Source organism: Bos indicus x Bos taurus, chromosome 2 (genome assembly GCF_003369695.1).
Source record: "Bos indicus x Bos taurus breed Angus x Brahman F1 hybrid chromosome 2, Bos_hybrid_MaternalHap_v2.0, whole genome shotgun sequence".
Taxonomy (NCBI): domain Eukaryota; kingdom Metazoa; phylum Chordata; class Mammalia; order Artiodactyla; family Bovidae; genus Bos; species Bos indicus x Bos taurus.
The window spans coordinates 125893837-126017196 of record NC_040077.1 but is presented as its reverse complement, the minus strand read 5'-3'; the positions used below and the strand labels follow the sequence as shown (position 1 = coordinate 126017196).

Here is a 123360-nt window from a genome sequence, read left to right as displayed (position 1 = left end):
TCCAAGCCAGGCTTCAGCAATACGTGAACCATGAACTTCCAGTTATTCAAGCTGGTTTTAGAAAAGGCAGAGGAACCAGAGATCAAATTGCCAACATCCGCTGGATCATCAAAAAAGCAAGAGAGTTCCAGAAAAACATCTATTTCTGCTTTATTGACTATGCCAAAGCCTTTGACTGTGTGGATCACAATCAACTGTGGAAAATTCTGAAAGAGATGGGAATACCAGACCACCTGACCTGCCTCTTGAGAAGCCTGTATGCAGGTCAGGAAGCAACAGTTAGAACTGGACATGGAACAACAGACTGGTTCCAAATAGGAAAAGGAGTACGTCAAGGCTGTATATTGTCACCCTGTTTATTTAATTTATATGCAGAGTACATCATGAGAAATGCTGGACTGGAAGAAACACAAGCTAGAATCAAGATTGCCGGGAGAAATATCAATAACCTCAGATATGCAGATGACACCACCCTTATGGCAGACATTGAAGAGGAACTAAAAAGCCTCTTGATGAAAGTGAAAGAGGAGAGTGAAAAAGTTGGCTTAAAGCTCAACATTGAGAAAATGAAGATCATGGAATCCGGTCCCATCACTTCATGGGAAATAGATGGAGAAACAGTGGAAACAGTGTCAGACTTTATTTTTCTGGGCTCCAAAATCACTGCAGATGGTGACTGCAGCCATGAAATGAAAAGACGCTTACTCCTTGGAAGGAAAGTTATGACCAACCTAGATAGCATATTCAAAAGCAGAGACATTACTTTGCCAACAAAGGTCTATCTAGTCAAGGCTATGGTTTTTCCTGTGGTCATGTATGGATGTGAGAGTTGGACTGTGAAGAAAGCTGAGCACCGAAGAATTGATGCTTTTGAACTGTGGTGTTGGAGAAGACTCTTGAGAGTCCCTTGGACTGCAAGGAGATCCAACCAGTCCATTCTGAAGGAGATCAGCCCTGGGATTTCTTTGGAAGGAATGATGCTAAAGCTGAAACTCCAGTACTTTGGCCACCTCATGTGAAGAGTTGACTCCTTGGAAAAGACTCTGATGCTGGGAGGGATTGGGGGCAAGAGGAGAAGGGGACGACAGAGGATGAGATGTCTGGATGGCATCACTGACTCGATGGACGTGAGTCTGAGTGAACTCCGGGAGTTGGTGATGGACAGGGAGGCCTGGCGTGCTGCGATTCATGGGGTCGCAAAGAGTTGGACACGACTGAGCGACTGATCTGATCTGATCTGATCTGAACGTCACAGTTGCTGTATTTACCCCTCTGCATCCTGTATTCTGACTTCCTTTCTCTTATCCTAGTCTCCAGTTCTTTTTCCTATACTTTTCCTTAAGCTTTCCAGTAATCCCGATGTGGTGGACAGACCCTAAGGGAAGCCTCAGTGATTGCCTCCTGGTATTCACGCTTTTGTGTGATTCTCTCAACTTCAAGTGGGACCTGTGACTTGCTTCTCACCTACAGAACATGGTGAAGGTGTTGGGCTGTCACTCCAGTTACATATATAAGCTATGTTATTTAAACTCTGCTTTAGCAGCCTGGAGCTAGAGACTCTCCTTGTGAGCCCGAGGAAGTAAGCAGCCGTGTTGGAGAGGCCCACGAGGCAAGGAACTGGGGTGACCTCAAGGCACTGACTGCAGATGGCCTCTGGAACCCCAGAGAGGCCTCCAGGTGACAGCCAGGCCCTCAGTCAGACAGTCATAAGTTCTGCCCACAAAGTCTGAGTGGGTTTGCAGGTGTTTTCCTCCCCAGTTGAGTTCCCAGACGAGCATGCAGCCTTGCTGACACCTTGTCTGCAGCCTTCTGAGATTAAGCAAGGGACTCAGCTAAGCTGTCCTGGGCCCCTGACCTGGAACCTGTGAGATATAAGATGTTGTTTTAAGCCGCTACGTGTGTAGTAATTTGTTACACAGCACTTAAAAAACGAATACACCCTGAACTCTCGAAAAACACTGGGGCCCTGTGGCATCCACCCCATCAGGGGATAGGAAGACTGGGTCTGGGTCCTGATTGCAGAGCTGGGTGAAGGGGGCAGAGATGTGCCGCACAGACTCCTTGGGCATTTTGAAGTTCACGACAGTAATTAACAGGCCGCTGGCCTTCCAAGCAGATTATGTCCCGAGCCCACCCCTGCCGGCTCCGGAGATGCCTGTCCATTAAGTCTTCAGAGATGGGTGGTGAAGCCTGGCCCTGGAAATCCAGATTGCCAGAAGTAGATCACCTCTCAAATCTCGGGGCTTGGCACGGTGCCCGGCACCCAGGGGGCGCCCAACAAATGGTCTGACTGCAAAAGAGCAGAAAGTGTCCTGGAGCGCGCCTCCGCGGCCGCGTCCTCGTGCGGCAGCGATCGGATCGGCCCGGGATGGGGTCCGGGCCCTGCAGCGGGTCGGGACCCGGCCGCCGCGCGGCCGCAGCGCCATCCCGAGCCCGGGCGGAGGGGGCGCTGCGGCGGGAGGCCGAGCGGGGCGGGGCGGGGCGGGCGGGCCATGGGGCCGCCCCCTGCGAGCGCGCGCCGCGCGCGCCGCCGCCGCTGCTGCCGCTGCCAGCGCTACCACCTCCTCCGCTCGGCCCCGGTCCCCGTGCGGCCCGGCCGGCCCGCGGGGCGCGGAGCCGAGGTCCGCGGCCGGCCGCATGAAGGACTGCGAGTACCAGCAGATCAGCCCCGGGGCCGCCCCGCCGCCCGCCTCCCCCGGGGCGCGCCGCCCCGGCCCCGCCGCGCCTCCCGGCCCGGGCCCCGGGCCCCCGCCGCCCGCCGCCGCGCCGCGCTGGAGCAGCAGCGGCAGCGGCAGCGGGAGCCTCGGCCGCCGCCCGCGGCGCAAGTGGGAGGTGTTCCCGGGCCGCAACCGCTTCTACTGCGGCGGCCGCCTCATGCTGGCCGGCCACGGCGGCGTCTTCGCACTCACGCTGCTGCTCATCCTCACCACCACCGTCCTCTTCTTCGTCTTCGAGTGAGTTCCGCGGCGCCCCCCAACCCTCCCCGTCCCCGCCCCCCGAGGTGCCCCGTCCCCTCCGGTCCCCGTTGCCTCCTGCCGCTCACCTCACCTTCCCCAGGCCTTGATGGACACTCCAGCTCCTCTGGTCGCCTGCCGGGCACCCCGTCTCCTCTACCACCTCCCCGACTCTCCACCCTTTGCAGCACCTGCCAGGCACCCTCCTTTCCCAGCCCCTCCTTGGCCGGCATCTTCCCTGTGCCTCTCAGAGTCTGCCCTCGGGCCTCTCCCGTCTCCTTGCTTATCCCCCATCTCTCCTTCCTGGTCCCCTCCAACCCTCCCAGACTCGGCATCTCCCCCTTGCCCATGTGGATCATCATCTAAGCTGGTCCCCTCCGTCCCTGCCAGCCGCCTCATCCCTGCCCCTCCCTTAGTACCCCCTCCTTCCCTGGCACTCTGCCTTTGCCAGCTTCTGGCCAGGAACACCGCCCTCCCCGTGTCTCTCCAGGACGCCCATCCTTTCTGCCTTCTTGGAAGCTGCCCCAGGCCTCTGCAGTTCCTATCCTAGCCTCTGGACTGTCTCTTGCCACCAGCTTCTTTCTGACCCCTCCAGACATCTTATCTCTGTATCCCTTCCAGACAACTTCTGAATGTCTTCCTTGGCCTCTGGCTATATACTCTCACCTCCAGTTTCCCCAGCCATCTTCCCTATTCCCTCCAGGGTCCCCTAGTCATCTCTCTACTCTCAGACTCGACCCCCTAACTTTCCCCTCAGTGGTTCTCACCCTAGACCCTCATCTTTGGGCCTCTCAGACCTCCCCTTTCCCCTTCTGCACCTTCCTCATTTTCTCCAGAGCTTTCTGCTCTTCCCTCTCCTCCTGTGGTCCCCCCAGACATCTCCCAGGCCCCTGCCCCCGCCTCCTGACTTCCTGGCTTGCTTCTCTTCCCAACACTCCAGAGCACCTTCTGGCTGGTTCCATGGCAGGAACAGCTGTAGCGCCTTGTTATTTTTCACGAGTTCGAAGTATTTCTGTGTGACAGGTCATATTTGTCTCCGTGGGCGTTTGACCTCTTCATGTCCCCAGTGACCCAGGACTGGCCCACACAGATTCTCCGTTTTAGGGATGGAGGAAGGGACGCGTGTCCCTTTACCAGGTCACATCTTTGAATCAGAAGTTTTCCACTGTACGCTTGATCTCCAGCTTGAGCCACCTCTCCCTGATTTCCTTGCGTGCACACACACTCGGGCTGCGTGAGTCCCACCTCTCCCTAATTTCCTTGCATGCACACACACTCGGGCTGCGTGAGTCCCACCTCTCCCTCTTCTGCTGCCCACCCTTCTTTGTGGTCTTACTCAGTTACCCAGGTGGTCGGGAACGCCATCTCTGCAGCCCGCGAGCAGGTTCAGATTTCAACTCCACCAGGCATTAAGTGAGTGACTTTGGGGCATCACTTTGCTTCTCAGATCTCAGTTTCCGTATCTATAAAGCAGGATTTATGACATTACCCATCCCTTCAGGGTGTCACGAGATGACATGAATCTAGGCAGGTAAGCTTTCAGCTGGTAATAGGCGTTTAGAGCTGGCTGCTGCTATTACTTGTCATCACCAGAAAACCCTTCCCAAGGGCCCTGGCTGGGCTGCCACAAAGACAGGGGCCCCCAGGTACCCTTTCCAGTTGCCAGGCCCTGTTTCTGCAACCTTGGGCTTCCCCTTGAAGCAAGGTGAAGACTTTCTACAAATTAGATTCTCCCTTTCAGCTTGCCTTTCTGACTCAGGGTGGGTTAAAAAGTTCTGCAATAATGAGCAAGCAGAAGCTCTGGGGAAGCTCCACGGGTCCCCAGCACGGCCCCTGGGCTGAGTTTCAGATCCACCTCCTTGGGCCGGCCCATGTGGGTCTTTTGAAAGAGTATTTTCCAGCCTCCCTCGGGCTCCACCAGGCCCTCCCAGCCAGGGCCCTAGCTGAGGCAGGAGGAGGTGGTGCTTGCTCAGCCTGGCCCCTGTGACCCTGTAGTGTGGGATCTGGTCCGTTCAGAAGCAGGACTTCCTCTGGACTGGGGGGATGTCTTCACGGGTGCCAGGCTTGTCCCCAGAGAGGGAGGGGCAGCGAGGACTTCTGGGTTCCAGGAGGGCTGGTAGAGCATCTCCTCTTTGTCTCTGCTCCTCCTCACCTGGGCTGGTGGCGTTGGCAAGAAGGTTTGGGTTCGGGCCCAGAGCTCACCTGGGCCTGGACTGGGGTGGGGGCTCGGTGGGGGCCCCGGGTAGGGGAACGCTGTTGGTGAGGGCCTGGAGGGTAAGAGGACTCTCCCAGGGCTCTCAGCAGGGACCTTTCCTGCTGTGAATGGTGTTCTCTTCTGTTGGGTTGGGTGCATTATTGCACAGGCGTCCCAGCTTCTGCCCTGCTTCCTGCCCCACGCAGCAGCCAGAGGGCTCCTTTAATTCCACGTCAGATCTGAATATCCCGTGGCTCTCTAGATAAGAGCTGGAGCCCTGGTGATGGCTTCCTCCCTGTCCCCTCTCCTCCCACTGTCCCCTGTGCCCTCCCTCCCAGGCACAGTGGCCTCCGTGTGCGCTCCGACCTCAGGGCCTTTGCATGGTTTGGGATGTTCTTCCTTTAGAGAGCCACCTGGCTCCCTCCCACACTTTCTCCTGTCCTTCCCTGACCATCCCTATAACAGAGGCAGCTGCACCCCAGCCTCCTGCCACCTCTGCCCTGACTTATTCTCCAAAACATTTACCTCCATCCGACATACGGTACTTATGCTTTGGTTAGCTTCCTGCCTTTCTCTATGGGAACAGGAATTTATTCTCACTGTTGTACCCACAGTGCCAAGAACGGGGCTTGGTATGTAGTAGGCACTCGATACAGTAACTATTTTACAGTACAATAGAAAATACATGTATTTGTTGAATGAAATGGACAGAGCATTTGCTGGGAGCCTGGAGACCCCCATCCTGCTGTTGCCTGGCCAGATGACTTGGGATCTGCCCATGGGCTTTGGGGTCCTCCCTCAGTAAAACCAGGCGGCCAGAACTTGCTGTCTCTGAGGGCTCTGCAAGTCTCAGACTTCAGGTCTTCTCCGTCTCCCAAGAAGTCTAGTTGTACATGAACTTTTCTGAGTTGTCATGTGGGTGACACGGAGGGCCCAGCTCTGTTTGAGGCTCAGGCCCGGGGACCGCTGATGTGTTTGGAGCAGCACGTGGCCCCCTGGGAGCCCTTGGTTTTGGCAGTCTCTGCTCCTCAAGGGAAGGGCCTCTCTGGAGGCCAGACCCTCCGACAGCGGAGGCTCCAGAAACTGTAGATAACCCACAGGTTTGTTCCTGCTGCTTCGCCGGCTCCTGGAACCTGGGCTGACTCAGGCCTCCCAGCGGCCAGTCATCCCCAGATAGTAGTTTCTCAGCCCGCCAGGGGCCACCCTGGCCCTGGGAGGGAAGGCCACGCAGGACGGTAGTTAATACTATAGGTGGGCCTCAGCATTAGACCTGTGCGCGGGCTGTTTGTTGGGGCTCACCGGGGCCAGGGGGCCTGGCAGAACCGAGCGGGGATGCCGGTCTCTGGGTGACAGTGGCTGGACCAGGCTCTCCCCTCAGCCCCCCTTTACCTGGCGGACCCAACTCATTCAGGTTCTAGCCCAGGCTTTCTCTCCTCCAGCCAGTCTTTCCTAACTGTTCTGCTACTTCTGTCTTCCCCATTATACAGGCTACACCCTGTGTGGCAATTCTTTGTTTACGTATCTGTTTTCCCCACTAGACTAAGCCTCATTGAAAGAGCAGGGGGACTCTTGTCTTCCTCACAAGCAGCCATTATCCCTGCTGCTTGTTAAAGGTATTGCCTTTAAGACTGGAATTATGTTAGTCGCTCAGTCGTGTCTAACTCTTTGCGACCCCGTGGACTGTAGCCCACCAGGCTCCTCTGTCCATGGGATTTCCCAGGCAAGAATACTGGAGTGGGTTGCCATTTCCTTCTCCAGGGGATCTTCCTGACCCAGGAATTGAACCCCAGTCTCCCACATTGCATGTGGATTCTTTACCACCTGAGCCACCAGGAAGACGGAAAAGACCTCAGTAAACACATGTGGAGTGACCGAATAAATGCGTGAACATCGTCATGGATGAGTCATCTCAGGTGACAGTCCAGTTCATTGGTGGCGCCTGCCTGAAACTCTGTGTGTAGAAGGATTCGGAGGTTGCAGCCAAGTGCAGGGGTTGAGTGCCAGGACCTATTGGTCACGTCTGCCAGGTGCTCAGGGAGAAAGTGCAAGGATCAATTAGTGATGTCTGCTCTAGGCACGGAAGGGCAGGGCGGAAGGACATAAAGGCGTGTGGCCGCACTCACCCAGGGGCCGTACCTCTGCATCCGTTCAGGACCATGGGGTGTTTGCTGGGATGACAGCGCCTGCCTGGAGCTGCAACCCTGTGCCCCAGGCAGCCCCCGGGGTATCTGCTCACGCCTCTCTCCCTCTCTTTTTCCAGCTGTCCTTTTTTGGCCCGCCACCTGACCCTCGCCATCCCCATCATTGCTGCCATCCTGTTTTTCTTCGTCATGAGCTGCCTGCTGCAGACAAGTTTCACCGACCCTGGAATCCTGCCCCGGGCCACGGTCTGTGAGGCAGCTGCCCTGGAGAAACAGATCGGTGAGGCTCCTGCTCCAGCTGCGGCTGTGTCTGCAAACTGCGCCTTCCTTGATTTGAGAGGAGGCCTGATTTTCTCTTCCCACAGTGTGCTAGGCCCTGGGGGTCCAGGGACGAGCAGGGCCAGCTGGAGCTGATGCTAGAGTGCAAGCAGCAGAGGATAAGCAAGTGAGCGGATAAGCAAGAAATACCTGCATGGGAGGGCTGGTGTTGACAGCCAGATAGTCCTGAGTACTTACAGGAGGCTGGGCTCTGTGTTCACCTCTTTATATGCATGATCTCATGTAATCCTGCAGTAATCCCGTGAGACAGGTGCTGTTGTTATTCTCCTTTTACTGATTGATTACCTTGGGTCTCTCGGAAGTTAAGTAAATGGTCACAAGTCACACAGTAAGTGGAAGAGCCCAAATAGGACCCTAGGCACTCTAACCAGAACCCCTGCTTTTAAAAATTCATACGCACTTATTCATTCAATCATCAAACATTTACTGAGCCCCTACTACGTGCCAGACACCATTTCTAGATACAGTAGCAAACAAATCCGATGATAATCCCTGTCTTCTTGGAGCTGACATTCCAGTGGGAGGAGAAAGACAGTTAGCAAATATCTAGGCTACGACACAGAGAAGAAGGAAGCTTGGGGAGGCAGGGGGAGAGCTGGGGGGAGGGTATACAATTGTATAGGGGGGTGGATGCCTTGTGAAGCAGCTGATACCCGAGCAAAGACACGAGGACCTGCAGAGATGAGGGGTTGAGCCGCTGCCGCTGTCTGGGGAGAGCTCGCTGGGGTGGGGAGTGGGCTGGTCTAGATGAGATGGTCAGGCCGGCCCTCGGGAGGAGGTGGCCTTGAGATAAGCCAGTCACGTGTGGCCTGGACACAGTAAAAGCAAAAGCTGGGAGCGGTGAGCAGACTGGTGTGTTTGAGGGACGGCAGGAAGGCCGGCATGGCCACAGAGGACCTGTGCCGCCAGCACCCAGGTGGCCCTTGGCCTCCCAGAGCCGCTGCACAGGTTGCCCCCCCAGGTGGCCGGGCACCGCCGCAGCCAGGGCCTTAATCTCAGCCTGCTCCACCCTGGCTCCTTCCTGCTGAGCAGTGACGTGGATGGTTGCACACCTCGGGGGTTTCCGGTCCGTGGTTGGCTCCTTCCTCTAACAGGGTGACTCTCAGACAGACTTTTGAATAAACGCCCAGCTGCCTCTGAAGAGCCATGGCAACCCCGCGAGGGGCAGAGCCCTGCGGCATCTGTCCTGGAAGTCGGTCCACTGATGCTCTGGAGCAGCTTGGGGGGGCATGCTCACCCATGCCTGTCTGTTCTTTGTCTCCTTCCACTGCCCTGGCCTGTCCTCGGCCACACCCTCCGTTGCCTTTTTCCCCAGCCTGCATCCAGCTTCCTTCCTTCCTTCTTGCACCCCTGGGCCCTTGTCACTCAGCCTCCCGGTGTCCGCCGTTCCAGTGTCCCAGATCTGACCCGGCAGCTGGTTGCGGGCAGCCCCGTTTCTCCTCCCTTCAGGTCGGGGCTAATGAGGCCGGATTAATGTCCAACTCAGTCTGGGCCGCAGAGGCCTGGCTGCCTGGCACCCTCCGGCCTCTCCGTGAGCTGTTTGGGTCGTACTGACAGGAATAATCCCCAGGTTCAGGGAGAGCCTGACTGTGCTGAGTGCATCCCATCCTTTATTCCCGTAGATCCTTGCAGCTGTGAGGCTGGCTGTGCCGCTGCGGAAACTGAGGCAGAGGGTCCCATGGCCCCGGAGCCTCGGCTCCCAAACCCTGTGTTTTTCCTCCTGGGATCGCGGCCGGGACACGTCCTGGTCTTCCACGCCATGTGCTGTTTGTTCTTAAGTCTCAGTTCAAGTGTCTGGGAACCCTGTGTGACCCCAGTGGGGCCATACCTTTGTAGTAGCTTCCCAGAGTGCCTCGTCCTTCCGGCTTGGCCCTGGGTCGTTACAGAATCGTCAGGCAGGCCCAGCAGTCTTTCCTGGGTGGTGAGTGTGTTGTTCACTTTGTCTGCACGTGGGGGCTGAATGCACCAGCCTCTGTGAGGCCCTCCTCGCTTCCTTCAGTGACCAGTGGAAAGACAGTTGGAATGTCTCCCAGTTAGATGTCATCGGTTTGGCCATTCATGAGTCAGTTCTGTATGCTGACTCCTGACTGCCGGGAGAGGAGGCACGGAGGTGGGGGTTGGGGTGCGAAGCTGATGTGAACCCTCCCTCTGGGGGTCTCCAGGCTTGCTCAGTCCCCGGGGGAAGCCCCGTCTGGCCGCCACAGGTGAGATCGGGTGTTGGAAGAGGATAGAAGGAACCAGGAGTGTCTTCTGCTGAGAGGTTTCAGGGAGGCTTCCTGGAGAGGTGCCCTGAGCCAAACCCTGAGGTGTGAGTGGACTTCAAGCACAGGAAGGTGTGTGAGGGGAGCTCCCCCCCCATCAATGGGGCCCGAGGAGAGGACAGTGGGACAAAGGGGCCGGTGTGGATGCTGAGCAGGCGGTGTTAGCTGGACACGGATGCTTCAGATAATTTGGAGCATGGGGTGGAGACAGTTTTGTGGACCCCTGAGCGTCAGGGTTGGAAACATCCCTTTGAGATCAGTTCCCTAGCCTGGAAGGTGGCATCTTTGGGGCCTTTGAATTCTGAACTTGAGCTGGAGGCTTCTCCTCAAGGTGAAACATATTTTCTTTAAAAGGACTAACATCACTGAGCCTTTTTACAAAATGTTTATTTACTTTTTATCGATTGATGATTGCCTTGCAACATGGGTTTGATTTCTGTCATAAATCAACATGAATTAACCACGGGTGAACTCTGTCCCCTCCCTCTGGAGTCTCCCTCCCTCCTCTCTAGGTTATTACAGAGCCCAGTTTGAGCTCCCTGAGTCATACGGCAAATTCCCACGAGCTGTCCCTTTAGCGGTGGTCGTGGAGAGGGTGGTGGCCGCAGCAGCACCCAGAGCTGTGGAGCAAGTCATGGCCTGTGGTGTCCCTGAGCCTTTTCGAGAAGGTTGGGGGCTGACTCTGAGGCAGGTGAAGTTGTTTATATAAACATGAGCTGGTCACTGGGGACCTGCACCCATGCAGACAGTGTGATCCTCTCGCTTTGGCCCCATAGACAGCAATTCCAGCCGCACAGGATCTGGTTCGAGGGTTCACACCCTCTAAGGACCGTCTGGGGTGGGGTGGCCAGCGCCTCACAGTTTGCCCGGGACGGTCCCTGTTTTAGCGGTAGATGTCTGGGGAAACCCCAGAGGCTCAGGCCGACGGCGGTGGTGGGCCACCCTGGTCTGAGCCCCTGAGTTGACAGCCGGTGAGACCGGCATCTGGACCGCCTGCAGGCTCTGGGCAGCTGGAGAAGGGGTAGGAGGTGGCAGCATTGCCCCTGAAAGCCCCTGGTGTGATGGGAGGTCATGGAAACACCCAAATCCGGGTGATAGACACTCTCCTAGCCACGGTTACAGCTCACACGACAGAAACAAGCTGCCTCTCCCTCCGCCGCCACACGGCAGGTCACAAACCACATCCTGTCTGTCTCCAGGATGTCTCCCGTGGGGGTCCTTCTGAAGCCCACTGCCCCGGGGAGGACAGCTCATTGTCCACCCCGCTGGCTCAGTGCTCCACCGGCCGCTCTCCCTTCGGTCGCAGTCTTCTCTCCAAGATCCACGTTAGACCCGGCCCCCTGCCCCCAGCTCAGAACGTGGGCCGCCCCCAGTGCCCTCAGCCCTGTTTCCGGAAGATCGGCCATTGACGTACAACCTGAGTGGTTTTGCCCTTTCAGCATCTCACCTTGGTACCCTCCTTTCTTTAGAGTTTTCCAGTAAATGGCTTGCTTTTAAATGTATTTTTCCATTGGAAAATGTGTATCACCCCTGTTAGCAGAAGCCACTTGTTCCAAGTAGAAGATTATCTTAAGGACAAAAGCGTAACAGGGTTACAGAATCCTTGGTGGTCACAGTTGCCTGTGGAAAGCGGTTACTTTGAGGCCTGTGACGATCAGGCCTGTGAGCTGAGACCTTGCCCTGATGGAGTCAAGGCGTGAAAGAGAATTGAAACTGGGAATGCCTTTTCTCATCACGTGATTCAGGGCTGCTTAGTGTCATGACCCGGAGACACACCGTCCCCCACCTTCCTGAAAGCTCACCCCCTGAGGCACACTGGCCTTCAGAACCAAGGTGGGCTCGGGGCCACCCTTCCCTCCTCACCTCCTTCCACTCCGCGGCTCCCCAGCCACACTGCACACTCTTGCCTTGGCTCCCGGGGTCCCCTCTGCTGCCGTGTTCTGCCCCCACCCGCATGAGCCTGAGGTCTCACTCTTTCCCGTTTTCCCATCCAGTGCAGCTTCTTCATCCCTTCTTGCTCTCTTTTCTTTTAAATGTTTATTTTTAAATTTATTTGTGTATTTGCGCCAGGTCTAGGTTGCGGCACGCAGGATCTCTGTTGCCCCTATTGGGATCTTTTCACTGAGGCTTACGAGCTTGTAGTTGCAACATGGGGGATCTTAGTTCCCCACCCAGGGATCGAACCTGTATCCCCTGCATTGCAAGGTGGATTCTCAACCACTGGACCACCAGGGAAGTCCCTCTCATTGCTTTCTTGAATGCTGCCTCTTGTCCCCTGCCCCACGTATTCCACTCCGTCTTCTCATGGTGTTGAGTGCAGACACTGGTAACAGCGTTGATTGACCATCCCTGGGTTACATCTTTCCATTTCTCATTGGCATCATCATCTGACAAGGTCGAAACTGCCATCACCCAGCGAGGAGGCTGAGGCTCAGGGAGGTTGAGCAACTTCCTCCAAATCACAGGCTAACGAGGGGCCAGGCCAGGTTTCACAATAAGGTCACGCTGGTCCCAGAGTCACTGTACTTGACTCAGTGCCTCCTGCGCTGACTCTGTAATTATCCACTGCTCCTGCTCACTCTGCCCCCAGGCCAAGCTCTTCCTGTATCCCCAGGCCTGCCAGGAAGCCTGCCTGTGGCAGGGGCTCCATAAGGAACAGAACTGGTCAGGCAGAGATTGCAATGACCTCAGTGCTCACAGCCTGGCCGCCCTGGCTGACATCAAGCCTGGGAGCTGGGCACCCACAGCTGTTTCCTCCGCAGGTGGGGCAACGGGAGGGCAGCATCGGGGCCCAGCAGGGCAAGTAGAAGTGCTCGGTCTCCCCTCCTAACACCTCCTCAGTAGCTCATGGCCAGCCCCAGGGGCCTCCCTGCTAGCCACGGGGTTTTGGTTCAGCCCTAGCCATTCAGGCTCACTCTGCAGAGCTGGGGCTGCGTGTCTCTGGAGCTTGGGTTGGGGTGAAGAGACCCAGAGCAGGCCCTCGGTCGAGAGAAAGGTGTAGGAGATCCATTTCCTTCTCCCAGCCCTTTAGCGAGAAGGAGCCTCCCACTCATTACCACGTCCGGGGGGGCTTTAGTTTCCCACCTGGGGGTGCCATTTTTACTTCTTGGGGCAGAGCCTGCACCAGACGGAGCCCCGGAGGAGATCTTAGATTCCCGCAGGGCAGGGATAGCCTGTCTCATTACTGCTGCTTCATTCATTTCTGCAACAACTGTTTTCTGCGCTGAGTAACAATGCAACCACGTTTGACTCACCTCTGGGTACTTAGCCCTATCTCCCTTACCCGCCACCCTGGGCCTTGTACAGTAACTTGACATCACAGATGCTTGTGTCTGGAAGAAGGGACAGATGAATGCCCTGGAGGACAAGGGTTCTAATTTCAGCCCCACCTTGTACTGTTGGAGTGAAGTGGATAAAAGTCAGGCACACATCCCAGCCGGGTGTTTGGGTAGAAGTGAAACAGGGAATGTGCACTCGCTTTGAAAGTGGTTTTCCTCTGCTGAAAGTGAAGAGGCTTGAGCCTTGTGGTCGGCGTGGGTAGAGGCCTTGGCTCTGGGCACTAACAAGTTACCACTGGTGATGGGTGCCAGGAGGAATGGGGTTGAGGAAGATTCTGAGGCCAACTCCAGGGCGGTTATTGGTCAGCACTGTCTGACCTGAGAAAAAGCAAACAGTTGCTTGTCTTCCCCTACTCCACGTGGGGCTCCCCTGTGTAGCAGCACGCCCACAAGGCCTCCTTTGCCCCGTCTAGGACCCTGCAGTTGGTGACCTTACTCAGCATCTGGGTGGCACCCTTGTACCAGTGTGGCCCTTTTTTCTTCTTCTCCACCTTCAGCTCCCAGCAGCCTGAAGACGCTGGGTGCACAGAGCCTCACTTCCTCTTTCTCAGAGTTCTAGAGAGGAGGAGGCCTGGCTGCTGGAGGCCAGAGCATACAGGCAGGAGTTCTCTTCCTGCCCTGGGGAGAGGTGTGGGCACCCCTGTGCCCTGGGAGGGCCTCTGGGAATCCAGTGAGGGGTCCAGTAACTTTTCTCTTGGCCTCTGAAGAGGGTCTGTGGCTGTTCTTCACTCACAGCTGGGTTGTGTTGTCAAGTCTCTTCATAAATCAGTTGTTTGGAATATAGTGTTCCGTAGAAACAACACCAGTAATAGTAATGGCTAGTGTTCATTAAGCTCTTGCCAGCTGCTTGACACTTCGCTAAACCCACTTGATGAATTCTCGCCTGATCTCCTAACAGCACTAGGAGGTGGATTCGATTATGGCCCATTTTCTTTTGCAGCAGATGAGGGCACAGAGAGGTTAAGCAACTTGACACACAACACAGCTAGTAAGCGTCTGGGCCAAGATTCGTATCCACGTGCCTGTCTGGCTCCAAAGCCTGTATCCAAGTCTGGGAGACACCAGTGGGCAGGGGCAGGTGCTGGGACCTAGGGCCTGAGGAACAGGATTATGGTTGAGTTTGCAGCAGTATCAACAGCTTTGGGAGGAGCTGGGGGGTTCTATACCCTACGTGTCACAGCCTGAGCTGTTTGTCAGGACTGAGGCTCCTGTGAACCCAGTGCTGTGCTCAGGGCTGCCCTCCCAGCCTCTCACTCAGCCCTCACCATGGCTCTGTGAGAGTGAGACAGTCTTGTCTCCATTTTATGGATGAGGAAACTGAGGCTCAGAGAGGTGAAGGGACTTCCTAAAGTAGCAAGTGACTAGCAAAACCAAGGTTCAAACCCAACGTTTCAGACTCCAGGTCCTGTGCCTTGCTTGTTATTATTGTTCAGTTGCTCAGTCGTGTCTGACTCTTTGTGATCCCATGGACTGCAGCACGCCAGGCTTCCCTGTCCTTCATCATCTCCCAGAGTTTGCTCAAACTCATGTCCATTGAGTCAGTGATGCCATCCAACCATCTCATCCTCTGCTTGCCCTCTTCTCCTTTTGCCTTCAGTCTTTCCCAGCATCAGGGTCTTTTCCAAATAAGTCACCTCTTCGCATCAGATGGCCAAAGTATTGGAGCTTCAGCTTCAGCATAAGTCCTTTCAATATTCAAGAGTTGGTTTCCTTTAGGATTGACTGGTTGGATCTGCTTGCAGTCCAAGGGACTCTCAAGAGTCTTCTCCAACACCACAGTTCAAAAGCATCAGTTCTTCAGCACTCAGCCTTCTTTATGGTCCAGCTCTCACATCCATAGATGACCACTGGAAAAACCATAGCTTTGACTATATGGACCTTTGTTGGCAAAGTAATATCTCTGCTTTTTAATACACATCTAGGTTTGTCATAGCTTTTCTTCCAAGGACCAAGTGTCTTTTAATTTCATGGCTACAATCACTGTTTGCAGTGATTTTGGAGCCCAAGAAAATAGTCTGTCACTGTTTCCATTGTTTCCCCATCTGTTTGCCATGAAGCGATGGGACCAGATGCCATGATCTTCGTTTTTTGAATGTTGAGTTTTAAACCAGCTTTTTCATTCTCCTCTTTCACTTTCATCAAGAGGCTCTTCAGTTCCTCTTTGCTTTCTGCCATGAGGGTAGTGTCATCTGCATATCTGAGATAATTGATATTTCTCCTGGCAATCTTGATTCCAGCCTGTGCTTCATCCAACCCAGCGTTTCGCATGATGTACTCTGCATATAAGTTAAATAAACAGGGTGACAGTATACAGCCTTGATGCAATCCATTCCCAATTTTGAACCAGTCTGTTGTACCATGTCTAACTGTCGCTTCTTGACCGGCACACAGATTTCTCAGGAGGTAGGTAAGGTGGTCTGGTATTCCCATCTCTTTAAGAATTTTCCAGTTTGTTTGACTGTCATCCACACAGTCAAAAGCTTTAGTGTAGTCAATGAAGCAGAAGTAGGTGTTTTTCTGAAATTCTCTTGCTTCTGTGATCCAACGGATGTTGGCAATTTGATCTCTGGTTCCTCTGCCTTTTCTAAATCTGGCTTGTACATCTGGAAGTTCTCAGTTCACATACTGTTGAAGCCTAGCTTGGAGGATTTTGTTCATGACCTTGCTGGCATGTGAAGTGAGTGCGGTTGTGTGGTAGGTTGCACATTCTTGCTGCTCCTCATGAAAACAGCTGTTGTAAGTACTTACCAGGGCTTCCCTGGTGGTGCAGTGGTAAAGAACCCGCCTGCCAATGCAGGAGACGCAGGTTCGATTCGATCCCTGGGTCGGGAAGATCCCCTGGAGTAGGAAATGGCAACCCACTCTGATATTCTTGCCTGGGAAATCCCATGGACAGAGGAGCCTGGCAGGCTACAGTCCATGGGGTTGCAAAGGGTCAGACACGACCGAGTGACTGAGCGCACACGTACATACTCACTGAGTGCCAGTTCCTTGACCTGTACCCTTGCTGATCCTTTCCATTCTTCAAGGTGGTCGTCATTATTTGTCTGCTTGGACAGATGCAGGTTCACAGAGATTAAGCAGCTTCCAGAGGGCACCAGCTCCAGGTGGGAGGGTCAGGGCGTAAACTGCAGGCCCGCCTGTGTCTCTGCCCCTTGCCTGCTGCCTCACAGGTCCTAGGCCCCAGGGCTGCCTGTTGGTCCCACTGTCTCTGCTCTCAAGCGATGTAGTGTCCAGCTGGGGAGACAGTGTACGCACACAGCAGTCCTGTCACAGCTCAGCACGGGGTCGAGGGCATGTCCTGTGCTGTGTGTGAGGCTCCTGTGGTCAGAGAGGCTGCTGCTGAGGCCCAGTGAGTCCTGGTGAGCAGAGAGAAGGGAGGCCCGGCTGGGTCATGGGGGGCAGGAAGCCAGGGCAGAGTGGCGGGAACAAAGCTGGAAACGGAGGTTGAACACAACTGTGGAGGGCCCTGATATCAGGACGAGAAGTTTACCTTTATCCTGTTTTTTTTAGGGGAGGCCAGTGAACGGTTTCTGAGCTGGGAAGTGACTTGAAAGGGGTTATTTAGGGGAATGTGATGGTGAGTGCAGGGCAGGTTAAAAGGCAGCGGGATTGGGAGCAAGAGTCTTTTGGGGGTACTGTTCGGTAATACGGGCCTGGGCTGGGATGGGGGTTGGGAGTGGAGAGGGATGGTGATGAAGAAAGAACTTGACCAGACCTAGTGACTGGCCAGGCCCAGATGAAGGAGAAGGAAGGGTCTGCCCGGGGAACTCCAGACTGGGTTCCCCTGGCTCAGTCACTCACCGGCTGTGGGACCTCGGACAAATCCCGTAACCTCCCTGGGCCTCTTTCCTCATCTGTGAGCTGAAAGAGTGAGAGCAGCGGCATCGGGTATCTGCTGGGGACCGGGGACCGTGTTACATGCTGTTTGAGGTGCCTCGTGGCCCTTGGATTGTGCCATCAGGAGAAATAAGGAACCGGGCAGGGAAGAATAACACTCATTGTGGCAATTGCAAATTTACAAAAAGACCTCAAGCCCAAGCTTCAGGAACTTGGATTCACATCGTGATTCTGCCACTGTGTGGCCTTAGGCAAGTCACTCGCCTCACTGGAAAGGCTCCTAAACGGTAGCCTGGACATTAAGATGGTAACTGCCCCTCCGGAGATGTTGAAGAGGAGAATATATGCAAGCGCTTAGCGCACTAGCACTCGGTGACCTGTTCTCATTCCCTTCTTTCTCTCCGTAGTTCTATGAGCTGATAATAACAGTGCACACTTTTTTTAAAAATTCATTTTTATTTGGCTGGGTGGGGTCTTAGTTGCAGTATGTGGGATCGTTGTTCTGTCGTGTGAGATCTTTCATTGTGGTGCACGGACTCTCTAGTCGGTGGCGCGCAGGCTCACGGTTGTGGCGCGCAGGCTTAGTTGCTCTGTGGCATGTGGGATCCAGTTCCCCGACCAGGGATGCACCTGTGTCCCCTGCGTTGCAGGGTGGATTCCTAACCACTGGACCCCCAAGGATGTCCCCCAGTGTACACTTCTTAAGCATTTGCTTTGTGCTGCTTCACGTGCATTAACTCATTTAATCCTCACAATAGCCCTATGGGGTAAGTACCCTTACTCCCATTCAGTGATCAAGGAAACAGAGGCAGAGAGGTTAAATGATCTGCCTTGTCACACATCTCGTAAATGGCATCATCAGAAGAAACCCAGCTAGTAAGAGGTGCAGCTAGAATTCATGTCTCATCCTCCCTGTTATTCCCATTTTACAGATGATAAAACTGAGAAAAATTCATTTGACTGCAGCCTCACACACAGCCTGTGGCAAAACTGAGTTTCAGAGTATGTTTGTTCGCCTCAAACCCCCTGCCTTGACCATACTGCCATTACTAAGGAAGAGATGCTTAGACGTTTAGCTCCACTTTAAACACGCCACAGTTGAGGTGGTGGAGAGACAGCCTAGCAAAAGTCTCTGGTAGCTAAGAATGTGAGACACGAATCCGGTTCATTGATACGTGCCAAGCGCCTAGAATAGTGCCTGGCACATGGTAGGCACTCAGTAAGTAGTCACTGGAGCAAGTGGCCAAAGTAGAGGTATTATCGGGGAGTCAATCTCGTTTACTGGCTGGAAACATAGCCAAGGGCTGGGGATCCCAGGCACCCCTGGGACTCAGAATTCCATCTGGGAAGGAGCCGCTGCTCTGGGGAGCACTGGTCCTCTTGGCCTGGGGCACCAAGAGGCTCCCTAGGTAGCTCTATGGGTTTTGATCTAGGTTCAGCACCCTGTTCTGCCAGCAGACCCAACATGTGACTTTGGACAAGTTACTTTCTGTTTTCTTTTTCCTTTTTCCTAGGCTTTTACTGAAGTATAACGGGCTTGCCAAAAGTGTACAACTCATAAGTGCTCTGTTTGTTGAGGGTTCACAGTGGGAACACACACATGTAATTAGCACACCCAGACCAAGAAGCAGTGGTGGAGCCCGCCTTGTTCCCCTTTCCAGTCTCTGTCGCCCCCCGCCCCCGCCCCGCAAGGATATCCATGGTCCTGGCTGTTAACACCATAGATTACGGTTACCTGTTTGTGAGCATTTTGTGCACTTACGCATTTGTGAGATTCATTCATATTGTTGTGTATAATTAAGGATCATTCGTTCTCACTGCTGTATAGAATGCTGTTGTGTGAATATACTACAGTTTTTTTCTCCATTCTACTACTGATGGGAGTTCGGGTCGTTCCAGATTTTGGCTATTTTGAGAATTGTTGCTAAGAACAGTCTTGCACTTGGCTTTGGTGCACGTCAACTCATGTGCATTTCTGCTGGGAAAACACCTCTGAGTGGGACTGCTGGGCTGCACATGCTGAGCTTTGGTAGTTAGTGCAGAACTGTTGTCTAAAGTGGTCAGATGAGATTTTGAGTTGCTGTACATTTTTGCCAACACTTGAGATATACATATATATATATTTTTTTTCATGTTCACCATTCTGGTGCATATGTACTGGTAGCATATTGTGGTTTTAATTTGCATTTCTCTGATGACTAATGAGTATGAGCACTTTTTCATGTGTCTATTAGCCATTTGAACAGCTTCTTTTATGAAATGCCTGTTTGAATCTTTTGTCCGCGTTCAGATTGAGCTGTCTGATTTTTTTCTTACTGACTCATAGGACTTCTTTATAGACTCTGGATACACATCCTTTGCCCTTTGTCAGATAAACATACTGCACATATCTTCTACTACTCTGAAGGTCGTATTTTCATTCTCAATAATCTCTTTAGATGGACAGGAGTTCTTAATTGTGATAAAATGCTGTTTATCAAATTGTTTTTTTATGATCAGTTCCTTCGTGTCTTATTTAAGAAATCTTTGTCTATTCCAGAGTCATGAAGCTGTTCTGTTTTTCTTTTTTTTAATCCAAAACGTTTTGTATTGAGCACCGTAGTCCATCTGGAATTGAGTTTGTATTAAGTGGGAGGCAGGCTTACAGTAATATGTGTGCTCAGTCGCGTCCAACTCTTTGTGACCCCGTTGACTGTAGCCTGCTAGGCTCCTCTGCCTGTGGAATCTTCCAGACAAGAATACCGGAGTGGGTAGCCATTCCCTTCTTCAGGGGATCTTCCTGATCCAGAGATCAAACCTGCGTCTCCCACATTGCAGGCAGATTCTTTAATACTGCACCTCCTGGGAAGCCCTTCTGACAGTCACATTTCCCCCCCCCATTTGTGTATCCAGTGGATCCAGCATTGTTTTATCAGGAAGAGACCATTTTCCTCCTTGGCCCTGTGATGTTGCCTTTGTCCTGAATCACATGATCATATACATGTTAGGCCTGTTTCTGGAGTCTGTTCTGTTCCACTGGTCAGCATTTCTCCCCTTTTACCCAAACCCAGCTGTCTTAAGTACTAAGGCTTTATCATAAGTGTTAATGTCTTGCTGTATAAGACCTGGCTTTGTTCTTCAAGAGTGCCTTGGCTATTCCTGGCCCTTTGATTTCTATATGAATTTTAGAATGAGTTTGTTGATTTCCGCACACACACACCCACAAACCCCAACTGGGATTATATTGAATCTAAAAATTAATTTGGAGAGAATAAATTGTTTTCTAATACTGAATCTGCCAATCCATGAATATCATGTATCTCTGCATTTCTTTTTCTCTTAAAATTTTTATTATGAAAAATTTCAAATGTTCAGAAAAGTGGGAAGAATTAGTATAACAAATTTGTATAAATTCACCATCCAGATTAAATCGTTGTTACTAGTGTGTCATATGTGTCACACAAACATATATGTCACGTTAAACCATTTCATAGTAAATTATACACATAGTAAAATATACACTTACCCCGTAAATACTTCAACATGTATCTCCAAGGTTTAAGGATACCCTGCTCCATAATGACAATTCCATTATCCCGTCTAGGAGAATTCATGGTTCCCAGATTTTTAATCTATAGTCACTTGTTCCCCCTTGCTCCCCAACTTTCTTCTGTTGCTGTGTTTTGTCTTGTTTTTTAATAATTTTATTTATTTATGTTTTGGCCATGCTGGGTCTTGATTGCTCCGCGGGCTTTTCTCCAGTTTCAGAGAGCAGGGGCTGCTCTCTAGTTGGGGTGCGTCTCATTGCAATGGTTTCCCTCGTTGCTGAGCACAGGCTCTCGGGCCCACGGGCTTCAGTGGTTACGGCTCCCAGGCTCTGGAGCACAGGCTCAGTAGTTGTGGCTCATGGGCTTCGTTGCTCCGAGGCATGTGTGATCTCCCTGGATCGGGGATCGAGCTTGCGTCTCCTGCACTGGCAGGCAGATTCTTTACCACTGAGCCACCAAGGGAAGCCCCCTGTTTTGTTTTGTTTTTGAAAACAGGATCCGTTCTAGGATCAAGCATTGCACTGGTTTCTATCTCTTAAATCTTTAAATTTAGAAGCATCTCCCTTCTCCTTTTGTAAGCGACACTGACTCTTAAAAAATTCTTTCTTAACTGGAGCAGAGTTGAAATGCAGTGTGACACTGGCATTCGTCAGGGAGCAGGGCAGTGCTTGCAGGCGCCACACACCCTGCGTCTGACTGCTTCCTCATAGCGTGCTCTCACTGTGTCCTCTGTCCCTCCTGGAAACCAGAACTCAGATCTAGGCTTGTTTGAAAGAAAGTGAAAGTGTTAGTCGCTCAGTCGTGTCTGACTCTTTGCAACCCTGTGGACTGTAGCCTGCCGGCTCCTCTGTCCATGGGATTCTCCAGGCAAGAGTACTGGAGCGGGTTGCCATTCCTTTCTCCAGGGCATCTTCCTGACCCAGGGATCGAACCCAGGTCTCCTGCATTGCAGGTGGATTCTTTACAGTCCCTGGTGGGTCAGACGATAAGGATGCAAATAAAGCTCGCTGGGATGTTTAGATGCAGATGAAGCTCACTAAGCCTTCCCAGGTCTCCCTCCCTGAAAGCCCTTCCTGAAGTGGCACGTGAGCAGGGGTGTGAAGCTTCTCCACAGCGCTTGACAGCAAGTCTTGGTGGGTGGTCACAGCTCTCGATGCCCTCGGCAGCCATCTTGCCCTAATGTTTGTCCCCCCAAAGCAGCTTCCCTGAAGCTTCTCTCGTCCTGGCCAGGCAGTACTGGCTCCCCCCTCCCCGGACGGGGCTTAGCCATCCCCCATCTGTCTCTCCTCCCCTTCTCAGACAACACAGGCAGTTCCACGTACCGGCCACCCCCTCGGACCCGGGAGGTGATGATCAACGGGCAGGTGGTGAAGCTGAAGTACTGCTTCACTTGTAAGATGTTTCGGCCGCCCCGCACCTCACACTGCAGCGTCTGCGACAACTGTGTGGGTAAGTGGGAGGCAGCAGAGGGGGGCGCGGGCAGTCCTGAGAGGGATGGAGCCCTGGAGACCGGGAGTCGCTTGTGGGGGGGCGGGGGCGTCTGGGCAGGAAGTCTGGTTCCCTCAGATTTGCTCTGACTGAGGAGGGGCTGCAGGGAGGGGCCCTGAATGTGACCAGTGGTATCGCAGCTTCAGCCCAGGGTGGGTGGATTCCTCCCCCAGCTCTGAAATGGACATAGAGACGCCTTGGTTTGGTCCTCAGCAGGTCCAGGATCCAGAGTCTGGAGCATGACATTCTAGACATGTGGCCCAGGGCCAGCTCTGCTGAAAGTCCTGGGTTTTGGACTGACAAGAATCTGGGAACCGAGGAGTTCATGCCAGTGAGGTAGAGAGGGTGGAGCTGGGATTGGAAGCTAAGCTCCTGACCCACGACTGCCGTGGTTGTTGGGGAGCCAGAGACTGTCTCGTCCCCTCTCGCCACTCTCTGGAGGCCCAGCAGCTCAGACAGGGACCCAGGTGTGCCTCTGGGAGGGTGTTGTAAGGGAGAGGCTCTGCGAGAGGACCCAGGTGAGCTGAGCCATGGTGACTGTGCACAGTCCCCAGGGCGGTGAGCTCATGACGCTAGCTCAGCACTCCCTGAGCAGGGGAGCCGGGGGAGCACCCGGACAGCAGGCCGAGAAATGGGTGACTCAGTGGGTGTCGTTCCTCCCTGAGAATCTGCCCCACCCACCCTCTGTGAAGGGCGCTGGCCCGGTGTAGGCCTGCGTCAGGCTTGTGACCTACATTCCCACAGGGGACTTTTCACCTGCCTGGGCGTGACCCCACCCCTGGGACACAGTGCTGGTGTGAGCTCAGCCCTCTGACTAGGCCTCCAGTGCCGCTTCTCCACAAGTTATAGCGGGCCCGCCCCTCCCCGGTCCTCTGTTCTAGAGCTAGGGAGCAGGGGTCATTGGTTGTTGCCAAGGGGCCAGGATCGTAGGCAGCAAGTCCTTTCTGTGGGTCTTCTTCATGCCAGACTCTGCCAGGCCCTGGGGTTCGGCCCAGGCCCTCTCATGGAGCTCACAGTGGAGCAGGGGTTACAGTTGTGCTTATTGTGTTTGGTCGCGTCCGACTCCTTGCGACCCCACACACTGTAGCCCACCAGGCTCCTCTGTCCATGGAATTTTCCAGGCAAGAATACTGTGGGGGATCTTCCTGACCCAGAGATCGAACCTGCATCTCTTGCATTGGCAGGCGATTCTTTACCACTACGGCACTTGGGAAGGGGTTACAAGCCAACCTGCTAATTGTAAATAAACATATAAACCCATGTAGGCAAAGTGCTGCAAAGGACAAGTGCCAGGGAAGTGGGGCAAATAACAGGGGCCTCACTCTCCTCTGAGGTTGAAGGAGAACTTTCTCAAGGATGTGGCCTTGCAGCCAAGACACAGAGGAACCGGCAGGTGAAGGGCCAGAGGCCAGGAGTGTCGAGGAACTGAGAGTTGCATGTGGACAGGGTGAGGGGGTGGGGTCACCCAGCTGTGGCGGGAGGCCTTAAACCCCCGGCGCTGACCTGCCTCCCTGGCCCTTCCAGAACGGTTTGACCATCACTGCCCCTGGGTGGGCAACTGTGTGGGGAAACGGAACTACCGCTTCTTCTATGCATTCATTCTCTCCCTCTCATTCCTGACGGCCTTCATCTTCGCCTGTGTGGTCACCCACCTGACGCTGCGTGAGTTAGGGGTGACGGAGGGGGGTGGGTCAGGGCTAAGTGGGAGGGCCAGGGGCAAGCTCAGCCAGCTCAAGGGACCGTGGTCGCTGTCCCTTGAGCCATGCCCTCTCCTGTCTCTTCCTCCCCAGGCTCTCAGGGAAGCAACTTCCTCTCCACTCTGAAGGAGACACCAGCGAGATATCCTTTGTCGGCAAGGGGGAGCCCTGGTGGGACCTGAGGCCCCTTCCCTGAGGCGGGTCCCCACACCACATCCTGTAAACAGAGGGCAATGGGATAGAGCTGATGTTTGTCCTCTGGAATCCAGCGTGCCAGCTGCTCCTGTTCACCCCCAAGCTAGAGCCCATTCTGAATGGGCTGTTGTGGGGCCAGAATTGCCAGGAACTCCCAGGAGCACAGCCCCCTGAGATACCCAGCTCTCTGGACTGTGCCCTGTCCGTGGCTCTGGTATTTGAAACCCTCAGTTCCCTCTTCCGTCCATGACCCTGGGCTTGTCCTGCCCTGTGGGGGCTCTTGGACCCTCCTTGTGGCCCAGGAGAGGATCTGCTGAGATTATAGACGGTTACAAACTTACCTCCCTTCCGGGGGAGTAGCTGCACAGAGGGATGGGTGAGAGAGGCTGGTGAGGGAGGCTCCCAGCCCCGGTCCCGTGTGGGTCCTTGACTGCGCCGCTCACCGTGCTGGAGTTGGTGATCTGCTTCTTCTCCATCTGGTCCATCCTGGGCCTCTCAGGGTTTCACACTTACCTCGTCGCCTCCAACCTGACAACTAATGAAGATGTGAGTAAAGGCTCGAGCAGCAGCTCATCCCTGGGCCAGATCCTGGGATGGGGGCAGGGCTGAAGGAGCCTGGGCAGCCACAGTGCAGCCCTGACCCCCAAACTTCTGGGAAAATGCAGGCAGAGAGGCGAGGTAGCCCAGCATCTCCCTCCAGGGCTCAGGGCTGGGCTCTGGGAGACCCTGGGCAGGCCCCGAGGTTGCTTTCTCCCTAACCCCACCAGAGCAGCACTGACCCCATTGCTATACACTTGGCCGGCTCATTACCATTTCCAGAGTTCTTGCAGTTTCCATCCTCTCTTTGGGTCCTTTTGCCTCCGAGCTGAGTGACTTGCCCCAGGTCACCAGCTGGAAAGGGACAGAGCCAGGGTTGCACTCGGAAGCTCAGGCCCATCACGCTGTCCTCGTAGACAACAGCGATTCCACTGTTCTCAGGGAGTCCTGGGGCTCTCTGAGGCATCCTTAGTGAGGGGGGCGGTCAAGAGAGAAGCCTGAAGCTCCATTAGCCTCCCCACTCCCCCTGCTGCCTTGTAGATCTCTACCAACAAACCTTGTCTGTTGGAGCACCCACTATGTGCTGAGCCCTGGGCCAGACCTGACCCCTCCCCTCCCATCCTTCCAAGCAACAATAAATGAGAGCATCTGTCCCAGGGCTGGCATCTAATATTGCTCAGAGGCCCATGGACCAACGGAAAATACGTTCCTTGACCTCAGCCTGTCATTTGGAGAAAGGAACTTAACAGGCATGACAGGGTATCACATGCTGGGTGATTGGTACAGAGCAGAAATGACATCAGCCAGCTTCTCCCAAGGTGATTTCCTGGGGGCTGTTTCTGCAGGATATCACTAGGGGTTAAGCAGAAATGGGCGTCATGGCCAGATACATTTGGAAGACTCCACGGTGCAGTCAAGCCGGTCTCCTTCACTGCTGGTCTCCTCAGTGCCTTTGACAGCCAGCTCCGTGGAGCTAGAGAGGGGCAGGGTTTCATCTCATGCTTCGACAGCGTTGCTAGAGTTCCCTGGTTTTCAAATGAGAACTGAGACTCAGAAACAGTGCTCTGTCCGGGGTCACGAGCAAGTCTGGGAGAACCAGAGTTCACAGCTAGGTCAGCCTGAGCCCTGGGCCCTTGCACTAGCCTCCTTCCTGGGTGGCTGGCAAGAGAAGGAATGATGCACCCCGAAAGCTTCCTCTGGAGGCATCTCTCTGGCTCTGCTCTGACTTCTGTCTTGGTCAGAGCCTCCTCTTCTGGGTGCCTCCCCGACACCCAGCAGACCCCCACATTCTCACGGAACGACTAAAGGGTAAAGGCACATTCCCTCCAATAGGCTAGCCAGAATTGGTTTCAGAATGTGCTGGTCTTCCCCAGCCTCTAGAAGGGGAAATGAAGGGAGTACTTGACTCAGAGCTCCTTCCTGCTTGCAGATCAAAGGCTCGTGGTCCAACAAGAGGGGCGGCGAGGCCTCTGTCAACCCCTACAGCCATAAAAGTGTTATCACCAACTGCTGTGCTGTGCTCTGTGGCCCCCTACCTCCCAGGTAAGCCAGGGGGTGTGTGTGGGAGGTCACAGGGCCTGGCCTGGCCAGTGTGTGCGTGTGGAGTGGGGTGGGGTAGCTCTGTGAGTCTCCTCTCAAAGAGGTTCTGGAATCACTGACCTCTCCACACCAAAGATGCCCTCCATCCGTCATCCCCTGCTGTGTGGCACTTGTCCCAGAAAGGAATTCAGTAGGGTTGTAATTTGTAATCCTGTGTGCTCATTGTAGAAAAAGTTAAGTACAAAATATCAGAAAGAGTATTAGATATCACATGTAATCTTACTCCTCAGGGATCAGCACAATGAATGCTCTGTCTACCTTGAGGCACTCTGCTGTCCGGTGCTGATGGCTGGACTGGGTGGAGCCTCATCTCCCTCCTGGTGGCTCAGCTCTGCGGGGAAACGCCCCATCTGTCCGGACACTAGGGGGCGCCAGATGTCCAGATCGGGAATTCAATTGGAAGCCGTGGGGGCAGGTTGGGGGTGGGGTAAGATTTCCTCACACCTTCCCCACCTCCTCCCGCCCAATATCCCATATGCCTGTCACCTATCCCGCCCCTGGGGAAAGGACAGTACGAACTGCAGGATCTCCCAATGCCCTTTCGTCCTTGCTCTTCTCGCCTGCAGCTTGGGAGCCCGACAGAAAGCCAGGCAGTTTGAATTAATAGTGGATAAATTCTGTGGCCCAAAGCCAGGTGTCCAGAGTACAGAGAGGGCCCTTCCAGAAAGGAAGGGTCTTGAGCCACCAACTGGAGCAGCCTTTCTAGGGCTGGGTCTTGCCTCGTCTGGGAGATGGACCCAGCTGTCCAGGCCCTGACCTGGAGCTGTGGTGTCAGGTAGGGCCCTCATGTGTCCCCCTCTTGTCTTTTGGAAGCCTGATTGACCGGAGGGGATTTGTGCAGTCCGACACCGTGTTGCCCTCGCCCGTCAGAAGCGACGAGCCAGCCTGCGGAGCCAAGCCCGATGCCAGCATGGTAGGAAGCCACCCATGAACTGGGCTCAGTACTTGCCACCTGCTGGCCTGTCTGCCCCTCCGCACTCACCTGCCACCCTCCACACCTGCCAGGACCTCCTCCCCATTCCACCCGAAGGGAAGCAGAGCCGCCCAAGACTGCTTGAGTCTTTTCGTATTTATTTCCCACCCTGCGTGGCTTTCCCCACACTGTGCCATGGCTGTACCCTCTGCTCCCCAGACCAGGCTCACACGGCCGGGGGCCCTAAGTTCCCCCAGCTGGTCAGTGGCAGGAGTGCCAGGAGAGAGAGGCCAGGGCCCCTGAGGCTGCCCAGCGGACCACGCCAAGCCTCTGCCCAGACGTGCCCTGAGTGAGTGAGGCTGCGGACTGAGTGTGCCGCCTCCCGGGTTGGGGAGCTGCTGGGCCCTGCTGAGCGGGGGTCCGAGGGGGTGAAGCCGGACTGAGAAGTCGGCTCCGGACAGCAGGCTGTCGGAGAGGATGCCTCTGGGGGCTGCTTGGGCGTCTGGGCCCTTCCTTCCTTCTGGGAGAGCCGTCGTTCTTTGTTCTGTTTTTGTTTTTGTATGGAGTCGGCCAGTAGACTAGAGCTGGGGCTCCAGGTAGAGAGGGCAGAGTTGGGGGTGGGTGGGAGGAGCAGCCTGCGTCAGAGGAAGCCATATCAGCCAGCCAGACACCCGAGACCTCAGCTCCTGCATGATTCCTGGGCGGCACACTAGGAAGGGGGAGCCTCGCCCCCCTCTGCCCACGGAGGGTTCTCCAAGGGCCCAACCTGCACCCCCCTCCACCTCCCTCCCAGGCCAGGTCTGGGGATGGGCAGGTTTTACTCATGCTGGCAATACTTGAAACGGGTTTATTAACGCTGGGTATTTTGCACAATTTTATAGACCTCTTTTCTACATAGCATTTTTTTTAATGGAAGAAAAAAGAAAAAGTCAGCCACATTGCTATCTTTGTAGTGCCAGGTGAAGGGTTATCAGAAGGCACCTTGGTTTTAATAAGTTTATTACAAGAGGCCTTCTGGCTGTGAGTGAGCGAGTGTGTGTGTGTGCACGTGTGGGTGCTCTTGTACGAATGTGGCTGGCTCCCACACCCCCTGGGTTGCCTCACTCTCTGCCATCGCCCTTGGGTGCCAGCCGGTGGTGGCAGCAGCAGGAGCAGCCTGAGCCGTGGGGACGGGGAGTGTGTGCATTGGTCACAGGAGACCCCTGGGCTCCTGCTGCAGTCCAGCCCATCCTCCTTGCCCCCCTCCAAGGACCTCAAACAGTGGCCTGGACTCGGCCACCCAGCCCCCAGGTCAGGCTTCCAGCTGGGACCTGCCCAGACAGGCTGGGGCCTGGTCAGCTGGATGGGGTAATGGCTGTGGGGAGTGGCTGCCTCGCCACAGCCCCTCCTCCGGGATCTGAGTATGGGACCCAGCCCCAGGGGCTAGAGCGTGGCCAACTGAGGGCCTCCCTCCAGGAAGGACCAGGGTGGGCTGAAACGAGTGAAGGTTGGCCTAAATCTGGGCCAGAAACTTAGACGATGGCCCTCCTCTCCTGGGAGCGACAGTTTCTTGTCACAATAGATAGGAAATTGTCCCTCTGTCCCCTTCCTTGGCCCTCTAAGAGGATCAAAGCCCTTGGAAAAGGACATAGGAAGTCCCCGCACCTTGTTCTTCCTTGCTCCAGAGGCTGGTGGGTCACAGGCAGCTGAGGAGTCACAGCCACCAGGAGTCCCCTCTGGGAGAAACCACTTCGCCCCAGCCTCAGGGCCCTGGGCCCTGCTGCAGTGGGAGTGAGGGGTGGGGAGGAAGCTGGCTAGAGGAGGGGACTCTGACCTGCCTTTTATTTAAGCCAGTTTTCTTTGTTCCTGCTTGTAATAAAATTTTTGTTTTTAAGAATTGATTTGCTTTGGTTTGGTTTTTGTTTGCTCTTTCTCTGCTGAGGCCCCAACTGGCAGCCCTCTGTTCTTTTAGCCAGACTTGGTCTTTCCTCTTCAGTTCAGTTTAGTCGCTCAGTCGTGTCTGACTCTTTGCGACCCCAGGGACTGCAGCACGCCAGGCTTCCCTGTCCATCACCAACTCCCAGAGCCTGCTCAGACTCTTGTCCATCGAGTCGGTGATGCCTGGGTAGACAGAAAGAGGGCAGGCAGCCCAGTGCTCCAGCTGAAGCTCTCTCCTGGCTGGAGTCTGCTTGCTGGAGGCCGAGCACAGAGGGCTATAGCTAGGCCCCCGCAGGCAGGGCAGAAAAGGCCATCTGGTCCTCTCTCCATCCCCTCTACTTTCTCTGGCCCTGGGGGCTTGCAACCCCTAAGTTCTTCTTTCTTTTCTGTCTTTCCACTCTGACCTCCAGTGACTGCTTAGCTAAGAAAATGTTTGTAAAGAAGTAGATTGCAGTTTGAGAGCCAGAGCCTCCCTGGCCCCCACCCCCGCCTGGGCAGCAGGGCCCCACCAGACAGCTCGTAACCCTGGCCCACCTCTCTGGTATCTCCCCCAGGAGGACACCTGTCAGGATTTTGCCATCTCCTGCACAGCCTGAGGGGAGCTAACAGGCCTCTTTGCAGAGGGTTAGCTGGTAAGACTGTATCTCCCCCGTCGGCCAGCAGCACTGCCCGCTCCCCTCACACACCATACCATCTTCATCGCATGCCTCGCCGCCCCCACGGGGCCCATTCATCTGTCTGGTGTGTGGTGCAGTGTGTGTGCTGGCGGTGGTAGGGCCCTCAGGACTGCCCCCCCATCAGCAGAAGGGCCGGGGCGTGGGCGCAGGGCTAGGAGCCGCCCCACCCTGGACAGAGGAAGTGGCTTCACGCAGAGCAGCTCTCCAGCTGGAGCAGGAGGTGAAGGGCGAGGTCGGGAGAGGATGGCACACCTGCCCTGGGGCGCTGGAGCCTGCTCTGGCGGGTCCTGGTGCGCAGGGGCCCTCGGTCACTAACTTGTGTCCTGGCTTTCTGTCCTGCTGAGCTTTTTCTCTCACCTGCCCGTTTTCTCTCCTGCTTGGTTGCCTGCTGCCCGAGCCTCGGCCCTTCTGTGGGGAAGACGCAGGTGCTGTGGCCACCCCTTCTCCCTGCCGGCCTCCTCTCTCCTCCCCATCGCGCTAACCCTCTCTCTTCTCCTCCTTTGCTGTCCTGCCCTGGATCTCCAGTGTATGCGGGGGCTTAAGGACCTCCTGAGGACCACTGCTCTCTGCCTCTCCAGGAGCGGCCTGGGGGGCGCCAGGCCCTCGGCACCTCCACCTGCCTAACCTGTGGCCCGTCTGCCACCGTCTGTGCCTACAGGGTCTGCCCCCAAGCCTGCCCCACACGTATTCTCTCTAGGGCCCCCCCCAAGAGGAGGCAGGGGTTGGCCTCTCTGCCCCTGCTCCTACTCCACGCGCACGGCCAGAGTGTAGAAGGCCAGAAAGCAGCTGTCAGCACAATGATGTCAGACTCTGCTGAAACTTGCCCTCCCCTCCTCCACCTTCCTTCCCCTTCCCCAGATCCGTCCAGAGTTAAGACTCTAGGAATCTTGCCTTACAGCCTGCCCACCCCCAGGATCAGGCAGAGCTCTAGTCTAGCTGAGCAGGTTTCTTCAGGAGCCTTCTGGGGTGTTGATGACGCTGCTGAACAAGTTTGGTGACTGTTCTGAGCATAGCTGGTTTGACACTGTTCCCACGGCACCCCCCCCACCCCCCACCCAGCAGGTAGGACGCAAGGAGGACGCTGTCCCTCTTTGCTTCAGGCACCGAGGGGCGGGCTAGCGCTGACAGCCCCGAGCTCTTTAGAGGAACTGAAGGCAACCAGGCGGGCCTAGGGAATCTGCTGAGCCCATGGCGGGATGGGGGTGGGGGGCTGCTTGTCTACTGTCCTGTACCTTTTTTTAACCAAAATAAAGATCTCCCTCTTCTTGCCATACCTTTGAGTGTCTAGTACCACCTTTATTTGGGGTCCAGGGCTGGGGCCTATGATGAATCTGCAGGAGAACATCTGGCTTATCCTCAATGCCGGCCTAGTCAGCTGGTCAGAGCCATTCTAGAGATTTTTAAAAAGAGGCACAATGAAGCCAGAGGGGACAGGCAGAGTGGCTAGGGTTGTCGTCACTCTGCCCCTCCAGAACTCCTGGTCTCAGTTCCAGAGACCTTCAAGTCTTAGCTGACCTCTGAACTTGGAGAGGTCCCAATCCAGGCCAGGGCAGCGGGTTTAACTCCAGTCTGGGGCTGTCACACCCTGAACTGAGCCCAGCCCAGGGTGATAATGGAATCTTGCCTTTGCCCAGCTGACACCCCACATCAGAATACACGTACAGGCCCATTCTCTTACCTAAACCTATGAAGAAGGTGATGACAGCCTTTTTAGGAATTGCCCAGGGTCTCGCAGCTGATCAATCCACGATCTGCACCTGCCCCATGTCTCTCCCAATCTCTGACTTTTCTGCACCACCTAAGAAATGAAGATGGCTGCTGTGGAAGGAGGGGATCTTAGAGAAGAAATCTTAATATCAGAGAATGTCATTCAGAGCTAGCAGGGGCTGAGTGATGATCTGTGTTGAACTGATGGGGAAACTGAGGCCAAAAGACAGGAATGGACCTGCTCAAGGCCTTATAATGAAGCTGGGATGCAGTTCCACACCCAGACCTCATTCCATTCTCTTTCCAGTAATTCCACAGTGTGTCCTGGAATGGCCAAGGAGACGTAGGGTACTCTAAACAGCAGTGCCTTGAGGAAAAAAGACTCAGATAGCTGAGTCATTTAAAAGTGATCTAATATCTCTCCCAAAGACAGCCAACTAGTAGAGTGAGCTCTTAGCTGAATAACTGAACTCTCGTTCACAACTAACCATGGGAGAAGGCACCATAGTTTCCCCTCTCTCTCTCTCTCTAGTCGCTAAGTTGTGTCCGACCTGAGACCCAATGTACTGTAGCCTGTCAGGCTCCTCTGTCCATGGGATTCTCCAGGCAAGAATACTTGACTGGGTTGCCATTTCCTTCTCCAGGGGATCTTCCTGACCCAGGAATTGAACCCAGGTCTCCTGCATTGCAAGCAGATTCTTTACTGACTGAGCTATGAGGGAAGCCCTTAGTTTCCTCTAAAGTGTCTGCCTACAATGCAGGAGACCCAGGTTCAATCCCTGGGTCGGGAAGATCCCCTGGAGAAGAAAATGGCAACCCACTCCGGTATTCTTGGCTGGAAAATCCCATGGACGGAGGAGCCTGGTGGGCTGCAGTCCATGGGGTCGCAAAGAGTCAGACATGTCTGAGCAACTTTACTTTCACTTTCTTTCACTTTAGTTTCCTCTAGTTACCTGATTAATTTGCTCATTCCAAGACTGAAAAAAATTTCCAAGGAAGTTCATTCTGAAGTCTAACCAGCGTCCCTCCTGCTGCAATCAGAGTCCTGTCCTAGTTCTCAATGGAGGTAGATAGCAACTGGTTGGTGCCTTCTCTATGCCACAACCCTTCAAAGCCTGTTATTACCAGTTAAGAAGGAGTGGTTGTCTGTGGGACGAGAGACTTTGATCCTGCGGGTAGGAAGGATGCTCTATGGGAGGGTGGGGAGGTAGCAGGCGGGATGAGGAAAGCCCCTTTGTGCTGCAGACCCCACTCCTGCCCTGCTGACTCAGGCAGCTGACAGTGGAACCCCATGCCCTGTCAGGGCCTGCTGCTTCCTGCCTGCCTGGGCTCCTGGACTTGGGAAAGGGAGGCCTGGAGGCAAAGGGAGGTGCCTGAGACAGGAACTGAGTCAGGACTGACAGGCCAGAGCGGGCAGGAGGTGTTAGGTAGCCTGGCTCCCAAATTCACCCCTGAGCTTCAGCAGGGGAGGGGAAGGAGTGAGGAGACTCCCTTTTCCCTGCCCAGCACTGTACTGAGGGCCTGGAGCTCGTGGTGTGAGCCGCCACCAGGTCTTTGGCGAGAGTGGCAGGAAGAGAAGTCTTCCTGCCTTGAGACAGAAACATCTGCAAAATCCCTAGGTCTCCCAGGCCCTGCCCTCCAGGTTTCTAATGTTCTGGAATCTCCAGCTTTCCCCAGGACCTGGGAGAGCCCAGGCTGGATGACTAGTACCAAGGAAGGTCCTCAAGGGCCCAAGGCCTGTGGAGGCCAGAGGAATGTGTGAGCTGGAGAGGGCGGAGGTAGTGCTGAGTGAGTGCCTCTGACCATTCGTTCATCGTCTCTCCAGTTGGGCAGGGTCTGGCCTTTGGTTGAGACTTGGTTTGGGGCCCTTCCTTATTGCATAGAAATCAGCTCCATATTAGTGCTTTAAGTGTGTATGTTTATAATAATAAGGCTCGGTTTTCTTTTCACATGATATTAATAGTTACCATCCACTCTGCTATGCTTTCCATCAACTCATTTAATGCTCACAACAAGCCCCATTTTTATTCAGGAAAACTGAGGCTCATAGAGGCCAAGTCACTTACCCAAAGCCACAGTAGCTTGTAAGAACTGAACCCAGACAGTTTGATTCCAAGATTGTAGGCTGTTCTGTCATAGAAAAATTATACACATTCACCATTGACAACCTGAAGATACTAGGAAAGTCAAAGGAAAAAGAAAAACCCACTTAGAATCCTATTACCTAGACATACACTGTAAATTGGTATTCCAGTATGTTTCATTGTTTTCTCTGTCAGTGATCTGATTTAGGCAAAGCCTTCAGGATGGCAAGCCTAAAATCCCTTCTGCTTGCTTCCTTGGAAAACATGCATCAGCTCAGACACGTCCCTACTTTTCCTTCAAAGAGGCAGATCTCACCTCTGGGCCTCAGAGTTCTGGCCTAAGCCTCCCTCCAGGAGGAGAGGGTGGGTGTTCAGACACCAAGAGGAACTGGGGAGGGACAGGCTTGTGAAATAGTTCTGGTTCAAGCATTAAACTGGCTGGCTCCCAGAGAGAGGAGCCCCGCCCTGAGCCCCATCTGAGCTTTGGCTAGAGGTAGAGCAGACAAGCAGGAACCCACCCTCCTAGGTGCAATGCCAACACCTTTGGGTGAAAATTTCAACTGACACGGAGACAGGGTGTCAGAGAACAGGGACAAAAGATTGGCAACAGAGAAGTCTCCATCTCTGAGGCTTCTGCCAGGAATCAGAAGTGGGGCCGTGGTCAGAGGGAAGGGGCAGGGAAACTTCTGAGAGGCAGGCTCACTCAGCTGGAAGGGGGAGGGGAAGGCAGCACTCAGCTGAGACTGCTGCCCCATAAAACGAAATGACATGCGTCACAGCCACCTCCATCTCCTCGGTCCTGTCTTTTCTCCCCAGTTGCTAGCCTGCCCCCCACCTCCTGGTACCCAGCTGGGCAGGGTACCCGGGTGGCCTGCATCCCTGCCTCTGACAGAGGGCGGGGCTGAGTTAGGCAGGAAAGTGGAACAGCCAGTGAGCTGGGTCCCCATCCTCTGTGCACCCCCTGACACATGATGGCAGACAGAGGGGGCAGGTGACCTGGTGTGGACAGCCAGAGGGTAAGTCCTCAGACAAGTGGCAACAGGCCACCAACTTGAAAGGGAAAATTGTGCTGTGATGGGGAAGGTATCCAAAAAACCTACTGGGTGACTAATTACAAAGGCTGGGCCAGAGCGTCAGAGGCCGCTCGTTAAACACCTCATTAAGAGGCACTCTGAAAGCTGCCACTTGGGCATTCTGGCAGCTCAGAGGGGACAGGACCCTGAGGAGGAGTGAGGGGTGGGGGGTAGAACCATTTCAGGTAGACTCCGGAAGAAGCCTGCATGTCACTTTTAAATAGTCTGGAGCTCACAAGTCAAAAGACTTGATGGGAGCAAAGCCAAATTTAGTAGCTGTGTGACTCTGAGTAACTCTCATCTTTCTCTGAGCCTTGGTGTTCCCATCTCTACAGTGGGAGTAGTGTCATAGACCTGCCCATTTCACACAGACATAGCAGGTTAGATTAAGTTAGATCATGGGTATGAAGGCGCTTGGGAAGCTACCGCCCTACCTAAACAAAGAGTTATCTCTCCTGAACCAATGGGGGAAACATACCTGGCAGGACTGGGAACCTCAGCCTCCTGCACCTGGCTTATGGGCTCTGCCTAGGCCCATAGCGGCCAGGTAGCTGAAGCCATCCTCAACCCCTGAAAGAACACGGTGAAGGAGGATCTGATTTGAGAAACTGGGATAGCTACCTACGGTAGGCATGTAATAGAAGCCCTGAACCAGAGGGGGCAGCCTGGGGCCTGGAAAGGTGTCGGTGCAGGTGAGGCCAACGCCCAAATCTCTCCCCCTGACAGTCCGGATGACTCACCCCAGGCCCCCGCCTCCCTACCCCCCATCCCAGCCCTTTTGCCTTTAAGGAAGAGCCGGAAAGGGTGTGGGGGCGAAGAGGAGAGGAAGGCAGGTCCAGGGCCCTAGCCCCGCCCTCCGCCCCTCCCACCCTTCTCTGGGCCTGGCCTTCTAGCCAAAAGGCGGGCAGAGAGCAGGAGAGGCACAGAACCCGGCCTTGGTTCCGAGGCAGTCAGTTAGCCCGCCGCTTGCCTGTCTGCCTGACCCCAGAGCCATGGAGAGAGCCAGTCTGATCCAGAAGGCCAAGTTGGCCGAGCAGGCCGAACGCTATGAAGACATGGCAGCTTTCATGAAGAGCGCGGTGGAAAAGGGTGAAGAGCTATCCTGCGAAGAGCGCAACCTGCTCTCAGTGGCCTACAAGAACGTGGTGGGTGGCCAGCGGGCGGCGTGGAGGGTCCTGTCCAGTATCGAGCAAAAGAGCAATGAAGAAAGCTCGGAAGAGAAGGGCCCGGAGGTGCAAGAGTACCGGGAGAAGGTGGAGACGGAGCTCCGGGGTGTGTGTGACACAGTGCTGGGCTTGCTGGACACCCACCTCATCAAGGAGGCCGGTGACGCCGAAAGTCGGGTCTTCTACCTGAAAATGAAGGGCGACTACTACCGCTACCTGGCCGAAGTGGCCACTGGCGACGACAAGAAGCGCATCATCGACTCAGCCCGGTCGGCCTACCAGGAGGCCATGGACATCAGCAAGAAGGAGATGCCGCCCACCAACCCCATCCGCCTGGGCCTGGCCCTGAACTTTTCCGTCTTCCACTATGAGATCGCCAACAGCCCCGAGGAAGCCATCTCTCTGGCCAAGACCACCTTCGACGAGGCCATGGCCGACCTGCACACCCTCAGCGAGGACTCCTACAAAGACAGCACCCTCATCATGCAGCTGTTGCGAGACAACCTGACGCTGTGGACGGCCGACAACGCCGGGGAAGAAGGGGGCGAGGCTCCCGAGGAGCCCCAGAGCTGAGCCGCACCCGCTGCACGCCCTGCCCTGCCCTGCCCGCTCCAGTCCCGCACTCCCGGCAGAGAGGACTTGTATGGGGTGGGAGGCCCGACCCTTCTCCCCAAATGCTCTGGCCCAGCTCAGAAAGGCTCCATAGAGAGGAACCAGCAGAGCCGAGGCCCCCCCTGGAGCCAGAGGATTCCACGCTGCCAGCTGTCAGGCGCTCCTGGCCACTGGTCATCATCCAGCCCTGCTCTCTGTCTCCACCCGCGACCTCCACTCCAGACCCCACCCCCACCCAGAACCTGACCACTTCCTCCCCACTCCAACCCCCTCCCGCCCCTGCTACCTATGGATCTTAGGAATTGAGGAGTGTCCCATCCTTGGAGCTGAAAACCGAACTGTGTGGCAGAGGTTGGTGATGAAAGTGTGTGTGTGTGTGTGTGCCTGTGCGTGTGTGTGTGTGTGTGTGTGCAGCAACCAAGACCCAGGATGAGAGGGAAAGCATGTCTGCTGGGTGTGACCATGTTTCCTCTCAATAAAGTTGCCCTGTGACACTCCTCCTGTCTTTTTCAGTTATTGCGGAAGGGCGGGACAGGGATTGGTGTGTAAGTTATAGAGACCCTGACCTCTTTGGGGCTGGCTCAGTGACCCGCAGGCAAGACTCTGGAGCCAGGAGAGAGGCTGGGGATCCAGCTCTCTCCATCAGGGTCTGGTCACGTCCCCTCAAACTGGTCCTATCCCGGGAGGGTCGGGTGAGCAGCGCAAAGGCGGCTTGAAGACTCCTCTGCCAGGAACGCGGGGTGGGAGGCTGAAGCACTCAGGTGTGAGGGGACAGTCTCCGGGGTGAGGTCGGAGGGGACGCTGCAGTGAGCGGCACTGAGCACCTCAGACCTGAAAGCGGGGAACAGTCCCATCAGATCTGAGCGGAGGGAAGTTATCACCAGGGGCCGGGTATGACGCCGCCATTAAAAGCACAGGTCTGAGGAGAAGACCGCCTTCCAACGTTCGGAGATGGGGACAAAATAAAACGGGCCGTTGACGAAGAGGCGCAACTTGAGTGCGAAGGGCCGCCGAGAGCGGGTTCGGCCGTGGCGGGCCAAGCCCACGGCCTCCGCACCTCAGCTCCCAGCAGCGACGCTCCCTGGCCTGCGGCCGCCTAGTGAAACCCCACCTTCACAGCCTGAGGCCAGAGGCGGGCCCGAGGCTGATGTCATCCAATCACGGGAAGGAGCTGCTCAGGGTACCGCCCCCGGGGCCAGACTGACCAATAGAAGAAGGAGAGGCGGAACGCGCTGGGAGCGTGTTCCCATCACCCGCCGGGCCCTGCCGGCGCTGGGATGCACAGCGGGGAGAAGAGGCCCCCGCCACCCGCCGAGTGCCAGGGGCGGAGCTTTCCTGGTTTCACTCGGACGAGTTGCCACCCGCCCGACCCGAGAGCTCTACATCCTCAGAGCAGCGGGACGGGGCGGGGTCGTGCGGAAAAAGCAGTCCCCGCCCTCTGAGTCATCCGCTCAACCGGCGGTGCCTGGGCCTGGCCTGGCTGGCAATATGGGCTGGAAAAAGGCCACCAAGGTGTCTCCATCGCACTCTAGAGCCCAAGCAGCCCTGACCTGACCCAGGAGGCTTGGATGTGACTCTCACTGGCTTTGCAACCCTGTGCTTTGTGCTTCGGAGAAGGCGATGGCACCCCACTCCAGTACTCTTTCCTGGAAAATCCCATGGATTTCCAGCCTGGTAGGCTGCAGTCCATGGGATCGCTAAGAGTCAGTCATGACTAAGTGACTTCACTTTCACTTTTCACTTTCATGCATTGGAGAAGGAAATGGCAACCCACTCCAGTGTTCTTGCCTGGAGAATCCCAGGACGGGGGAGCCTGGTGGGCTGCCGTCTCTGGGGTCCCACAGAGTCGGACACGACTGAAGCGACGCAGCAGCAGCAGCAGCAGCAGCTTTGCGCTTAGTCTCTCGTTGTGCCCGACTCTGCGACCCCATGAACTGCAGCCTGCCAGGCTCCTCTGGCCATGCCCTCCTCCAGAGGATTTTCCCAACCCGGGGATGTAACACAGGTCTCCCGCATTTGCAGGCGGATTCTTTACCGACTGAGCCACCAACCTTGGAAAAGTCATTAACCGCCCCCCGGGCCTCAGTTTCCTCTTCTGTATCATAAGGGGCTTGAACTAATGGCTTTTTAGTTTGACTCCAAGCCTGCTTTGGCCAACGTTCTTAACCATGCTTACCTTTTGTCCTTATTTGTGAAGTGAGGATTAAAAAATAGTACCTTCCTCTTAAAAGTTGCTGTGAAGTTTAAGAAAAATAAATGTATGTAAAGTAGCCCATAATACATATTTATACATGTTACCTATTATTAATCCTTCCAGCATCGGTAGTCCAGGATTTATCTAGCATTTCTGTGCCAAAAGCAGAATAATCAGGCCCAGTCCTGAGGAACAGCTTTACTGCCAAGGCCAACCTGCCTGATCACTGGATCACCTGAGAATACTGGCCTGACACAAGTGGTCAGTCCTTCATCTGATAATATTGGGGGAACTGAGTCCAGCCTCATCAGGTTCCTCAGAGTCCAAGTTTGGTCACACTCATGGACTAAAAGGCTCTTAATAGAATTTCTAATTCTTCAGGGGAAGCTGGCAGGACCACTCACATGCTGTCTGGGTCCTTTGTCTCCTCTTTTCAGAAGGGTATTAAGTGTTAAGCTTTCAAACCAGTCAAAGACTCTGGGAAAGAGCAGGTGACTTCCCCTTAGCTTTGGAAGTGACCTGGTTTCTCTTACCAGACAGGTCTGGTGACTTTCTCTTAATGAGGTAGGTCCTGGGAAAGCAAATTCTTTTCTTTTCTCTCTGCATTTGACTTTTGCCTACTCCCTTTACACCACCCATGGTTGCCCTCTATGGGGAAAGAAACGAGCTACTCTAAGGTAGCGTGTTGGTGTTGACAGATTTTAAAAGCAGATGCTATGGTTTGGAATATCACCAGACAGCTAGCTGTGAGCTGCCTTAGGCACCAGCTTCTGAATTGGGTCCCAGACCTTTCTATCTAAACCTTTCTTAAGGTTACCCAGGGTGGGCCCTCAGTGAGCATTTCTGGTCATCTTTTCCTGGACTAAATTTGACATTTAAAAATTTTCAGTTCTATACAATCCAACACTGTATATCAACTGTACTTCAATAAAATAAAAAATATTTTTTTTCAGTCCTGCTGCTATTGGGTATGAAATTTCTCTTAGGGTGATAAAATCTTCTTGGATTTAAATAGTGATGATGGAGTAGGAAATGGCAACACATTCCACTATTCTTGCCTGGGAAATTCTATGGACAGAGGAGTTTGGCGGGCTGCAGTCCATGGGGTAGCAAGGAGTCAGAAAAGACTGAGCGACTGAGCGTGCAACATGATGGTCACACAATTTTGTGAATATATGGGGGAAAAAAAAATACTGAACTGTGAACTTTATAGTGAATTTTATGATCTGTGAATTATGCTCAATTAAAAAAAATCAGCCCCAGAGGGCAAAGTCGGTAAGAATGCAAAGTTCCGATGGAAATTTCATGATGGCCACTCTTCTTTTCTCATCGTCCTCTCCACTTGATCGCTTTCTTCTAAACTTTTCCAAATTTCAAAGCCACCTTCAGGTCAAAAATGACTAGCCACCATTCCTTTCTCTTTAACACATACCAAGCTTTGGATATGCTGCCTAGTCTATCAACTCTTTTCACCTCTTAGGTATATTTATTCAGCCATGGTTTCATATCTATTTGGTTCTACCTCTAGCTTTGCAATTATGTCCTGGGTTTATTTTTTTAACTCCCCAGAGAGCTCCCTTAAAATGGTAACGTTGTCCCATTACTCCTTTCTTCCTTGTCTCCAGCAAGGTTTCATGTACCGGAAGGAGCTCAAAACTTAGTTTTAAAATCATCCTTCCAAATGCCTGGAAACCAGGTTAGTACCAGGTCCTCTACTGTGGAAATGGAAATATGACTAGTTCTGGGATAAAGCAAGGCTGTCTAGACAGAGATTGGGCTCACCAAGAGTCAAGTAAACAGAGTCCTATCCTTTTTGCATTGCTGGATAATCCCCCAGGAAACAGAGACCCAGGGCTTACAAAGATCTTCCTCTTCCAAGAATTTGCCTTGTATGGGGAAAATTTACAACCTAAGATTTCTCGAGGAGGTATCTACTCTTCTCTCTCTTACATGTAGTTACTTCAGAGAGCAAAGTTCAAATTGGCTCTGTAAATCCACAGGAGTAGGTGATGGGAAGCAAGGTGAAGGGGTTAAGGTACTTTATCAGGACTAAATAGGCACCCTAGGAAGGACAAGGCATTGGGGTCAGGCAGGCTACTGTGGCTTCTTCCAAAAAGGCAGAAAGGCAAGAGACTCACACACAAACTTATATACTGCCCAAGTGTCCAGTGCCTTTTTGGAAGAACTTAATTTCAGATGCTTGCACCAAGATTGCTCTTCTGACCAAAAGTCCCTATTCTTGCTTCTTCCTAGAGAACAGAATACAGTTGTAAGAGCACACGGTGTGACTGCTATATGCCAGGCGGTTTCATACCTTAATCCTCACATATTATCTCCTTGGTTTTGCTTATGAAGAGACTGAAGCTCAGAGCAGCTAAATAACCTAATAATCAAGGTTACACATGACTTACGTGCTCGGGGAGTAGAACAGGTCCAGCTCCAAGGCTCATGATTTTTAAACCACAATGGCTGTTTTCAAACTTTGCTCAGAGGTTTCCCTAGCAGCTGCCACAGGACATGGGCTCAGTGGTCAGGGGTTCCCCAGTCTCCCCACACTTTGGCTAAAATAGCCACACATATGCCTTTTTTGTATATTGGGAGTTTCATGAGTTAAAAATAAATTTGAAAAGAAACACCTTATGCTATGCTGTCCTGCTCCTATCTTGGACTTTCTAAGAATCAAGAGAGGCTTCTTCCTCTACTTAATCTAAAGCCACCCCACGGCCCAGCAGAAAGGAGTTGTTTTAAATGAGAAAAAAATGTGTAGTTGACCAATTTCCTGGCTTGTTCTCAAGTTAAGATTTCCTTAACCTGGTTACATCTTCTGTTCCTTTTCAATTCTTCACCCTGTTCCTAGGGTCTTCACCCCCAGCCCTGCTGTGTGTAGGAGGAGAGGGGTTGAGGAAAGCAGGATTCTGCAGGGCTAAGTCCCTCTCTTCTCACAAACCCCCCTAGCCCCACCTACCCACTGAGTCAGGATCCAGGAATGTCTGTGGGGCAGCAGACAGGTTTATCGCCCTGGGGTTGTCAGAGTGCTAATTCATCTCTCATCTCCACCCAGTCTTCCCCTTACCGCTCTCTGAAAAATTTTAATTCCTTATTTTGGCCACAGCTTGCAAGATCTTAGTTTTCCTCCACTGGGGATTGAACCTGGGTCTGCTGGCAGTGAAAGCTCTGAGTCCTAACCACTGGATTGCCCAGGAATTCCCGAGAAATATAGAGATTTTTGTCTAGGGATAGAAGAAGAAACCCCAGACTCTGAGAACACGGAGTCTTCAATCTGTGGCTAGGCATAGTGTTAAAAAATACATCAGATTATGGTATTCAATAAATATTTGCTAAAAGAGAAGGCAAGAGGAAGATACATTTCCCCATTTTTCTTCCTTCAGACTAAAGTTAACCTGAAATTTCCTTGTCTGACTGTAAAGGGACTGGTTTTTAGCTTAGAATCGATGATGTGACCACGGGTGTGACTGACGAGTTGTCCCAATATGCCTCCTTTGCTGTTTCTGTGACCCCACAGAGCACTGTGGAGGCTCCAGGATTAACGTAGAGGCAGAGGTGACAATCCAGAGTGAAGGGAGCGCTAGGGAACATTTCTTGAAGCCGTATTTGGACAGTGAGCACACCACTTTAGATGTGCTTATTTGGGATGACTTTGAAGGGCCCTCTCATCTCCCTCCTCTGTAACTGCTTCAGGGTTTGGGATGGGGAGAAAAAAATTTCGACTTTGCTGTGTGCTAGTCCAGAGCATTTATTTTTCACCTCATTTGGGCTCCAAACCCCCAGCCTATCCCTCACAGTCCCTCAGTCTTAGGTCACTTGGAACTCAGGCTTCTGGGACTGTGTGCAGCTGGCCAGACATGAAGGACACAGTGGGTTGGAAGTGAGGTACATGGTTCTCTCCTACCCTCATCAAGCCTGATGCCACTGATGTCTGTGTCATCTGGGACTCAAAGGGGACTGGAAGAAGAGGTGAGCAGCCCAGACCTGACTGAGTAAAAGGTTCAACAATCAGAGGCAAGAGAAGAAAAAGGAGAGGAGAGCTACTCAGCTTGATAGGGAATTTCCCACCAGGGATTCTGAGGTGGGTAGGCCTCCCCACTTCTTTCAAAAACAGGGTGGGCCTGAGTGGTGCTGGGAAGTCACTCCCATCTCTGTCAGAAGCCTTGAGAATCTCTCAGACGCTGATGGGAGCCTCATCTTCCCACAGACCCTAATGGGGTCAGGCTTCCTATTCTCAGCCAACTGTGGGTGAGCGTTTTGCTACTTCAGCAACAGCAGAGGGCATACTGGTTGTGCTTCAGCTCTGTGGGCTTTAGGGTGTCATCCTCACTCCTCAGCCTCTTTGTCCGGGCTGGAAGGCTTTCCAGTGAGCTGTGGTCTCTGATAGGTTCCAAATGCTATCTTCCAATTGTTGGAGGTTCCCAATTCAGAGCCAGGAAATGCACAGAGGTTAACAGAGATGACCAAGAAGGTCCCTTGGAAGACACTCAGGGGTGGTTTCCTCCCTTCAGAAGTCACGATTGCCAGGTGAGGTCGGGGCTGAGAAGAGCACTTCCAGACAGGGCATGTGAGATGTAAGGTGGCGCTTTTCTGGGAGGCATTTTGGGAACATGAACACAGAACCTAGAAAATGTTGGTAATTTTATTTCTAGGACTTATGTATCGTAAGTTAAAAGTCAGAGACTCAGACAAAGGTTAATCACAACCTTATTTATAATAGCAAAAAACTGGCAACAACTTAAAGGCTAACCGTGGGAGTCTGGATAAACACTGTTTTAACCACACTATAGAATATTATCATGTAGACATTAAAAAAGGTTTTTCCAGTTTTCAACAAGGACCTTCTGTGCACACAGGGAGCTCTGCTCAACACCATGTGGCAGGCCTGGACAGGAGGGGAGTTTGGGGAAATAGATACACGTATGTGTGTGGCTGAATCCCTTTGCTGTCCACCTGAAACTACCACAACATTGTTAATCAGTTATATTCTAATATAAAAGGTAAAAAAATTCTAAGATTTTTCTAGTTCTAATTACCTGAAAAAATATTAACTGCAAAAAGGTTATAAAGCTATAACAATATATCCCACATATATAAATGCTATAGCTATCCTTCCGAATGTATAGAAAAATAAACTGAAAGAAAAAATATATATTTATACATTTGAATAGAAAATTTATTATTTTCATTTTCCAAGTGTTTTCTTTTTCTATTGGGGGAAAAAAAAAGAAATCTTAAGGACAGTTGTCACTTGCTGCCAAATCGAGGGTAGTCTTTCTCTGGTGGTTTAGTCTCTTAAGTCGTGTCTGACTCTTGTAACCCCATGGACTGTAGCCCGCCAGGCTCCTCTGTCCATGGGATTCTCCAGGCAAGAATACTGGAGTGGGTTGCCATTTCCTTCTCCAGGGAATCTTCCCAACCCAGGAATCGAACCCAGGTCTTCTGTATTACAGGCAGATTCTTTACCAACTGAGCTACAAGAGAAGCCCTAAAGTGAAAGTCATTCAGTCGTGTCCGACTCTGCGACCCCATGGACTATACAGTCCGTGAATTCTCTAGGCCAGAATACTGGAGTGGGTAGTCTTTCCCTTCTCCAGGGGATCTTCCCAATCCAGGGATCGAACCCAGGTCTCCCGCATTGCAGACGGATTTACCACAAGGAAAGCCCAGTCTTTCTCTGACCCTGCCTATATCATGCTGAGCAGACCTCACCTGGAACCCAGATGCCTCTGCTTTTCGGCATTGTGCTGTCCAGCCCGTCCTAACAGGCGAACAGAGAATCATGTTGCTATCAGTGGGAAGTGGTCAGAGCTCCATCCACTGGAGGAGACACACCCTTGTCACACCAAGGCCTGAAAATAAAGCCTGGAGTGTTTCCATCCTTCCCCACTCACTGATGCTGAGGGTGCTTGCATATGAGGCCATAAAGTTCTACATGACGCCTTTCTTCCATCTGGTGTGCTTTGGTGGTGGCTGGGGCCTCTAGTTCGGGGTAAGCATCAAAACCCCTGACCACAACTATTGGTACCAGCTTCAAACACACAGCACCCACCCTCACGCCTTAATTGATGAGGGATTTGTCCAAGAGCCTGGGCGTCATGATCCCGGGCTCCAAGCCTCACAGGTGACTCACAGACAGCCCCAGGCAGTGCCTCCTGGCCTCAGTTTCCCTGGCTTGCCCTGTTGATACTCCCCACCTACTGTGTACAGTGTTAAAAGGGGTGAGGTGCTTTGAACTCCTCAGATGAAAGAGGTGGGGGAAGTAGCACCCAGTTATTATCCTGTATCCTGCCAGGCGTGGGAGTCCAGGTCGACTGCTTTCACACTGCTCCAGTCCGAAGAGCCTCCTTATGGCCCCTTCCTCTCTGCCTTCTGCTCTGATGGCCAAAACTAAGAAAGCAGAGCTCAATCACCATTTCAAGTCCACTTCAGAACAGTTCCCCCTGATTTACAACTCAGGAATACTTTGCTGCTGCTGCTGCTGCTGCTGCTGCTAAGTCGCTTCAGTCGTGTCCGACTCTGTGCGACCCCCATAGACGGCAGCCCACCAGGCTCCCCCGTCCCTGGGATTCTCCAGGCAAGAACACTGGAGTGGGTTGCCATTTCCTTCTCCAATGCATGAAAGTGAAAAGTGAAAGCGAGGTCGCTCAGTCGTGTCCGACTATTAGCGACCCCATGGACTGCAGCCTACCAGGCTCCTCTGTCCATGGGATTTTCCAGGCAAAAGTACTGGAGTGGGGGTGCCATTGCCTTCTCCCAGGAATACTCTACAGGTGTCTAAATTCTTTCTCATGAGTGGCTACAAATCCTGTGGGAGAAGGAGCTGTGACTTTTCACCACTAAGGATTCGCCATTTAAGAAGTCAGCAAAGCGAGTGTGAGAGAGCCAGGCTGACCGAGGTTCAAACTCCTCAGTTTTCTGTTTCCTCATATAAAGTGGGGGTTAGCACCATTCCCCACCTCATCTGTAGCCCTAGGCGTTCCTGTGAGAGTCATATGAGGACTGTCTGTGTGGAAGCTCTTTGTGAAATGCGAAGCCCATCCCATGTGTTAACAGGCCTGAGTGTCTGCAAATAAGAATACTGGCACAACTGCCATCTGTCCCCTTCTGCCTCCAGGCTACAACTGAAAGAAAATTAAAATTAAAAAAGAAAAAAAAAAAGAAAGAAAAGAAAGCCTGGGGCGCCACCTACTGGTTAAAAATACGAATCGCCCCCAACTAGCTGCAACACCCAACAAGAAGCAAGTACCAGTATTTCCAACCTGAAGTCATCGTTTTGCCACAGCCTTCATACCGTATTATATACTAATATTTTTCTTTCAACAACATATTTTGTATAAGTAACTTCATTTTAAAATAAACTTTAATCATTACTATAAATGGAAAACTAATTAACACTTGCCCCTCAAAAGAATAAAACTGTGAAATAAATACAATGAAAATAAACCATTGCAAGATCTGCTAGGAAATGGTGCTTGTGAAAGCTCAGGCTTGAGTTCACTGTTAGCGCTGAAGATGGACAAAGGAGCACCACTGGAGACTGGGTCATCCCTCCAGCATGGTCCTGGGCTTGGGGGCGAGCCTGCCCTGGAATACCAAGAAACAGGCCTCTTCTGGGGAAGGGTGGCCTTCCCACGTTCCCACCTCCCTTGGCCAGGGTAGCGGGAAGAAAGTTTGGAAGCCACAAGAAGTAGAAAATAAGCTCTTGTATTGCAGCACATCCCATCACAGCCCAAGTGGGTCAGTGCTGAATGCCCAGTGGCAGCATCCAGAGCTCATAAGGGTGTGACTGATGCTCTGCTTTGCGACACGTCTGGCTTCAGGCCAGAAGTCCTCTGCAGGCCTAGGTATCCTCATGCCTGTCTCCCAGCTCTAGCCCGGAGGGCTGCTCTTGGATCTGCTGCAGCTGAGCTGTCCAGCTGGTCACTGGGAGCCGCCACTCCCCCCAGTGCTGGGTCGTGTGTCTCGTCCTCCGGAGCCCAGCTTGCTGCTACAGCTGCATGGCCTCCTGCTCCACTGACTGCTCTGAGGGCGCCAGGTACTTCTCCTGGAGGCCCAGGGTGCTGATGGGGGGCTTGTCAAGGCTGACAGCACAGGCAAGGATGGGGAACTGGTCTGGGCAGGATCTGATCTCTGTGATGCCTGCCTCCCAACTGTGTCTGGCAGGTTCCTCCCATCCTGTTCCCTTCCTCATAATTATAGCTTCAGGCCATGGGGACCAACTGGTCTGAGAAGTCCCTTGAAGCAACCAGACTCACACGCTCCTCTTTGTGCCTTTTCCCCACAGTGCTAAGCAGCAGAGAACTGGAGCGCGCCAACCTTCCGGCTCTGTGTTGTGGCACGTGCTCTGGAGCCATGCCCCTCAAAGATGGCACAACCCTCAGCTCCCATCCCTGCTACCCACGTGACAAACCTGCCCTCTCCTCTTCCTTTTTTGGCCTCAGTGAGCACAACCACCCCGAAAAGTCAAAGTGTTAGTTGCTTAGTCATGTCTGACTGCGAACCCATGGACCACAGACCATCAGGCTTCTGTGTCCATGGAATTCTCCAGGCAAGGATACTGGAGTGGGTAGCCATGCCCCTCCAGGAGTCAGAGGTTTTCCCCATCCAGGGATCAAACCTGCGTTGCAGGCACATCCTTTACCATCCAAGCCACCAAGGAGGCCTACAACCAGCCCAACCACCTGGGAGTCTAACTTCTGCTCCACCTCCTTCTATCCTATAACCACCTGGTCACCAGCTCTGGTTGTCTATCTCCTTAGTATTTTTCCCAGGCCACACCCCTTTTTCTATTCTCATACTAACATTTCATCCGTTCTCACCTGGAGACTAAAAACGCTCCTGCTTCCAATCACATCCCTTAAATGCACTTTCTGTACTTGGAGGTGCTTTTCAAAAATGGACATCTGATCACATCACGCTCAGCTCATCGGGAGGATGCTGGTTCCCACCAGCCACCCACAGACCAAAGTCCACACTCCTCCACTGCCCACCTCCCTTGACCACTGCATCTCCCCTTCTCCTTCAAGTTCAAGACACCAGGCAAACTGAAGCCCTCGTGTCTCTCCCAAGTGACCAGTGCCCCTTCATGGCTGGGCCTCTGTATTTGTTGCTCCTTCTGATCAGATTCCTACTTATCCTCAGGTACAAACAACCCTGAAGCCTTCCAAGGGACCAGCCACCAGGGAGCCCACTGGTCAACAGGAAACCAATCATCTGTAAGGGCAGACGTGGCCATTCCTCAGCCCCTGGCCTTCTGCTCTTGGCCACGGTGGAGGCTGGTGAGGAAGGATACGAGGAGAAGTGGAAGTCAGCTCCCATGGCGGCAGACATCATGGCCTCCAGGCTCCGCTGCTCCTGGACCCCAAAGCAGTAGCCGTTGGCTTTATCCACAGCCTGCAGCACCTGCTGGATACTCTCCTTGTCCTGAGCAGGGAGGAGAGAAACAGAGGTATGTGGAACTGAGGTTGTACCAAACCAACTGCATTCTCCAAATATGCCCCCTCCATCTTGCCTCGTGAAGCCTTTAATCCATGCAGCTTCCTTGGCCTGGAATATATCTAGTGTCGCCAGAGGCCCGACTACACCCCTTCTTTCCTAACTGCCAACTCACCCAAATTAGAACAGATAAGCTCCTCCATGCACACTTACCATCCCCTGGGTTGATCCCCACTGTGGCTATGAGCCTACCATCTTACTATTAACAAGTTAGTAACTCCCCCATTGGACTGTGCACCCTTGGAGGTCAGGAACCTGTTTGCCCAGACATCCCCAGTGCCTGGCACAGCATTTAGCTAACAGCAGGCACCCGTAAATATGCATGTAACTTATTTGTTCCTCCATATAAAAGTGGTAAGGATGGTCCCTATATCACATGATGGGAAAGAGATCAAAACAGTACATGTAACAGTCCTCAGCACACACACACAGTGTCTAATACAGAAAGCCTTCAACAAGCTGTAAATTGTACGATTAATATTATAGGGTTCACCTCCTCACTGTAGAGGAGAGAAGTGTGGCATTAAACAGAAGAGACAAGTTCTTTAAGTCCACCACAGCAGAAAGGATAATCTAACACGCACCTTTTCCTCCCAGGTTCCCTTTGCAGGGTACAAGGTGAGAGGCACAAGAGTTGGGTACTACTTTGCAAAGTCAACAGTCAGTTGCCCATCTGGAAAGAGCCTGAAAGACTTGTCTCTGGCCTTGGTCAAGTCCCTTGCTGGGCACTTTCTGAACCCCTCCATTTTCACACAGAGGAGGTAACATACGTGGAGAGAACCCAGCAAAACAGAACAGACAGGGCCAAAGTCTGGTCCACCCTCTTTACTGGAATCCTGCCTCCCACTGGCCTCGAAGCCAATGAGACTGATGAGCTGAGACCAGGACAAAGACTACTGTTCGAGGCCTCCACGCTTCCTATATCCTTGGTCTGCAAGTGCAGTCCCAGGCACGTCAGAGCCGATAGCCAAGGGAGGAGTCGTTCCAGTGCCTAGTACAAGCACACCTCGGAGATACTGTGGGTTGGGTTCTAGAGTATTCCAATAAAGCAAATCCCATCATCAAGCGAGTCACATGAATATTTCGGTTTCCCAGTGCATATAAAAGTCGTGTTTAAGCTCTACTGTAGTCTACTAAGTGTACAATTATGTCTAAAAAAAAAAACCTTAATCAAAAAGTACTTTATTGCTAAAAAATGCTAACTATCATCTGAGCCTTCAGTGAGTCATAATCTTTTTGCTGGTTGAGGGTCTTGCCTCCATGTTGAAGGCTGCTAACTGATCAGGGTGGTGGTGGCTGAAGGCTGAGATGGTTGTGGCAGTTTCTTAAAATAAGACAATAGTGAAGTGTGCAGCATCAATTGACTCTTCTTTTTATGAACCATCTCCCTGTAGCACGCAAAGCTGTTTGACAGCATTTAATAGCATGACAGTAGAACTTCTTTCAAAACTGGAGTCAGTCCTCTGAAACCCTGCTGCTACTGTATCAACTGAGCTCATGTGATATTCTAAATCCTTTGTTGCCATTTCATCCTTCCCAGTTATCTTCACCAGTAGGTTCCATCTCAAGAAACCACTTGCTTTGCTCATCCCTGAGAAGGAACTTATCCATTCAACTTTTTTCATGAGATTGCAGCAATTCAGTCACAGCTTCAGGCTCTTTTAATTCTAATTCTCTTGCCATTTCTACCAATCTGCACTTACTTTCTCCACAGAAGTTTTGAACCCCTCAGAGTCACCCACAAGGGCTAGAATCAACGTTTTCCAAACTCCTTTTAATGTTGATATTTTGACCTGTTCCCATGAATCACAGATGTTCTTAATGACATCTAGAATGGGGATCCTTTCCAGAAGATTTTCAATTTACTTTGCCCAGAACCATGAGTGGAATCACCATCTATGGCAGCTATACCCTTCAGAAATGTATTTTTTAAATACTAAGACTTGAAAGTCAAAACGACTCCTTGATCCATGGGCTGCAGAATGGATGTTGTGTTGGCAGGCATGAAAACTTCTCCATCACAGCCCCTGGGTGAATAGGTGTCTTGTCAATGAGCAGTAATATTATGAAAAGCATCTTTTTCTCTGAGTAGTAGGTCTCAATAGTGGGCTTAAAATATTTAGTAAAACATGTATGCAGATGTGCTGTCATCCAGGCTTTGTTGTTCCATTTATAAAGCACAGATAGAGCAGATTTAATAGAATTCCTAAGGGCCTAGGATTTTCAGAATGGTAAATGAGCTCTGGCTTCAACTTAAAGTCACGAGATGCATTAGTCCCTAACAAGAGTCAGCCTGTCCTTTGAAGCCAGGCACTGACTCCTCTCTAGCTACAAAGTCCTAGATAACACCTTCCAGTGTAAGGCTGTTTTGTCTACACTGAGAATCTGTTTAGTGACGTCACCTTAATTATCTCAGCGAGATCTTCTGGATCATTTGCTGCAGCTTCTCCTTAGCACTTGCTGCTTTACCTACACTTTCATGTTACTGGGATGGCTTCCTTCCTTAAACCTCAGGAACCAACCTCTGCAAGTTTCAAACTTTTTTTCTGTAGCTTCCTCACCTCTCAGCCTTCAAAGAACAAGAAGGAGTTAGGTAGGGCCTTGCTCTGGATTGGGCTTTGGCTTAAGGAAATGCTATGGCTGGTTTGATCTATTCAGACCTCTAAAACTTTCTCCATATCAGCTTTCTGATATGCTGAAAGATTTCTGTTGTGCTTTCTTACTGCTCCTGTGTTCACTGAGCAGCACTTCTGATTTCCTTCATGAATTTTTCCTTTGCATTTACAACGTGGCAAACAGTTTGGCACCAGAGGCCTAGCTTTTGGCCTTTCTTAGCTTTTCGACATGGCTTCCTCACTGATTTTAAGTATTTCTAGCTTTTAAAGTGAGAGACGTGAAGCTCTTCCTTTTACTTGAACACAGAGACCAGTGTAGGGTTATTAACTGGCCTAATTTCCACACTGCTGTGTTTTAGGGAATAAGGCGGCCCAAGGAGAGGGAGCGAGATGCGGGAACAGCCAGTCAGTGAAGCTATCAAAATACATGTCAAAATCCACACGCCATCTGTGGATTAAGTTCACTGTCTTATATGGGTGTAGTTGATGGTGCCCCAAACGACTGTAGAGAGTAACATTAAAGATCACTGATCACAGATCATCATAACAAATATAATAATAATGAAAAAGCTTAAAATATTGTGAGAATCATCAAAGTGTGACATGGAGACATGAAGTGAGCAAATGCTGTTGGAACATACACTTGTTGAATGCAGGGTTGCCACAAACCTGCAATTCATTAAAAAAAAAAAAGCAGTAGCTGTGAAGTACAGTAAAGTGAAGTGCAAAAAAACTGAGATGTCCTTCGGGACTTCTCTGCCGGTCCAGCAGTTAGCACTGTGAGCAGTTAGCACTCTGAGCTTTCACTGTCCAAGGCCCAGGTTCAGTCCCCGGTTGGGGATTCCACAAGTTGCGCAGCATGTCCAAAAAAAAGAGAGAGAGAAAGAAAAAAAAAGACGTATGCTTGTACCTGAATATTGAGAGGGATGAAGGAGACTAGGCTGTAGTCTTCAATGAGCTGCACCAGTTTCTCGTTGAGCTGCCGGTAGTGGCGGAAGAAAGGATCCGAAGCAAGATGGTCCAGCAGGTAGGAGAGGTCCAGGACCTCTGTGTAGTAGTCCAGGTTGAAGGCTAAGAAGAGAAACTGGTTAGCACAGGGAACTCTATTCAATATCCTGTGATAAAGATAAACCACAATGGAAAGAATACGAAAAAGAATATATGTATATGTATATGTATAACTGAATGTTATGTATGTATAACTGAATCACTTTGTTAACACAACATTGTAAGTCCATTATATTTCAATTAAAAAAGAAGAAAGAGAAGAGAAACTGGTATTAGGAGCAGTTGGCATCAGGCAAAGACCTGAGAACAGAGAACGTATTTTTTTCTTTCTTCCTTTGCCTTCATTCACTCACTCATTCATTCATTCATTCAACAAATATTTGTTGAGGCAGTGAAATTAACTTACTAAGAAGAAAACAACTGATTTCACTTGTTGGCGCTGCCATTTACCAGCTCTGTGGGCAGTTACCCACCTCATGAGGCTACTGTGAGGATTAACTGCCATAAACCTCAGTGTCTGGTTCAGAGAAGTGCCTGATCAACGGTAATAAGACTGAACATGTACCAATAACACTGCTTGGCCCCTGCCTCACGAGGCTCACAGCCAGGCAGTGCCCCCAGGACCAGGCACACACACTCCAAGTCATCGATCTAGCAAGCTGGCCTCTTGGGAAAATGACTTTCCCTTTCTGGGCCAGTTCCTTCTTAGCATAAAATGAGAAGATCAGAATAGATGACTCAGAGGTCCCTGAATTCAGTTCTATGAATACAAACTTCCTCTTAAGAGAAGGAAAGTGGGCCTTCCCGTATTATCCATTTCTGCCTGGAAAACTCAGGCAGCTGGGAACTCAGCAGGTCTGTCCCAAAGTCAGTTGAGGGAATCTGGCTGTCGGGACCAACTGACTCACACCCTGAGCTCTGCTTTCTGTATTCTTACCAGCCCTGATTAGAAACTGACACCCCTGTGTCTGCAAGGAAGAAAATGTGGCCATTCCAGCAAACTTCTTGGATTGCCTGACAGGTATGTTTCTCACTGAGAATGGAGAAACTGCAGCCAGGTACACTGGCACTTAGATTTCCTCTCAGCTAACATGCTAGCTTGGGCTATTCATGTAACTTCTCTGGGTCTCAACTGCCTGATCTGGTGTGTGCCTCCATCTCTTGTGAGGATGACTGGCAAGAGTCAGAGCTAGAAATGCAGAGGACAAACGTGGCCATCGGAATGGAGGCTGTGAAGGGGGAGAGAGGCATAAATCTGTACACAGATAAAATGGGGTGTCTGGGCTTGCCAAGAGATGGACCAAGACTCTGGGCTGAGGTGGCCCCTCCAAGGTGCTGACATCCTTCCGTGTCCCGACGGGCACCCAGTTACCCTCCCTGGACAAGGCCCCGACACTTCACTCTCTCCACAACCTCCTTTCAGCTGTTCTCTCCATTCTCTGTGGCTGAAGATGGTATTTAGAGAACTGATGCTCCAGTCAGGAGAGCACTAATTTTGCAGGAGAAAAAACGCTGGCTGTTAGAACCCTAGGCAACACCCCTGCCTCCTGCCAGCCTGCTTCTCCCTTTGTTGTTCCCACCTTTATCCGTCCACTGGTTCGGTCAGAAATGTGAGAGGCATTCTTAATTCCTCTATGTCCAATCCACCAGCAAATCCTATTTCCTGAGTTAAGTTTTATATCTATTTCCTTCTCTTCGTTCCCACTAACCACCGCCTGGGTTGCTGCAAAAACCTCCTATAGGATCTGTTTCATTCTTGCCTCTTTCAATTCACAAAGAAGCCAAAAGGGCCTTTTCAGTTCATGGTGTTCTCCTGCTTCATATTCATCAATGGCTTTCCTCTTTAGCCCCTGCCTACCTCTCTGACCTCGCTTCCTCCTATCACTCTCTGAGCTACACTGGGCTCCCCCACTTCCCATCCCCTTTCCCTTGAACACAAAAAGCTCTTTCCCTAAGGGCCTTTACTGTTACTGGATCCCCTGTCTAGGACACTTCTGCATTGACTGGCTTTTTTTTTTTTTTTACTACTCAGCTCAAATGGTACAGTTCACACCCTCCTTCTCATTCACTCACTATGCATCATTTTCTTCTAATTCCTTCATAATACATATCACCATCTGTAGCTCTCTTGTCTCCAAAACCCAGAATAGTATCTGGCACGGAGGGGCACAAAATAAATGGGCAGGGGTCAGATCTGCCTGTGGCTACTATCACCAGGCCATACACAGTCCCTGGAAGCGGCTTCCTTCAGCAGAGATCTCTGCATCACTCCAGCCCACCTGCTGCCCTGGGCTTCCAGAACAGGATCTCTTACCCAGCTTCCCATAGTGTTCAATGAGGTCCATCTTGGAGAGGAGGTTGACGTGGGGCAGCTCCACATGCAGCATGGTGGCCAAGGAAGTACACAGTACCGAAATGAACTTGGCAGGGTCTGTGCAATAGTGAGAATCCACCAGGTGAACAGCAGTCAGCTGGGAAGAGAGGAATGGAAAGGTGTGAGAGTGGCCCAGGGAGGCAGGGAACATTAGGGCCTCTGTCCCTCCCATCAGATTTGGGACTTCTGAGGGCAAAGGGCAAGTCTTCCCATTAGTCTCCTCCTCCTTCTGTTTCATTCTAACAGCCACTGCTAACCCTTATCCCAGGAGAGGTGGAACACTTTTTCCTACAAGATGCCTTGCACTGAGCCTCCCAGTGGGCACTGCATCTGACTCCACTGTTTCACTTTCTTTGCCTACCAAGTCACAACAACAATCATCATGCCACTTTCCACTTAAACCCTTCTATACTCCCAATAATCCCCAATTGGGTAGTGACACATCCATCCTACAGATGAGAAAGCAGGTTCAGAGGGATTAAACTGGCTTGCACAGGACCACATAGTGTGGAGTCAGTGGCAAAGCCAGAATTCGAACTCACACCTGTTTTACTTCAAAGCGTCTGGGCCCCTACCTCACTGAGGGACATGGGGGCGTGGCATCTGTCCTCCTCCCTTTCTCAGTTCTTCCATCTGCAAAATAGGCCCGCCAGACCCCAGACGCACCCTGAGGTCCCACTGCGTCATCTGGGAGAAGATGCTGCGCAAGGCTCCGTGGTGCGTGCAGAGTTCCACTTGGCCAGGGCAGTCGAAGAGAAAGTAGTGGCCGCGCAGGGGGTCAAGCTTGGCACGCAGCCAGTCCAGGTTGGCCTCTAGGTACTCCATGCAATAGAGCAGGCCGCCGTTGGGGCCCAGCTGCAGCGCGTCCATCACGTCGCCCAGCCCCACCAGCTCGCCCACGTCCACGGCGCACTCGTATGGCAGCCCCTCGTTGGCTGGGTCCAGGTTCACCACCGCCACGCGCCGGCCCAGCGCGCGCAGGAACTCGCTCATGCCCAGACAATACGTGGTCTTCCCCGAGCCCGGCGGGCCGATCACCGCCTGCCCAAACGCCGTGGTCGGAGCGGCTCCCGCCATGGGCGGCCGGCACACGGCTCCGTGCGGAGCAGCTGAGCGCGGCAGGGGAGGGAGGCGGGAGCCACACCGGAGACGACCTCTGAGGGCAACGACGGGATCCCCCAACGTGCGCTTCGCCCCGGGCTGGCCGCGATGCCGGGGGCTCGCCTGAGGAAGAGGAGGGAACCCACGCGCTGTGAGGGGATCAGAAGGCCAGGTACCGACAGGACCTGCACCCGACTTCCGGATGACGTCGGGAAAGCCCGGCCCGGAGAGGAAGTCCCGCCCTCACGGTGACGACATAGCTTGGCGCCGAGAGCTGTGGAGATAAGCCCCAAGTGGTGACGCTGGGGCGTGGAGCCGATTGGGGGCCCTGCAGGGACCTTTCCGGGGGTTTCCCCACCGTACTCCTGGCCCAAATCCGAAGAGAAAGAGAAATTCGGTAGTTAACCTTTTTATTCTCCCGTTAGGAGACCCGGCACATCTGCGGCGGGTTGTCCGCTGCCCCGGCCCAGCACTGGAGCCCGCCCCAAGACCGTCTCTTAGGAACATGAGCCCTCTCCTCTTCCGTGTCCTTAACGCCCCTCTTTCTGGGCTTCATGGTAACCTCCTCCCAGTAAGGTTTTGCTGATAACCTCAGCCAGTCCAGCTTTTCAAGGGGCTGGGGGAGGCAACAGAAGCAAGCCCAAAAAATAGGGACTAGGGTTAGGAGACCAAGGAGGAGGAGTCATTAATTCCTTTCATTAAAGGGAAGTATATAACGGGGGTTTTTTGTAAAAATGTCCCTGAGGTAGACAACCAGAAGGCAAGTTCTGAACAAAGCATCCTGAACAACCGTGCAGACTGCTGCTCCCAGAGTTCTTTCTGCCTTCAGTGGAAGATAAGGCTGGGCACAGGGCTGCCACTGTGCAGTTATGAGTGATCCTGATTAAGGGGGAGTCCTTGAACCTTTCACTCAGGCTCTGAGAGGCTGTTCAGTGCACAGCTGGAACTCCTCACAAAAGCCTCTGTGCGAAACTTCATGCTGGTGGGTGGCTGGCGGCGGAGCAGCGACTCTCCTTGGTCCTGGGGTAGGGGCTCATCGTAGATGGTGGAGATTAGCCCCAAGCCAGTTCCACGGGGCCTCTTCGGTTGCCCAAATGGCTGGAGCTTCTCTCCATGGTACCTGAAACAAAAAAAGGGCTCTCCGTGAGAGGGTTGCTCTCTTACCCCAGTAAAGGGGTTGGGAAAGAACAGGGTAATAGCTACTATGTATTTCTTCAGTTCAGTCACTCAGTTGTGTCCGACTCTTTGTGACCCCATGGACTGAAGCATGCCAGGCCTCCCTGTCCATCACCAACATATCTGGTTTGTCCCAAAGACAGAGCATTGAATCTCCTGCCCCCTCATCTTATCTGTTGATGGTGCCAGCAACCAGGGGCCTCACATACTGCTTTCATTTTAAATAGTACACAAAATTCAGAACAACTGTTACCACTTTGTGACTTACAGTCACTCCCTAAGAGCAATCATCAAGTCCAAATTCCTCAGACTTGAGGGAATGACTCCTCCAGGAGATTAATCATCCTTAATCAAGCTTGAGGACTCAGTCTTGAAAAGACTAGTGCCAGATCAACTTCTTCCAATTCTGCTTTAAAGTTCAGTCCCTGGGGGGTCTCTAGCGCCCAACCCAGAACCAGAGGGAAATGGGGAACCTGGGTATAGCTGAAAGGCTCACTTGGGCTCCCAGGGAAGTCCCTCAGCCGTACTCACCCCAATCCACGCTTACATCTGGGATGCTGGCCGTCATTATCCAGGGCGTCGGGAACGCCTGAGCACTGGCTGCCCAGGCCCTGGCCCTCAGCCCAGCCCTGCCGTTCCAGCACCTTCCGCCCAATGCCCTGCAGAGGAAAGAGAGAAGACTCAAGACATGGGGCTCCTGTGGGGGCAGGGGAGGGAATGGGGGTAAAGAAGGAAAAGAAAGGGGTCAGTGGGCTGGGCACAATGCTCACCTTGGTATGGCGCTCGAAGGTGCCCACCTGGTGTCTGATCACAGAGCCGGCCTCCTGGCCATCACGGAGCCTCTGTTCCAGACGCATTTGGACAGAGTCTCGGGCGTCTTTGTCTCCACCATCTGAGGAAGCAGAGCCCAGTTTGTGGAAGGGTCTCTCTCAGCAGAAGTAGGGAAAATCAGGTTTCTAGGCCCTCCTCACAAGATTTACATATTCATCTTTATAGTGTGTCATTACTGTATTTTTCTCATTAGACTGGGAGTTTGCCAAGAGGAAGAACCATGGCTGTCCCATCTTACAGATGAGGAAAAACTGTGGTGCAGAAAAGTCACAGAGCCAAAAAATGAGAGCTGGAATTAGGACCCAGGTCTTCACCTCCCACTCTGTAAATCACCCTAGGTCATTTTTTTTTTTTTTGACCACATTGCGCTGCATGTGGGATCTTAGTTCTTCAACCAGGTATCGAACCCAAGCCCTCTGCACTGGAAACTTGGGAATCTTAACCACTGCGAGGTCTCAACCCTAGGTGATTCTTGACTCCAGAATCTAAATTCTTAACCAGAGCCTGAACTCCTGATTTTCCCACTCTACTAGGGCCTGCCCATCAGAACCAGACCTCCCTGAGGGCTGTGCCCACATGTCCTTCCTCCACACAGAAAGAAAAAAGATGCTGCCCACAACCAGCACTTAATGCACTCAACTAGTGATCTTTTAAGAGACTGGTGCCCTGTCACAGACTCTGCTAAGCAGGTCTGGTAAAGTGTCACTGCACGGCCAGGGCACCATTCCATCTCCAAGTACTGCAAGCCCGGGCCCAGTACCTGTGTCGTAGTACACACTCATGTCCACATCCCAGTCATCAGCTGTCTGTTCATCAAAGTCTGCAGAGAGAAAAGCATCAAGCAGAGTGAACCAAGGACTCTCAGTTCTATCAAGAGTTAAATCTAGACATTCTAGAACTTGGAGTGTATATTCAAATCTCTCCTCTGGGAGGGTCACTCAGAATTGGGAGGAGGGCATTTTCTCCCCACTCCCCTGACCCCCAACCCCTAGAAAGGATGGCTGGTCTCTCAAATACAACAATGTAAGCCTCTTTCCTAGCCCTCTGGTCGGGCTCACCGCCAGCAGGGTGAGCAGCAGGGACCACCCCTGCCCTTGCCTGATGCTAGCATTACCTCCTTCCTCCTCCTGCCAGAACTGGGCGTCGGTGTAGAACACCAGGCCGGAGCCGCCCTTCTCCCACTTGAGCTCGATCTCCTCCTCAAAGAGCCGCTCAGAGGTCCGCTCCTGCCCCGTCACGTCCTCATGCAGTGCCACGTGCCGCTCCCACTCCTCACCCCGGTCATCATCCTGGGAGAAGGTGGAGAGAGGAGACCTGCCTGTCCAGCTTCCTGACCTGAGGCCCACAGGTAGGCAGCTGGCTGCACAGGAGGTCCTAGGGATGGGACCTCAGCTCTATTCCTCCCGATTTCTCAGAGAAGCAGCATGTTTTTGGCCCCTGAGGCCTGACCTGACAATCTCTCCACGCCCTGAGTGTTTCTCAACATACTTGGCCACTTCCCCTACTAGTCTTTTTTTTTTTTAAAGCTGCACCACACAGCAGATAGGGATCTTAGTTCCCTGACCAGGGACTGAACCTGTGTCCCCTGCACTGGAAGCACTTCCCTGGCATCCAATCTTACCCACTGGACCTCCAGGAAGTCCCAAGCCTGACTCACTCTTATCGTTGCACTTTTGGTCACGTCGCTCTCCCGGCCTCTCTGCCCTGCTCTTCCGCCACCACCTCCTTAATCCTCAAGTGCTTTAGTGCACATGAAGTCCCCTACACTGAGGCCCACAGCACTCTCACTGGTCTGTGAACTTCTGTGTTAATCAATATACACTGTTTATGCTTTTCTACATTATGTCACAAAGAAAGAAGGGACAAGAACTAATACCTACTGTCAACTGTGTCAGACCCTTCACATACCTTAGCTCCTTTAATCACCCGAACAACTCTGTGAATAAGTACCATTATTCCCGTTCTACAGATAAGGAAACTTCGATTTAGTGAAGCAAAGTGATTTGCCCAAGATGGTACACCAAGAGAGGGGCAGCACCAGCCTGCAAACCCATTCTGTACCATGTACCCTTTGCAGATACTGGTTCTTCCTCTTCAGGGAGACTGAAGGCTCTTGGAGGGAAGGAAATGAGCTTTAGAGGGTCTCTGGAATCCTGTGCTAGCCCCTGTGTTTACGGCTGCTTGACTGGACTTGTGGAATGATAGAATGACTCCTGGCTTAAAATCCTGGGGGCCCCCTGCCCCATTTAAACTCCAGGAGGCCTCAGGAATCACTGCTGCAGAGAAAGTGCTGGAGAAAAGGCATAACAGTACCACACTAAGGATGTGGTCCAGATGTGTTAGTAACTCTGAGCGGGGAGCTTTGAAGACATAGATCAATTGCTTTTTACACAAGGCACGCATTTAAAAAAAAGTTTCCCAATAAATAACAAAATCTCCTGATTCAATGGGTGAACAATGAAGTTTGGAGAAAGAGGTAGAAGAAATGTCTCTTTCACTGATGAGGTTAGACTGGAGGCTAGCGTTCAATCCACAGATTCAAGGTCAGAAAACAGAGGTGAGTTCTCAACATGATGAAAGCACACAGAGGTCAGACGAGGAGCGAAGGGGACTGGGTTCACATCCTAGCTCTGCCTCTACTTCCTTAGGTGATCGTATCTCTTAGTAGATTTCATCAATGAAAGAGACCCTCCTCACATGTCTTCTGAAGCAATGAAAAGATGCCTTTGAGAATCTTTGGAAAAAAGCTCTGGTCCCTTTTGCCAAAGGAACATACACCTGCACAAGCAAATGCAGTTTTATATTCAATGTCAGGGAGTTCCAAGTCTTTAGAAGCCTCCTGAGGACCCCAGGTTTAGAGCTCTTGGAACACACAATTGAAGAGTGGCAGCAGCAATGCGTTTGCCTCTCTAAGCTGCCAGCAAGGACAAGATGGTGCTCCATACTCACGTCATCTGAGTGTGACTCTTCTTCCTCTTCCTCTTCTTCCTCTGGCTCTTCACGGGAGTTGGATGGTATGTCTGCCAAGCAGCTTCCCTGGGGTATTTCCTCACCCTCGGCTGTGTACACAAACTCTTCTTGCTCCACAGTCTCTGAGTCCTCATAAGTGAAGGGCACATTGCCATAGCGCCGAGAGGAACCTGTCTTGGGGAACTGGAGCTGAAGCTGGGTGATGATCCGAGGGGGTAGGCGGCAGGCCCGGATCAATTCTAAAAAGACCCGCAGGGGAGTGCCAACATTCCCATTGGGCATCAGCACCGGTGGATTCAGCTCTGGCAGCTGCCTCAGGTCAGCCAGTGTGAAGGTTTCACTCTTAGCCTGGCGACTCTGCAGTTCCTTCCGGGTCTTGAAGGGAAAGGAGCCCAAACCTTGGAAAGCAGGGAGAAGAATGGCACTTGAAACCTGAAAGTCTCCAGCCACACGTAAGCCAGAAACTGGACAAGGCTTAAATCCTTTCACTAATACTGTTTCTCCCTTTCAAACATTTCCAGAGTCCTTTCCTCTGATTCCTGACCAGAACCACCTAGTAATTTTATGCCATTTCTCATCACCTCGGTAAGCTCACAGGTTTCTTTCAGATCTGGTTCCTGACGACCTTTTGATTCTCAACTGCCACTAACCCTCATCCCACGCACACCCTCATATCATGTGTTCCAATCACATCAAACAATTTAACATGCCCTGAAAGTTTTTGGACTTCACATTTCTGTATCTTTGTAAATACCACTTACTTTGAATACCATTCTTTCCCACAAACTCCTGTTTATATTTCAAGATCCAGATGGAAAGCCACATCTCCTAATCCTTCTAGGAAATCGGTTTCTCCTCTGCCATCTCACAGCAATGGGAGATAAAGGGCACAGGCTCCAGAGCAAAATGCCTGATTAATATTGTGATTGTCATCTTATAACATAACTTCTGCATCCTTCAGTTTCCTCACTTACAAAACGGGTGACAATAGCTCCTGCCTTATACGATTGTTGTCAGGCGTCAATAAGAAAATGAAAGGCTTAGAACAGTGCCTAATAAGGAAGCGTTCAGTAAATGTTAACAATTAGAATGGCATCCCTGTAACAATTATCTTTTTATAAATCTGTGTTCCTTTTTGAATTCGAAGCACAGACTGTGTCGGACTGTTTTCTACATACCAGCTAGAGTCACACTCAGTCTATAAATACAGGCTAGATTTGTTGAATGAATAAATTAGAGGGCCCTGCCCTGTGGTTCCTGTTTCCATATCAGTGATTTCCCAAGAAAATGGGAACAGTCCAAATAAAAAACCTTGTCTCTTCATCTGCGCCTTGCCAGAGAAGCCTGGCATGCTGCAATCCATGGGATTGCAAACAGCTGGAGACTGAGCAACTGCATCTTGCCAAGAGAGGACTGGGCGGCGGACAACAAAGAAGGGGCAACAAAAACAATACTTGACTTCCTTTTCACCCCTCTATGTCAGTGCAAAATCGAAAGGATCTAGGAATAGACTTAATAAACTGGAAAGATCATCTGAATAGGTTCCCCTCTCCCCAAGTTTTTCTACCGTGCAAACTAAGCCTGAAACTTTGTCCACAAATTATCTAAACTCTTGAAGAGCCCTAACGAGGGACCTAACTTATCTTCATCACTCCTCAGGAAAGGTACCTCTGTTCCAGTGCCCGTAGGCCAAGTCTAGTCTCTTTCCCACGGGTACCTGATGCCTCAGTAGGTAACCGAAGTCTGCGGATGAAACAACGACCAGGTAACCAAGTCCCCTGAGAATCCAGCCACCGGCGGCCCGAGTACATGCGGAGAAACCTCTGGGCTTGAGCGGCCCCCCGTACAGAGACAACACAGCAGCAGGTGCGGGTCCGGGTAGGGTTAGAGTCCTGAGTGGAGAGAGCACCGGCATCGTTGAGTGAAGTCTGGGCAAGACCCTGGCGGATAGGAGTTGGGGTACAGTCGGGAGCAGCCTGGGGAGGGGCCCGCTCAGGCCGATGCCGGTAATGGAAACAGAGGAAGCCACAGTCGCGTTGTTCCCGGAACTGGCTAAAGTAGTTCCGAAGCTGTGCTGACCGCAACTCCGAGGGGATACCGCTCACGACTAAATAAACTACCGCCTCCTCTTCCGCCTCGCTGGACACCGCCATCTTAGCTGTCACATGATCGGCTGGAACCAACTCTCGCGAGAACATCGCGAGCTGGCGCTGAGGCGTAGCAATATTGCGTATTCGGTGATGAGTCAGCTGGGATTGTGCCTATGGAACCGAGAGGTGGGAAGGTTCGAATGAAGTCGTTCTGTCCCTTTCCCACAGACAGGCAAGTGGTGATGGAAAAAAGTCACCTGAGAAGTGGTGTTACAGCGTTCTTTTACACTGCTGCTGCTGCTAAGTCGCTTCAGTCGTGTCCGACTCTGTGCGACCCCGTAGACGGCAGCCCACCAGGCTCTCCCGTCCCTGGGATTCTCCAGGCAAGAACTCTGGAGTGGGTTGCCATTTCCTTCTCCAACGCATAAAGTGAAAAGTGAAAGTGAAGTCGCTCAGTCATGTCCGACCCTCAGCGACTCCATGGACTGCAGCCTACCAGGCTCCTCTGCCCATAGGATTTTCCAGGCAAGAGTACTGGAGTGGGGTGCCATTGCCTTCTCCTCTTTTACACTAGTGAGGATCAAATCAGAAGTCTGAGGGAGGGACAGTGTTTAAGATTTCCCAAACCTAATTGTAATTATCAGTTTAGAGCGTTTTCAGTCCATTCATTCTTCCAAAACGTATTGGTGAACTCCCACAAATCATTTCGAAGAAGAGAATCCGGGGCTTCCCTGGTGGCTCAGTTCCCTGATATTTTCATGATAACGGGGAGCTGCAATATGAGAGGGCTTTCTGTTCTTGTTTTCATTATTCATCTTTGTACGTCTTTCACATAGTAGATGCTTAGGGAAAGCTGGTTGGTTGTTGGAGGCCTTGCTGCCGTTGGAAAGGATCAAGAAATGATCCCTCCCAGGGATCCTGCAACTCGGTAGACCTGGGTTCGATCCCTGGGTCGGGAAGATCACCTGGAGGAGGGCATGGCAATCCCCTCCAGTACTCTTGCCTAGAGAATCCATCCCATCGCCAGAGAAGCCTGGCGGGCTGCAGTCCATAGGGTCGTACAGAGTCAGACACGACTGAAGCAACTAAAGGCAATCCAATTGAAAAGTGGGCGGAAGACCTTTCACAGAAGAGAAACACATCTAATTAATAATGAAAGATACTCAATCTCGTTTCATCAAGGAAATATAATGAGACCCACTTCATAGCCAGCAGATTGGCAAACATTTTTAAATCCTCAAATCCTCTCTTAAATCCTGAAGATGTAGAGCAACTGGAGCTCCCTTACATTGTTAGAAGTGTAAACAGGTACCACTGCTTTGGAAAACAGTTTGGCATTACCCTATGGAACTCCACATATCTTTTGACCCAGAAATTCCACTTCTAGTTACATGTTTTGTTTTTTTTTTTGTAATTATTTATTTGGTTGCCCGGTGTCATCACTGCCATGTGCAGTCTTTCTCTAGCTGTGGTATGCGGGCTTCTCATCGCGGTGGCTTCTCGTTGTGGAGGACAGGCTCTGGGTGCATGGGCTTCAGTAGTTGAGTTGCCTGGGCCGAAGCATGTGGAATCTTCCCAGGCCAGGAATTAAACCTGTGTCCCCTGCTTTGGCAGGCAGATTCATATCCACTGTACCACCAGGGAAGTCCTCTAGTTATACATTTTAAAGAAATTCTTGCATGTGTTTATCAAGAGATGTATTGACAGTGTTGAACCTTGCTCAAGCCCTGTGATCCTGGAAAACAGTGGAAGTTAAGAAACCCCCTCCACCCTTTTGTGTTCTGGAACCAACTTACTGCAAAGAGACAACCTTCCTTTTACGACTTAGATAAAACTCATGAGTGCCTTCTTGTTTACCTGTGGCAAGGCTGGATACAGACTCCAAATTCCAATTCTTTGCCTCATAAATGCTTAGATGAACTGCTTTTCCCCACAGATCAATAAAAACAAAATGCTTGTTAACTATAGTTTAGCTTCTCTCCTTCCTCCAGGTCCATGAACTTTGCCCTGTGTTTCTCTCCCCCAGCTTGAGCTGCGGGCAACTCCTCCTTAACAGCTCCCTTGCCCCCGAAGAATAGTCTGGGTTCAGAGTAAAGCATTTTCTGACCTACTGTCTCATATGTCATTCCCAGTCATCCCACTTCGTCACACTAAGTTCTTTCTAGCTGTATTTACTCCTCCCTATGAAAGAAAAACTCTTTGCCTGACCCTTGAGGCACATGTGGATCTTATGGTTAGAGCTTCTCTTTGCAATAGCTTCCCTGTATCTATTACAGTAGTTCTTTTCCTTCCTTGCAATAACTGTTACAAATAAAATCTCTCCTTCCTTAGTCCAGGTTTCTTTTTATTTGACAGTATATATGAATTCATAGCTGCAGTATTTGTAAGAGCAAAAACTGGCATTTAGTACAATAATTTCAGGTGTATGATATTGAATGAAAATAAGCAAGTCAGAAAGCACAGAATATTCCACTTATATAAAGTTCAAAAAGTACAAATCAAAAACATTTTTTAAGGATACACATGTAAGTATACTTTAAGATCATGAAGAAAAGGGAGTTTCCTGGTGGCCTGGTAGGTTAGGATTCTGGGCTTTCACTGCCAGGGCCTGAGTTCCATCTGAGATGCTGCAAGCCACATGGTATGGCCAAAAATTCAATCTTTAGCTAACTGTGTGGCTTTGGGCAAGTTACTTAACTTCTCTGAACCTACATTTCCTCATCTACTGGATAGGAAAGTTACTGCCTCCCCTTGGAGGATTGTGGTGAGAATGTAATGTCATCATGCATATACGAGTACTCAGTAAATGCCTAGCATGCAGTGGCGGTGGTGGTTGAGTCACTAAATCATGTCCTACTCTGGCAGCAGCATGGACTGTAGCCCACCAGGCTCCTCTATCCATGGGAGTTCCCAGACAAGAATATTAGATACAGTAAGCCCTCCTTAAAAGTTCCCTGTTGTTTTCATGATAATGGGGAGCTGCAGATATGAGAGGGCTTTCTGTTCTTATTTTCAGTATTCATCTTTGTACGCCTTTCACATAGTAGGTGCTTAGGGAAAGCTGGTTGGTTGTTGGAGGACTTGCTACCTTTGGAAGGGATCAAGAAATGATCCCTCCCAGGGATCTTGCAATGTGAGATACCTGGGTTTGATCCTTGGGTTGGGAAGATCCCCTGAAGGAGGGTATGGCAACCCACTCCAGTATTGCTGGGATTCCCTGGCAGCTCAGCTGGTAAAGAATCAGCCTGCAATGCAGGATACCCCAGTTTGATTCCTGGGTTGGGAAAATCCACTGGAGAAGGGATAGGCTACCCATCCCAGTATTCTTAGGCTTCCCTGGTGGCTCAGCTGGTAAAGAATCCACCTGCAATGCAGGAGACCTGTGTTCAATCCCTGGGTTGGGAAGATCCCCTGGAGAAGGGAATGGGCTACCCACTCCAGTATTCTGACCTGGAGAATTCCTTGGACTGCATAGTCCATGGGGTTGCAAAGAGTCAGACACGACTGAACAACTTTCACTTTCTTAGAAAACTAGCATGATCTACTCAAGTTGAGCACTCATTCTGTGACTCCATAATTCCGATTCTTATTATATAGCACCAGTTCTGCAAACATCTGTGTATCAAAACACATGTGCAAGAATAATGCTAGCAATATTATTTGATGGCCCAAATGTTCTTCAGTAGCATAATGGATAAATAAATTGTAGTGTAATGGAATACTTTACAACAATGAAAATGAATAGATTACTGCTACATAGAGCATAGAGTGGCTCTCAGATACAATATCAAGTAAAAGAAGACAAACACAAAGGAGTACATGCTGTACAATTCCATTTATATAAAATTTGGGTTTCCCTGGTGGCCCAGTGGTTAGGAATCCACCTTGCAGTGCAGGGAACACCGGTTTGATCCCTGGTCCGTTAAGATCCCATGTGCCTTGGGGCCACTAAGCCCATGTAGCACAACCACTGAGCCTGAGTGCCACAGCTACTGAAGCCTGCACACCCTAGAGGCTGTGCTCTGCAACAAGAGATGCTACTGCAATAAGAAGCCTGAGCACCACAGCTAGAGAGTAGCCCCCACTTGCCGCAACTAGAGAAAGCCCATGCATAGCAACAAAGACCCAGTGCAGCCAAAAACAGAAATAAGTAAATTGAAAAAAAATTTTTTTTTTAATTTAAGGTGAGCAATCTTGTTTATCATGTTGGAAATCAGGGGTTAGTGATACCCTTTGGGCAGGAGGGAGAGAGAGTGATGGGAAGGGTTTCTGGGGCATTGCCAATGTTCTATTTCCTGCTCCGTGTGGTGATTACAAGGTTGTATTCATTTCATGATAATTCACCAAGTTATACAGGTTTGATTTGCATAATTTATATTACACAGAAAATGTTTAGTTAAAACTATCTTTTTTAAAAATCCAAGAATTGAAAAGTAAGTGTTATACAGTAAATAGTGTGTGCCAAAATAAAGATGGCATGCTCTGGAAAAGTTGTTAGATGACCCGAGAAGTTATGTACTTTTGATTACATGCAACTGTTATTTGTGGGATGAAATTCCCAAGACCCCGAATGGTGCTCAGTGTGTAGTAGATTCTCAGTAAATCATCATTGATGGAATGAATATTCCTGGCACTAACGTGGGGATGTGCTGTTGAGTGTGGCTGAGGACTCTTTCTGGGGGAAATTGGCCACTTCCCTGGGGGAACAAGCAGGCCAGATTTCTCATCAAAAACTTAAACCCAAAAGTAACCAAGACGGTACTTTCACTGTCAGTCTGCCTTGCAGTGAAGTGAGGAGAGGAAAGAGTCTAGGTGCTGTTATTTATTCTCCACTTGATCATCTCTGACTTTTAAAGACTCATGATAGCATAGTGTTTAAGGGAATAGGAGCTGTGGATTTCCCTGGTGGTGTAGTGGATAAGAAGCCGCATGCCAATGCAGGGAACATGGGTTTGATCCCTGGTCCAGGAGGATCCCTCATGCCTCAGAGCAGCCAAGCCGTGCATCACAACTACTGAGGTGTGCACGCTGTGGGGCCCACGAGCCACAACTAATGAGCCCCTGTGCTGCAGCCACTGAAGCCCAAGCACCTAGAGCCCGTGCTCCACAAGAGAAGCCACTGCAATGAGAAGCCCGGGCATCGCAGCTAGAGGGTAGCCCCCACACTCCACAACTAGAGAAGGCCCACACACAGCAATGAAGACCCAGCGCAACCAGAAATAAGTAATTTAAAAAAAAGGAGCACAGGACCTAAATCATAACCATCTGAGTTCAAATCCTGACCCTACTACTGTTAACTGTGTAACCTTGAGTAAGTTATCTAACTTCTCGGTGCTTCGGTTTCTCCATCTGTGTAATGGAGATAAAGATAGTACTTCCAGCACTGAGTTGTAAGAATTAAATAACATAATCGATGTAACGTGTGTAGAGCATCGCTCTCCATAACTGTTTAGTAGCTCCCCAGAATGACTTGCCAGGAGTGGGGGGTTCCCTTTGTTAACTCTGATTCCCTGACACCTTAACCTTGTTGCCTCCACCAGTTTCACTGGGATGGCTTTTCTCTGCTGCCTTGTTCTGTGACATGCTGGCTTTTCACCTCTCCAGGATCCTCTGGTACTCTGGGTCTCCTGGGATCCAGTTGCCCTAGACCACTGGCAGTGAGTGGAACACTCTTGGGCTCTGATACCTCTGTGCCTTTGCAGCTGTGTTCCATCTGTCTAGAATGCCCACCCCCTTGGCTTGCCTGGCAACCCCCTATTCAATCTCTTTAGGTCATAGTGGTCACCACCTGGCTGAAGAATTTTTCCCAAATCCAGACAGATTGGCACAGTGAATCCACCTTCCAGAGCAGAAGATGCAAGAGACTTGGGTTTGATCCTTGGGTCAGGAAGATCCCCTGGAGTAGGAAATGACAACCTGATCCAGTATTCTTGCCTGGAATATTCCATGGACAGAGAATCTTGGCAGTCCATGGAGTCGTAAAGAGTTGGACATGACTGAGTGACTGAGCACTTACATGCACATTTCTAAGCCCCTGCTGCCTGTTGGATGTCCCTCTATCACAGTTCAGATCACTCTGTGTTGCAATTACTCGTGTGTCTTTCTCTGCTGTAGATAGGATATTCCGTGAAGGCAGGGACTGTATCTTATTTATTCTGTGCTCCTCAGCATCTAGCACTGGGTGTGGTACAAGTGGACATAGAGAAGGATGTTGAAAATGGCAGGAATGGATGAATGGATAGTGGGCACTGGCTTTTTGCTGGCATCATAGGTTCTAGGCTATGTGACTGTTTCAAGGCCAGGGAGTGTCGGCACAGGGCACAGGACATGTCAGCAGCCTGACTGCTTAATAAGCAGTCAATGATTTGGCTAATGAAGGTAGAAATAATGATGATAATCAAATCACCTGAGGCTGACCCAGAGCCATACCATTCTCCTGCTTCCTAGTGAGTCATCCCTGGCTGGGCCTGAGGACAGGAATCAGACTGAGTCAGTAAATGGTGACTGAGCCGGCTCTAGACAGTCTGATCTTGGCCATGACTCACTCCAGCCTGTGCTGGTGGCTGGAGCCTGGCCTCCACAGTCACACAGTTCAAATCCCAGCACAGAGGGTGAGCACTGCAGACCCTGAGTGAGTTGTAGACCCTGTCTAAGCCTGTTTCTTCCTCTATCCTCTCTGAGTGATGTGGCACTATTCCTGCTCTTAAAATATTGATAATGAAGGCACAGTGCCCCACCTTCGGAAACCTTGCAGTCTCATGGAGAAAGCATTACTGCCTTTATCAAACTGTATTATAATTTACTTCTTTAGTTTTGCTCAGTTTGTCTTTATGTTCATCTAGAAGGCTTGGTTAGGGTACAGGGAGTGACTCAAGAGACACAGACAAGAAATAGAAGTGTGGCTCCCCAATCGTGTGGAGGGGTAGGAAAGAAATTTGCAAAGGAACGAGGTAGGCTAGTAAGGAAAGCTATTTGGATGATGGAAACATTAGGTAAATTGAGGGAAATGGCTGGAGTGGATAGCAGAGAAGAGCGCTGTCTAATGGCTGCTCAGCATTGGAGCTGGGGGGGTGGGTGGCGGTGGCGGGTGAGAGGCAGGAAGAACTCAGCCTGAGAGTTCCGAGAGGTGCCGCAGTAAACTACTGGGGGGCTTACTGAAGGGACATAAACGATAGAATGGCCCCGGACCCCTGAACTGCTGCAACTGGCTCCCATGGGGAGACGAGCCTCTCCTCTCTATTCATTAGCTGTGGCATGCAGGATCCTTAGCTGGGGCACGTGAACTCTTGGTTTCCCAACCTGGGAGCGAATCCATGCCCCCTGCAGTGAAGCACAGAATCGTAACCACTGGGAAACCAGGGAAGTCCCCCAAGGTATATGCTCTTGAAAGGGTTGCCTCATCCATCTTCCAGGTGAAATGAGCCCAAGGGGTGGCAGGGGGCAGGGCTGGGAGGGGTGCCTGGGGCTGAGGTCTGGGTCTGGGGTTCTGGTGGAGGGGAGGAAGGTGGAGAGATGTAGGGCTTGCTCCTGGTCTCTAGAGGATGTCTCTATTTAAGGATTATGATTAGTCCTGGCTGGGGGTGGTTGTTGAGCAGGACATGGCCTTTCTGACAGTGGATGTTGGGGTCACCATGGGAAAAGGGAGTGACTGAGGCCCTAATGCTGGTCAGAGCAGTTTGGCTGGACTTGTAGCCTCTGGGTAGCCCCTGGAGGTGCGCGGGCACAGGTCTCCCTATGCTGGGGGCCACTGATCTTTTTCCTGTGGCACACAGAAGATGGTGAGCATGCCCTGGTGTGCCCCATTCATTTGCAGAGTTGGCGTAGGTGTGAACATCTGGCTTGGGAGCGTCTCTCCTTTCCCTGAACGTGTTTGCCGTGTGTCACTGGGTGAGTGTATCTGGGCCGTGCATTTCTGTGATGTGTGTGTGCTGATGGAAGGTCTGCTTTGCGGGTCAATGTAGGCAATGTCTGAGTTATTCAACTTAGGGTGTGTGTAGGTCCGAGTTTCACATCTGTCTTCACTGTGGGGTCTGAGCTGTGAGTTTCGGCCTCATTCCGGTGTCTGAGTGGTGAGTGGGTGATTGGGTAAGGGACAGGGGCACCCTTGCTGCTAGCACGGGGTGCCCATAATGGGTCTATGGCCTATTCAGTTGTGGTCTCTTTCCCTGGGGCCTTAGGGAGAGGTCTGAGTGATGACTCCTAGACTGTTGTCCCTGAGTGAATGACCTCTTGTGGAGTAATCATTAACTTGGCCCCCTGTGAGAAGAATCCAGACTGTGGTGGTGAGGGGGGTGGGGCCTGGTCAGGTCAGGCCTCATTGCTGGAGAAAGAGCGAGGCCAGAAAGGGGGGTCCTATAGGCGTGTGTGTTGTTATCATCCCCTCCTGCCCATCCTGCAGGTCATTGACCGTGAACTGGGTGATGTTCAAAATATTTAATGAACAGTGAGGCACAGACATTGACCAATCAGAATAGACACAAGCCATGCACTGAATGGAGCAGCCCTGGACGCCATGGCTGTGCCAAGCGTTGCCTCTCTAGGTGCTGGACAGGAGGATGGGTACCAGGAGAAGGGTGAGCACTGAGGGGCAGTGGGAGAGAATGCAGGGGGCCTTCAGGCAGTGGCTGTGAGCCAGCTGCCATGGGGATGCGTTTCAGACTTTAACAGCTGGTGTGGTAGCTAAACCTTGGTCTGCCTTGGCTTCCAAGCAGCCCCCAGGTCAGCCCTAACTGCCTTGCCCCTTCCCATCAGGAGAACAGGGGACCACTCCCCTCTGCTGCAAGAATAGGGGAAGTTCAGTTCAGTTCAGTCTCTCAGTCGTGTCCGACTCTTTGTGACCCCATGGACTGCAGCATGCCAGGCCTCCCTGACAATCATCAACTCCCGGAGTTTATTCAAACTCATGTCCATTGAATCAGTGATGCCATAGGGGAAGTGAATGATCCCAAATGGCAGAGATTCCCGTAAACTGTTTCAATTTGGAAATGGGCTGCCTCATTTTCCTTACTGGTGATTCTCAGTGAGGTGAGACGGAGGCTGGGGCAGGAGCAGAGGGAGGGATCAGCAGGGGATTTGAGGAACAGGGAGGGATACTCCTACCCCTTGATATAAAGGCAAGGATGTGTGGGGTCCTGAACTGATACTAACTCCTGGATCAGATCCATGTAAAATAAATCTCACCGCCAGAAATGAAATCACCGTCCCACCCTGAAAAGTCAAAACTCCAGTTTCCTGAGTTCTGGCTTCTGTGTCACTGTAGTTCCTTCCTCTTGGGCTCCTCTGACAGGCGGGGGACTCTGGAGATGAACCAGTCCCTTCCACATGTACAAATTACACTGTCAGTTCCAGGGGTGTCACACCTTTTATTACAAAAACCAATAACTTAAGTCAGTTCTGTGCAAAGTCAGTAGAACTCCTGGCCCAGTGAGCAGTGGAAACTTATACCCTGCCCCAGGAGGGGACAGGAAGCTTGGCCCAGAGGTTCTGGAACCACCAAGAGCTGGCCAGACAGCTGGAGCACTGTGTCCAAACTGAGGAGGGACAGGGTGGGGTGTGGCTGAGTGAGGGCCCACCTGGCTGGGCTGGGGCCAGCTGCTCTGGGGAAGCCTCTGGGAGCACTGGGTCACCCAGGGGACAGCCAGGCCGAATCAGTGCTGCCAGCCTCCACCCAGGCCCTGCTTGGGCTGGAGCAGGTCAGCTCAGCAGAAGCATGTCTTCAAGGAGGTCCGCGATGTCAACGTCTCCAATGACAGGGCGAAGGAAGAGATCTCCAAGCAGGCTGGGTGGAATGGACTTGAGGGTGGACGCCATGAGGAGGACACGCGCCAGGCGGCTTTGGCCTGCTGGGCACCAGGGCTCCAGGACCTCCCACAGCGCCTGGTGCGCCTCCTGCTGCAGGTGCCCGATGTGGGATGAGGCGTAGAGACCTGGCACGTCTGCGGGCAGAGAAGGCAAAGATGGCTGGTGAGTGGCCTACTCCAATACCACAGGGCAAGACTGGCCCAAGACCCGAGGCCACCAGCTTGGCGCCTTTGAGGCCCCATCACTACCTCCTTCATTTATTTATTTTCACTTCATTTATCCATCCACGGAGAGGCAGGATTGAACCATGGGTAAGACCCTGGGTGGCCTGGCTTTGAATCCCACACTGTCACTTATTAGCTGTGTGCCCTTGGGGAAATTTACTCAATCTCTGTGCCTCGGGTTCCTCATTGGTAAAATTGGAACAAATAATAGTACCTATCTCCTAGGCTTGTTATGAGGTTTAAATGAGCTAGTGTATATAAAACCTTTAGAACTCGACCTAACATACAGTAAATGTAATGCAAGTGTTTGCTATTATTATAATGAATTACTCTGATCATGCATTCCTTGGGGGCATTTTGATGAGGAATTCTCATCTAGGCGCCTTTCAGATCAAAAAGAAGGCTTCCTCTATTTGTTGTCCTGGCTGAAATTTACGAAGACTCCTCCCTCTTCCCCCCAACTGACCCCCATTTTCATTCCTTTTCTCTACGTGGTCTTTCTGAAACCACAGTTTCATCTTCAGAACTTCTCCATGCAGTCTGCTCATGAAGGCGTGCCCAAGGCATAGCTAGGTCTGCCCACCCTCCCCTCCCCTTCTTCTGCCCTAAGGGTCAGGGAAATTTCTTAGCAGAGCAGTAAGGACTAGATTCTGACATCAATAGACCTGAGTCCCCATTCTTTCTCTTCCCCTACCTGGCTGTGTGACTTTTCACAAGTCACTGAGCCTCTCTGAGCTTGTTTTGCAAAATGGCTATTTGGAGATAATCAGGACCCAAAGGGATTTCAGTTGTTAAGTCCTTAGAATGTGTCTTTCCCTGCCTCAGCCCTGCCCCCCTCCAGCCTTGGCCCCCATCCAGGAGTGTCTGGGATCTCACCAGGGTTGAAGAGGATGGTCCCTTTCAGGTAGGCATATTCCTTGGGGCCCAGCTCCAGACTCCAGAAGGACTCCAGGCAGCACTGTAGCCACTGCACCTCAGCTAGCGAGGGCTGGGGCCGATCGGGCCGCTGGCTGCTGCCTGCCCCGTTGCTGGGCTTCTCCAGCAGGATCTTCTTGAGTATGCTAGGCATCGGGACCTCGGCCACCTGGAAGGTCACAGTGTCTTGGGCCAACCCCAGCAGGAAGAGGGGCCCCCAGCAGCCCCGCAGCAGCTGCCTCCGATCATGGTGGGGCAGCTGGCAGAAAGACGGCAGGTTCCTGAGGAAGGCCAGCGTCTTGGCCAGAACATCCAGGGCCTCCCGGCAGGTGCGATGGGGCGTACACAGCTGGACAGGCCGGTGCTGCCTGCACAGGCAGCGGCCGCGGGCTGGGGCCACGGAAGGCCGGTCCCTGACTCTGGGGCTCAGAAGTGTATACAGAATGGTCGGGTGGCCTGCAGCACCCTGGCACGGGCAGGGCCCTGGCTGGCTGGAGCTCATGGTCGAGGATCTGCTTCGCCTTCCTGCTGGCTCTCCCACCCTCGGCTTGGTGCCGTGGGTGCTATTTATATCCCCAAATGGGGGAGGGAGGGGGGAACCGCCCAACAACCTTGACTCCAAAAGTCATGTTCATTGAAAAAAAAAAAAAGAAACTCACGCTGACCCTGGCAGGACCCAGGGGGAAGTGGTGGGGGAGGGAGACTTGGGAGCTCCACGTGGCCCCGATATCACTTCAGTCAATGAAGCAGCGGGTGCAGGGCACAGGGCCGCCTGCCCGCTGGCCCCGCTGCCCTTTATCAGATGATTCAAGTGGATAAACAGGGTCATTAACCCAGGCTGTACCAGGGCACCAAGGCCTCAGGTGCACAATCAGCAGGTGGCCATGGCAGGTGTCCCTATTGGTGCCTGCAGGACTTGCGCTCAGCAGGGGAGCCAGCCCCAGAGCCGGACGAGCCTTGAACGCAAGGCCCAACCTGGAAGCGCCTTATCACTTGCTTGTTTGCCTAACCTTGAGGCCCTGCTCCTGTTGTCAGTAAGGAACAGGCAGCAGGGAAGGGAGCCAGGATCCTGGGGGAGCTGGGAAGACTTTGCCTGGCTGTGCAGTCTAGAAGGAGGCCCCCTTCCTCTGACCCCAAGTTCTGGGTGGCGGGGAGGCCTGCAAAAATAAGGTCCTTAAGAACTCTTTCTCCCCAGCCTGGATTCCTGGACCTCTTGAAGGGCCCTTGTCTTCTGAGAAGCCCTGGCAGAATGATGGTGAAATACTACTGTTTATTGAGCACCTACTATGTGCCAGGCACTTTCCACTCTAATTTTCAGAGCTTCCTTCTGAGGCAAGATTCTTACTTTTTGAGACTCAAAGAGGTAAAGTGACTTGCCCAAGTTCACATCACTAAAAAGAGACAGAGTCCAGATCAGTCTGACTCCAAAATCCTTACTTGTTCCCCTGGACCCACTGGGCCAGTTGTGCAGCCAGAGCTGGTGACGACCTGGGCCCTCGCCTCACTGCTGCAGATGTTGCCCACTTATGATCTGGGCAGAAACATTGCTCTGCAGCCAGCTGCATGGCTCCTCTGTCCCCAGGCAGCTGTCTCGGATGCTGGGGCCCGGGTGGTGAATGCTGGTGGCAAGGTCCTTGGCTATGTCAGGTCTGTGGACCTTGGCAAGCCCAGCTTGGCAAGCCTTCTGCTGACACACTGTTGGGCAACCATCGCCACCCCCGACATCCTCTCCTGGCTCTCTCTCTTCCCAGTTGTGTGACTGTGGGCCGAACCCCAAATCTCCGTGGGCCTCAGAGCGTCACTCAGGACAGTGCCTGCTTGCAGGGCTGTGCTGTGAGGACAAAGTGAGGCCCTAGGTGTCAAACTCCAAGCAGTTTCTGGCATACTGGAGGAGGACTTTGCTCCCCCCTTCCCCTGACTGAGGAACTGAGGCAAACAGGCCCCACGGACAGGCACGCATCTTTCATGCAATTAAAGTCGCATAATAATCTTTTTAAAAAAGCACAAGTAGATTTTGATAAATTATAATTAGGTTGATCACCTAGGTTTAATGTCAAACTAAGGACATCAATTTTATGGCCACACATACATACTAAAAAAGCTGCTCTAAGATGCTGGGCGAAGCCCTAGCCATGTGTTCACATTATCATACAATTGTATAAAATTTGTGAAAGTGGACCTTTTCGGAAATCGCATAATAATCTTAATTCTTGCGCTTATAAACTTCATTTAATGCCCTTATATCTTCCTATGTCTTCACAGCATTCCCTGGAAGGAGAGTCTAGAGTTAGATGAGCTAGGTCTAAACCCTGCTTCAGCACTTGGCTGAGCGACCTGGGCATGTCACTTCATGCTTCTGTGCCTCAGCTTCCTTACCTTTAAAAGGAAAGCCACTCGTGAATATTGGTTTTATGGGGACTGAAACTCATACAATTTTGTAGGGCCTTCTTTAAGAGTAGAAAAATCAGTTGTGAAAGTGAACATTTAATAAATGAAAAAACAAGTTAGTATAATTTATAAACTAAAATAAGCTGACCAAAAATGCAAACATCACAAACCCAGGAGAACACCAAAGTACTTTTACTGATGAAGTGCCTGGAAATAAGAGCCAACATATTTTACGTGCACACTCTTTACTCATCTCATCACATGTTAGTGATATTTATTTTGAAGCTAATGCAAACACAGAAAAGTTGTTGGGACTTCCCTGGTGGTCGGTCCAATGGTTAAGACTCTGCTCCCACCGCAGGGGGCGTGAGTTTGATCCCTGCCAAGGAACTAAGATCCTGCCTGACACAAAAAGGTTGCAAGTATAGTACAGGGAACTTTTCTTACCTTAAATAATTTGAAAGTAAGTTGCCAACCTGAGCCCCAGCACCCCCAAATACTTTAGTGTGCAATTCCTACAAACAAGGGCATTTTCCTATACTACGTAACAATCAACATAAGGAAACAGACATTGAATAAAGCCAGGAAATTAACATCTAATTTCATTGAATAACATCAGGAAATTAATACCTAATCTCTAGTTTTTACCTTTTAAATTTCATCAAATGCTCCAGTGAAATCACTGTAGTAAAAGGACTCAGTCCAGAATCACACGTTGCAATTCTTCACCATGACACTTCAGCCTCTTGTTGTTTAGCTGCTCAGTTCTGTCTGATTCTTTGCAACTCCATGGACTGTAGCCTGCCAGGCTCCTCTGTCTACTAGATTTCCAGGCAAGAATACTGGAGTGGGTTGTCATGCCCTTCTCCAGGGGATCTTCCCTACCCAGGGATCAAAACTGCATCTCCTGCATTGCAGGTGGATTCTTTACCGCTGAGCCACCGAGGAAGCCCCACTTCAGCCTCTATTGGTCAGGAAAACTTATCCTCAGTCTGTCCTCCCCTTTTCACAGTCTTGACACTTTTGAAGAGTTGTTATTTTGTAGCATGGCTTTCAATTAGGTTTTGTCTGTGGCTTTTTTGTGATTAGACTCAGGTTAGTATCCTACTAGGACTGTCCCTGGAAGTGATGCTGTGTTCTTGATACACCCTGATATATCAGGGAGGACCTATTTCCATTTGTCCCAGGGTTCGTTCACTTTGATTACTTGATTAAGGGGATTTCTGCTAGACTTTCCCGTGTACCAGTTACTCTTTTCCTCTTTGTAATGAATCAGTATCTCTTGGGGAAGTACTTTGAAACTAGGTTGGTCATAACTTTCCTTCCAAGGAGTAAGCGTCTGTTAATTTCATGGCTGCAATCACCATCTGCACTGATTTTGGAGCCCAGAAAAATAAAGTCAGCCACTGTTTACATTGTTTCCCCATCTACTTGCCATGAAGTGATGGGACCGGATGTCATAATCTTAGTTTTCTGAATGTTGAGCTTTAAGCCAACTTTTTCACTCTCCTCTTTCACTTTCATCAAGAGGCTCTTCAGTTCTTCACTTTCTGCCATAAGGGTGGTGTCATCTGCATATCTGAGGTTATTGATATTTCTCCTGGCAATCTTGATTCCAGCTTGTGCTTCTTCCAGCCCAGCATTTCTCATGATGTACTCTGCATATAAGTTAAATAAGTAAGGTGACAATATACAGCCTTGACGTACTCGTTTTCCTATTTGGAACCAGTCTGTTGTTCCATGTCCAATTCTAACTGTTGCTTCCTGACCTGCATATAGGTTTCTCAAGAGGCAGGCCAGGTGGTCTGGTATTCCCATTTCTTTCAGAATTTTCCACAGTTTATTGTGATCCACACAGTCAAAGGCTTTGGCATAGTCAATAAAGCAGAAATAGATGGGTTTTTTTTTTTCTGGAACTCTCTTGCTTTTTGGATGATCCAGTGGATGTTGGCAATTTGATCTCTGGTTCCTCTGCCTTTTCTAAAACCAGCTTGAACATCTGGAATTGTATAGTTCACGTATTGCTGGAGCCTGGCTTGGAGAATTTTAAGCATTACTTTACTAGCGTGTGAGATGATTGCAATTGTGCTGTAGTTTGAGCAGTCTTTGGCATTGCCTTTCTTTGGTATTGGAATGAAAACTGACCTTTTCCAGTCCTGTGGCCACTGCTGAGTTTTCCAAATTTGCTGGCATATTGAGTGCAGCACTTTCACAGCATCATCTTTCAGGATTTGAAATAGCTCAACTGGAATTCCATCACCTCCATTAGTTTTGTTTGTAGTGATGCTTCCTAAGGCCCACTTGACTTCACATTCCAGGATGTCTGGCTCTAGGTGAGTGATCACACCATTGTGATTATCTGGGTCATGAAGATCTTTTTTTAAAAAAAGCATATCAAAAAGCAGAGACATTACTTTGCCAACAAAGGTCCGTCTAGTCAAGGCTATGGTTTTTCCAGTGATCATGTATGGATGTGAGAGTTGGGCTATAAAGAAAGCTGAAAGGAGAAGAATTGATGCTTTTGAACTGTGGTGTTGGAGAAGACTCTTGAGAGTCCCTTAGACTGCAAGGAGATCCAACAAGTCCATCCTAAAAGAGATCAGTCCTGGGTGTTCATTGGAAGGACTGATGCTGAAGCTGAAACTCCAATACTTTGGCCACCTGATGCGAAGAGTTGACTCATTGGAAAAGACCCTGATGCTGGGAAAGATTGAGGGCAGGAGGAGAAGGGGACGACAGAGGATGAGATGGTTGGATGGCATCACCGACTCAATGGACATGGGTTTGGGTGGGCTCCGGGAGTTGGTGATGGACAGGGAGGCCTGGCGTGCTGCAGTTCATGGGGTCGCAGAGTCAGACAGGACTGAGTGACTGAACTGAACTTTGAAACTATGTAAACATTCCTCCTCATACATTGAATATGTGTGTTTGTGTATATTTAAGTATGAATTCATGGTCTCCTGTTTTATTCAATGGCTTGTAATCTGTTACTTTCATTATTTATTCTGATGCTCAGATTGTCACAGACTTGTCAATGGGCATCCCGTCCAGCTGGGATCTATGTCTTTTTGACATGCCTGGGACTTCCCTTGTATCTCAGTTGGTAAAGAATTTGCCTGAAATGCAGGATACCTGGGTTCTATCCCTGGGTTGGGAAGATCCCCTGGAGAAGGAAATGACAACCCACTCCAGTACTCTTGCCTGAAGAATCCCATGGGACAGCAGAGCCTTGCGGGCTACAGTCCATGGGGTCAGAAGAGTCAGAGACGACTTAGCAACTAAACCACTACCAACCACCATCACTCTATAAACGTCTTTTGTTTTCTGGTATATGAAGATATCACTTTTCCAGCCCCTGGAGTCAACCAGTACTAAAGAAGCTCTGATTTACTGTTTTAGTGGGGAATAGAAGGCAATGGCACCCCACTCCAACACTCCTGCCTGGAAAATCCCTTGGAGGAAGGAGCCTGGTGGGCTGCAGTCCATGGGGTCGCTAACAGTTGGACACGACTGAACGACTTCACTTTCACGCATTGGAGAAGGAAATGGCAACCCACTCCAGTGTTCTTGCCTGGAGAATCCCAGGGATGGGGGAGCCTGGTGGGCTGCCATCTATGGGGTCACATAGAGTCAGACACGACTAAAGCGACTTAGCAGCAGCAGCAGCAGTATTTAAAAACCATGATCTGGGTGCCAGAATCATATTTGGAAACCAAGATCTGGAGACTTCCCTGGTGGTTCAGTGGCTAGGCTGCTGCACTCTCTATGCAGGGGGCCTGTGTTCAATCCCTGGTCAGGGAACTAGATCCCACATTCCATAGCCCTAGGATCCCACATCTGCAATGAAGATCAAAGATCCCGAGTGCCACAACTAAGACCCAGCACAGCCAAAAAAAATTAATTAAATAAAACAATTAATAATTTAGAAACCAAGATCTGCTAATTGCTATTAGGGTGCCACTGCTCTTAGTCCCTCCTAGAGCTTCCCTGGTGGCTCAGAGGATAAAGCGTCTGCCTGCAGTGCAGGAGACCCGTGTTCGATCCCTGGGTTGGGAAGATCCCCTGGAGAAGGAAATGGCAACCCACTCCAGCATTCTTGCCTGGAGAATCCCATGGACAGAGGAGCCTGGCGGGCTACAGTCCACAGGGTCGCAAAGAGTCAGACACGACCGAGCGACTTCACTGCACTGCTGCTCTCAGGCCCTCCTAGAGCTAGGGAATATTTGAGTGTGCATGCGTCCACACACACACAGTTATATTTACTTATACATACTGAAAAACATGTGAAAGTTGCTCAGTCGTGTCCAACTCTTTGTGACCCCATGGACTGTATAGTCCATGGAATTCTCCATGCCAGAATACTGGAGTAGGTAGCCTTTCCCTTCTCCAGTGGATCTTCCCAACCCAGGGGTTGAACCCAGGTCTCCCACATTGCAGGTGGATTCTTTACCAGCTGAGCCACAAGGAAAGCCCAAGAATACTGGAGTAGGTAGCCTATTCCTTCTCCAGAGGATCTTCCCAACCCAGGAATTGAACTGGGGTCTCCTGCATTACAGGCGGATTCTTTACCAACTGAGCTCATGAGTGCATACTATTACATGTAATTTTAATCTACTATAATGGGATTCAATCTACTTTTCTCCCTTTCTATTAAATATATTATACCTCCCTTCTTGACACAGGGGCTTCCCTGGTGGCTCAGATGGTAAAGAATCCACCTGCGGGAAACCCAGGTTTGATCCCTGAGACAGGAAGATCCCCTGGAGAAGGGAATGGCTACACACTTCAGTATTCTTGCCTGGAGAATTCCATGGACAGAGGAACCTGGTGGGCTATAGTCCATGGGATCACGAAGACTCCGACACGACTGAATGACTCACACTTCTCTGACATTGAGAAATCTGGTTTCCATTATTCTTAATTTATTTACTCATTGAATCAAGCCTCTACTTGTAACTGATCTCCCTTCTCTGCCAGCACCATCTCTGCTGTGAGATGCCTTCCTCTTCCCACCTGGGTGCTGATACCTTGGGTCAGGTTGCCTCCACCCGTTCAGGGTCACCTTCACCCTGCTGGACCTGTCCCTCTGAGCCAGGTTGCTGCTCTGTGCGGACACCCTCCTGTCCCTGTTGAGGCCAGTGTGGTGCTCTTCCTCCTCTGGTGCCTGCTTTTACCTTGTCCCCCTTCTACCCAGTAGTTTTAGGATGGACATTTTCAGGAAGAGAAAGGAAGGGAAGGAGGTAGAGCTGTCAGTGATTTTTGGAAATTTTCTACAGTGAGAATAGAGAGATGATTCTGTCGTTCCTCTTGCAAGGTTAATTTTTTTAAAAAAATTCTATTTTATTTTTGGATGTGCTGGGTCTTCGTTGCTGTGCATGGGCTTTCTCTAGTTGTGTCGGGTGGGGGCTACTCTTCCTTGTGATAAGCGGGTTCCTCATTGCAGTGACTTCTCTTGTGGAGCACCTGCTCTCGGCGCGGAGTTAAGTAGTTGTCTTGCACAGGCTTAGTTGTTTCAGGGTATGTGGAATCTTCCTGGAACAAGGATCAAACCCATTTCCCCCTGCATTGCCAGGTGGACTCAATCACTGGACCACTGGGGAAGTCTGCAAGGTTAATTTTTTTTAATTATTTTTTATTGAAGGGTAATCGCTTTACAGAATTTTGCTGTTTTCTGTCAAACCTCAACATGAATCAGCCATAGGTATACATACATCCCCTCCCTTTTGGACCTCCCTCCCATTTCCCTCCCCATCCCACCCCTCTAGGTTGATACAGAGCCCTTGTTTGAGTTTCCTGAGCCATACAGCAAATTCCCGTTCATTATCTATTTTACATATGGTAATTTAAGTTTCAGGTTAATTTTTTTTTAAGTTTTGTTCTTGATAGTAATGAGATATAAAACATGCCCCTTCACACATAGATGTGTTCGCTACCTGTAGTACTGCTTGTAGGTTTGTAGTCAGAATTACGATAAATTCTACTTTGTGTAATTCCTATTGAAAAAGAAAAGCATTTATAATTGCATATGTTGCCTATTCCTTCGGAGAAGGCGATGACACCCCACTCCAGTACTCTTGCCTGGAAAATCCCATGGACAGAGGAGCCTGGTGGGCTGCAGTCCATGGAATCATGAAAAGTTGGACAGGACTGAGCGACTTCCCTTTCACTTTTCACTTTCATGCATTGGAGAAGAAAATAGCAACCCACGCCAGTGTTCTTGCCTGGAGAATCCCAGGGACGGGGGAGCCTGGTGGGCTGCCGTCTATGGGGTCGCACAGAGTCGGACACGACTGAAGCAACTTAGCAGTAGCAGCCTATTACTTATAGGAGGAAGCTTCCTTTTTGAGTTAGTGTCGAAGATAAAATGACAATTTAGTGATGAGTAAGAGAATTGTGCACAGATTTGCTTCTTGCCCCACACAAATCCTTGTTTCTCCACCACCCACATACTTCCAGATGTCTTGGGAATAATTCATATTAGGAAGAGCTGTAGAGTGAGAAGAAACAGTGTTGTTTAGAATTTTTATTTTTCAAAAGCTAAAAAGGAAAAACAAAATCTATGTATTTGACCCTAAGAAGACACTGGGACCTCTCCTGGTGCTGCCTTGGAAGGGCCCGTGCAAACGCAAGGCCCTGGAATTCGAGCCTCGTTAGTTTCACAGCAAATCTGCCCCTAAGAATGCCTTTTCTAGGTGTTATGAGGACATGAAGTGCCTGGCACAGTAAGTGCTCTGTAAAGGAGGGCGGTTGTCATCGTCATTGGTGGTGTTCTCATCTTTGTTGCCTGGAGGAGGAGGTTCAGGAGAGGGAGACCCAGAGGAGCGAGGAGACACTTCACTAGACGTCATAGTAAAACTGAGCTGGAGGCTGGCTCCCTGAGTTTTAAGTCTTGCACTTTTTTGCACTGTGAGGAGCTGTGTTTTCTGAGCCCTGTGTTTGGCCTGAAGGCCAGGATGTCAGCCCTGGAGGCTCTGGAGGTGAGGTGAAACCTCAGCTGGGATCTCCAGAGCCCAGAGCCTGACTGGAACCATTTACTCGGAGGGATAGGAGGTCTCTTGGGCCAAGATGTCCCCTCGGCTGCTCTCTATCTGAAGGGAGAGACACAAGTCAACCCTCAGGAGTCCCTAGTCCCAAGAGGGAGACACAGCTGCACCATTAGGAACCCCAGATCTAATTGGGGGTGACACAGTCCAGGCCTCAGAGATGTAGTCTGATAGAGGAGATCAGCCTGGGTTCGGGGAGCCTTCAGTGTAACGGGGAAACACAGGCCAGCCTGGAGGAGCCCCCATTCCTTTTTGGATTGTGCTGCGTGGCATTTGGGATATTAGTTCCCTGATCAGGGATCAAACCCAGGCCCCCTACAGTAGAGACATGGAGTCTTAACCACTGGACCACCAGGGAAGTCCCAGGAGCCCCTGTGGTGAGGAGAGAGAGACAGCCCCACTCCCAGTAGCTCTAAGAGGGGAGCCAGGATGCCTGCATAGGTGGGGGGTGGGTGGGAGCGCTACCGTGAGCAGTGGGGCTGAAGAGCTTGAATCTGGAAGGCTTTTGGGAGGAAAAGTCCATGAGAGCACTTTCCCATCTGTACAGCACTGTCTGGTTTACAGGGTGCCTTCACAGCAGTTATCTCAGTTAATCCTCATGTGACTTCATCCTCATGGATGAAGATGTTACTATCCAAGCAGGGACAACAATCATCATCATCGTTACCAGTGACACTGAGCACCCACTGCCCAGTTCAGGCACTGGGCTGGGCATCATTTGGAAATTAAGGAGTACCCTATGAGACCACACACTTTGCAATCCTATGACCAGGGTGCACATGTTTGCTCTCATCTGTACAGAGGCCTCAGACTGCTTGACGGTATAGCTGGGAGACCCAGGGCAGCAGAGGGCCTGGGTTAAGGGCTGGAACTGCAAAGTAGGAAGTGAGGACTAGGTGCTTTTGCATGCTCTGAATGCGTCATGCAACTTTGTCCCTCCAAGCTGTTCCCCGTGCCTGGGGTATGTTTCCATTACCCTGTCTCCTTGGTAAGCTCCTGGGTCACCCTTTATGGTCTAGCACAGGCTTTGCCTGTTTTCCCTCTCTGCCTCTTTGTAAGAATAAATTGCTTCCTCCCTTAGTTCCCCAGGGTCATCTAGTCCTAATGGAGCACTTAGTGGGTGATGTAATCACCCACTTACCTGCTGCTGGTGGTGTTCAAATGTAGATGGGGTCAGAGAGCAATAGGGGAGGTTGACTTATCACTAAGAGACTTTCCTGGGCAATGTTTATTATTTCCATGAATTACCAGGATTCAAGATCAGGCCTTGGTCTCCCAGGGCATAGTTACATCAAATAAGAACCTGGGTCTGAATTCTAAAATCAGAATGCCAATTCAGGGAGGTAGAACTCTTAAGACCTCTGGAGTCAGGCTGCGTGGGTTTGAGTCTTGGCTCTTCCCTTTCAGCTGTGTGGCCCTGGGCACATGACTTCACTTCTCTGTCCCTGTTTTCTCTCCACTAAATGGAGCACTGAAGTGAAGTGAAGTGAAAGTTGCTCGGTCATGTCCAACTCTTTGCGACCTCATGGACTATACAGTTCATGGAATTCTCCAGGCCAGAATACTGGAGTGGGTAGCCTTTCTCTTCTCCAGGGGATCTTCCCAATCCAGGGATTGAACCCATGTCTCCTGCATTGTAGGCGGATTCTTTACCAACTGAGCTATCAGGGATGCCCTAAAGAGAGCATTATGTTAAATCAAATAATGTTGATAAAGCATTTGGCACAGTACTGGGTGCTCAATAAATTTTACCAATAAATTTTAAAATTTGTAAAATAACTTTACCAATATTTATTGATAAGTTTTATAATAAAAGTCAACAGTATCAGGCAAAGACCATTTATTCATTCCTCAAATATTTATTGAGGTTCTACCATGTTTGAGGCTCTGTGCTGAATGCTCAGATAAATCAGACAGGTTCTATCTTTCATGAAGTTTATATTCCAGGGAGAAGGAATGGATATAGAACCAAAATTTCTTAATTGTGTATTTCAACTGTGGCAAGTAATTACAGAGGATCAGTGAAAATCATGGAGATGGAGACAATCTGTTTATCAGGGTCACTTTCCTGGTAGCTCAGATGGTAAAGAATCTGCCTGCAATGCAGGAGACCTGGGTTCGATCCCTGGGTTAGGAAGATCCCCTGGAGAAGGGCATGGCAACCCACTCCAGTATTCTTGCCTGGAGTATCCCCAGTGGACAGAGGAGCCTGGCAGACTATAGTCCAGATCAGATCAGATCAGATCAGTCGCTCAGTCGTGTCCGACTCTTTGTGACCGCATGAATTGCATCGCGCCAGGCCTCCCTGTCCATCACCAACTCCCGGAGTTCACTGAGACTCACGTCCATCGAGTCAGTGATGCCATACAGTCATCTCATCCTCTGTCGTCTCCTTCTCCTGCCCCCAATCCCTCCCAGCATCAGAGTCTTTTCCAATGAGTCAACTCTTCGCATGAGGTGGCCAAAGTACTGGAGTTTCAGCTTTAGCATCATTCCTTCCAAAGAAATCCCCGGGCTGATTTCCTTCAGAATGGACTGGTTGGATCTCCTTGCAGTCCAAGGGACTCTCAAGAGTCTTCTCCAACACCACAGTTCAAAAGCATCAATTCTTCGGCGATCAGCTTTCTTCACAGTCCAACTCTCACATCCATACACGACCACAGGAAAAACCATAGCCTTGACTAGACGAACCTTTGTTGGCAAAGTAATGTCTCTGCTTTTGAATATGCTATCTAGGTTGGTCATAACTTTCCTTCCAAGGAGTAAGCGTCTTTTAATTTCATGGCTGCAGTCCATGGGGCCTCAAAGAGTCAGACACGACTGAGCAACTAAGCACAAAGTTTCACAGAGGAAGTGGCATTTGGGTTGAGACTTGATAGGTAAAAAGGAGTTGCTGGCAAAGGCCTTGGAATTAGGACGGGGCATTTGAGGAAGTGAAAGCAGCAAGTGAAGAGAGATTCTGGTGTGTGAAGGAGAGTGTGAGACAAGATGAGGCTGGCAAGGTAGGCAGGGCCCTGATGTTGCTGCTTCTCAAAGGTTGTGGTTGGGAGCTTGGAATTTATCCTGAATACAGTGGCGATCCATGAAGGGCTACTTTTAAGCAAGGGAGTAACAAAACCTGGCTTATCCTTAAGAGCAATTGCTCTGGCTGCTCAACTCAGTTCAGTTGCTCAGTCGTGTCTGACTCTTTGCGACCCCATGGACTGCAGCACGCCAGGCTTCCCTGTCCATCACCAACTCCCGGAGTTCACCCAAACTCATGTCCATCGAGTTGGTGATGCCATCTAACCATCTTATCCTCTGTTGTCCCCTTCTCCTCCTGTCTTCAATCTTTCCCAGCATCCGGGTCTTTTCAAATGAGTCAGTTCTTCGCATCAGATGGCCAAAGTATTGGAGTTTCAGGTTCAGCATCAGTCCTTCCAATGAATATTCAGGACTGATTCCTTTAGGATGGACTAGCTGGATCTCCTTGCAGTCCAAGGGACTCTCAAGAGCCTCCAACACCACAGTTCAAAAGCATCAATTCTTCAGCACTCAGCTTTCTCAACTTTCTTTATGGCCCAACTCTCACATTCATACATGACGACTGGAAAAACCATAGCTTTGACTAGACGGACCTTTGTCAGCAAAGTAATGTATCTGCTTCTTAATATGCTGTCTAGATTGGTCATAGCTTTCCTTTCTCATCTGCAGTGATTTTGGAACCCCCCAAAATAAAGTCTCTCTCTCACTGTTTCCATCGTTTCCCCATCTATTTGCCATGAATTGATGAGACCGGATGCCAGATCTTAGTTTTCTGAATGTTGAATTTTAAGCCAACTCTTTCACTCTCCTTTTTCACTTTCATCAAGAGGCTCTTTAGTTCTTCTTTGTTTTCTGCCATAACGGTGGTGTCATCTGTGTATCAGGTTATTCATATTTCTCATGCAATCTTGATTCCAGCTTGTGCTTCATCCAGCCTGGCATTTCGCATGATGTACTCTGCATATAAGTTAAATAAGCAGGTGGCAATATACAGCCTTGATGTACTCCTTTCCTGATTTAGAACCAGTCTGTTGTTCCATGTCTGGTTCCAACTGTTGCTTCTTGACCTGCATATAGATTTCTCAGGAGACAGGTAAGGTGGTCTGTTATTCCCATCTCTTTAAGAATTTTCCAGTTTGTTGTGATCCACACAGTCAAAGGCTTTGGTGTAGTTAATGAAGCAGAAATAGATGTTTTTCTGGAACTCTCTTGTTTTTTCAACGATCCAACAGATGTTGGCAATTTGATTTCTGGTTCCTCTGGCTTTTCTAAATCCAGCTTGAACATCTGGAAGTTCTTGGTTCATGTACTGTTGAAGTCTGGCTTGGAGAATTTTGAGCATTACCTTGCTGGTGTGTGAGATGAGTGCAATTGTGCAGTAGTTTCAACATTCTTTCGCTTTTCACTTCTTTGGGATTGGAATAAAAACTGACGTTTTCCAGTCCTGTGGCCACTGCTGAGTTTTCCAAATTTGTTGGCATATTGAGTGCAGCACTTTAACAGCATCATCTTTTAGGATTTTAAATAGTTCCAAACTGGTTCCAAACTGGGATGGACTACAAAGTGACAAAAAAGGAAGTAAGGAGACCAGTGAGAAGTTGGATATATTAGAAGTCAAGCAAGAGAGAATGCTGGTTTAGACTAGTAATAGCATCTTGCTTCAAACAGCAAGGTGAGAAAGAGAATCAGGATGTATTTTGGAGGGAGAGCTAACAGCACTTACTAATGGATTAGATAAGGTCAGATTTTGACTGGTCCAAATCGGTGGATGAGTAAGTTTGGGCTTTTGCAAATCGGTGCTTGAAGGGGCCATTTAGTTTAATGGGGAAGACTTTGGGAAGAATTAATTTGTGTGTGTTTGGGAGCATCAATATTGGCCATGTTGGTTTTTAAAAATAATAATTCTTGAAAATGATAATAGAGTATCTATTGAGTTCAGATTTCAAATTGTCTCATAAAGTTATAAAATTTCTTACTGTGTTAAAATACTCATAAGATTACATTTGCCATTTTAGCCATTTTTAAGTGTACAGTTCAGTGGCATTAAGTACATTTACACTGTTATGCAACCATCACCAGCATCCATCACCAGCCATGTGAGTTTTGAGATATCTGCTAGTCACCCCAAGTGCAATGCAGGAGATGGGTTCAGTCCCTGGGTCAGGAAGATCACCTGGAGAAGGAAACGGCAACCCACTCCAGTATCCTTGCCTGGGAAATCCCATGGACAGAGGAGCCTGGTGGTCTACAGCCCATGGGTTGCAAGAGTCAGACCTGATTTAGCAACTGAACAACAACAATAAGGGAAAAAACTGTAAAACCCAAGTGGGGTTGTCCAGGAGCTCAGGATTGATATGGGCCAGAGGCATCATGAGATCACCTACAGAGGAAGTATAGACAGAGAACAAAAGGAGGTAAGGACAGAGCCCCCAGCATTTATAAATGTGGGTAGGTCAGGACACTTAGAAAGAGTGTTAGTAAGGTGGGAAGAAAAAGCAGATATGTGTGATACATGGAAGCCCTATTAGTTTTCTACCTCTGCTATAATAAGCTATTACAGACTGAATGACTTAAACAACAGAAATTTATTTTCTTATAATTCCGAAGGGTAGAAGGCCGAGATCAAGGTGTTGGCAGGTTTGCTTTCTCCTGAAGCTTCTCTCTTTGGCTTGCTGATAGCTGTCTCATACAGCCTTTCCTCAGCTTGCTTAGGAGTCTCTGTGGTGTGTTACTCTTTCAATAAGGACATTGGATTAGGGCCCCACCCTTATGAATTCCATTAACCTTAATTACCCCTTAAATAGCCCTATCTCTAAAAATAGTCACATTGGGAGTTAGAGTGTCAACATAAAAATTTAGGGGGAGGGGATAAAATTCTATCCATAAGAGAAGCCTATGGAAAAAAATTGCTTCCAGAAGGCGGAAGGGGTCAACTGTGTCAAATGCAGCTGAGAAGCTGAGTAAGATAATAGTGGTCTACCGGCTTTGGCAATAAGTAGGTCATTGTAACCTTGCTTCTAAGTCACTTCAGTTGTGTCGGACTCTGTGCGACCCCATAGACGGCAGCCCACCAGGCTCCCCTGTCCCTGGGATTCTCCAGGCAAGAACACTGGAGTGGGTTGCCATTTCAGAGTATTAAGAAAAGACTAATCAGGGCTTCCCTGGTGGCTCAGTGGTAAAGAATCCTCTTGCCAATGCAGAAGACATGGGTTCCATCCTTGGTCCCAGAAGATCCCACATGCCATGGAGCAACTAAGTCTGGGTACCGTGACTATTGAGCCTGTGTGCTAGAACATGGCAACTGCAACTCTAGAGTGGGGAAACTGCAACTACTGAGCCCACAGGCTACAACTACTGAAGCCCACACACCCTAGAGTCTGTGGTCTGCAAGGAGAAGCTCATGCACAGCCACTAGACAGTAGCCCCTGCTCTCCATAACTAGAGAAAAGCCCAGCAAATAAGATCTGGCACAGCCAAAATTAAATAAAATTATATATAAAAAAGAAAAGACTAGAGTAAATCAAGAAGTCATGGAAAGCATCAAGTGGAGAAACACGTATAGCAATCTTTTCAAGTTTTGGTGTGAAAGAGAGTTGAAAATTGGGGTAGTAGGAAGAGAAAGTGGGATCATACAAAAGAAGTGGAGTTAAATGTAAGTTGAAGGGGATAATCTAGAAGAAAGAAAATTGTGATGCAGGAGATTTAGAAAAGAATAATAACAAGAGTAGAATCCCTGAAGAGACTGAGAAGATGAAATTCAATGAAAAAGTAAAGTGGTTGGCCTTCAATGACTGGGACCTGTCCCACACATTAACAGAAGTGAGGTTGAATACATCATTCATTACATAATTTGCGGGGACCGGGAGAAGGCAATGGCACCCCACTCCAGTACTCTTGCCTGGAAATCCCATGGATGGAGAAGTCTGGTGAGCTACAGTCCATGGGGTCGCTAAGAGTTGGACACGACTGAGCGACTTCCCTTTCACTTTTCACTTTCATGCATTGGAGAAGGAAATGGCAACTCACTCCTGTGTTTTTGCCTGGAGAATCCCAGGGATGGGGGAGCCTGGTGGGCTACTGTCTATGGGGTCGCACAGAGTCGGACACGACTGAAGCGACTTAGCAAGCAGCAGCAGTGTAAACCGACAATGTGGGCTCTCTTGTTTAAAAATTTCAGACTTTAGCAGAAGAGGATTAATCCAAACACAGAGTCCTTCTAAGTCCAGGGCCCCTGCGACTGCACAATTTATATAGAGCATGTGATGATGTCGGAGGCAGACTGCTCTCTGGGCGAGTCCATTCTCCTTTTTGGGCCTCAATTGACCCATGGGAGGGTTAGAGGAGATAACAGAACATTTTCCACTTCACCCTTCTGCAAGCTGGGAAGTCACGCCCAAGGCGTAAGAACAAAGTTTGTACCTTTTTTTTCCATTCCAACCACGCCGGATTTGTGTCCAGACCTTTCTGGAAGCCTCCAAAAAGCGTCTGGTAACCATAGCAACTCACACCAAACTCCGGGGCCTTCTGCTCCGCCCACAGCTTCAGGAACGCGCTCTTTGATTGGCTCAGCAGGTCGACCAATGGCCGGCAAAGCGGGCTATCTGCCGCGCGGTCAATGGCCGCAGGCTCGAAGTGGGGCGGGACGTTGGAGTGAGCGGGTGGGCCTGGGCGGCACGGCGCCTGCGTGTTTCCGGCTCCGCTGCGGAAAGCGGAGGACTGGAGCCGTTGGACGGACGCGATCCTAAGGATCGGGGAGCGCGGGACGCGAGTGCGGAGCTCGGTTTTCGGAGCGTGGCTAGCAGCTGGCACGATGGGCGGGGAGCAGGAGGAGGATCGGTTCGACGGCATGTTGCTGGCCATGGCGCAGCAGCACGAGGGCGGCGTGCAGGAGGTAACGGCCCGCGCGGAGTTGGCTGGGCCCGGCCTACCCGGGGGAAGGCCCCAGCCACGCTCTCTCCGTCCTTCTCTGCCTTCGAGAAGCCGAGATACACCCCTGGGCCTCGCGGGCTCTGGGATTCCCCTCCACATTCTTACTGCACTCGAGCTTCCGGTCTGGCCTACTCGTACCAGGGCTTTCACTCGTACCAGGCCTGGTTCCCCCCGAGACCTCTCAGCAGTTTCTGCCTTTGCAGCTCCGGCGTCGCTGCACCCGCCCCCGGAAAAGCCCCAGAGTTTGGGGATTTTCCCCCTGCCACCCCCCACCCCACATGCTTTCGTCTCCGTTTCTCCGTTGGTGGCTGTCCCCGAAGAGCATCCCTTGGGATGAATCTTTCTAAACATTACGACTTGCCTGTACGGAGACTTGGAGCGAGCGAAAGAATGTGAGAGTGGGAGGCGATATTAACACGTGGTCTTTGAATGGGGGAACAGGAGGCCTATGTTCACGATTGTTCTACACTGCACCTACCAACTTAAGACCCTTCCACGTCTCCCAGCCTCAGTTTCTTTATTTGAGACACCGCTGGGAATCCTTTTATTTCCTGAATTTGTAGGAGAGTAGTGTCTTGAAGGGAGGGACAGTGAGGAATTCTCAGTAACCAGGCTTGGACAGTCAACACGTATTTGTTCGAGTGATTGATCTGTGCAAGAACATAATTTCCTGCGTAGTGACCAGACCCAGTAACACAGAGTGGATGAAGGATACGGACCAACTTAGAAGGGGCTCTGGAATTGGTGTTTTGAACCATGGAAAAGTTCAAAAGGTTGAAAAGCCTGTCAAGATCAGTCTTGTTATTAAAGACACTGAAGGAACTTGCCCAAGATCATCCAACAGGCTCCTGACCTGGAGGGGACCAGCATCCTTAGGCCAGTGTGTGCTGTCCACAGACCATTTCAGGTTCTGTGTCTCTCTGGGGACAAAAGTTTCGAGCTTTCCATTCCCATTCTCATTCAGGTAGGTACCTGTGGTGACCAAGGACTCCTAAGTCCTTTGAGGGCGGAAGAGTACTATTAATTTGAGGATGTGAAAGGCTCCCTCTCCCCTCCCTGCCTCAAATTGTTGACACAACTGGATTTGAAGTGTATTCATTTTTGAGTGAACTGAAAAAAGTGTGTAGAAGCAGGAATTGAAACCATTGAGATAAAATCTAGCATCGGATTTAGAACCACTCTCTTGGACAAATAAAAGGGCTTATTTATAGATGCTAACCTTAGGTCACCACTAGGTCATTTTGTTCATCAGAATGTTATTGAGCATGTACTCTGAATCAGGTCTGATGCTGGGCGCTGAGGGTGTTCATGGTGCATGCTTATGTGGACTTCACTCTCCTGCAGAGGGTCTCTTGCCCTGGACCAGACACTGCTAGGGACCTCACCTCCTTTACTTGCTTTGGTTCTCACAAAGGATCCTCACGTATATCCCTGGAAATAGGTCCTGCTGCTGTTTCTCTTTTGTGGAGTTAAGAAGCTTTCCTAAGGTCACAGAGCTCATGTCTATCAGTCTTGATACCCAGACTGATGTTCTTAAATCACTTGGCTACCCAGCCAGAATTAGTTGGTCTGAACTTTCTTTGAAATGGCTTCATTTGTTCCCTTCCTTCTAGCTCTGCCCCAGTAATTCAGCCAGTGCCACTCTGGATGGGTTTTTTACTATGTGAAGAGGAAAGGTAGGCGGGCCCCAAGTGTTTCAAGCCATAGATGCCCGTATCCTCAGGCTGCCTCTAGCACCACAAAAAATGTGAAATATACATACACGTGCACACAAGAAAATGAGAAATCTGGGACTTCCTGGTGGTCCAGTGGTTAAGAATCGGCCTGCCAATGCAGAGGACACGGGTTTGATCCCTTGTCTGGGAAGGCCCCACGTGTCATGGAGCAGCTAAGCCTGTGTGCCACAACTGCTGAGTCCATGCCTAAGAGTCCATCCAAGAGAAGCCACCGCAGTGAGAAGCCTGTGAACCACAATGAAGAGCAGCCCCTGCTCACCGCAACTAGAAGAAAGCCTGTGTGTCACAACGAAGACCCAGTGCAGCCAAAAATAAATTAAAAAGAAATGAGAAATCTGCCTTTCAAGTGATCGGGTAAAGTTAGTTTCGGCTTCCTGGCGGAAGTGACAGAGCCCGGGCCTGTGGGGAGGAGGTGTCCCCAGTTGAGAGGCTGGGGGTGAAACAGTCTAGTCCCAGGTTCCCTCCTAGGCTAAGAGAGTTCGCTTCTGTGCAGTTGAAGGGCTTCCAGTATGGCATCTCTCCAGCTTCTGTCTTTGTCTCCTTTCAGCTGGTGAACACTTTCTTCAGCTTCCTTCGACGCAAAACAGACTTCTTTGTTGGAGGAGAAGAAGGCATGGCAGAAAAGGTGAGTGTTGGGGGCCAGTGGCCTTTGGGCAGCTCTGTTTCTCCAGAAGAGCTGACCTGGCCTTCTTTGGCATACTAGTAACTGTTAGCAGAAGTAAAAGGCCAGGGGCAAAGAGTCGGGGAAGGGAAGCAAGCTGTCGTTTATTAAAGCCCCTCACCTCGCCAACTGCATTACCTACCCTCTTCCCCATGGTCCTTTAACTGTTTGAGGGGCAGGTGTTACTGTCCCCATTTACAAATGAGGAAATTGGTGTGAGTTATAGGAAAGCCAGGGTTGTCCAGATTCTTGAGCCAAGTTATGGGAGAGCCAGGGTTGGAACCAGAGTCTCTTGTAAAACTGCATTCTGCCCCTTACACAATGCTTCTTGGTTCTTTTTCTCCATTGAGGAAACTGAAAGCATTAGTCTCTCAGTTGTGTCCGACTCTTTGTGACCCCATGGACTGTAGCCCTCCAGGCTCCTCTGTCCGTGAAATTCTCCAGGCGAGCATACTGGAGTGGGTAGCCATTCCCTTCTTCAGGGGATCTTCCCAACCCAGGGATTGAACCCAGGTCTCGTGCATTGCAGGCAGATTCTTTACTGTGGAGCCACCAGGGAAGCCCAGGTTTTATCTAATTACCTCACTGAGAGGTGAGAGTAGGCAAATGTTAGAAATTGAGCTTAGAAGACAGAGGTCTAGGAAAACTCAAAGCCAGCCAGTCCTAGTCTTCTTGGATGCTGTGACCCAAAGTTCAGGGATTTGAGAATAGTGGTGGTGTATTTTTTTAATTGTCTATCTCCTATATATATATGTATCTTTTCTAGGTTCTTTTCCATTATAGGTTATTATAAGAAATTGAATATAGTTCCCTGTAGGTCCTTGGGGTGTTTTTTTTTTTTTTTTGTATATAGTAGTGTGTATCTGTTAATCCCAAATTCCCAATTTACCCCTGCTACCTGGTAACCGTAAGTTTATTTTCTATGTTTGTGAATCTAGTTCTGTTTTGTAAATCAGTTCACTTGTATCATTTTTTTTAGATTCCACATATAAATCATATCATACGATATTTGTCTTTCTCTGATTTACTTTACTTAGTATGATAATCTCCAGGTCCATCCATATTGCTGCAACTGGTATTTTTTTTAAATGGCTGAGTAATATTCCTGTGTGTGTGTGTGTGTACACCACGTCGTCTTTGTGCATCCATCCGTCATTGGACATTTAGACTGCTTTCATGTCTTAGCTGTTAAAAGTAGTGCTGTTGGGAACATTGGAGTGCACGTGTCTTTTCCAATTAGAATTTTTGTCTTTTCTGGATATACGCTTAGGAGTGGGATGGCCGGATCATATGGCAACCCACTCCAGTACTTTTGCCTGGAAAATCCCATGGATGGAGGAGCCTGGTGGGCCGCAGTCCATGGGATCGCTAGGAGTCGGACATGACTGAGCGACTTCAGTTTCACTTTTCACTTTCATGCATTGGAGAAGGAAATGGCAACCCACTCCAGTGTTCTTGCCTGGAGAATCCCAGGGACGGGGGAACCTGGTGGGCTGCCGTCTCTGGGGTCGCACAGAGTCGGACACGACTGACGCGACTTAGCAGCAGCAGCCTCTTCTCCACGGTGGCTGCGCCAATTTACGTTTGCACCAACAGTGTAGGAGGGTTCCCTTTTCTCCACATCCTCTCCAGTATTTATTATTTCTAGACTTTTTGATGATAGCCGTTCTGATTGCTGTTAGGTGATTCCTGAGAATTGTGCTTTATGGTACAGGTTCTGAGAGTTTGAATGTCTTTTGATTGCCTAGGTTGTAATTATATTTTTGAAGATTCATAAATAATGAAGAAGATGTCATTTCACTGAACTGTGAAAACTGACAGTTGTTTTCAGTTAAACAGGAGACATAATAACCAAAAGGAGACATTTTACAAACTGCTTTCTGCGGCCTCAGAGTTCTAACAAGCTGAAATGCTTGATAATATGCCTGCTCTGAGGCTACTCTGTAGTAAGGACGTGGTCCTGGAGTAGGAGTCCTGGGTTCTTGGTCTAGTTGTGTGGTCTGGTTGATTTCCCACCAATTCTCTGGTCCTTTTAATCTTCACACCTGTCAAGCAGAAGAAGGTGGACTCACTGACCTTTAGGACCCTTTCTGGCTCAAATATGCTTTCTGTATTAGCACTAGCACCTTCTATTTTTTTGTGGGCCAGACTTCACCATAAAATACCAGCATTCATTCATTTAATTAATATGTATAAGACTGTGAGGAAGTGGTGGGTGTTTGTCCTAGGAGCATAAAATGGTGACTAACCTAGGTTGAGCGCTCAGGGAAGACGCTGAGGGAGATGTCTGAGGTATGAAGGTTGAGTGAGGTAGCAGGCAGAAGGGAGAGAGATGAACAAAATTTTGGAATTTAGAGTTCTTGGATTTTAGGGTTAAATATGCACTGTATTGCCTCCTAAAATCCAAAAGAATTCTAATCCCAAAACACATCTGGCCCCAATAGATTCAAAAAAGGGTCTGTGAACTTGAATTCTTGGGCTTCCCTGGTGGCTCAGATGGTAAAGAATCTGCCTGCAATGCAGGAGACCCTGGGTTGGATCCCTGGTCTGGAAGATCCCTCAGAGAAGGGAATCGCTACCCACTACCTCCAATATTCTTGCCTGGAGAATTCCATGGACAGAGGAATCTGGCAGGTTACAGTCCATGGGGTTGCAAAGAGTCAGACACCACTGAGCGACTAACACTTTCACAGTGCATATACTGTATATAATATACTTTACTCCAGTCCAGGGGTCAGGAGCAGCATAATGTAATGAAACATTGATACTTCTGCAGAGAAGTGTATATCCATGTTTATGCCAAGATATGAAGACTGTAAATACCTTCATGCTTCAAACTTAGAGAAACACAAAAACACTTTAGTTTTTATAGCTTTTGAAGCTAGGCATTATGGATTTGCATAAAGGCCATAATGATCAAATCAATATTTTATTGACATAGGAAGAGACAAATAGACTAGTGAAACAGAGAACCCAGAAAAAGTCTACCGTTAAGATGTGTCCAGGAAGGTAAATCAGTTCACAGGCAAAGGTGATTTGATAAGTCGTGCTGCTACAACTGGCTATTTGGAAAAGTACCAAAAGTGTAAACCGTCTGTTTTATTCATATGTGCTGCTTGCTAAGTCACTTCAGTTGTGTCTGACTCTTTGCGACCCTGTGGACTGTAGCCTGCCAGGCCCCTCTGTCCATGGGATTCTCCGGGCACCAATACTGGAGTGGGTTGCCATGCCCTCCTCCAAGGGATCTTCCTGGCTCAGGGATAGAACCTGTGCGTCTTGTGTCTCCTGTATTGCCAACGAGTGCCACCTGGGAAGCCTGTTGTACTCGTATCTAAAAATAAATCCCAGATCAAGAAGAGCTTAGTAAGGAAAGCTAGGAAATTATGTATAACCTTGTGTGGAAGAGACCTAGCAAGGATAGAAACCTGGAAGCTATAGAATAAAAGATAGCTGCTTGTCTCTTCAGATATAGAAAATGTGGCAGAAGAGATGCAGTGATATAGAGTCATTTGAAAAACAATAGATCTGGGAAAAATGTGCAATGCAGAGGACAGATAAAATTTAGGAGCCAGTTTAATATGCAGGAACTCTTATAAGTTGACAAGAAAAGGATAAATGGAAAAATGGGCCATTCCATGAGGAGCATATGAAAAGATGCTTATATTCAGTAGTAATCAAGGAAATGTAGATGAACTCAACAGTGAGATGCCCTTTTCTCTGGTCAAACTGACAAAAATATATTTTTTTAATTGCTTACAGGGATGTGGGGGGAAAAAAGGGTACTCTTCAGACATTGTTGGTAAAAGTGAATTATAGTTCTTTTTTATTATAAAAGATGCTCAATATCACTAGTCATTAGAGAAAGGCAAATAAAAACCACAGTGAGATGTCACCTCACACTCACTAGGATGGATTCTGTCAGAAACCCCCAGAAACACTAAGTGTTGGATAAGGTTGTGGAGAAATTGGGACTCTCGTGCACTACCAGTGGGAATTTAAAATAGTGCAGCTGCTGTGGAAAACGGTATGGCAGTGCCTCAGAAAATTGAAAAAGAGAGCTACCATATGATCCAGCAATCCCATTACCCCCTGAAATTGGAAGCAGGATCTTTTTTTTTAATTTTTGGCTGTGCTGGGCCTTAACTACCACGTGGACTTCCCTCTGGTTTTGGCGAGTGGGGGCTGCTCCCCAGGACTACCCTCTAGTGCGTGGGCTTCTCGTGGTGGCGGCTTTTCTTGTTGCGGAGCGTGGTCTCTAGGACAAGTGGGCTTCCATAGTCGCAGCACGTGGGCTCAGTAATTGCGGTTCCCAGGCTCTAGCGCCCAGGCTCAGTGGCTGTGGTGCGTGGGCTTAGTTGCTGTGCGGCATATGGGATCTTCTTGGATCAGGGATCAAACCTGTGTCTCCTGCATTGGCTGGTGGGTTCTTTACCACTGAGCCACCAGGGAAGCCCTGGAAGCAGGATCTTGAAGAGAGATTTGCACACCCACAGCAGCAGGGTGTGCTGGCAGGCTACAGTCCATGGAGTTGCAGAGTTGGGCACGACTGAGCACACACATACATACATATTATTCAGCCTTCTAAAGGAAGACAGACAAGAGCACATACTGAATTAGTCCATTTATATGAAGTTCTAGAACAGGAGTGTGTCTTCTCCCTCAGACGTGTCCCCCCACTCCATGGTCAGGTCCAGGACCTCATGCCTTTGGGTTTAGCTTAAATATCTCTCTGGAGTCTTCCTTGGCCAGTCTGGTGGGACCCACTCTCTACTTTCCTATCACCCAGGCTAGATCAGGAAAGCTGTATTCAGGTATGCCCACCGAACACTCTGGGGGCCTCCCAGCCCTCCTCACCCCTTTCTCACTCTGCTGGGCTCTGGTTCCCAAAGACATGTCCAGTGACAGAAGCTTACTCTGACAGCCTGCCAGTTGGCACCCTGAGTAGGCTACAGTCTCGCTGGGGTCTCTGCCTGGGCCTGGGCCTGGGCCCCGGTAAAGCTGGTGGGAGGAGACTGGGAGGAAGGGTCAGAGGCTGCTGTGACTGGCCTTGACTCTGCCTGGTGGTTCAGCTCTGCCCTCATCTGCCCTCCAGGAGCTGGGAAGGAACAGGACGAATGGGACGTGATTCACTGGAGCTGGGAGAGGGGACGGCCCTGCTCCTGCCTCCCCTTGGCCACTGGTTAGCAGATGGCCTGAGTTCAAGGTCTCCCTGATTAGGGTGGAACAGCCTCTGCTGGCGTAATTGGGCCATGACCAGCCCCTTCTGTTGACAGCACAGTGGCCTTCAGGTGGCTCATTTCTTTGTTACATACACCTCATTTTGTTAACCCATTTGGTTTCGGGGCGCTTTTGGTACCCTTTAGCCTCGAAGAGTGTGGAGCTACTGTAATGTGGCATGAAGTTGGAGGTTTGAGGGTAACAGGAAGAATTGGCACCCAATGAATGAGAAGCCACAGGGCATTTGGCAGAACCCTAGGCCTAGGAGCCCATGGCTGACTTTGGTGACCCTGAGCCCCACATGGTTCCTCTCAACTCTTGCAGATCCATTTCCCTGTAGCTCTGGCTCAGAGATTCTTGAAAGATGGTTTGTTGACCACTGATCATGTGGTGGGTGTCCTTTGAGGGCTCCTCCAGGTGTGTGGGTTGACACAGAGTTGGGTTTCCTAAGTTGGGTAAATTCCTGAGTCTGCCAAAGGAGAAGAGGTGAAATTGAACAGACACTTGAGCTGGTCTTGGAGGATAAGAAGCTGTTTGTGAGGTGACCTGGGAGTAGAGGCAAGGATATTGTAGGCAAAGAACAGCTATGTAAGAGTGCTTTTAGAAATAACACAATAGAAGCACAGAGAGATGACCTCAGGGTCACACAGGCAGAAGGAGTAGGCCAGGATCTCAGATGCAGGTGTGACTCAAGTATGCATGAGAATTGGCCAGGAGGGCCTGTTAAAAGTACAAATTGCTGGGCCACACCCCTGGGACTTCTGATTGAGTAGGCCTGGAGTAGAGCCTGAGAGTCAGCATTTCTAACAAATTCTGGGTGATGCCAACATATTCTGTGGATCAGGGAACCACACTTCAGGAGCTCCTGATGTAAAACGTGAGGTGTAACCATTCCCCCTTTTGTTATCTTCATAGCAGAGAAGGTGCTTCTCCACCAGTTGACCCTGGGTTAGCCTCAGCCAGGCAGGGGGTATTGGGAAGCCAGCAGTTCATGGGCAGTTGGTTTGTGGCTAGGACTGTGCCAGTCTCTTGACAAGTGTCATATGCATCTTCGTGACAGCTGATGAAACTGAGGCTAAGAAAGGTCAAAGTTGTTTCCTTGTCCAAGGCCACAGAGCCAGACCCTGGGGTAACAGTTTTGGGTCACTTTTGGGCCGCAGAGGGGGGCAGCTAGCACGAAGCAGGTTAGAAGCATCCTAGGAAGGCGTGGGAGAGGGTGGATTTGAAATGGATAGCTTACAGGCCGAGGGGAGGAAGCCGCTGACCTTTTCCCTCCGGAATGCTCTTTCTGGCCTGAGAGCTGAGGAAAAGCTTCTCAGAGGGGCTGAGGCTGGAGTTCTCCTGACAGCTTCACTCTGCTGTGAAGGACTTTCAAAGCACTTATCATTTGGTCTGCCCGACATTCCTGTGAGGTAGGGACTTATCCTTGCTGATAAGGACTCTGAAGCTCCCTGGGGATCTTCCCGACCCAGGGATCGAACCTGCATCTCCTACATTGGCAGGTGGATTGTTTAACCACTGAGCCACCAGGGAAGCCCATTAAAACCATTAATAGGTTAAGTAATTTGCCAAAAACAAAATAGCTAGTGTGTGACAAGCCTGGATTAGAACGCAGGTTGTCCAACTTCAGTGTTGGGTCTTATTTCCTGGACTGCCTTTTTTTTTTTAAGTGGTTGCTATTTATTGAAGCAGATACTTTGCAGGTACTCTCATTACAACTCAATGAGATAGATGTGTATTAAATCTCATTTTAAAGATGTGGAAACTGAGGTTCTAAGTGCAGTGCGTTGCCCAGGCACTCAGAGATGGGACTGGCTTCATGTCTTGGAACGTGTCTTCTCCTCCAGTGCCTCTTAGCCTTCTCTTCCTTCCTCAGCTTATCACACAGACCTTCAACCACCACAACCAGCTGGCACAGAAGGCCCGGCGGGAGAAGCGAGCTCGGCAGGAGACTGAGCGGCGGGAGAAGGCAGAGCGGGCAGCCAGGTTGGCCAAGGAGGCCAAGTCAGAGACCTCTGGGCCCCAGATCAAAGAACTGACTGATGAGGAGGCTGAGAGGCTACAGCTGGAAATTGACCAGGTAGGAATGGGCTTCCCTCCCCTGCCCCCTGACCCCATGGACACTAGAAGTGGGGCCCCTCTTGCCACCTGTTTTCCCCTTTGCCACAGAAAAAGGATGCCGAGAATCAGGAGGCCCAGCTCAAGAATGGCAGCCTTGGCTCACCAGGGAAGCAGGTGAGATGGACTGGAGGGCTTTGGGAGCTTCTGGGGCTCTTCATCCATTCCCTTTCTCTGGAAGGTCCACCCCACCGTTCCCTTAGCTTTGGGAATCCTCCTCATACTCCAGGACCCCACATTGGACTAAAGGGGGATTTAAAAAACCCTCCAAAGCTCACTGGCTTAATTTAAGCCTTGGCAGGAAAGCCAGAGAGACAGAGATGGGCAGTGCTGCATGGACACCATGCGGGTGGGCTTGGGTCCGCGGTGGGTTTTTCTGACACCCCTAGGGCATGTTCTCCTCAGGGCTCCTCCCGCTCCCACATAATCCTTGGGGCACTCCTTCAGCTCTTCAGAGGTTCTGGTCTGGGGCTGGGTCCCCACCCTCCAGACAGAGAAGAATGGAGCTGACCATTTGGCAGGCTGGTTTTCCTTTAGAACAACTCTGCTGGAGCCACCTCCTGACCTGCTCTGGGCTGGGCTTCCTTCCCAAGTCCCTTGGCTGGGTCCCCGGGGTCTGTCTCTGAGTGCCGCCACCCGCCAGCTGTCCCACGGTCTCCCCATCTGAGCTCCTCTCGGGCAGAGCCGGCAGAGAGCCAAACAGGTTTTAGCTCTGACTTGCAGTGGGCTGGACTGGGCAGGGACCAGGTCTGCTGTGTTGTCTGTGGCTGTATGTGCCGTACCAGCCAGTGGGGTTCAGTCTGGGTCTGTCAGGGAAGCAGCCGAGCACCCCAATTGTGAGCAGGAGGCCGAGGAGGAGGAGGAGGAGGAGGACGAGAAGGACAAAGGGAAACTGAAGCCCAACCTCGGCAACGGGGCGGACCTGCCCAGTTACCGCTGGACCCAGACCCTGTCGGAGCTGGACGTGAGTGCGGGGGCTGGGGTGGTGGGGAGGCAGCTGGCCTGGGGCGCCTCCTGACTGCTCCTGCCCCATGCAGCTGGCTGTGCCCTTCTGCGTGAACTTCCGGCTGAAGGGGAAGGACGTGGTGGTGGACATCCAGCGGCGGCATCTCCGGGTGGGGCTCAAGGGACAGCCAGCGATCGTGGACGGGGAGCTCTACAACGAGGTGAAGGTGGAGGAGAGCTCGTGGCTCATCGAAGACGGCAAGGTGGTGACGGTGCATCTGGAGAAGGTGCGAAAGGCCCCGCCTCCTGCCCTCTGTCCTGATTGGCTGTTACTGAACTTTGGGGGTCTGATGGGCATATCTTATTTCATCCCCACAGTAAGACTTCTATAGTAGGTCTGTCACATTTTAGAGTCAGAAAAAGGGCAGCCCAAGAGATCTGCCCAACTCCTGCCTCTAGGAGAGGGTGGAGTTAAGGATCAGGATTGTCTTTAGTAGCAAAGCCTTTTCCTTTTCATTAGGTTTTTGTTGTTGTTCTACCAGTTTATTCCTACCAACCCATCTCCCTCCACCCTCACGCACGCGTGCTCAGTCATGTAACCCCATGGGCTGCAGCCCACCAGGTTCCTCTGTCCATGGACTTTTCCAGGCAAGACTACGGGAGTGGGTTGCCATTTCCTTCTCCAGGTCCATTAGGTTTTCTTCTAGTTTTTACTTTGGGTCTGAATTTTTATTATGAGTCTTAGTTGCCATGTGCGGGATCTTCCCTGTGGCGTGTGGGATCTTTAGTTGCAGCACATGGGACCTAGTTCCTTGACCAGGCATCGAACCTGGGCCCCCTGTCTTGGGAACTCAGAGTCTTAACCATTGGACCCACCAGGAAAGTCCGTCCATTAGGTTTGTATCGATACAAGCATTCAATTCAGCAAATACTTGAACACCTGCTACGTGCCAGAGACTGTTCTAAGTGCTGGAGGGAAAACAGTGAAGAAGACGTAGAAAACTATGCCCCTCGGGAAGCCTGTGTTCTCCCCTCTCAGAGAACTGGGATACAGACCCCAGTAAATGAACGTGGTCTCTGTGAAGTGCCAGGGTCCAAGGGAAGTGTCCCATGGCACATACTGCCTGGCCCAGCCTACCTGACCCCCTTGGCTGCCTCTCAGCCCTCTGTGCCCTTGCCCTGGCGTTTCCTCCCACCTGGAATGTCCTTCCCTGCTTTTTAACGTGGCTCACGCGAGTCATTTAAGGCCCAGCCCATGTGTGTCGTCCCAACCTCTCCCTCCACTGGGTGAGTATCTCCCTCTGTACTTTATTCTTTCCCTTATCATGCTGACTGTCTCCGTGTCTGTCTCCCCCAGCCACCGGGGAGGGCAGAGGTCTTGCCCATCTGCCCCTAGGTCCCAGTTCAGCCTCGCAAGCCCCTGATGCAGGATGTGGCTGGGAGAGCGTTCGGTTCTGGAAGAGCGGGGGGTGGCCACCAGGGTCCAGAGTGAGCCACCACCCGTCCCCGGGTGGCCCTCCTCTTCCTTTCAGATCAACAAGATGGAGTGGTGGAGCCGCTTGGTATCCAGTGACCCCGAGATCAATACTAAGAAGATCAACCCCGAGAACTCCAAGGTGAGCCCAGGCTGGTTGGAGGAGCTGCGGTTGGGAGGTTTGGGGCCTGGGTGGCCCCAGGGCTTCATCCACCCTGTCACTTTCTGCCCCTAGCTGTCAGACCTGGACAGTGAGACCCGTAGCATGGTGGAGAAGATGATGTACGACCAGAGACAGAAGTCCATGGGGCTGCCTACCTCCGATGAGCAGAAGAAACAGGAGATCCTGAAGAAGTGAGCAATGCAGAGATGGGGGTTTGGGGAGGTGTCAGTTTGGGACCTGGGTGACAGCGACGATTGTTTACTGAGCAGAACACAGGAGCTGCCCCGCCCCTTCCAGGACGAGCCAGCCAAGTTTATGGCTTTATAGCCTTGGCTTGCCTCCCCTAATCACTTACTGAGGTCATCTTGAGGGCAAGGCCACCACAGGATAGGAAAGGGTAACAGGCGGTCACAGTCACCAACAGAAAAAGTAGTGCCGGTATTGGCACCTCAGCATCCAACCTTGGGGAGACCTTGGGGGCCCCACTCCTGCCTGGCATGGCTCCAGGTTGCTGAGAGTTGTAAACAGATGAGACCTCATGTTGGAGGCTGAGAGAAAGGGGCAAAGTTGGGGGACGGATGGCCTGTCCCACCTTCCCGCTTTGTCTCTGCAGGTTCATGGATCAGCATCCAGAGATGGACTTTTCCAAGGCCAGATTCAACTAGCCCCTGTGTGTGCTCCCCTGAACTCTCCAGGCTGAACTCCCGGCTCCCCACTCTCCTCTCCCACCCTCCCTGGGACTGGTGGGCCGCAGGGCCAGGGCAGGCACGGGGCTGGCCGGCACACACAGGTCCCAGGCCATCATGGGAGAAGGGTTGGGGCCTTGGGGGGGTCTTGTCCTCCCCAGCTGGCCTGCTGTTACACATTAAAACCATTTACCCAATTCCACTCGTGTCTTCTCTTCCCTCTGGCCTTTCTCTGGGGTTCAGGCCTCTTAAGACTGCTGCTGCGACCTGGGGGCTTGGCTGCTCACCCAGGCTCTGCCATGTGATCTAGGGCAAGTCCTTGCCCCTCCCTGGGCTCAGTTTCTCATTCCTTAGAGGATTCAGACAAGGCTTTTAGTCTGTGTATGATTTTGAACAAAAGGTGTTGGTTACAGGCATCAAACATATGTCAGATTCTCCCAGGGGCCCATGACTCTGCAGCATTTAAGACCAGCCTGACTTGATTTCCGTTTTCATCTCTGAGACAATTTCCCACTGCACTGGGTCTGTCCTCTAGTCCTGGAGCAAGTGTTTCTAAAACTACACACTACTTCCCAGAGGCAGAGAGCAAGCAGCAAAGGCTAGGGGCACTGCCTAGGCCTCAGATGGGCTTTGTGTGTGGTGGGGATCTGGCTGGGAAGGCAGGGGGAAGCCCAATGGAGCCTGTTGTGTGTCTTTGACCTGGACCCTTGCAGATTTTAGGGCTTCTCAGAGTGAGCCACTGAGGCTGTGCTCAGGCTGGAGAGGTGTTCTCTTTTGCCCCAATCCAGCCACCAGAGCTGACCCTTGCCCCGCTTTGGCAGGAAGTACAGGTCACAGTGCAGAGTGCCATAGAGGTTATGGTAACAAGAGGAATGGGTTCACTTGCCCAGGGTGCTGTGCCCTGTGAGCCACGGGTGACCCCTGAATTTCTAGGACACAGCCTGTGTCCTTTTGGCATCTCAGAATAGCTTGTTAAAGACAAGCTATGCAGTATTTGGCTTTGTCTGTTTATCAAACTTACAAACCCCTTTTTCTGGGAATGCCAGTAGTGGTTCCCAAGGCTGAGCTTGGATAATGGGGCTCAAAAAAATCTTTGGCCCCAGAGGCCCATTTTCTAAGGTCAGATTGCTTCTTGGCAGGAAAGCTGTGACAAACCTAGACAGCGTCTTAAGGAGCAGAGACATCACTTTGCTGACAAAGGACCGTATAGTCAAGGCCACGTTCTTTCCAGTAGTCACGTAGGGATGTGAGAGTGGGACCATGAAAAGCAGAAAACCAAACTGGTGCTGGAAACAACCCTCGAGGGCTCCCTTGGAAAGCAAGGAGATCAAAACAGTCAATCTTCAGGGAGTCAACCCTGAATATTCTCTGGAAGGCCTGATGTTGAAGCTCTAATACTATGGCCACCTGATGCAACAGCTGACTCATTGGAAAAGACCCTGATGCTGGGAAAGATTGAGGGCAGGAGGAGAAGGGGACGACGTGGATGGTGTCACCGATTCAATGGACACGAACTTGGGCAAACTGGGAGATGGTGAGGGACGGGGAGGCCTGTCATGCTGCAGTCTGTGGGGTTGCAAACAGTCGGACACGATTTAGTGACTGAACAAGGGCCAAGGCTAAGGTGGAGGGGCTGTAGCATGACTCTGCTCTGTCCAGTGATATCCCTGGGCTCCAGTGCCCCATGGTCATTTTCCTCACCATTTAAAAAAATTTTTTTGGTGGCCACACTGTGGCATGTGGAATCTTAGCTCCCCGATCAAGGATTTAACCCTTGCCCCTTGTGAAAGTGAAAGTTGCTCCGTCGTGTCTGACTCTTCGTGAACCCATGGACTAGCCTGCCAGGCTCCTCTGTCCATGTAATTCTCCAGGCAAGAATACTGGAGTGGATTGCCTTTCCCTTCTCCAGGGGATCTTCCTGACTCAGGGATCGAACCCCAGTCTCCCACTTTGCAGATAGGTTCAGCCACCAGGGAAGCAGTGGAAGTGCAGAGTTCTAACTACTGGGCTACCAGGGAATTCCTGGCCTGTGGTTACTTTCAATCACCAAGGGCCACGACCTGGATGGAACAGCAGAGCCTAAGGAGGGGGGCCAGTTCTATCATTGGTACTGAGCCTGCAGTCATGGCCACAGGGACCATCCATTGTGTCCAGTAGGAAACTGAACAGACAAGCAGTTTGTCTAGTCAGCTTCCAAGGGTGCCCCTGAGGACAGGAGAAAGGGCGGTGGGGGCGGCTGCAGGTGAAGTGGGGCAGAGAGGGGCCCCGGACACCTAGCTTTATCTGTGGGGACTTGGCCGGCGGGCCTGCTCTGGTCTCACTGAGGACAGACACACCCCTGTGTGTGAGGAGTGGCAGGAGCCTTCTGAACCCGCAGAGCTCCATTGGTAAAGAATCCGCCTGCAATGCAGGAGACCCTGGTTTGATCCCTGGGCTGGGAAGATTCCCCTGGAGAAGGGAAAGGTTACCCACTCCAGATTCTGGCCTGGCAAGGGTCCCAAAGAGTCAGACATGACTGAGCGACTTTCACTTTTACTTTTCTGAACCCAGCTGGGCTCTGATGTCCATACAGGGGACATCATACAGGTCAGTTTGCCAGCTTGGGGGCAGAAGTGCCAAGAGGCCAGCTTCTGGGTACAGAGCCACAGTTACTAGTATGTGACCCTCTCAACTCCTTAATGCCCCTGAGCCCCAGCCCCTGTCAAAGAATGACCCCACCCCAAGAAGACACCAGGGATCCTCGGTGCTGTCGGCTCCAGGGAGAGATGGAGGGAGCCTCAGGCCTGAGGTGGGGAGCGCGGAGGCTGACATGCTCTTAGGGTTTGGGGAAGCTGCAAGGATGGCCAGAAGCGGCCACATGTGGGCAGTGAACTGGGGCAAAAGGTCTGCTTAGACAGACCTCTCAACCATGACAGAAGCCACTTGATAAATCCTTCTAAGATACAGACACTGCACTTGTCTCGATCTCCTGGAACTCACTGTGATGAGCCTGAGAGCTGGGCCTTACTGCTCTCAGTTCAGCCTTCTGATCTCAACCCCATGGCACTAAGCCAGGATGGATGCTCTGTGTGGTCTTCTGCTCCAGGCAGCAGTTAGGCAAATGAGACAGAAAGGACAGCATGACAGCCAAGATGAGCAGACAGATATCTATTAAGTTTGTACTATGGTCACATTAGTATGTAGAACACCAGCCAAGAACCTAACTGCTCAACAGAACATAACATGGTGTGGGCACTGTCCACAGAGTTCCAGACAGAGGTCCTGCCTGCCCTCAAACCCAATACATTTAAGACAAGCTTCTTTGAGCTGTTACCCCTCTATCCTGGGGAGGGGGAGGACTGCATGATAGATTATGGGTTGTATGTTACAGGGGGAGCGTGTTATGGGGGTGGAGTTGGGATTCAATCCCAGAAGTCCCCTCCTCAGCTTTTGCTTTCCATGACCCAGGCCTTCTGAAGACTGGGCAGGAAGGAACAGGCCCAGGCAGGGGCCAGGCCAGCGAGGGACCCCGGGGGAACGTGGGCACCACAGCCCAGTGAAATGCATGTGGCTCGGGAACCATTCAGCCAAGGCGGGAGGAGCCAGAGTGGGCACTGCTTCTGGGCTCCAGGCCCTGCCTCCCACAAAGTGGGGCTCTGGTCCCTCTCTTCATGCTGTAGACTGTACTTCTCTCAGATGGGGTGGCAGCACTGGGCCTGGCGAGGGTTAGCAATACACCTGGAGCAGGGGTGCCCCTGAAGAGTCTGTGTCGGTGCCCTGGAAGGATGAGTCGTGGCTGGCAGGGTATCCTGCGGGGGAAGGAAGGAGGAAACAGAGGCTCAGAGATGGGGAGGAGCTCATGCAAAGCACTCGGGCAGGGAACAACCTGCTGAAAAGAAACAGAGGGGGACTTGAGCCTGGGTCAGGTTCGTCCTGGCTGGGTGAGCCACTCAGCTTCTTCGCCTCTCTCAACCCCAGTCTTGCTCCCTGTAAAGGGGAATGACCCTGCCAAGGGTCATTCCCAAGGGGAATGAAAACCAAGAAGATAGCTGTAGAGACCACACAGGGTGCCTTTTCAGCAGCAGTGGGTGCCCGTCTCCCCCGCCCTCCACTTTCCTCTCCAGTGACCGGGGTTTTGATTCAGGCTCTAGGCACCTGCCCACCTCCTGGCTCAGGGGCATCCCCCTGAATCTCTCCCAGCGGAATCTTTGAGCCAGCCTGCAGGACAGATATAGGGTAAGAGGCTGCTCGGGCCTCTCCTCCTTTTCTGACCCATCCTCACCCACCCCAGGAGGAAGCTGGGAGAGGGGCAGGTTGGGGGCCGCGAGGGCTGTCCCCTCTCCTCTCCGCACTCCTCATCACGTCAGGACCAAACCTGGGGCTCCATAGGGTCTCAGCTTCCTGGCAATGGCATCTGCGGTCGTCTCCTGGGAGATCTGCACCGTGAGTTCTAGGGAGGGAACACCAGGGGCAGTGGTGGTTATCACATCCTTTCAATCTCACTCCCCACTTCTCAGCCCTTTGCTGGGTTAGAGAAACATTGTGTGTGTGTGTGTGTGTGTGTGTGTGTACACGCACTGGGTTAGGGAAACATCATGTGTGTGTGTGTAGAGAAACGAAGTTTACAAAACGACACGGAGTGTGTGTGTGTGTGTTTGTGTACACGCACTGAGTTAGAGAAACATCGTGTGTGTGTGTGTGTGTACACGCACTGGGTTAGAGAAACATCGTGTATGTGTGTGTGTACACGCATTGGGTTAGAGAAACATCGTGTGTGTGTGTGTGTGTGTTTGTGTACATGTACTGGATTAGAGAAACATCGTGTGTGTGTGTGTGTATGTGCGCTGGGTTAGAGAAACATCATATGTGTGTGTGTAGAGAAATGATGTTTAAAAAGTGACATGGAGGGTGTGTGTATATCGTGTGTGTGTGTGTAGGTAGAGAAATGATGTTTAAAAAGCAACATGGAGTGTGTGTGTGAGTGTGCACGCGTGCTGGATTAGAGAAACATTTTGTGTGCGTGTGTGTGCACGCGTGCGCACGTGGTGGGTTAGGGAAACATCATGTGTGTGTCTGTGAGTGTGTAGAAAAACAATGTTTAAAAAACAACATGGAATGTGTGTTTTGTGTGTGCATGTGCGCTGGGTTAGAGAAACATCATGTGTGTGTGTGTGTGTAGAGAAATGATGTTTAAAAAGTGACACAGAGGGTGTGTGTGTGTGTGTGTGTGTCTGTCTGTCTGTACAATGGTGGATGGGGGGTTTAGTTAGGCCAGCACAGGTCAGAGGTCCAAATTCATATGGGTACCTGGGTCCTGTTAACCAGACTAGCTGGCTAGGCCTGGAAGCCCCTCTGGCAGGTAGCAGCCGGGGACAGAAGGAGCCTGTGAGGGAACGTAGAGGGCTGGAGAGCAAGGTGGAGAAAGAGCTGGGACCCGCTGAGGGGTGGATCCACAGCGGCCAAAGAGCCCAGTGTAACCCTCCCTGCCCAAAGCCTCTTCCGCTCCGCCCCTAGGGCCGTGGCACCCCACCTACCATCCTGGCTGAGCCCTGAGCCCACCATGGTTTCGTGGCCGCTGTCTGGGGCAGCTGCAGCTGGGGCGGCCGCCCGGCTTGAGCGCCCCTCTGCCGTCTGCGGGCGGGCGCGGCTCTTGCGGGTACTGATGCGAATGATGCCGCGTACCAGGCGGCCCTCAGCGTCCTGCTCATCCAGGTGGTAGTCCTGGGTGATGCTGCTGATAAGGTCCGAGATCTTACTGGTCTTCTCCAGGAACACAGTGTCTGAGGTGCACTTGGCCAGCTCGTCGATCTGGTGTACACTGAACAGCTCTGTCAGCTTCTTGAAGATGAGCACGTCGATCTCTCGGCTGGACATGGAGCCACTGCCTATCTCGGGCAGGTCCAGGTCCGACTCGTGGAAGGAGTAGTACTCCTCGGAGCCCCGGGGACTGCTGGCGAGGGTGCTGGGCAGGCTGTGCCGCATGGGTGGGGGGTCAGCCAGCGGCTCCTTGCAGCAGGAGTCCGCGTCGGGGGCGGGGGAGGTGGTGCTGCGGTAGGGGTACACCGGGATGCCTTTGAGCTTGACGTCGGGGTAGCTGAAGCTGCTCCCCATGGCCGACTTGAGCCGCTGGCCATCCCGCCGGCTGGGAGGCGCATGGTCAGGGCTGGGGGGCACGCCGTTGTGCTCCTTGACCCAGTTGGCTTCAGCGGCCCCTTCAGGGGAGTCCCCCGAGGACAAGCAGGGGCTGCAGCCCCGTGCACAGGCCCCGCAGCGCTGCAGGCAGTCCCGGCAGCGGCGGAAGCAGAAGGCCGCCCGGCACCAGTCCCATACCCAGGGTCGCCAGAGCAGGCAGCAGGCGGGGGGCTCGGGAGTCTGCTCGGCAGAGCCGGAGATAAAGGTAAGGCTCTCGGGCCCGTGGTGCCCGGGGTCCTTGGGGTCTGGTCTGCGGGTGCGGCGGCTTGGTGGGGCCCGGGCTTGCTCATCGTAGGTCTCCAGGCATAGTTCTGCTGGCCGCTCCCAGGGTCCCAAGCGTGGGGGCCCGGATGATGGGCGGGGGTGTCCGGGGCGGGGCATGGCTCACTGCATGGTCTGCTGTAGCCAGATGCCTGTGAGGGAGAGGCCAGGAGGGAGACAGGGTCAGAGGTTGGGGCACGTGCCTGCGCTGAGACCTAAGGAGCTTCCCACTTCTGGCTTCTGAGGTCTGTGATGTGGATGGGCCCTAGTATGCCCATGAACCCTGTCCCCTTGCTTCCCCAAAGAGGAAATTCTTTTTGGCCTCTAACCTATATATCAAAACCTCCTGGGATTTCATACGCATTGGGATGGCTACTATTAAAAACAGAAAATGACAAGCCTTGAAGACATGGAGAGGGTGGAACCTTTGTGCATTGCTGGTGGGGATGCAGAGTGGCACAGCTGCTCTGGAAAACAGCGTGGTACTTCCTTGGAAAGTTAAATGTAAAATTAGCATATAACCCAGCTGGTTTACACCCCAAAGGATGGAAAAACAGGCACTCAAACAGATATTTGTATACCAATGTTCTAGCAGCATTACTCACAATAGGCAGAGATGGAAACAACCCAGTGTCCATTGATGGATGAATGAATAAAAAAAAAAAAAAAGAAGCTGTATACACACAATGGAATATTATTCAGCCCTAAAAAGGAATGGAATTCTGATACATGCTATAACAAGGAACAACTGCTTCAAAATTGAGAAAAGAGTACCACAAGGCTGTGTATTGTCACCCTGCTTATTTAACTTATATGCAGAGTGTGTGTGCTCAATCACTCAGTCGTGTCTGACTTTTTACCACCCCTGTAGCCTGCCAGGCTCCTCTGTCCATGGAATTTTTCCAGCAAGAGTACTGGAGTGGGTTGCCATTGCCTCCTCCAGGGGATATTCTCGACCCAGGGATTGAATTGTCTCCTGCATCTCCTGCATTAGCAGATGGATTCTTTACCATTGCACCAGTAGAGTACATCATGCAAAATGCTGGGCTGGATGAATAACAAGCTGAAATCAAGACTGCTGGGAGAAATATCAACAAGCTCAGATATGCAGATGATACCATTCTAATGGTAGAAAGTGAAAAAGGACTGAAGAGCCTCTGATGAAGGTGAAAGAGGAGAATGAAAAAGCTGGCTTAAAACTCAACACTCAAAACACTAAGATCATAGCATCCAGTCCCATCACTTCATGGCAAATAGAAGGGGAAAAAGTGGAAGCAGTGACAGCTTTCATTTTCTTGGACTCCAAAATCACTGTGGACAGTGACTACAGCCATGAAATTAAAAGTTGCTTGCTCCTTGGAAAGAAAGCTATGACAAACCTAGATAGCATATTAAAAAGCAGAGACATCACTTTGCAGTCAAAGGTCTGTACAGTCAAAGTTACGGTTTTTGCAGTAGTCATGTATGGATGTGAGAGGTGGACCATAAAGAAAGCTGAGGGCCAAAGAACTGATGCCTTCGAATTGTGGTGCTGGAGAAGACTCTTGAGAGTCCCTTGGATGGCAAGGAGATCAAACCAGTCAATCCTAAAGAATATCAGTCCTGAATATTCACTGGAAGGACTGATGCTGAAGCTCCAATATTTTGGCCACCTGATGTGAAGAACCAACTCACTGGAAAAGACCCTAATGCTGAGAAAGACTGAAGGCAAAAGGAGGAAGGGGCTGCAGAAAGTTAGATGGTTAGATAGCATCACCAACTCAATGGACATGAATCTGAGCAAACTCTGGGAGACAGTGAAGGACAGGGGAGCCTGGAGTACTGCAGTCCATGGGGTCACAAAGAGTCAGACATGACTTAGCAACCAACCAACAAATAATGTAGATGAGCCTTGAGACATTATGCTAGGTGAAATAAGCGTGACACAAAAGGACAAACATTTTATGGTCCCACTTATATGAAATATCTAGAACAGTAAAAAAGTATACTGGTAGTTGCTGGAGGCAGGGGGAGAGTGGGAAGTTAGTATATAATGGGCAGAGTTTCAGTTTGGGAAAATGAAAACGTTCTGGAGATGGACGGTGGTGATGGTTATACAACAATATGAATGTATTTAATGTCACATACAGGCCTGTAACATCAACACCACTTAAAAATTAAAATGGTATATTTTATGTTAGATATATTTTACCACATAAAAAGAAAAAGCTCCTGGGATCTCACTTTTGGGGTAACGGTCTCCCTGAGTTTCTTCCTACTGTTGGTAAGCCCACCAGCACAGAGCCTGAGGCTGCTCAACAAATGTCTTTCCATCTGACTTGCTACAGAACCTGATCCTCACCACTTTCCCTTTCTTCCCCTCCTCCTTCAGATCAGACTTGGGAATCAACAGGTCCCCTGTCCATGTTTCAGTATGACTCAGACTGGCTCTCCTATCAACATTTAACATCAAGCACTGTTTTGCTGCCTTTGATTAGACAAGAAAGCAAGCCTCAAAATGCATCTTCTTTCCCATTTTGACTTGGTTGCTAGCAAGCTCAAATTTCACTGAACCTGGCCCTGTGTTAGGCACAATAGAACCAAAAATGAATGAACTATAGATGCTATTCCTGTAATTCACACATGTTTTGTAGGGAAAACAGATGCTTAAAAGCTGGAACATGTAGGATATACGCAGCATTATGGGAGAAAATAACTGTCTGTGGGAACATTATGTCATGATGTATTTGGGAAGGTCCCTGATCACATGTCTGGCTCTAGGTGAATAATCACACCAAGATTATCACAACCAAGATAATCACGATTGAGTGATCACTCACCTAGAGCCAGACATCCTGGAATGTGAAGCCAAGTGGGCCTTAGAAAGCATCATTACTAACAAAGCTAGTGGAGGTGATGGAATTCCAGTTGAGCTATTTCAAATCCTGGAAGATGATACTGTGAAAGTGCTGCACTCAATATGCCAGCAAATTTGGAAAACTCAGCAGTGGCCACAGGACTGGAAAAGGTCAGTTTTCATTCCAGTCTCAAAGAAAGACAATGCCAAAGAATGCTCAAACTACGGCACAATTGCACTCATCTCACACACTAGTAAAGTAATGCTCAAAATTCTCCAAGCCAGGCTTCAGCAGTATGTGAACCGTAAACTTCAAGCTGGTTTTAGAAAAGGCAGAGGAACCAGAGATCAAATTGCCAACATCCTCTGGATCACCGAAAAAGCAAGAGAGTTCCAGAAAAACATCTATTTCTGCTTTATTGACTATGCCAAAGCCTTTGACTATGTGGATCACAATAAACTGTTGAAAATTCTGAAAGAGATGGGAATACCAGACCACCTGACCTGCCTCTTGAGAAACCTATATGCAGGTCAGGAAGCAACAGTTAGAAATGGACATGGAACAACAGACTGGTTCCAAATAGGAAAAGGAGTACATCAAGGCTGTATATTGTCACCCTGCTTATTTAACTTATATGCAGAATACATCATGAGAAACGCTGGGCTGGAATCAAGATTGCCAGGAGAAATATCAATAACCTCAGATATGCAGATGACACCACCCTTATGGCAGAAAGTGAAGAGGAACTAAAGAGCCTCTTGATGAAAGTGAAAGAGGAGAGTGAAGAAGTTGGCTTAAAGCTCAACATTCAGAAAACTAAGATCATGGCATCTGGTCCCATCACTTTATGGGAATTAGATGGGGAAACAGTAGAAACAGTGTCAGACTTATTTTTTGGGGCTCCAAAATCAGTGCAGATGGTGACTGCAGCCATGAAATGAAAAGATGCTTACTCCTTGGAAGGAAAGTTATGACCAACCTAGATAGCATATTAAAAAGCAGAGACATTACTTTGCCAACAAAGGTCCGTCTAGTCAAGGCTATGGTTTTTCCAGTGGTCATGTATGGATGTGAGAGTTGGACTGTGAAGAAAGCTGAGCGCCAAAGAACTGTGGTGTTGGAGAAGACTCTTGAGAGCCCCTTGGACTGCAAGGAGATCCAACCAGTCCATTCTAAAGGAGATCAGTCCTGGGTGTTCTTTGGAAGGACTGATGCTAAAGCTGAAACTCCAATACTTTGGCCACCTCATGCGAAGAGTTGACTCTTTGGAAAAGACTCTAATGCTGGGAGGGATTGGGGGCAGGAGGAGAAGGGGACGACAGAGGATAAGATGGCTGGATGGCATCACCAATTTGATGGACATGAGTTTGAGTGAACTCTGGGAGTTGGTGATGGAAAGGGAGGCCTGGCATGCTGCGATTCATGGGGTCGCAAAGAGTTGGACACGACTGAGCGACTGAACTGAACTGAACTGATCACGTGGAGGACTTCCCTGGTGGCTCAGATGGTAAAGCATCCACTTACAATGCGGGAGACCCAGGTTCAATCCCTGGGTCAGGAAGATTTCCTGGAGAAAGAAATGGCAACCTACTCCAGTACTCTTGCCTGGAAAATCCATGGACGGAGAAGCCTGGTAGGCTACAGTCCATGGGATTGCAAAGAGTTGGACATGACTGAGTGACTTCACGTTCTTTCTCTCTGATCACATGGAAGGGTTTGCTGGGCAGTAACTATCCTTGGCCTAGATTTTCTGAGACATTAATCTTTTACTAGTGTCTTAGAACTGGTGATGTGAAGGGAACCTGGGACTGAACCTCAGGCTATCTGTATTCCAGTCCCAATTCTGGCTTTAACAGGTGATGTGCTTTGGGCAGATCAATGCTACCTCCCTACACACAGCCTCCATCATCTCTCACCCAGATACTATCAAGGCCCCCATTCTGGCCACCTCTGTTCCCTTCTACTTACTGCAGCCAGTGACAATTTAAAAAGCAGCAACAATGACAACAATCACGAATCTGGAGGAACTAGGCAGACACAACTTTAATCAAGTGATCAAAGTTAACATTATTAATAATGGGACAAACCGACAGGATGTGTATCCTGGTACTACATGCTAAAAAGGATACAGCATCGCTTATGGAGTATTCCTGCCAAAAATGTATAACCTGAACATAATCATGAAAAGACATCAGACAAGCCCAAATTAAGGGACATGATAAGTAAATGGAATGTGCAATCCTGGATTGAATCTTGGATTCAATCTGGATAATCGGTAAAATTTAAAACTAGACTGCATATTATTTAATACCATCATGTCAATGTTAAATCACCAATGTTAAATTCACTGTGAAATAAGACAATGTTCTGATTCTTAGGCAGTGTACACTGAAGCATTTAGGGGTAAAGACGCATGGTATCTGCAACCTAATCTCAAAGGTTCCTCCCAATAGGAAAGGTATGCGTAGACAGAGAAAGGGAGGGAATGTTAGGTGTGATGAATGCAGATGAGGAGGATACAGGAGTTCTTTATTCCTGCAACTTTTCAACCCATTCCTCTAGTTTCACTCAGCGCTCCTTCTCCAAGGACTCTCCAGAACCTCAAGTCAAATGGGAGCCCCTCCCCCCACAGCATTCTGCTTGGCTCTGAGTCAGCTGAATTGGCCTTGAACCCATTGTTTGAAGATAAGCCTATATGACCCAAGGGAACAGGGACTGTGCCTGACTCCTTTCTGCATCAGTGTCCAGAACAGGGTTGGTACAGTAAGTACTTCAGGAGACTGCTACATTCTGCATGACCTCTGGGTAGAACCAGGACCATTAGGTAGAAAGACAAAGGGCTTGGGCTCCAGGCTGACTGGAGTGGGGGAAACAGCAGTCTGGTGAGAGTAAGGTGAACTCCCCCTCCAAAGGTTCCTAAACTGAAACTGTAATAGGTGGCTTGAAAGTCCCTCACAGTCCAGAGAGGCAAGTGGTTAAAAACCTTCTGCCTTGGTTTCAGCAATGCTGGGGTGGGTATGGATTTATTCATTCACTCAATTAATGAATATTTACTGAGAGCCTACTATATGGCGGACACTTCTAAATTCTGTGGATGAAGTGGTAAAACAGACAAAATTTCCAAACCTCAGGAGTTTGATTCTAGTGAAAGAGTTAATTATTGATAGCTTACATTGTTCTCAATGCTTAAATGTACTCAACCAATTAATTCTCAGAACGCTATTTGTAGGTATTATTGTTGTCGTTATACTGAGGCTAAAGAGAGGTTAAATTGCCAAAGCCACACATCTGTTTGAACGCAAGTGGCCCACTTCAATTTATATGCCACCCCATCTATTATTTGAGAGGAAGGGGGCAGTCAAAGTGGTCAGCTGCCAATTCCATGGATGAGCCTGTGCTCAAGGAGTGCTTGCATAGGGAGAGCCTTGAGTCTTGGGCTTAGCCCTTGGATCAAGAGGGTAGGCATTTCTACCCTGTTTGAACTACACTGAGCTCTGGGGTACCCAGGATTTGTAAGAACAAGAGGTTACTATTCATGGTTTCATTTACTGTCTTCTCCTCTACCTCCAAGGTTTTAGGAGTTGTCAAAGCTAGTGGAGGTGATGGAATTCCAGCTGAGCTATTTCAAATCCTAAAAGATGCTGCTGGGAAAGTGCTGCACTCGATACGGCAACAAATTTGGAAAACTCAGCAGTGGCCATGGGACTGGAAAAGGTCAGTTTTCATTCCAATCCCAAAGAAGGGCAATGCCAAAGAATGTTCAAACTACCGCACAATTGCACTCATTTCACATGCTAGCAAGGTAAAGCTCAAAATCCTTAGGCTAGGCTTCAACAATATATGAACGGAGAACTTCCAGATGTACAAGCTGGGCTTGGAAAAGGCAGAGGAACAAGAGATCCAACATCCACTGGATCATAGAAAAAGCAAGGGAATTCCAGAAAAACATCTACTTCTCCTTCATTGACTGTGGTGAAGCCTTTGACTGTGTGGATCACAACAAACTGTGGAAAATTCTTAGAGAGATGGGAATACCAGACCACCTTACATGTCTCCTGAGAAATCTGGATGCAGGTCAAGAAACAACAGTTAGAACTGGACATGGAACAACAAACTGGTTCCAAATTGGGAAAGGAGATCATCAAGGATGTATATTGTCACCCTGCTTATTTAACTTAGATGCAGAGTACATCATGTGAAATACTAGGCTGGATAAAGTTCAAGCTGGAATCAAGACTACCAAGAGAAATGTCAATAATCTCAGATATGTAGATGACACCACTGTTATGGAAGAAAGCAGAGGAACTAAAGAGCCTTTTGATGAAGGTGAAAGAGGAGAGTAAAAAATTTGGCTTAAAAGTCAACATTCTCCAGACCCAGGAATTCCCTGGCAGTCTAGTAGTTAAGACTTCACCTTCCAATACAGGGGGTATGGGTCCGATCCCTGGTCAGGGAGCTAAGATCCCTCATGCCTCAAAAAACCAAACCATAAAACATAAACAATATTGTAACAAATTCAATAAAGACCAAAAAAAAAAAACCAAAAAAACCCTCAACATTCACAAAACTAAGATCATGGCATTTGGTCCTATCACTTCATGGCAAATAGATGGGGGAAAAAATGGAAACAGTGACAGACTCTATTTTCTTGGCCTCCAAAATCTCTGTGGACAGTGACCGCAGCCATGAAATTAAAAGATGCTTGCTCCTTGGAAGGAAAGCTACAACAAACCTAGACTGCATATTAAAAAGCAGAGACATCACTTTGACAACAAAGGTCCATATAGTCAACGCTATGGTTTTTCCACTAGTCATGTATGGATGGATATGAGAGTTGGACCATAAAGAAGGCTGATCGCTGAACAATCGATGCTTTTGAGTTATGGTGTTGGAGAAGACTCTTGAGAATCCCTTGGACAGCAAGATCAAACCAATCAGTCCTAAGGGAAATCAACCTTGAATATTCACTGGAAGGACTAATGCTGAAACTGAAGCTCCAGTACTTTGGCCATCTGATTCGAAGAGCCGACTCAATGGAAAACACTCTGATGCTGGGAAAGATTGAGGGCAGGAGAAGGGGATGACAGAGGGTGAGATGGTTGGATGGCATCGCCAACTCAATGGACATGCGTTTGAGCAAGCTCCAGGAGATCATGAAAGACAGGGAAGTCTGGCGTGATGCAGTCAATGGGGTTGCAAAGAGTTGGCTGTGACTGAGTGACTGAACAGCACCACCACCATTCATCAAATTCATCCAGCAAATATTTACTGAGCACCTACCATGTGCCCAAGGCTGTGCTAAATGGGCCAGAAACAGGCTCCAGCTCAAGAGGATTTTTGCTTTCTTTAAGTGCTCATAATTGCCCTGTAAGTATTATATCTCCACTTTACACATCACGACTCTGAAGCTCAGAGAGGTGAAGTGACTTGCCCAGAGACCAGGGAGGGAATGGAGCTGGATTTGTACTGTGGTCTGCCAGACTCTGGAGCCCCTGTAGTTTGTTCTACACCACAAATCTAGAAGGGAGGGTGGGATGGAGGAAAGGGGACAAGACCTGGGGCAAGGACAGTGCCTGGCTCCAGTTTCCCGCTTCTTTCTAGACCCTGAACCCTCCTGAAGTCAATCTCAGGCCATTTCGTCCTGGCTCTATCTCCCCCTTGCTGCTTTTGCCCCCACCTCCAAATTCCTAGGAACACCAGTCTCTTGCTTCAGCAGGAGGTCCTGCTGTGCCTGGGGTAAGGCTCCTGGCCTCAGTTTTCTCATCTTTAACGAGGGGAGAGAGGAATACCTTCAGGGGCCACCTTCAGGTTTAAATGAGATATTGCGTTCAGGGGCCTTAGAGCTTGTGCCTGGCACCTGGGAGGGGCTGGGTCTCTGGGCACCCCAAGGCACTGCAGGGATCGTCCTCAGGGTCAGAAGCCCCCAGACCCTGGCAGCCCTCCCCAAACTTCTAATTGGGGCTCTCCCACTCCCCCTTAGTCCCTGAGAACACACACATCGGAGGTCTCTCTCTGTTCCATCCCCTTCCTCCGAAGGTGACCAGGAGAGGCCCGGCCGCACCAGCCCAGCTGCGTCTGGCACACCCAACCGGCCGAGAGGGTCTCCCCAACCCTGCTCACCAAAACAGCCGTCGACTCGCGTGCCCGAGCATCCGTGCACCCTTGATCTCCGGCCCCAAAGTCTCAGTCCCCCGACTCCCGCCCCCTCGGGCACCTAGTCCTGGGGGCAAGGGAGAACCAGATCCCGGCTCTGCCGCTCGGGCTAGCACAGCCCCTACACCAGCGGTGCCCTCGGGGCAAGCACCACCCTCTCCGGCTGCAGGGGCCCTCCGCCCGCGGGAGGATCCAGCCTGTAGACACGGCCCCTTGGGGTGTGCATGGCCCCCGCTCCCCGCCCGCCCCCGCCTCCCCAGCAAGCACTGCTCCCACCTCAAGCCAGCGCCACCCTAAGGGCGAACCCGGCCCCCTCACCCCCCAGTCTGCCCGCCCAGCCTAGGCGCCCGCTCAGGCCGCTCCCTGGCCGGGCCCGGCCCGCGCACCCCGGAAGTGGGAGGGTGGCCCCGGAGGAACCGGCCCCTGGACCCTCGCCCGCCCGGCCGTAGCCTCGGGAGGGGGTCTTCCCACACTGGTGCCGCCCTGATTCGCGCCCCCTCGGGCCCGCGCGGGGCTTACCTGTCCCGCCAGGTGAGCCGCCTCCAGCTCGGCCCCTCCCCCCGCCCCCCCTCGCTGCTCACCTGGGGCGCAGGTGAGCGTCTCGCGGGAGCGCTGCACGGGCCGCCGCTGGGGACACACTTCCTGCCTCCGCGAAGCGCCTCCGCCGCGCACCTGGGCCGAGGCTCCGCCCCGGGAGCTGGGCGGGCAAGTTGGCCGGGCTCTGGCGCTGGACCTGCGGACTCGGAGAGCAGCGCTCGGCCTAGTCGGATTAAATGAGGCCTGGAGGGCACCGTGGACAGACGCTGGGCTCAGTCTTCTTTTCTGTTAAATGGGCAGATGGTCCTAGCAGTCTCTAGCGCCTGCCAGGCTTTAAAGGCTCAGCCCAAAGGGCATGTCTCCAGAGACGCCTTCCTTTTGGCCTGCCTGCTAACTCGCTTCAGTGTCCAACTCTGCAACCCAGTGTACTGTAGCCCCGCCAGGCTCATCTGAAAATGGGATTCTCCAGGCAAGAATACTGGAGTGGGTTGCCATGCCCTTTTCCAGGGGATCTTCCCAACCCAGGAATCGAACCCACATCTTTTATGTCTCCTGCATTGGCACGCGTATTCTTTACCACTCTGGCCACCTGGGAAACCTCCTCTTTTACAACTATGCCCGTCTGGTTTTCTGTTATATAGAGCAGTTCTCTGCAGTCCTTATCAAAATATTCAGCACACTATTCTCTTCTGTCTCCTCCTTTAGCCTCTGACTAGGGTATAGTCATGTTCCCCAGTGTCCTGGGTGCCCAGAGCAGGACCAGATACATAGTAGATGCTGAGCTCAGCTGGTAAAGAATCCGCCCCCAATGCAGGAGACCTGGGTTTGATCACTGGGTTGGGAAAATCCCCTGGAGAAAGGAAAGGCTACCTACTCCAGTATTCTGGCCTGGAGAATTCCATGGACAGTCCATGGGGTTGCAAAGAGTCGGACATGACCGAGTGACTTACACTTTCAGCAGATATTCTCTGCTGAGTGAACCACTGGTTCTGATGACCACTGATGACTCCCTTTGTCCTGAGGGGGCCTGGTTCGCCTGTTCTGATCAGTTCACTTTCTCTGTCCCAGGAAATCTGCAGAGGAAGACAAGGGCCTCTGCTCTGGGGCCTAGGAGCAGTGTGGAAGAGCAGACTGGGCTGTGCAGTCATGAAATACATCCCAGATGAGCAGAAGTGGCCAAAATAGGCCATGATCACTGCATCCCACGGGGTCTCTGTAAGAGACAATGTCATTGGCGGCAGATGTCAGCAGTCGGATTATTCTAGGTTCCTACTCCTCTTAATACCAACTTCATAGCAACTATAGCAGCAGTGAACAATGCTCTAGGGAGCATCTCCAGGATCCATGCTTAACCCTTTACTTGCATAGTATTATTTAATCCTTCCACCTGAGAATAACACCTCAGGTGTTATCATTTTTATTTTACAGGTGAGGAAACTGAGGCTTAGGAAGGGGAAATTATTTGCTCAGGCATTTGGCCCAAATGATGTAACTTTGGGCAAGACGACTTCTCCAAACCTCATCTGTGGAAATAATAGTATCTCTCTCCAACTGGGAGAATTTCAAAAGGGTACAGATGCAAAGTGAGATAAAGGATATTGGAAGAGATCACTGAGGTAGGATGGGTAAGTGGAATTCAGTACCACTGAGCCCCTTCTTCTCCAGGTATGCCAAAGATTCACTACCTCCTAATCCCAGATGGAGATACCGCCAATTAGGAGAGAACCCTTTGCCCGCTTTGGTTTGCCAAGTCCTCCCCTTCCCCAGCCAGGGTGGGACACTCCTTGGAAGCTAATTCCCACGGTGACTGGGGGGTTTCCTTCCCTATCTCACCTCTCAGGGCACCATGGCCTATTCTATAGGTGCCCTGCCGTGTGCACAGAGTAGGCGCTCAATTTCCACCACAGACCCTCCATGACAGTCCTTCTCAGTACATCTTGTCCACATTCTCACCTGGGGTGGCAAGTGGCCACTGTAACTTCATTTGGACCTCAGAAAGTGAGTCATATCGTGTACAGTTGAATATCTGTGTACTGTAAGACCCAGTAAGTGTTTTCTGGGATACAGCCACAAGAATTTCACATATATACCAAGAGACATGTACAAGAACGGTGGCAGAAACATGGTTCACAGTAACCTCAAACTGTGGTGAAAACATCCAAATGCCGTTGATAGGAGATAAAGAAATGTGAAATAATTATATAGCAGTAGAAAATGAATGAAAAATAGCAGCATGGCTAGATCACAGTGATATAATACTGAGTGAAAAAACTGCGAGTCAGAGAAGAGTGCATGGGGAATGGTATCCTTTTCATAAAGTTCAAATACAACTGGAAGTACTATATTTAGGTATAATATTGGGTTGAACCATATTGCATAGCTATTTTTTGACCGGTTTTTAAAAATGAATTGATTAATTAATTTTTGGCTGTGCTGGAGCTTTATTACTGCCCGGGCTTTCTCTAGTTGCAGAGAGCAGGGGCTATTCTCTAGTTGCGGTGCTCAGGCTTCTCATTGTGGTGGCTTCTATTGTTGCAGAGCACAGGCTCTAGAACTCTGTTGTGGTGCATGGGTTTAGTTGCTCCCTGGCATACGGGATCTTCCTGGACCAAGGACTGAACTCATGTCCCCTGCATTGTAAGGCGAATTTTTAACCACTGGACCACCAGGGAAGCCCTTTTTGACCTAAAAAAAAAAAAAAATATATATATATATATATATATATATATATATATATAATTCATAAGGTTAAGCCCATGGACAGAGGAGCCTGGTAGGCTACAGTCCTTGGGGTGACAAAGAGTTGAACACGACTGAGTAACTTTCACTTTCAGCCTAATTTATGTGTGGAAAAAAATATTTTTTTAAAAAAGCAAGATGATGAGGAACACAAAATTCAGAATAATGATTATCTGGGGGTGGGGTAGTGGAGGGATCAGAAATGACAGGGACCCTGGAGAAGGAAATGGCAATCCACTCTAGTATTGCCTGGGAAATCCCATGGACAGAGAAGCCTGGCGGGCCACAGCCCCTGGGGTCATGAAAGAGTTGGACACGATCTAGCGACTAAACAACAATACTGCATATTGCTCATATTTCTATACATGATGAAATAAATATTTACTTGACTAAATAAAGTCTTGGGGAAAAAAAAAGAAATGATGGGGAAATCCATAAGCAGACTTCACTTTTAATGGTGTTCTGATTCTTGGGTTGGACTCTAGGACTTTCATTTTTATCATAAATGAATGAGTACATGAAAAAATAGCAATTTATGCTGTAACTAAATGATTAAGGACACTGTTACCTGTCAAGTTTTCTTTCTTTTTTTAAAAAACAATTTTTGGCCACACCCCAAGTAGCACATGGGACCTTACTTCCTCAATCAGGGATCAAACCCATGCCTCTTGAATTGGAAGGCAGTCTTAACCACTGGACTACCAGGGAAGTCCCTTGCAAAGATTTCAAGGTACCAAAAAATCTAAGAGTCTAGAATCTTGTTCAGTTTTCCCCCATTTGTTTATTCATTCAAAGATTAAGGTATAATTTACATATAGTGAAATTTATCCATTTTAGTGTACAGCTCTGTGAATTTTGAAAAATACATACATCGGCATAACCACCACCACAATCAAAATTTAGATCAGTTTCATCACCCCCCCTGCAAATTTCCCTAAACTTTTCTGCAAGCTGTTCCTCCCCCCGTCTCAGCCCTTGGCAACCATTGATCTTTTTTCTGTCTCCATAGTTTTGCTTTTTCCAGAACATGTTTAGTAAATGCACACTACGAAATTCTGATTCTGTAGTACCTAAAACACGGTAGATTAATAAGTAGCAACATGATGATTGAAGCAGCTCAGAACTATGTTCTTTGCTTAGAAAGGGAAAAAGCGGGGAGGGAAGGAAGGAAAATATAATCTCTGAACTTCTGGCCATATTCTCTGATGTGTGAGGG

General features: G+C 50.6%; 7 protein-coding genes across 13 annotated transcripts; 3 read left to right on the top strand and 4 right to left on the bottom strand.

The window, feature by feature from the left end:
* The first annotated feature begins 2546 nt into the window (after positions 1-2546).
* ZDHHC18 (zinc finger DHHC-type containing 18) lies at positions 2547-28903 on the top strand. The gene is made up of 8 exons (XM_027519491.1): positions 2547-2954; positions 7409-7569; positions 21894-22043; positions 23607-23744; positions 23873-23921; positions 24418-24520; positions 25941-26053; positions 26924-28903. Exons 1-8 carry the CDS (start codon positions 2638-2640, stop codon positions 27039-27041), a joined length of 1149 nt encoding a protein of 382 aa, XP_027375292.1. The 5' UTR covers positions 2547-2637; the 3' UTR covers positions 27042-28903.
* Positions 28904-35369: 6466 nt separating this feature from the next.
* Positions 35370-36756, top strand: SFN (stratifin). Its single transcript, XM_027519478.1, has one exon. It carries the CDS (start codon positions 35474-35476, stop codon positions 36218-36220), a length of 747 nt encoding a protein of 248 aa, XP_027375279.1. The 5' UTR covers positions 35370-35473; the 3' UTR covers positions 36221-36756.
* Positions 36757-45804: 9048 nt separating this feature from the next.
* GPN2 (GPN-loop GTPase 2) lies at positions 45805-55349 on the bottom strand. Its single transcript, XM_027519466.1, has 5 exons — positions 54621-55349; positions 53895-54051; positions 51483-51643; positions 47755-47885; positions 45805-46522 (listed from the first exon to the last, which is right to left on the bottom strand). The coding sequence occupies exons 1-5, from the start codon at positions 55029-55031 to the stop codon at positions 46450-46452; spliced, it is 933 nt and encodes a 310-aa protein (XP_027375267.1). The 5' UTR covers positions 55032-55349; the 3' UTR covers positions 45805-46449.
* A 99-nt stretch (positions 55350-55448) lies between these two features.
* GPATCH3 (G-patch domain containing 3) lies at positions 55449-62206 on the bottom strand. 2 transcript variants are annotated; one of them, XM_027519441.1, is made up of 7 exons: positions 61750-62206; positions 60012-60430; positions 58177-58351; positions 57823-57882; positions 57002-57123; positions 56763-56890; positions 55449-56175 (listed from the first exon to the last, which is right to left on the bottom strand). In XM_027519441.1, exons 1-7 carry the CDS (start codon positions 62183-62185, stop codon positions 55962-55964), a joined length of 1554 nt encoding a protein of 517 aa, XP_027375242.1. In that variant the 5' UTR covers positions 62186-62206; the 3' UTR covers positions 55449-55961. The 2 variants fall into 2 exon arrangements, with proteins under 2 accessions (XP_027375242.1, XP_027375253.1); XM_027519452.1 differs by having other exon boundaries at positions 61701-62172.
* Positions 62207-71464: 9258 nt separating this feature from the next.
* On the bottom strand, positions 71465-73619 carry NR0B2 (nuclear receptor subfamily 0 group B member 2). The gene is made up of 2 exons (XM_027519426.1): positions 73024-73619; positions 71465-72057 (listed from the first exon to the last, which is right to left on the bottom strand). The coding sequence occupies exons 1-2, from the start codon at positions 73562-73564 to the stop codon at positions 71816-71818; spliced, it is 783 nt and encodes a 260-aa protein (XP_027375227.1). The 5' UTR covers positions 73565-73619; the 3' UTR covers positions 71465-71815.
* A 16587-nt stretch (positions 73620-90206) lies between these two features.
* Positions 90207-103648, top strand: NUDC (nuclear distribution C, dynein complex regulator). Of its 2 annotated transcripts, none has more exons than XM_027519412.1 (9): positions 90207-90408; positions 92730-92807; positions 99937-100140; positions 100230-100295; positions 101023-101142; positions 101216-101410; positions 102656-102739; positions 102833-102951; positions 103374-103648. In XM_027519412.1, the coding sequence occupies exons 1-9, from the start codon at positions 90328-90330 to the stop codon at positions 103423-103425; spliced, it is 999 nt and encodes a 332-aa protein (XP_027375213.1). In that variant the 5' UTR covers positions 90207-90327; the 3' UTR covers positions 103426-103648. The 2 variants fall into 2 exon arrangements, with proteins under 2 accessions (XP_027375213.1, XP_027375206.1); XM_027519405.1 differs by having other exon boundaries at positions 100978-101142.
* A 2925-nt stretch (positions 103649-106573) lies between these two features.
* On the bottom strand, positions 106574-119535 carry KDF1 (keratinocyte differentiation factor 1). Of its 5 annotated transcripts, none has more exons than XM_027519386.1 (4): positions 119450-119535; positions 108960-110030; positions 107801-107875; positions 106574-107234 (listed from the first exon to the last, which is right to left on the bottom strand). In XM_027519386.1, the coding sequence occupies exons 2-4, from the start codon at positions 109996-109998 to the stop codon at positions 107152-107154; spliced, it is 1197 nt and encodes a 398-aa protein (XP_027375187.1). In that variant the 5' UTR covers positions 109999-110030; positions 119450-119535; the 3' UTR covers positions 106574-107151. The 5 variants fall into 5 exon arrangements, 4 of the variants coding, with proteins under 4 accessions (XP_027375187.1, XP_027375180.1, XP_027375196.1 ...); XM_027519379.1 differs by lacking the exon at positions 119450-119535 and adding an exon at positions 118836-119095; XM_027519371.1 differs by having other exon boundaries at positions 106578-107234; positions 119388-119460.
* Between the last annotated feature and the right edge of the window lie 3825 nt (positions 119536-123360).

Coding starts and splice junctions, on each gene's coding strand:
- ZDHHC18 (XM_027519491.1), top strand. CDS start 2,638: ATGAAGGACTGCGAGTACCAGCAGATCAGCCCCGGGGCCGCCCCGCCG. Junction 2,955..7,408: donor GTCCTCTTCTTCGTCTTCGA/GTGAGTTCCGCG, acceptor CTCTTTTTCCAG/CTGTCCTTTTTTGGCCCGCC. Junction 7,570..21,893: donor TGCCCTGGAGAAACAGATCG/GTGAGGCTCCTG, acceptor TCCCCTTCTCAG/ACAACACAGGCAGTTCCACG.
- SFN (XM_027519478.1), top strand. CDS start 35,474: ATGGAGAGAGCCAGTCTGATCCAGAAGGCCAAGTTGGCCGAGCAGGCC.
- GPN2 (XM_027519466.1), bottom strand. CDS start 55,031: ATGGCGGGAGCCGCTCCGACCACGGCGTTTGGGCAGGCGGTGATCGGC. Junction 54,052..54,620: donor TGACGCAGTGGGACCTCAGG/GTGCGTCTGGGG, acceptor CTCTCTTCCCAG/CTGACTGCTGTTCACCTGGT. Junction 46,523..47,754: donor GCTGACTTCCACTTCTCCTC/GTATCCTTCCTC, acceptor GCCCCCCATCAG/CACCCTGGGCCTCCAGGAGA.
- GPATCH3 (XM_027519441.1), bottom strand. CDS start 62,185: ATGGCGGTGTCCAGCGAGGCGGAAGAGGAGGCGGTAGTTTATTTAGTC. Junction 60,431..61,749: donor GTTACCTACTGAGGCATCAG/GTACCCGTGGGA, acceptor CTGCTTTCCAAG/GTTTGGGCTCCTTTCCCTTC. Junction 56,176..56,762: donor AGATGTAAGCGTGGATTGGG/GTGAGTACGGCT, acceptor TTTTTGTTTCAG/GTACCATGGAGAGAAGCTCC.
- NR0B2 (XM_027519426.1), bottom strand. CDS start 73,564: ATGAGCTCCAGCCAGCCAGGGCCCTGCCCGTGCCAGGGTGCTGCAGGC. Junction 72,058..73,023: donor GACCATCCTCTTCAACCCTG/GTGAGATCCCAG, acceptor CTCTGCCCGCAG/ACGTGCCAGGTCTCTACGCC.
- NUDC (XM_027519405.1), top strand. CDS start 90,328: ATGGGCGGGGAGCAGGAGGAGGATCGGTTCGACGGCATGTTGCTGGCC. Junction 90,409..92,729: donor ACGAGGGCGGCGTGCAGGAG/GTAACGGCCCGC, acceptor GTCTCCTTTCAG/CTGGTGAACACTTTCTTCAG. Junction 102,740..102,832: donor TCAACCCCGAGAACTCCAAG/GTGAGCCCAGGC, acceptor TTCTGCCCCTAG/CTGTCAGACCTGGACAGTGA.
- KDF1 (XM_027519386.1), bottom strand. CDS start 109,998: ATGCCCCGCCCCGGACACCCCCGCCCATCATCCGGGCCCCCACGCTTG. Junction 107,876..108,959: donor CTCAGGGCTCAGCCAGGATG/GTAGGTGGGGTG, acceptor TTCCCTCCCTAG/AACTCACGGTGCAGATCTCC. Junction 107,235..107,800: donor GAGACCCTATGGAGCCCCAG/GTTTGGTCCTGA, acceptor CTTCCCCCGCAG/GATACCCTGCCAGCCACGAC.